General features: G+C 41.6%; 1 protein-coding gene across 2 annotated transcripts; it reads right to left on the bottom strand.

The window, feature by feature from the left end:
* Positions 1–20,504: 20,504 nt before the first annotated feature.
* TFEC (transcription factor EC) lies at positions 20,505–114,779 on the bottom strand. Of its 2 annotated transcripts, none has more exons than XM_048500763.1 (8): positions 114,621–114,779; positions 56,089–56,340; positions 52,411–52,506; positions 43,184–43,298; positions 40,048–40,098; positions 30,550–30,625; positions 23,754–23,901; positions 20,505–21,312 (listed from the first exon to the last, which is right to left on the bottom strand). In XM_048500763.1, the coding sequence occupies exons 1-8, from the start codon at positions 114,645–114,647 to the stop codon at positions 20,935–20,937; spliced, it is 1,143 nt and encodes a 380-aa protein (XP_048356720.1). In that variant the 5' UTR covers positions 114,648–114,779; the 3' UTR covers positions 20,505–20,934. The 2 variants fall into 2 exon arrangements, with proteins under 2 accessions (XP_048356720.1, XP_048356719.1); XM_048500762.1 differs by having other exon boundaries at positions 40,048–40,104.
* Between the last annotated feature and the right edge of the window lie 29,400 nt (positions 114,780–144,179).

The raw sequence follows: 144,179 nt of genomic DNA on the forward strand, positions 1-144,179 counted from the left end.
TGGCAACAGCAATAAAACAGCAATCCTTTCACATTCAAATCAGCTGTTATTCAACTCAATTTAACCTACAACCTGGTGACTACATTTAAGGCAATACTGCAGTTTTCCCATTCCCAATAAAATATTCTGATAATTTTGAAATCTACCATTTTAAAAAATAATCTGTTTCGAATCATACTGATAGAAATAAATATTATGTGTTCTAATGGCATTTGTATTCTCACAGTGCTCCAATGTTTGATGCCAAACCACTAGCAATGTAGTTTGTACCTTTTACACATCAACCCCTATTCATTCTGATGAACGTTTTCTACAGTCTCGGGAATGCAGTATCTATAAGTGCCACCATAAGTAAAATTGCACTAAGACCTCATTTAACATAATAAATTCATAATATAGAATGAACTGGAGAACAACTCAAATTTATCAGGATTTAGTGTTATCAGAAAACAGGACTGAAAATAAGTTGGTTACCTGGAAGAGGCAGCATATTAAAAAATTATAAACAGTTTCCAATTTTTCATTTTTACAGATGTGTATGGCCCCAGGATAACCCAATATCACCAGATCTCGGAAGCTAAGCACGGTTGGCCCCAGTCAGGACTAGATAGGAGATTACTAAAGAATACCAAGGTCACTATGCAGAGGCAGGCAAAACACAAACCGCCTTTGAAAGTCTTTTGCCTTGAAAATGCTACAAGGTGGCCATAAGTCAATTACAATGTGATGGCAACAATAACAACAACAGAGGTATAGCTTCATCTTTGAAGTAATCACGAAATGCTCTCATGTTCTAAAGCCATATATCTTCAAATAATTTCCAGGTGAAAATACCATTTACATCACTTACATTAAAACAACTCCACTGATAAATGTGACTTTCATTGAGACACACCAGATATATAGTAGATAATGAAGTACATAGCAGGCCAAGATGACCCTGAGATACAATGAGAGGTCATGTAGCCACAGATTGGTAACAAATTCATAGAGAGCAGAGTAAAGCCAAAGATCTGGATTCATGGAAGGCTATGAAAAAGCACAGTCAAGATCAGGATCCACAGGCAGTCCAGTGCAGGGGCAAATGAGCTAAAAGAGCAAGAGCTAGTACCTTCATACTAAAAACAAGTATGAGGCCAAGGCCTCAAGACATATTGGGCACCTTGGTCAGCTGTTCAATTAAGCTCTCATTGGATTCCTCCAAGTATAGGGTTCTTTCTCTACTAGACACGAAGTGGTTACTGTGGATCAGAAGATACTGGGCATGCAGTCTGTGAATTCTGGTGGTTTACAGACCAAGGATCTGAAGATACTGGTCTTAGGTTCCAACTCAAGTCTCCACAGCATCCTCTACATATGGCCTCTGTGTGCATTCAGTCAACCTATGGAAAACAAAAGCCAGCTTAAGCATAGTCACCTGATCCCATCTTTTCCAGACTGCAGAGGGAAGGAGGAATTGAGTAAAATGACCTCCTCCTCCAGATGCAATCTCAAATGTGTCTGATCCTTTCAGTTTCTTGTTCCTAAGAGTGCCCTAAAGTTTGAAGGGGATTTTTGGGACAAACAACAGGTTGTCAGGGGAAGATAAAGCTGAGGAGAGATAAGCTTGGCTAACTCCTTCCTATAACTGAATCCAACACATAATTAATCAATGATATACAGACATCATTGAAGGCAAACAAAGCCAATTCAGAATTAGGACACTGTTTCTTGAATAGCTGAATGGTTTGGAAGCAATTACCAAAAACCATCAAAGGAGTGTATGAGCATGTTTTGAATCAATATTTGAGGTATGCTTAGATGAGAGAAGGTAATCATAAAGATAGGTGTATGAATGGAACACATAGGAAAAGCAGAGTGGAAAGGAATCTATCTGACTACAGCAAGTCCTGTGAATTCTCGGAGCTAACACTGTCATCTTAAAGGTTTATGAGCCAAGGTAATCCAGAATGAGCTTCTGAGAATGCTATTTTCTGACTTTTGGGGGTTATTAATAATCATTATTTTTTAAGTGACAGAAAATTGAAGAGCCACAATTCTTTGTTAGTGCTTTTCACTTGAACTGACCTTCTCAAATGTTTGGACAGCAACTGAGTTTTTTTTTAACTAAGGAAGATTATTTATTAGCTTTTTTGTGTTGCTTTTAAAACTCTTCTTAAAAGTAGAGAACTTATGGATATTTATTTAAGCTACTTTTTATACAAAATAGTTAAACCTTGCCCATATAGCTGTACATTTTTATTTGCAAAAATGAGGTTAAAATCTTCACTAGAGGATGAGACCCATTGAATTCCCAGAAACATGTTTCTGAGTAAACATGCATAGAGTTGGTTGTTGTGGGTTTTCCAGGCTGTGTGGCCATGGTCTGGTAAATCTTGTTCCTTTCACCTGCATCTGTGGCGGGCATCTTCAGACGTATATCACAAGATGCCAGCCATAGATGCAGGCAAAATGTTAGGAACAAGGTCTACCAGATCACAGCCACACAGCCCGGAAAACCCACAACAACAAGTTAAACCTGGCCATGAAAGCCTTTGACAATACATGCATAGAGTTGCTTGTGATTGTATTTAATTTCAACCTTTTAAAACAATACTTTTTTTACTTCCCAGAAGTAATTGGGGGGGGGGGCGGTGTTAGGCTGCAGCATGAGGAGGGAGGCAAGAGAGTCATGGTCTGTTGACAGAACATTTTCTATGAATGGTAATTTTTGGAAGATGCAGTTTCACCAAAGGCCAGTTTACCATTCTAAAACCATTCTTTTAACTTGGATAACCAAACGATGTCACCTGTATACCAGGGGTCCCCAACCTTTTTGAACCTGTGGGCATCTTTGGAATTCTGACATAGGATAATGGGTACAAACACAGACTGGCTGCTGTGGAAGGGGAGTCAACCAGATGAGGCAAAGCCAGGGAGTAAGGTCATGTATAACACTAATCAAAACTCTTCAATATTTTAGGCAGAAGTTCTGTTTAACAAGATATCATTTAAAATTAACATATTGTTTTAAAATACTCTCTTGCATACAACAGCTTACCTTGAATCACTTTCAATTACCTTGAAACAGTAAAGATCTTTGTACTGTAGTGGTAGCTGCTCCAGAAATAACTTTTAAAAATCTGCACAGTCAATTAGATCTGCTGGGCAAAGGACCCACCTGGCTTCTGTTACTATCTAAAAACTCTTGGCAGGTGCCAGGAAAAGTGCTGGAAGGCTCCATGCACCATAGGCATCATGCTGGCTACTCCTACTTTTCACTGTTACTATGATGTACAATGAAACAGGTCCTCCAAAGAAGGGAAATGTTCATCATTCCAAGGTAAGTACTGTAAAGAAAGCTGTCCTGAGGTTCATGCTGTGGAACTGGGACAATATGACCAACTGGTGGCCTATGGGTTGAATCCATCCCTATAGAATTATGCTACTCCAATCAAACTTAATGGAGATCTAGTCAAAAGTTTGCCTACAGTTCCTTTTTTTGTAAAAATAAAATCATTTCAACCTAAGAGAAACAAGACATACTACATGCTTTCATTTATAGTTTTCATTTGTTTTTTGTATACCTAGATGTGTGTGTTCTGTAAGTGGGTAATTTTCTCTACTAAGTGGTGTGCACTTTGTTATGAAAATATAGGTACAGCTTTTTTGGGTCAGATTGAGAATCCATATATATAGTCAAAGGTTTGAAATGATTTTATCCATATAGGTATGGATTGAAATGATTTTAGGTTGAAATGATTTTATCCATATATATATATGGATTCTCAATCTGACCCAAAAAAGCTGTACCTATATGACCCAAAAAAGCTGTACCTATATATATATATTTATATCTGCATCCTGTCTCCAGCAGTGGCCAGTCAGATGTCACAGGTTTTTCTGAACTGCATCATAGCATCTGACATCTAGAGACATTTGGCCTTTGACCCTTGTGGACCAATTCATTTATCATGCTAACAGCCAGCAATAGACCTGTCTTCCTTTAATGTAGCCAACTCCTTTTTAATTCCATCCAGGCAGATAGCGATCATCATATGTCATGGCAGTGAATTCCACAGCACAATTACCCATTATATGAAATAGTATTTCTTTTTGTCTGTCTTGAATCCAGTCATATTATGAACACTTATATTGAATCAGAGCACTGGTCCCTCAAAGTCAATATTATCTAATCAGACTTGCTGTGGCTCTCTGGGATCTGATTTCTTTCACCTACTACCTGATCCTTTTAGCTGGAGATGCTGGGGGTTGAACCTAGGACCTTCTGCATGACAAGAAGATGCTCTACCACTGAGTCAGGGCCCCTTCCAATTATTATAATGAAGTCTGCTCACTCTTGGGAGGGTCACTCAGTGTGGTAAAATAAACTTTCAACCTCATACCTAACTCTCTGGAGAACTGGCTAATCCCCAAGAATGCAAAATGGCCCATTCCTGATACAGGAAACATGACACTTGAAGAAATGCACATGTAAATATTTTACAATTTTTACCAACAAAGAATCAAAAGATACATCAAACTTCATTCATTGGATATCATTGTTTAGTAGCACATACTGATCCATGAAATTGATTAGAAAAATATGACTTGTATTATAAACACAAATTCTTCTATCATATCACTGCTTACTTCAAATGCATCCCCCCGCTTTGGCCTACCACAGCAGTTGTTACACATATTTAAGATCCTCATGAACTGTTTTGGCAGATACTTATTGATGCATTTTAAACCATTTGTTAGCTATAGTCTTCCATCATTTTAGTACACTGAGAAGTAATCTTCAAGTCTGCCAGCCCCATTTTGCATTACAAATCATTGGTAGTTTTATGACTGTCATTTCCAAGGACATCTGGAAAAGATGGATTTATGAAAGGTTACCGTGCATTCTAAGGAGGCCAGGAATTAGCATGACTTTGTAAAGGTTCTTGTAAATTGAGCAGCAGCCATAACTGGCAATAACCTGTTTTCTGCTCTAGTCAAGTATCTTTATTTAAATATTAAGGGAGAAATATGACCTTTGGCCTCAAAGATCACTGTGATACAGCAATAGTGCAATCTATTAACTGTCAGTGAAGTACTATGGCCCCCGATCTCTCAAGATACCTATTTGTGGACACTGCTATAATAATCCTTCCATTAGGCATCCCCAAGGCAAATAACCTTGGCTTTAACAGAGTCAGTTTAAAATTCCTTGGAGTAAAATTAAGAGAATATCTGGATTTTGGCAGTTTAGGGTCGACTGTCCATATTAGCTTCATTCAGTAAATTATAAGTAGCTGCCATTTTAAAAGAAATATTTCATGCAAGCCTACAGGTAAATATTAAATGCAAGGGGTGTTAAAAAGCTATCAGATTGCTTTATGTCACAAACTGCAATATTTATAATTAACATGTTTCCTCCTGTATACATTTCATTCCTTTTGTAGAAGGAAATTGTTAACTTTTCAAAACATAACAGAGAAGAAAATCTGTGAAATAAAAATTGCCAGAATGTGAAAGGAGGTGCTTGTCTAAACAATATGCCAGTCAGATAACATGTTCTTTTGACTATTTGCTCACAATTAGATAGAATTCACAAGAATATTTTTGCTGTTTTTTCACTCAGTTAAATGCCTAAATATATGGCATTCAGAATTATATGGTATTTTGACATTCATTTTAGTTCTGCATTTTTGAAAGTGTAATCCAGTTTTCATTGTAAGTGAATCTGGTTAAATTCTGACAGAGAGTACATGCCAAAAAGAGTCAACGTCCACACTTTTTTTGTGTTTTCAAGCTACATATCTAAATTAAGCTACTGGGGGGAAAAACTGAAATCTCGTGTTATCTTCTTCATTGATATTCGGATTCATTAGCTCTTTCCACATGTTGCAGTGAATGAACTTGTTTGTAAGAAGGAGTCTACCTGCATTCACTTTACAAATAAAATCAAGATAAATGTGCAGGTATAAAAATACGTTCATATGCACATGCATTAATTGTAACATGAGAATTACTCAATACACACATTTAAAAAATCAAGTACGCGGTAGAAATATTCTTTGTGCATTCACTGTGATGTGAATATAGCAAGTTATTCTTCTGTTCAGATCTTTCTAGTTAGTTTGCTGTTTTTTCCCTCACAGAAGTTTGAAGTCTAACTCTCTGGACTAAGTATCCTTTATGTGATCTGACATGGATACTAACATTAAGCAACTTCCACTATCATTGTAATAGCAAAAGGGTAATGATGAAGGACAGTACATTTCAGCAGAGGTGGCCCAGTTACAAAAGGTTAATATCTTTCTCCACCTCATTTTGATACTTCTCTCTTCCTTCTTACACCCACTCATCCCCACATCCTGCTTGTTTATGCAATACTGATATCATCTCTGGCTAAACCTTGGAAGGAAATTTCATCATCTCGACATGAAAACTTTGTCCTTGAGGGTCACCATAGAACAGGGGTAGGGAACCTGCGGCTCTCCAGATGTTCAGGAACTACAATTCCCATCAGCCCCTGTCAGCATGGCCAATTGACCATGCTGGCAGGGGCTGATGGGAATTGTAGTTCCTGAACATCTGGAGAGCCGCAGGTTCCCTACCCCTGCCATAGAATATACCTCACCGAGTCAGCCCCTGTCAAAAGTCTTTTCAAAAAATCTCCCCAAAATCATGGCACATCTTAAAAATAAGCCACTAAAGACAGTATTTACATTTCAAAGATTGCACTTATTGGGTGACTCTTCTAAACCATATTCTAATGCCTAATATAGTTTGCTGTTCAGTACTGAAAGAGTTAGCAAACAGCTAGGTGAATTGATGAGGTTTTTGTTAGTTGCCTTAAGGCTTGTAAAAGTGAATAAATAAATAACTATTATTACAAGTATTTAAAACATTATAAAGTTTTAAGTAAAGGCCAAAGAAAGCTGGACAATGCTTGAAAGTGCAATTTATGCAGTGATACTTATTACTTATATATGCCAGCCATAGGAGCAGCAGTGGCGTAGGAGGTTAAGAGCTCGTGTATCTAATCTGGAGGAACTGGGTTTGATTCCCAGCTCTGCCGCCTGAGCTGTGGAGGCTTATCTGGGGGATTCAGATTAGCCTGTGCACTCCCACACACGCCAGCTGGGTGACCTTGGGCTAGTCACAGCTTCTCGGAGCTCTCTCAGCCCCACCTACCTCACAGGGTGTTTGTTGTGAGGGGGGAAGGGCAAGGAGATTGTAAGCCCCTTTGAGTCTCCTGCAGGAGAGAAAGGGGGGATATGAATCCAAACTCTTCTTCTTCTTCTTCTTCTATGTACTAGGCTTAAAAAAAATCCTGAAAGAAGCAAAATACAACAAACAAGAGAAACCCTGAGCTAAATACTAAAAATCCCAATAACCTGAATAGGAATTCAGATTATCAGGCTTTCATCCATTTAAACTTTCATCCATTTAAGGGCCTATTCTGCAGTGTGTAGCCACTGGGAACCCCTTTAAAAAGGCTTGATTAAAAAAACCCCACAGAGAATCACCCATCCCTCCTTCCTTACCTTGGCTGGTGGCTTACTAGTTGGGTTTGCTTAAAGCTACCCTCCTGCATTGCTGAAGGGCCTAGCTGGAGTGTCCCCTGCCCCTTTAATATTCTGTATGTGGGCAACAGAGAGGCATTCTCACTGGCAAATGGGAGAGTTTGCAGGACATTGTCTCCCAGTCAATAGCTGCCATCCATTTTTGCTGGGACCTGAGTTCCTTGCACAGTTAGCATCTTTGCAGAGAGGAAGGGGGAATCAGGAAGAAAGCTGCCAGTGGCCAATGGGGTCTCAGCATAACAGTGAACACTTCTGCTTAATCAATCAAGATAGGTTTTTATTCCCTGGGATATTTTCATATTTTTGCTTCTTTTGATACCTGGCAGACAGTATAAATTACAGTGCTGGGTCCTGGCCAGTCCATTCTGTTCCAGACTGAGGTTTTGAGTGATAGTACAAGCTTTCCTTTGGGGGGGATCCAATGGTGTGGGCACCTAAGTGAAGGAAAACTTGGTACTCCTAGAATTGGACTCCCCCACACCCAAACTTCAACAAACTTGATTGCTTCCTGTGAGGAGAGTCACCAGCAGCTGTGTGGCAAATTTGGTGCCCCTACCTAGAACAACACACCTCCCCAAATCTCCAGCACAAAGCAACTGAAGCAGAACAGTGAGTCCCATGGTGTCTATGGTGGGGGGGAAAGCAAGTCTATGGTCCCCCCACAAATAAATTCTTGCTGAAGTCTAATAGATTCTCCTATTTGAATAAATGCAAATAGAAATAGAATTGACTATGCTCCATTCAAGCCTATAGGGAATTTCTGGTGGTATCTTTAAAGGGGCATTTTTCTTGCAGGGTGACTTCAGGAGACTATTCTAATAATAAAAGACTATTCTAATAATAATGAGCCCTTTGGGGAAAGGAGGCCTAAAAGGTAGGGAATGAATGAATGAATGAATGAATGAATGAATGAATAAATAAATAAATAAATAAATAATATGAGCACCCAGGTTTGGTGAAGTTTGGTTTAGGGAGTCCAATGCTATGGATCCGCAAAAGGGTAGCCCCATCTCCCATTGTTTCCAATGGCTTCTAATGGAAGATGGAGGCTACCCCTTTGGGGACCCATAGCATTGGACTCCCTGAACCACTCTTCACTAAACATGGGTGCTCATATTAGAATAATCTATTGAAGTCACCCTGCAAGTTCAGTGCCTTTATCTCTAAAAATATGTCCCCTACAGTTGGAGAACTGATTAAAAATCCAAAATTCCCTATAGGCTTAAATGGAGCTGATTTTTGTCAGGGGTTTTCCTGAAAAAGTATTTGGGTTTTTCGGCTTTATTGACAATTTTAAAATGAGAAAAACCTTAACCTGAATTTTACTTTTTAAAATTTTTGTTCATGCCTAATATGTATGTGCCATCAAGTCACAAATGACATATGGTGACCTCAGCAAAGGGCTTCCAGGGCAAGTGAGAAATAGAGGTGATTTGCTATTGTCTTCCAAGTACCAACCATACTTAGCCTCAGATATCTTCACTCCCTGCATATCATTTTATTTTTGCCAGCTGGTCATAGCTGACATCTTTTGACCTTGTAGGGCTTTCAAGGCAAAAGATATTCAGAGTGGTTTGCCATTGTCTGCCTCTATATCACAACCCTGGTATTACCTGGCGGTCTCCCTTCCCAATACTTGCCATGGTTGAGGCTGAGAATGCGTGACTGACCCAAGGTCACCAAGAAAGTTTCTGTGCAGAGTGGGGATTTGAACCTGGGTTTCCCAGATGCTAGTCTGACACTTTTTACCAGTACATCATACTGGGCCTCACTAGAAATGTATTCAATAGGGAAAGGGGAAAATAAATCTGAATGTTGGATTCTGATTCAATTGTTGTGACATTTTAAAAACTTATCCAGGATTTTTAATATTGGAATTAGTTGTTTTAGGAAATAAGGAAATAAATGTAATACTAACTTCAGTTGATTTCAGCACTATAATTGTAATGATATTTCCTGTTGTAACTTCCATTTCCAACCAATTGAAATGAGCTTTACAGGGATTATATTCTTCATCAAAGCAGTGGCATATATACCTAGGGATGAGGTGCACCCACTGTCCCCAGGCACCACTAATCTGGTCACGTGGGGGGTGCAAAATTGGTCCCCCACGTGACCAGGAAGATGGCAAGGCAGCAGGAAGTCCTGTTGCCTTGTCAACTTTGGGCAGCGTCAGCCCAGCCCATGTCATCATTGACATGGGTGCGGCAAGGGCACCCTAGGACACCACCACCCCAGCCTTGACCCCCTCTTAGCTCCCAGCTCCTGGCTCCTGGCTTCCAGTTCCCAGCTCCCAGTCCCTTCTGCCCTCTCCTTTGGGGAGAGCAGAAACCACTGCCATCCTACCTCCTCGGAGAGCTGCTTTTATAATAACTGAGGTCAAGGGTGGGACTTGGGGAGGTGTGGCCATGCCCCCAGAGGCAGGGTCGGGCATGGCCAGGCCATCTGAGCTCCACCCCCTTGGCCTCAGTGCTTATAAAAGCAGCTTTTGGAGGACAGGGATGGCAGTCATTTCTGCTCTCCCAGAGGGGAGGGTAGAAGGGACTGCCGGCTGCTGTCTGGGAGCAGGGAAGTGGGGGAGAGCCCCGCCCCACCCCACCCCAGCCCCATGTACTGTGAGGGGGATGCCCAGAGACAATTTGTCTCCAGGCGCCATTTTACCAGGCACCATTTTACCTCAGTACGTCTCTGCATCAAAGACATCTTCCCTCCAAATTCTCAAGAAAATAGAAGAATTGTTCTATGGGCAATCAATATTGTCTCTTGCAGAATATAAACCAGTGTTATCCACATGATAAACACAAAACTTAATCCCCAAAAGTAAAATGGAAGACCTTTTGTTCTTTTGTATACATAAGTTCCAGCATGGCATGATGTATACCAGATAAAGGAAGGACAGAAGGGAGACAAGCACTTGAGCAGCAAGTAACTTTATACCCCAACCAAGATATAGACTAGAAAATGATAAATCAGTGTGGAAAAGAAACCAATAAAAACCATTAACTTTTTACAGTCCTAATAAATGTTGTATTCTTTTAGCTAAATGTTCAGTTAAAGTTACCTTTGATTCCAAACAGTATTCCCCCTGCTTGGATTGGAGCAAACCAACACAGAGGCCTCTTCTTCACATGCAGAATAATGCACATTCCATCCACTTTCATAATTGTTTGAAAGTGGATTTTGCTATTCCGCACAGTAAAATTCAGCTTCAAAGTGCATTCAAAGTGGATTGAAAGTGCATTATACTGCATGTGCAGAAGGGGCCACAGAGAAGACATGGCTGAGGGATTGTATCAACTGGGAACAGAAGATGTGACAGGACAGCAGAAACAGAACTTAAGGTTGAAGGGAAAGAGTCCATAACCAGGGTGCAAAGTGGAAAGGCTGGCAGGCAATAAGAAACCAATTTAAAATGGGGAATAGAGAAGCTAAAAAATACAGTGAGCTAATTTCAGAAGGGACTGGGAAGCAGAATTGGAAAAAGAAATCATGCTCTGCCTCTCTTGACAAAGAGGGGTCTGGTAACATCAAAGGCGTAGCTGGGCCAGAGTGTGCACGGTGCGCACTCTGGCTTTTTCGCCCCTCCCCCCCGGTGGCACCCCCCCACACACACACACACACTTACTTTAGCAACCTGAGCAGTCTGGAGAACAGGCCTGCCTGTTCTGGTGGGAACTACATTTTCCCAGGTCTCCTGAGAAATGTAGTTCCCACCAGGTCCTTCGCAGCCTGGAAGGTGACAGGCAGGCCTGTTCTCCAGCCTGCTTGGTTTGCTAAACCAAGTATACATCAGAAGTGGCAAGGGAGGCAGTAGACTGAATGCAGGGATGAACTCAGCTAATTCCTGAATTCAGCTGTGTGGCTCAGAATTTTTCAAATCCAACTTTAACCCCTCCCCCTCAAGAAAAAAAAATAAAAAGCCCAAAAAGCCAGCATGTTGTTCAGCTTATTTTGGCTTTTTAAAAAAATTCTGGGTTTTTAAAGCCAACCCCACACCACAAAAAAAAAAAACCCTGGGAAAAATTGGTACACCCCCCTATTAAGGGGTTTATAGGTTTAAAACAATAACTTGAGTTGGCACCAGAAACTAACTGGAAGACAATGCAGTTGCCACAAAATAGGGACAAAATGAGCCAATCATGAAGACCCATTATACAGCCATGGTCATGTTATTGCTTAGAACAAGGGAAGAGTCAAGTCACACCCCAAGCTTTTTACAGCATCCACTCCAGTCAGTTGGACTCCATCAAGCATTAATAATCATGGGGCGTTTTCCCACTTATCTTCTGCCCTGCGCTACTGTAGGCAAGTAGCGCGGGGTCCCCCGGCACTCCCCACTACAGGGGCGGCGACAACACAGCCACCCCAACGCTGCCGTTGTCGTGCCCCCTCAGCGTGTGTCATTCCTGGCACTCTTCCAAACGGTGCCTTTTGATGGGGAAGCCCGGGCGCGTGCCAGAAATGACGCGCACTGAGAGCAGCACACGGCATACGGGAGGTTGTGGCAAGTGGGGAACCACCCATGGTTATCTCTGTGCCCCACCCTTCTCCATCCAGTTTTGTTGGATTTAACTTCAGCAAACCCTTTCCCAATTCTACTATGGCATTCAGTCAGGAGGCTGTGGTTGAGATCTCAGCTGCTAGTTGCTTCACAAGCACAAGAGAAGGCATATATAGATATTGAACAGCACCAGGAATAGGATCCAGGGGTAGGGAACCTGCGGCTCTCCAGATGTTCAGGAACTACAATTCCCATCAGCCCCTACCAGTATGGCCAATTGGCCATGCTGACAGAGGCTGATGGGAATTGTAGTTCCTGAACATCTGGAGAGCCGCAGGTTCCCTACCCCTGGGATAGACCCTGGCAGAATCTCACAATTCAGATGTCATTATATCAACCTCTCATTCCTGATAGCCACTCTCTGTGAGTGTCCCTGGAGAAAAGATGAGGCAAGAATTAAGTGAGATAGCATGGAAAATTGCATTAAATTCAACCTTTAGTCTTTATCTGCCTGGAATAGAATATTAATTGTCAAAGGTATCATTATATCCCATAGGAGAAATGATGAGTATTGAAAGGGTTTCTTCTTTCCTATAAATTTCCTGTAAAATCCTTTTGATGTCATAGATTTAATTACTGTGTAGTCAGCATTACTATGTGAAACTTATGTATATTTATATATATGATATGAGGTAATATTTGATTGGTGACATGCAGTGATATTTGTATTTGATTGGTGTTGAGCATACTATTGACAAGTAAACAGCATAAAGTGCCATTCAGTTTATGGCTTTTAGTATTTGATATTAAATATAGATTTAAAAAGCAGACTATTAACAAATTGCCCACCTATGCTGAACTTGGTGACCAATTTGGAACACAAATTAAACATTTGAAATTTTCCCACAATTTCATTTCAATTATAAATTAAAATGCAGACACTGGGTTGAATACTTTTGCAAATAACGCTTTGATTTAAAATAAAAATTGTAAAGTTGTATCATAAATTGATGATATTCTGCTAAATCATAGGCTGATTCCGCATGGGCCAAAAACAACGGTGTGAAAACAGTGTGAAAACAGTATAAACCTTTTTACACCATTTTAAAACTTTTTACACCATTTTCACACCGTTTTCACACTGCTGTTTTTGGCCCATGTGGAATCAGCCATACTTTTTGATGGCATCATGTTATAAATGGATCTACAGGCTTACTTCTCTGTTTTGAGGTACCAACTTTAATCAGGTACCTCATGTAAATTATGCATTTCTGTTTACTAGTAGCAATATTTATTTTTTTTCAAACTAATACATGAATCAAACAATCTCTCCTTTTGTTCTCTTATGGCTGAATAAACAGAGAACTGGGGGGCTGAATAACAAAAATGTTCATTGGGAACAATGGGAGTTTATGAAAGTGCACTGGATATAATGGAAGCCAGGAGTGCCAACTGGCTTGCATTAGTTCCACTGAAAAATAAAAATGCAGAGTGGATTTAGAGTATTGTTGAAGGCTTTCACGGCCGGAATCACTAGACTCTTCTTTCTTATTGAAGTTGTCTTGGTGTTTGTGAATTTCAATGGCCCCCCTGTGCAGTCTGTCAGAGTAACCTTCTGAATTGTCCAGAATTCACATTCTGGGGACTCTCATTCAAATTCCAGAACATTTTAGCTTGGACCAGAGACCATCATTCCACTCCAGAGGCTATCATTCCAGCCCCAGGGCAGGTTTCTCGTAATCAGTTATGCATTTTTATTCCACTGGTTTTGTCCTGTAATGTAATTCAATAGAGACTATGCACATCAGTGGGCATTCCTAGCTCCCACTATATCCAGTGAGGCTAAATGCCTCTCCAGTGTTTCCAATAGGCATCCCCATGATGCCAGACCAACAGGAAGGGAGGGAGTAAAAGTGCGGTTGCAAAGGAAGCAACTTTTTGCAAGGAAACAAAAAGGTCACAACAAGGAAGTGTGGCAAATGCAGAGTTTTCAGTGGAAAGGTACAATTTCATTCAGTCACTGCAAGAGCAGGAAAATGCAGATGGGTTTTATCTTGTTTTTAATGCCATGGCTCTCTGGAGCTTCCCTTCTATTTGGCTGTTTAACTGCCATTTTAAGAATCTGTGGAGAGAACTGCATGTGCCAAGAGACATTTATTTGGGGGGTCTGTAGAATCAACCCCCTGGGTTCAATTAACTTTAAATTTGGAAGAGATCTTTTGATTATAAGGAGTAAGCACTGTAAATTTGGTGTTATTGTCTTTGTGAACAGCTGCTCCAAGTGGTCATTTACATTTCTCATTGTAAACAATGGTTCTGAACTCTGGAATTACATGGAATTGAATCCCAAACCTGTAATGTCATACTTGAAAATAAACTATCACAGTAAAAATCTGCACTCCCCCAACCCAGGTCAAATGTTATATCAACAATTTTCTTCGTGTACACCCCTAGTATTGATTTATTTATTTTATTTATTATTGGATTTTGAATTTATATACCGCCCTCCCCCGAAGGGCTCAGGTGTACAGAAGGAACATAAGCAGGCAGAGCAGAAATTAAAACTAATACAAATATAATATAAGCTCTGTAATATTACTAAAGCAGTGATGCAGTGGAGAAACATGCACAGCATGAGTGAATGCTGGATACCTAATAGTTTGAGTAAGTATTGTTTTGAAGCCAGCAAAAGAGTTCCTGGAAGTAGTAGGTGAAGTGAATCTTTTCCCCTTTCAGCCCATTGCTTGCTCCAAATATCTTATTTTTGGATTTGGAAAGCCTTGCGAACTAAATGCACTATGGTTCAGGGTACTAGACCCATGAGGTGGAATCAGATAAAACAGCTTCCTTTTTTCTGGACTATTGACGCAAATCTTTATCAGAAGAGGAAGAAGATACTAGATCCTGCCCCCATGGCTACAGTGCCTTGTCCATGGTGCATTTTGCACAGAGAGGATAATGGAGGGAAGCTATGGGCTGCTCAGGGCAATAGGTTTTGTTGTGCCATTCTAATTCATAGAATCCAATTATGGAGGCTCCTATGGGCATGGCAGCATTCTTAACAACTGACCCACAAATATTGTGGTCACAAATATTGTGTGCTCCAAAGGGTGATCACTACTGCCCAGAGGATAATTGGCTGCCCTCCCCCTTCTTTGGAAGAACTTTATAATTCCTGCTGCCTAAAGAAAGTTCAGAATATTCTGAAGGACCCGTCTCATCCGGCATACTTTCTTTTTGAAATGTTACCATCTGGCAGACAATATAGGATTATAAAAACAAGGACACATAGGCTTAGAGATAGCTTCTGTTCTAGAGCTGTGGCTATGCTGAATTCCATGGTTTTGTGTTGGTGTGTTTGGGGCTGTGCAGGGATGGGTGGAGGAAGGGGAATGTGAGGATGGGGTGTGAGGTCTGAAATAGTGTGCATCGGGGAATGCTTGTAAATTTCGTTGTGCATGCACAATGACAATAATCTTATCTTATTGGTCCAACCCAAGAGTGTGACACAGAGTTTGGGGCACGTGAGCTGGTAGAGGGGAGACAGATGGTCAAATGATCCCATTCAGTTTGTCAAACCATACATTCATCCATCGTCCTAGACAAGTATGATGTGTGTTTAGAAGATTTGCAGTAGTTGCTAAGAATAACACTGCAGGAGGTTCTGTATTAGAATTAATAATGTCATCTGGGTAAAGTATTCACCTTAAATTTCAGATATAAATTAATATCTTATATTATCTTTAATAACGACACACTGGTGTCACACATGACCTCAATGAGAACAATTGTCATTTTTAATGAAGTCAGGAAGAAAAAGCTTGTGCCTGTATACTGTGAAAAATGTCCCTGGCTCCTATAGCATACATTTTATCCCTATGAATCCATAATGTTCACTATACAATTTTTTCCAGCAATCTTTCTCTCCTTAACCTAGCCTCTTATTCAATTATAATGCTCGCATGAGTAACATACAGTGTTTCCAATCCACTTTTCCCAGCTCCTGAAACTTTTTAACGAAATGTTAGCATCTGCAGACACCAGGTGTTTTGACATAAGGAGTAGCAATATGGAAATTTTAATCCATGCTAGGAACAATAGCCTGCAGGCACTTTTTTCTTATTACATGAATCATATACTTAACCACAGTGTGGTGGATTATATCAGAATCTCACCATCCCGAGCATTCTACATTTGTCTTGTAGTTGCCAATTAATGAAACTGATATATATTTAAGGTGATGGATATCAGTGATTTAACCAGCATCACATGGCATACTTTACTGCTGTAGTTTCCTTGATTAGATTTTTGGTCTTGACACTTATTAGTATCAAAACTTCACAGGGATGTGACTAATTAACAGACTGTCAATAGAAATGATGCTGCCATCAAATTTGATTGGGTGTCTTTTACAAGTGTCATTGTTTCTAATTGAGTAGGCAGTGTACCAAGTTTCTTAATCTGCATATTGTGATTCAATTTTCTCCCACTATTTAACCTCAAAGGGACCTATTCTGCTTGGGGCTGAAAACTCATGCGCTTCAAAAGCAAGGAATCTCTCACAGGTTAAAAATTTAAGTGAATGCCATGTGCAAAAAGCAAACTGCCATTTGTGGCTAATCAAATTCTGAATTAAGTGCAAGAGGACCAATTAGTTTCTAATGTTTGCAACACAATAATTAAAACAGTTATAATGAAATAATTCAAAAGCAAATAAGTCTGATGTCTATTTAATGCTTTCTAAAGTAAAAAAAGTTCATGTTTTAAAATGTAAACAAAGTCTACAGAGGCATGCTAAACTGTATTCCTGTTAAATCATTGATCAGGCTCCTTTCATATACATAAGCTAGCAAATATATTCAAGAAAAGTCAGCACTTTTGGTATCAAGCATTTTAAATGCTAAAGCTCAAATCCTTACTTAAATTTATTAAACATGGGTATCTTCACAGCACCAAAATGTTGTCTAATTATCAGCTTTCTCAAATGTTTTACATCTTAAAGTACAATATTCTTTTTTCCCTAAACTGTCTGGGGAACATATGGTACATTAAAAAAGGTTTTAGGGCTTCTTTATGAATTAACTGTTATCATCTTTGCCTGCCAGCAATTTTGCAACATTTGGAAAATGCTTCCCATAATTCAAAGTCTTAGCAGCAGGAATAAACAGACAGAAGAAGATTGTATTAAATATATAATGGGAGGCTAGTGGATCATGGTGTCTTATAATGTTTAGCAGTTGTTCAGCATCTTGCCTGCTAGTATATCCTTGCAGATGTACTTAGCAGCTGTTATTATACTATCTTGCTTTATGTGATGCTTAGTGGCAGTCTGAACTAAACATCTTCATGTGGATCTATTCTATAGTAAGAGCTTTTGTAACATCTGGGTTATTTTTGCACTCCCTATAGCAAATGTAAATGCCAGCCCATATTAAAAGCATTTTAATAAAGATTGCATTCTGTAATAAAACACGTTCAATTGCATACAGTTACTTAGAAAACAAGAGATTGTATTAAGAGTGAAAAATAGCAATTATTATAAAAATGACTCTACAGTCTCATAGCAATGTAAATGCCTGAATTGATCTAAAAGACTTAATGTAATTTTAAATTACAATAATTTTACATTCTCCATTTTCTCTACAACCCTATTACAGTCAGACGTATTATAACAGCAATGTTGTTATTAAGATTAAGTGACTGAATTATTTTCAGTCCTTTATACTAGAAAGCAACAGCATTCTTGTTGTTTGACAAAAAATAATGTTTTCACTTATTTTAGTGGGGATCTGTATACAAGATCCAACTGCAAGCCAGAAAACTGACAGGTGGATCCTCTTTTCCTTCAATAAACATTATTTCATAAATTAAACAAGACAGCAATGTTTCAATTCGTTGTTTTTTAAAATAATTATGAGTTTACTGGTTCATGTATACTGGAGGAATAAGGTGAGATTGGAATATATATTATTAGAAAAAAATGAGAAAAAATTATCCAGCCTTCTCACACTAATGAATATTCTAGCAGAACTTCCTAGGGTTTTGGCCATATGAAGAGCACACACCTATTACGAAGATTTTATTAAAGTTGGATCAGAAGCCTTTTGGACATATTTCCCATAAATGACACTTGTAGCAGGTATTTAAATATTAATCCAAGTCTACCATGTTCCCATTCATGGAAGTTCTGCATGAACCAGAACAGTAAGATTTATTCTCTTTCTATAAAGAGCTCAATATGATGACTCCCAAGGTTTTATCTTAAGAGGTGCTGAATGTCAATGAAATAACAAAGGTACACAGCCCATTGCTGAAGACAGCACTATTCAGACACTTGACATTATAGCACAACAATTATTTTTGAAACCACTCTCACTCATGATGTTCCAGGGTTTCAACTTGTGCTGGATCCTGACCCAGCCCAATGACTGATGTACTCTAGCACTCTAGGACTAGTCAGTATTTTAAATAGTGCTATTCAATATTTTTATCAGTGACTTGGATGATGGAATAGAGGGCGTGCTAATCAAATCTTACAGACAACACCAAATTTGGAGGGGTACCTAGTACCCCAGAGGACAGAGTCAGAATTCAAAATTACCTGGACAGATTAGAGAGTTGGGCCAAACAAACAAAATGAATTTCAACAGAGATAAATGTAGGATACTACACTTAGGCAGAAAAAAGATACTGGGTGGGTGACACTTGGCTTAACAACACTACATGTGAAAGGGAATTGGGAGTCTTAGTAAACCACAAACTAAACATAAGTCAGCAGTGTGATGCAGTAGCCAAGGAAGCCAATGTGATTTTGGGCTGTATCGATAGGAGTATAGTGTCAAGATTGAGGTATGTAATTGTACCTCTCTATTCTGCATTGGTAGACCTCACCTGGAATATTATGTACAGTTCTGGGCACCATAGTTCTAAAAAGGATATTGATAAGCTGGAACAGATCTAGAGGATGGCAACCAAAATGGTAAAAGGTCTGGGGGTTCCATGCCCTACGAGGAGAGACTTAGGGAGCTGAGGATGTTTAGTTTGGTGAAGAGAAGGTTAAGAGGTGACATGATAGACATGTTTAGACATTTGAAGGGATGTCATGTTGATGAGGAGAAAGCTTGTTTTCTGCTGCTCCAGAGACTAGGACCAGGAGTAATGGGTTCAAGGCAAAGGAAAAGAGATTCCATCTAAACATCAGGAAAAACTTCCTGGCAGTAAGGCTGTTCAATAGTGGAATGCACTACCTCGGAGTGTGGTGGAGTCTCCTTCTTTGGAGTTTTTTAAAGAGAGGCTCGATGGCCATCTGTCAGGAGTGCTTTGATTGTGTGTTCCTGCATTGCAGCGGGTTGGACTTGATGGCCCTTGTGGTCTCTTCCAACTCTAAGATTCTACAATCTGGGACAGGGTATTGATTTGCCTGTTTTTAAAATTTTTTAAAAACACTGATTCACAGTTTGCAATTTCTTTTGGAGAAGCAACAGATTTCCTAAGGCCGTTTCATCAAGATGGCTGCCAAAAGCGGCGTGACCTGGGGAAGGCCGGTAAAGCGCGCGCCCCCAGGCTGCACCCGTTTTCATTGACAGGCGGCGCTTGCTGAAAGCGAAGCAGCGCCCGACCCGAGCTGTCCTTCCCCTCCCGTCAGGAGTGGCGTCAGGCCGCCTAAAAAACAACCCTTTAAAGGAGTTGTTTTGAGGGAACTCTAAGCGTCTTCCCGGCGGCACGCGGATGTGAACAGCACCCGCCCGGGAACACAGCTGTTTCCCTTCCCTTTCGCCACTCCACCTTGTCCCTGTCGATGCGGCCTGCTGGCCTCGAAGCCCCTCCCTCGCTGTCCTCCGACCCCTGGAGGTCGGCGGGCCGCGTGGGCAGAGCTACGGAGGCCAGCAGGCCGATGACGGGACAGAGGCGAGTGGAAAAGGGGAAAAGAGGGGCAGAAAGCTGGCTCCATGCGGAGCCGCCTGTCATCCGCCGGCCTCTCCTTGTGTGTGAACGGCCTCCGCCCCCACGCCGGCAGAATTCTTGCCGGCGTGGGGGCGCCTGGGGGGCCGTGCGGAAACGGCCTAAGATAAAGACAGTTCAAATTATAGACACTTAATTGTAAAATCATGTGGCATATTCATATTTGTTTACTTTCAATTACAAAATCTTTTCATGAAATTAAGGATGATACTTCCTATGACAGGTCAATTCACTACATAACTACATAGCATTCTCACTCAAAAACATCAGTGACCTTTTCTGAGAGTTCAATTGTCAAGAATGATAGTCAGCTTGTTTCCTGATGAACCAGAGGATTCTATTTAACTCACTTCAAGCACCCACACCAGTCTTCAGAGTGTGTAGCATTCAAGGGTTATTATTGTATTTAGTATATGCTAGCTAACATGGTCTCAGCACAGTCTTGTCAGAGGTACAGTTTAGCTTCTATAAATAATGTGATACTGCCTTAAAGTAGCAAGAAAAGGTTAATCTCTAAGTTAATCAGTGTTGATTGGATGGGCCCAGACAGCTTTTTCACAGAATCCAACCTAATTTCTCTCTTCTCTCCAGTCCACATTGCATATACTTTTTGTTCATGGAGGTCCCATAATTCCCAGCATAACCTTTTACCCTCTGCTCCCTTTTTCACCAGTGGAAAAAATGGCTTGATTCAACACCATGTCTACAATGTGTTTCAAATACAGTCACTTCTAAGCAAAGTGCCTTAAATTCTGTGTTAGTTCTATGATGGTTGCACATGTTCTGCAACAAGTTCTGTGAACAAGCAATACTGACTTTAAAAATTGGGATGAGGAGCAATGCAAATACCTATTCCCATTTCTTAGCACCAAATAATGTAAAACAAAACCCAGCGATGCAATCTTTACCATGCTATAGCTCATCCCCCTCATCTGTACTAAAACTACTTCTTCGGCTGCTCCCTTTGGATGCAACAGGAGATACGGAAGACAACAGTGCATCTGTCCCAAAAGGTGATATTGTATCATTCAATAAAATGTCATCTAATTTTTGTTCTTTTAATGCAGCACTGAATGACAAATCTGTAAAATGCGACAGTGGATCAGAAAAGGCTGCAGACACATCTCTGAGGTCAGAGTGTTGTTCGTGGGCCATTGCCAGATGTTGGGAATAGTTGATGGAATTGTCTTCTGGGAATGCCTGTTGTTTTGTGACTTGGGATGCTAATTCAACAACACTGGCTGAAGATATAATTGGCAGGCCATGAGCTCGTGCTTGAATTTCTAGTTCCTGTGGTTTGAGACAAAAAGAGTTAGACTACCATTCGAGAAAGCAATTTGATTTTTTTTTCAGAGTAAGCTATATAAAGATGTGAATATCTTTATTAACAATAGTTCCAAAATCTATTTTGACACTATGCTGAACGTACCATGCACAGATGGTGATGAATAAAATGGTAACAAATGACAAAGTGAGTTCTAGTCTTTGGAAGCTTAGCCTAGAATAATAACTGGTCAGTCTTTCAAGTGCAAGGATACTTTTATTTACTTTTGCTGCAACAAATATAATTTGATTTAAATTTGCAAGGTTCCTCCCTGTGTCTTGCTTAACTTTGTGACCAATAACAGTATAATCTGTCAAATGGCAAAGGCTAGAAATGAGTCCATTCATGCATACACATTCTCACATTTTCTCATGAGAACTGTAGTCCCCCCTAACCTGTCCCAGTCTTCTTCTCAACTTACCAAATGCTAGTTGTTAACACAGTGGCAGAGCGCCAAGGGGGGAAGGGGAGGCGTCGTGCACCGGGAGCAGGCCTGGGGGCAGAAAATCGGCCCCCAGCCCCTCCCCCTTTTCCCCACACACCCCATAGCCCCCCCCCACGGTACCCCCCACGGCACACACACACTCCGTCCCCCTTCCCACACATACCTATGTTCCTTTTCTAGTACTTTTTGAGGCTGAAAAAAGCGGCCTATTTACAGTTCAAGCTAAAAACTGCCTGAGGAACTACAGTTCCCAGGAGACATTGGGGCTCACAAGGTCTTCGGGGAAGTATAGTTCGTCAGGCAGTTTTTTTCCCTGAACTGTGAAGAGGCTGCTTTTTTCATCCTCAAAAAGTGCTAGAAATAGAAAAGGAATGTAGGTAATGTGGAAAGGGGGGCTGTGGTGTGTGCCATGGGGGCGGGGTGGGGGGGTGCCACGGGAGGCCAATGGGGGGGCGGAAAAAACACACTGTGCACCGGGCACAGTTTGGCCCAGCTATGCCTCTATGTTAACAGTTTCTTAGGGGTGTATGTTTTTTAAAACAAACAAACTTGTATTCTTGCCCCATTATGTGTCCAAATAACATTACATGCTTAGTGTTTGTTAGCAGAAAAGGCAGGCACACTGTGTATATCAGGAATAAATCATCAATTCTTTAACTCAGGAAAGCTTTAGTCATTTTTTAAGGGAAGACCTGTTTGCAACCATGTGATTCTTGTCCTGCATTATGAAGTGTTTTAATTAACTGCTTGTAGCATGCTCCTGTAGCATATGAATCAACATATGCAGGAAAGCCATAGAAGTGGCTACTGCATGGTACAAAGTTGCTCAAACTAGTGCTCTTTCAAATGTTGAGGAAAAAATCAAGATGATCAGGAGGGCTCAGTTTGTTATGAAAAATTGAATCATAGTGCATTTGAATATTAAACATGTTCATTTTAAAATTCTCAGCATCTCTGATTAGAATGGAAAAAGTAAGACTACAAAATGCCTCACTTTGGCTGGATCGTGCCCTGTAATGAGAAGTGATAAGACAATTCTGTTGGCTCTTCTACCTGCTAATTATCTACCAAAATTCTGAGACTCTATCTAGAAGCAGGACATATACCTTGCCCAATTAAACACATTATAAATCATGTGTGCTCTGTTATAGTAAGCCAAGGGGCAGAGACAAAGCTACCAGGGGACCCGGTGTGTGTGTGTTGCACCGGGCTCATGCCTGGGGGGGTGGAAAATCACCCCTGCCCCCCATGGAACCCCACTCGCCCTCCCTGCAGCACCCAACCCACTTACCTTATTGAATCCAGTGCAGGCTGGAGAAGTGGCCTGTTCCCTTCAGGATGAAAATGGACTGGCAAGAACTACATTTCCCAGGAGATCTTGCAAGCCCCAAGGTCTCATGGGAAGTGTAGTTCCCACCAGGCCATTTTCAGCCTGAAGGAAATAGTCCGTTTTTCCAGGCTGAAGTAAGGTAAGTGTGGCGGGGCAGGGCGTCGTGGGGGGGGGGGCAGAAAACACAGAGTATGCACCGGGCACACTCTGGTCCAGCTACCCCTCTGCCAAGAGAAGACAATATGCAATTTAATGTAATGTGGCACAATGCACCCAAGGTATCATGATGTCATGGATGTTTTTTTTAAGTATATTGGAATTTTCAGTGCCCAAATACTGTTTTTGATGAACAAATGACTTTTTTCCCCTTCCATTGTTGTTTCAGTATAGGTATAATATACCTGAATATACTGTATAATATACTGGAATATACTGTACTTTTAAAAGATGTATATTACCATGAAGAATACCCTTAGTAGCCTTGGTATTTTACTGTCATTATAATGCTGTGAGCATGCAGAAAAATTAACCCATCACTGTAAAAGATATTTCAGATGAAGTGACAAAATGAAAAATGTTGCTGCATAAAATTTGCTGCACTTTGCCCCAAATAAGTATATTCCTGGACAAACCTGAATGCGTAGTGAAAGTCGCCTGTTCGCTTGCTCTAATTTCTTCTGCCTGTGTTCTAATTCTCTGACTCTTTGTTGTTCTTTTTGTAGCCACTTGATATACTCTACTGATGCTTTTAAAATAGTTCCTTTGTTCCAGCGCATATCACTGCAGAAAGTAGAGATAACCCTTTCACAATTGTGTGTGTCAGCAAAATTCATACAAAAGTAAAAAATCTTTTACATTAATATGAAATAATGATTTACATGACTATTATTCAGTCTTAGATATTATTGCTTCTGAATGGAAATTTTAATAGAATAGTTAAGAAGCCCTTATATAGTAAAATTAATCCCAGAATGAAAATAAGTGTCAAAAGAAAGTAATAAAGTGACTTTTTGTGGGAGAGCTAAATGCAATATCATGATTCTACTATTACAGTTTTTATATTTTTAGTGAAAATTGCTTTTATTATTAACTCTAAGATTAAAATCTATGTGCAGTATTTCTGCATTAATGAACATGGAAACATACATTACTAAGAATTTAAGCCTAAATTTTTTAAGATCATTTCAAATATACTATGCTTTCTACCAGACTTTCTAATAAGGATGCTTTTATACATATTTGAGAAGAAAAGCCTCACTTAATTTTGAACATCACTGATGATGATACACAGAAACCAGAGTTTTGCAACCATTTCATGTAATATTACAAAACCTCTATGAATTGAGATCGATGCAAACTAAAACAAAACCTCATTCTTGATATGCAGTGTGCCAGCTTATTTCCTTTAGGCACATTATATCAACAGTGAATACCAGAACCTGGGCTCCTACTCCATGAAATGAGCTCCCTGAAGAGGTGAGAGTCTACTGTACCATTGGGAATCTTCAGAAGGCAACACAAGGCTTCTTTGTCTTCCAGGGTTTTTGATGGGGCATTAACAGCAGGCATCTTTGGGAGGGACAGGTATTTCAGCTTCTTATTTTATTTCATTTTAATCTCTGATATTTTAATTATTGCCTGTAAGCAGTAATTATATGCAATATTTGAGGCAAAAGGAAAGGCAGGGTACCAATATGCCATTCAATCAATCAATAAAAGAGTTGTGGACCACATGTAATGAATAATTGAATGGATGAACTGGGGAACAGTTGGGGGTGGTGACTGGGACTCTGTGTTTCTGGATTTAATCAAAACACCCAGAATAAACTCAACAAATCTAGTTAGGTGTATTCATTTTAGGGTGTAATAATTTCTGCAATAGGCTAGAAGGGTATTGTATTTTTATCATACCCTCTGTTCCCAGTTTGGGTCTGCTCCAAGTTTAGCTGGATCTGTATTGCAATGAACAGAATGCCATTCATGTTTTATTCATCATTTTGTAATACTTTTCAGGATATCTAAAGTAATCGGAACAAAATCTTGTTCAGGATTTAGGGATGATTCTTGCATTACATGAACAGGCACTTTCTGAGACAATATCAGCAGCATTGGTAACAGAACTAAGATTGGCTTATCTTAGGCTGATACAATAGAAGTGAAAAATGCTATCCTCTAGAAGGACCTACTAGAGTGGCATTAAAGTTTCTCACTGGTAATTTCATTCAAATTGGTTTGTCAAGGCAAACTTGTACTTCTCCAATAGTTTTCAATATCATTATAAAAATCCTTAATTCAATCAAATGTTTATTAGCTTTTGGGGAGAAAAAAAGTCTCATCCAAAGTATCACAGAAGGCTCTACAAATGAGTCAAAGCAAAGTACAAAGTTCCATCTGCATGAGCATCACAGTCATAATACTATTTAGGCTCCATGATATGGTGACAGTAAAGATGACAGCCTAGACAGCAAATTAACTGAACACCTAACATTAATGCTTTTAAATTACAGAGCTGGATTTTGCACAGCACAAAAATAATATCTTTAAAACATTATAAAAAGTGTTTTGGGGAAGAATTTCACACAGCTCTCTTCCACAAAATGAGTTCAGGTCAGTATATTTCTCTCAACCCAGGTTTTTTTAAAAAATCACTAAACAAGAATTCTTTCCCCCCTCAACCCTGATTGAAGACAATTCCTGCTTGCTGAGAAAATGCAAAGCTGGCAGGAAATTTCTCCTGCCCAAACCTCTTATTTTAGTTTCCGTCACGCACACCAGCAATTTTGTGCACTTCTGCAGATTTTCCTTGGAGAAACCCCATGGAGATTTCCTCTGTTTGCAGCTCATCCATTTGCTATCTTGCTGTCAAAAGTAGATGAATAAAGTTTGTTTAGCCTAACAATCCCATGCACGTGTCTTTTTTTCCTTTTTCCATTGGTTTGTTATGAGAAGGACATTTGTGAAGCTGCATCAACACAATTAGAGAAGCTGCAATATGCACATATTGGTAACGACACAGCTTTACAAACATTCCCCTCAAAACAAAAAAGAGGAAAAACTATACATAAGTGAGATTGCTAGGCTAAACAAATTTTATTCATCTACTTTTGACAGCGAAATAGCAAACGGATGGGCTGCAAGCAGAGGAACTTCTGTGGGGACTATTCACAGAGAATCAGCTGCAGTACACAAAATGGTGGGCACCACTCTGAAACTGACCAGAGCTTTGTGCAGCAAATGAGAAAAAAGATCCATTTTGGCTGGCATTGTTTGTGCTGTGGGAACACAAAATCCTCAAATGGATCTTTTTATAACGTTCTAAAGATGTTATATTAATCCGCCAGCATTTCCTTAATCCGGCCAGTATTTGTCCCCATGTTGCAGGGGCTGATATGGAGGCACTGCCCATGGGGGTGGGGGTGGAAGGTGCTGCTCGGGGGAAGGATCTGGGAAGCAGAGAGAGGGAAGACAACCGTGCTTGGACTGGCCAACCCAGGGTGGCCGTCAGAGGAGTTGGGGGCGTATCATGAGGCAGGTGAGAAAAGGACTGCCCAGCCTTGGAATGTGTGCAGGCCAGGGGCATACCTAAGCAAACTGGCGCCCGGGGACAAAACCTGAGTTTGGCGCCCCCTCCCCCGCCTGGTGTATGGGCGGCCACCCTCCCCCACCATGACCAAACAATGATTTTTTGTACCAGCTCACAAAACACCTCCCACTCCCATCAAAACATACGTGGCTCTCTCCCCACCAACTCTTTTCCTAATTTCCTAATCACAACAACCCTATGAGGTAGGTTGTTGGCCTGAGAAACAACTCCAAGCCAGTGCAAGTGGGTATTAAGCATGTAAATCTCTCACAAATCACCCCCAGCAAAATATTTACCAAACAAATGTCAGGATCATCTCTCACAAAACACCTCCATCTCTCACAAAACACCTTGTGGACATGAGCCCCTGACCCCCCAACAAAAGTGGTTGAGGGAAATGGGGTCACCAGCAACCTCCCGCCTGGTTAAGCTTGAAGGAGTCCATTCAGCAGGTGGGCAGGATATATGGAGGTGGAATTGTTGGGGCCGGCCCAGCCCCACCCTTCCGAGGGCCCAGAACTGGGGGCAGAACTGGATCCAGGCCTTTAACTCTCCCTGGCTCCTGTTTCCCATGGCCCCGGAAGGGATTGTGTAATAACAGGCCAGCATCTTCTTCCCATGTTTGTGTGTGAGGGGGGGAGCACATTTGCCTGCCCGCTGAGCAGCTCTAGCCACCCCCCACCCCCCATCACCTATATACATGGGAATGTCAACTCAATGCATGGCAGCTGTGAAAAAGGCAAACTCTATGCTGTGGATAATTAGGAAAGGAATTGAGAATAAAACTGCAAGGATTGTCATGCCCTTATATAAAGCCGTGGTGCGACCGCACTTGGAGTACTGTGTCCAGTTCTGGTCGCCGCATCTCAAAAAGGATATTGAAGAGATAGAAAAAGTGCAGAGAAGGGCAACGAGGATGATTGAGGGACTGGAGCACCTTCCTTATGAGGAGAGGCTGCAGCGTTTGGGACTCTTTAGTTTGGAGAGGAGACGTCTGAGGGGGGATTTGATTGAAGTCTATAAAATTATGCATGGGATAGAAAATGTTGACAGAGAGAAATTTTTCTCTCTTTCTCACCATACTAGAACCAGGGGGCATTCATTGAAAATGCTGGGGGAAGAATTAGGACTAATAAAAGGAAACACTTCTTCACGCAACGTGTGATGGGTGTTTGGAATATGCTGCCACAGGAGGTGGTGATGGCCACTAACCTGGATAGCTTTAAAAAGGGCTTGGGCAGATTGATGGAGGAGAAGTCGATCTATGGCTACCAATCTTGATCCTCCTTGATCTGAGATTGCAAATGCCTTAACAGTCCAGGTGCTCGGGAGCAACAGCTGCAGAAGGCCATTGCTTTCACCTCCTGCAGGTGAGCTACCAAAGGCACCTGGGGGGCCACTGCGAGTAGAAGAGCTGGACTAGATGGACTCTGGTCTGATCCAGCTGGCTTGTTCTTATGTTCTTATGTTCCTGCAGTTATGCCAATCTCCCTGCAGGGGATCAAAGCTTGTGTTTATATTGCACTCATTCATATCTGTAACTCTTTCTTGAAATCTGAATAGCTGATATACTGAAATAGAGTTTCAAGGCAATAGGACAGCATCCAATGTGCTTGCTGTCTTCTGTAAAACCACTAAATTAGATTACTAGTAGTGAGAGGCAAATCCCCCCACTTCCTGATTAGGCATTTCTTTTTTTTTTATGAGCTTTCTAGGAAAAGTATATGCCTTTATTATAAAGGCACCTTATTTGCATTTAGGAAAGAGGTGTTTGGGTAGGAAACTATTTGGTATCACCCTAGGACTGTATATATTAAAAAAACAAAGATGAAGGCTTGCAGAGGATAGAAAAAGCTTCATAAATTGTAGCTCATGTGTATTGAGGAGCTTTTCTGTGCTTTGCCTTGTTGAACTAGGCAATGTCTGGTATACAAAGAAAAGAAAACGATCCTGCAGGGGTCAACAAGACGGCAGTTAGGTAATCTAGGGAGGGCAGCTATTTCTCTCCTGTTATTCCTTATCTATCTTCAGATTGCTTATCTTTGGGCAATTATTCTATTGTTTCTCACATGTTCCATACTTTTTCTTAGCTGGTGATGTAGTTAGGACATGATCTATGTTTCTCCTCTTCACTACTAAGTATGTTAGCTCTTGAATAAACAGTTATCTCCATTTTAATAGGTTGTGTTCTTTTGCTGTGTTAATTATCCAGCTAATAGGTGTAACAAGGACTGCATTTCTTTCTTGTTTCCAGGACTTAGGAGTTTTCTTGTGAGTCTTAGGAGCTTTCTTGTGTGACATAGTTCAAGTCAGGAATCCTCAGCTTCACCCACAATCAGATGAAGCTCACCTTACAAACCGATCCATTACTATGTGCAGTTCAAAGTGTTGTAAGGGAAGGAGGGGCTTCTGCCTTTCCTTTCCCACTTCTTCCCCTAAAAAAAAGTGAGGGGCTGCTGTTTGCCCTTTCTTGTACTAGGATTTCCTTGAAATAAAAGCCTATTTGGCAGAAGGATACAATTTTGAGTGAAAAAATAGGGTGGGGCAAAGGTTATGTACCCCCCTTCACACATACACACACAATTTTACAGGGAGAGCACAAGCAACTTAAAGCATTGTATTCAAGGACATAGGTAAGGGGAGGTTTCTTGGGTTCAACCCCCCCCCCCCCATTGCATGTCCTAAACTCCGCGCTCCATTTGTGGGGGTTTTGGTATTTTTAGTGTTTTTGGTTTTTGGCCTGCAGGGGGCGCAGTTTTTAGGGTAGCAGCAGCAAACTTTCAGGGATTGTTTGGGAGAATCTCTTGATGATACTACCCAGGTTTAGTGAGTTTTGGTTCAGGGGGTCCAAAGTTATGGACTCCCAAAGGGGGTGCCCCATCCCCCATTGTTTCCAATGGGAGCTAATAGAAGATGGGGGCTACACATTTGAGTGGTATCATCAGGAGAGTCTCCTAAAGATACCCTGAAAAGTTGGTGCTGCTAGTTTAATAAATGCACCCCTGACAGCAGGCACCCCCCAAATTTCCCCAGATTCTCCTTTCAAATCCACGCCCTTCAGCATGGATTTAAAGGAGAATGTGAGGTCCCCACTTTAAACATTGAAAGTGATGCTGTTTCAGGGTGGTGGATAATCCACCTCAAAACAGCATCACTTTCAATGTTGTTTTTACTGGGGACCCCAACTTCTCCCTTTAAGGTGGATTTAAAAGGAGAATTTGGGCACTCTAGTTTAAACACCATTGAAAGTGATGCTGTTTGGGGGTGGATTCCAGCATCACAGCGGCCGCCTGGGGAGGGGTGTGTGTGCAAAACTCAGATTTTTGCACTGTGCTCCATTTTCCCTTGCTATGCCTCTGCCCAGAGGGGAGGGTAGAAGTGGCTGCCGGCTGGTGGGGGGGGCGGGGGAGGGCAGAAGGGGCAGGGGAGTCTGCTGTCCCCCATCTCAGAGATCTGCTGTTATAAGCACTGGGGCTGGGGGCGGGGCTTGGGAAGGTGTGGCCATGCCCCAGGGGTAGGTGGGGGGTGACCTCGCCCCCAAACCTCCCATAAATAATCTAGATCTATATCTCTGATTGTATTACCATAGCATGTTCTCCACATCAAAGCTGTAATATTTAGTGTGTCTTACTATGGAGACCAACAGAATTATGTAGAGCTATAGTCACCATGTGTCAATAGATATAAACTTGGAGAATTACCTCTAGATGTCTTCTACTAGAAAAAACAATATGGAAACAGACTATCCAGTGCAAAAATATCATCCAGCAAATCACTTTCATTCTTTCCCTCTTTTGATGTGCTTAAGTTGTAGACATAAGGAAAGAAATGATAGCTGAACTCACGGATCATTACACTTTGGGATAAGTGTCCCGAGCTCCTTGATTCGATAATTAATGTTGTATCGTCTTCTTCTTTCAACTATGAAAACAAGTGATTGTGATAATAATTTAATATAATTAAATACATCTGAATATATTGAAACAGTTTGTGGCTATATTATTTCAAATTAGTTTTTCTTTTTATAACATCCCAAAGAATCACTTCATCCAAAATTCTTTATTCAAGATAATGACAAAATTGTTTTCACAGATGGGTTACACACTTTTGGGTCTAATCTGGTGTTGGATATTTCCAACATCATTGCAGCGATTTAAACAAACAAACAAACAAACAAACAAATAGGATAATGTAAACCACTCTGCTCTTCAATGCTAACATTTTGACTAATTATGAACACCGAGGGGTTTTTTTTAAAAAAAAAATAATGCTGTGAACTGGTACTGAATCTTTCTTTCAGACTTCTTGTGAGTTCTGATACTTGCACATTATTCCAGCTTACTTAGACAGAGAAAAAAAGGAAGGAAGTACGTTGGGTTGGGAATGCACAGAGCCACTGGAGTGGGTATGCAGGAACCTATGACCCTATGGCCTGGGCAGGTGCACAAACCTGGGTGCACCATGAGTCATGGGTTCTGGCATTTCCTGAGCTACCTGAATGGGTGGGGCAGGTAGGAAGAAATCTAGCCACTAACCCCTGAAAGCTGGATGGATGGTAAGGCACCTGTTCTTTTCTTTCCTACTGTATGAAGTTGGATGATAGCAAGCTAGCCAATGAGGTGAAGGTCCAGGCAGGCAAGAAGCGGCAATCTCCTCATGAGCCAGTGGTCAGTGGTCATGATTCTGGCAGTGGTGATCAAGGACCCTGAAGAGGAAAAGGCCAGATTTGGGTTGGGGGATGGGGGAATTATTAGTGACAGAGAAGTAGCTAATGGTTGCTGGCTTTTCCTCCCTCCCCTGTTTGAACATGGAAGGAAAAGTCTTGCTGGATTAAGAGATCAAGCTGGAGAACGTGGGCAATGGGGCAGACAAGGACCACTGCTCCCTGAGAATGAACCAGCCCCTGCTTTAATAGCAGCATGCTCTGCAAACATCAATGCTGGTTTCCAATTGTAGAAAGACTTTGCCTGCTTTTTACAGATCTACCTTGTGTGTATGCGTGTATGTTTGTATGAGTGCTGTCCAGTTAAAGTTGATTTATGGGAATCAGTGGTGTATCTGCAGTGGGAACATGGGGTGCATGCCTTTTGGTAACGTGGGGGGGGCGCCATGTGACCAAAACACCATCACCAAGCCCCGGCCCCCACCTCCCTGCTAGCCTCCGTGAAGGTCAGGGGGTGGGGCTCAGGGATGGGGCCATGCCCCTGAGGCATACCCCATGTTTTCAAAAGCCAGCTAAGGAAAGTTCCAGCTTTTGAGCCTGCACGGAGTGGGGCAGAGCTTGGAGGCTCAGAGGTTTGAACCCGCTCCCTGGCCTGCACAGAGGTTGGGGGCATGGCCCCTCCCCATTAGCTACTTCTCTGTGCAGGCACAAAAGCCAGCTTTGAAAGCCAGCTTTCAAAAGCAGGAAGGGGGCAGGGTTCAGGGTGGGGCCATGCCCCAACCTGCATGCAGGCCAGGGGGCAGGGCTCAGGGGCAGGAGGGTGCCCAGAGAAGGAATTGTCTCCGTGCACCATTTCCCTTCCATACACCTCTGATGGCAATCCCATAGGGCTTTCAATACAGGAGACATTCAAATGTGCTTTTCCATTGCCTGCCTCAGCATAATGACTCTGGTTTTCTCTGGAGTGTACCAAGGGGTTAAGAGCAGCTGACTGATTTGGAGAACCAGGGTTCATTCCCCACTCCTTCACATGAGTGGTGAACTTTTATTTGAAAAACCAGGTTTGTTTCCCCACTCCTATATGTGAAGCCTACTGGGTAATCTTGGGCTAGTCACAGTTCTCTCAGACCTCTCCCAGTCCCACCAATCTCACCAGGTGCCTGTTTGAGGGTGGAAGGAAGTGATTGTGAACTGTTTTGAGCCTCTTTTTGGCAAAGAAATGTGGGCATAAAAACCAACTCTACTTCTTTTCAAATAATAGCCGGGGATAACCCTGCTTAGCTTCTAAGATCTGATGAGATATTGTTGATTTGCTGACATAATAAGAGTCTATCCTGACCTGAATAGTTCTTATTATGCCAACAGATCAACAATAGAAGAGTTTAGTCCACATCTAGAAAGATTAATTAAAGTAAAACCAGATCGTCCCTAGATCTACTCTCACTATTGCTTAGAACTCATAGGTACTGTTAGGTTAGGTAAGCCACAGCTTCTCAGTTTCACTCTGGACATAATACTGGTATACTTTATAGGGTTGGTGCTAGGATTAATTACACAAGAAGCAGTGGCATAGGAGGTTAAGAGCTCATGTATCTAATCTGGAGGAAACAGGTTTGATTCCCAGCTCTGCCGCCTGAGCTGTGGAGGCTTATCTGGGGAATTCAGATTAGCCTGTGCACTCCCACACATGCCAGCTGGGTGACCTTGGGCTAGTCACAGCTTCTCGTAACACTCTCAGCCCCACCCACCTCACAGGGTGTTTGTTGTAAGAGGGGAAGGGCAAGGAGATTGTAAGCCCCTTTGAGTCTCCTGCAGGAGAGAAAGGGGGGATATAAATCCAAACTATTCTTCTCTTCTATTAAGAAAAATTAATAACCCCTTTCTTAAAAGGGGACAGCAGTGAGTCCTCTCTTCTGTAGCCTACTGAACTCTCAGAAATAATATTCTTGCAGTTAAGTGGACTTCCAGGAACAGCCTAGTGGGGATCTACTGAGGTAGTGAGAAATTGTGGAAATCGTGGAAATAGGCACAAAAACAAAAAAATCACTTATTATTTATGACATTTTTTAAAATTAGGGATAACTTGGAGGTACAGTAATAAAATCCTTGTTATCTACAAAAACTGGCCACTTTTCTGGTAAACCTTTCATCATAGTAAAAAATGGGCAAAATATCAAATGAAGCAGCAAGAAGCAATAAAGTAAGTAAAACAAATCAGGTAATATAATGTTAGTAAAATTTCCATAATAAGTAAACTATAAATCAATCATAAATCAATAAGTTCTTGAATAGCAGAAGGTCTTAACATGGCACCAAAACATGGCCATCATTGCAGGAGGGAGGGCCCAAGAAGGGCTGCATTGTTTTGCCCGGTTAAGGGCGAGGGGTGGCCTCAGGACCTGCAAAAGTCGGATCCGAATTGATTGGGCGCTCTTGCAGCACCAGGGGACATTGCGTCATCAGAGTGGGCTAGGCATGGCCCACTCTCACTGCGGATGGCAGAGCATGAGAACCTCGTTGAGCATTGGTAGAGATTGGGGTAGGGGGAAGTGCAATGGGTCAGCCGCTCCAGCATAACATTTGGGCCACAACGAAAAAGACGGGGGCCAGCACGGTAGGGTTCAGCCTTGGTCCTGTGTGTTTGCCAGGGAGGGCAGTCATTCAGGAACCAGCAGGGGACAGCCCTCTGGTCAATTAAGCTGAGACACCTAGGGAACAGTCATTGCCTCTTGCCACAGTTGTTCACGGGAGACTTCCCCCACCTTACTTTACTCCACCACTCCCCTTTTTAAAACCCCAGCCCAATTTACGGCACGCGGCTGGATGGGCAGGCAGAGGACCTTGGCTGAGGGGTGAAGCACTGGGTCCCAATTGCAACCCCAAGGGGTTAGCAATTCCAGGTGGTGGGCAAACAGCAGCATCATGGTCAGTGGGCACTGTGACCTGCCTCTTTTGGTGCCAGTTTTCTAAAGTTTGTTTCCCTCCCTCTTTGCTTTCCCTAGAGGACATTGGTAGTTTGCTGAGGCAGTTTTGGTTCAGGCAGCTGTGCGTCTGGTGCAGTTGGTAGTTTATTGCATCTGAGCCTCATCAGTATCAGGCAGCAACTACGGCAGGATCTTACATTTCTCAGGACTTTTAGTTTTATTATTTAACCTTTGTAATGGCTCCTCAAAAGTGTGGCAAGTGCAAAACCCCTAGTGAGGGTCAACAGGGACTCAAAATGTGTGCTATGCCCTCAGCCCCAGCATGGCCCAGCTCTAAGCAGAAGGCCCCTTGCACCACATCCCATTCAGTCACTTCTAGGGTGAGCATGGCCAGACAGGGGCTGGTTCAGGCCAGTTGTTTGTGCGCACCAGCTCAGGGTAGGGCCAAAGCAACATGGCCAAGTTCTGCAACCCCCTCTAAAGGGCAACCTTTAGGTAAGCCCATGGTGCCCCCCCCCAATCTAAGGGCATGTCCAAGGATGGCAGCAACTCGGCCGATAAGGGGCTGGTCACTAATTTGGGATTTCAGAAATGAGCACACAATTTTTTCAAGGTTTAGCTAAGATATTTGTGCTGCTTGCCCAGAATACTTCAACTGGGGAGGGGCACTCCATTTGCTGCCACTTCAGCCGCCCTCACTCAGCAAGGGGCAGGGGAACAGTGGAGGGAGGTCCCTTCACAGGCTGAAGAAGAGGAAGCTGTGTTTAGGGCCCGCATCATTGGGCTGGACAATGTGGCCATAAGCTATGATGAAGAGTGTTGTAGGGTATTGCTGCTCTTGCCGCAGTGATACCCGCTGGGATGTTATAAATAATCAGGTTTAGAAGATGTTCATCCAGCCTTTAGCACGTCCTCAGGGTTACTCATCTAGAAAGAGGGACAGTTTTCAAGGGGAAGGTTCTCACCTGGTTTACTGGGAATTTAACTAAGGAAAATGCCAGAGGTCAAAATGTAAGTTTGAACACTCCTGTGAGTCTTGCCTTGGACTTCATGCCAAGCTTACCTGCTCTAGAAGCAAGAGGTCACAGCCTTTCTGAGGAGCCCGACTCCCGACCAACCCAACTCCCAGAGGAAGGTCGGGCCCCTCCACAGCCTCCTCCACCTCTTAACCAAACTTAGTCAGGCTCCTCGGGTGGCCTTCCAGTTACCCCAATCAAACTACCCACATTAGCTTCCTTACTGTCCTCTTACCCCAACCTGGTCACAGCCAAATTTCTCTTAGAAGGGTTTTCACAAGGTTTCCACATTCCATACACTGGCCCTCATATCCCTACTGATTGCAATAATCTTAAATCAGCTCGCAACATGCCTGAAAGCCAAGTTGGGGAAAGAGTTGCCAGCAGGCCACATAGCGGGCCCCTTTTCCACTTCCTCCCTGCCCAACCTCAGGATGTTCCCCCTTGGTGTGGTGCCTAAGAAGGTCCTTGACGATTTCCGCCTCATACACCACCTTTCATATCCAAGAGGATCATCTGTGAATGACTTTATTGGCCCAGAGCTGAGCTCAGTGTGCTATGCATCTCATGATCATGCCATCAACCTGATTTGGTCATGTGGCCCAGGGGATGCTGCATGCCAAGTGTGACATTCAGACTACTTTTTGGCTGCTTCCCATCCATCCCGATGATTTCTGTTTATTGGGCATCAAATTCAAGGGACAATGGTTTGTGGATAAGGCCATGCCCATGGGTTGCTCTATAGCTCGTGCAGCCTTCAAAGCTTTCAGTTCATTTTTTAGAATGGGTGGCCAACGGCCCATTACCCATTATTTGGATAATTTTCTTTTCATAGGTCAAACAGGCACTCAGCAATGCCATTTCAGGTTTCACACTTTCCAGGCTTTGGTGGCTGAACTCGGCATCCCCCTGGAAAACAGACCCCTCCACCACTCTGGTTTTCCTGGGGGTCACCCTGGATACAGTAAAGGGTACATCCAGTCTTCCCCCGATAAAACTCCATGAACTGTTGTGCCAGTTGGGTGGGAAAGCTAAGTGCGTCTGAAGGATATTCGGGTGCTATTAGGTCATCTAAATTTTGCATGTTGAGTGGTCTTGCCAGGCCAGCCCTTTTGCGCCAGACTGGCACAGGCCACTCAGGGCGTTGCCACCCCCATCACTACATTCAGGTTACAAGGAGTATCAAAACGGTCCTGGCAGTTTGGCAGGAGTTCCTCTGACATTTCAATGGGGTCTCATTATGCAGGCCCACCTGACCCCCAAAAGTCACCCTGCAAGTGCACTCAGATGCATCTGGGAGCTTGGGGTTTATTTCAGAGGAAAATGGTGCACCCAGCGATGGCCGCAAGGGTGGGAGCATGCCAGCCTTTTCAAAGACCTAACCTTCCTAGAGTTTTTTTCTATCTTGGTAGCTCTCCACCTGTGGTGCCAACAGTTTGCCAACTGCAGGGTTGTCTTCTGGTTTGATAACCAGGCTGTGGTCCGGGTTATCAACTGTCAATCCTCTCATTCTGAGTGGGTGATACATTTAGTAAGAAAGTTTGTGGTGGCCCAGCACACCCCAGGTGTCGACAATGGGGTAGTGGATGCCCCCTCCTGCTTCCAGATGGAGAGATTTTGGCAGCTGGCACCAGGGGCATGCCCAGGCCCAGAGCCCTTTCTACAGGAGCATAATTGCAGAAGGAGTGTTACCCTCGGTCACACCTGCAACACAGCAAGCATATCAAGGGGCCATTAAGTCCTTCCTCATATCCACCGGTCTCAAGGAGAACAAGCTGGGCCTACGTTCAGTGAAACTTCCTTCCTGTGTTATCTTGCCACCTTTGCTTTCAAGGATGTGCAGCCAAGACCATGTGCCTGCACCTGGTGGCTGTATCCTTTTGCTGCAAGGCCTTGGCCTTGTAGATTCAACAGGGTCCTTTTTAGCCGAACAGGCTGTCAAAAGGTGGGCAAGATCCATGCCCTGTTCTCAGGACAGGCACTGCCCCATTTCACAGGACTTGCTCTTCCAGCTGGCAGGCACGCTGCCTCTGATATGTACATCACAATTCAAAACCTGTTTATTCAAAGTAGCCTTTAGCCTGGCCTTCTTTGGCGCCTTTCACAGTGATGAACTAGTCTTCACCTCGTGAATTTACACCAGCACCAGACCTTTATCAATAAATTGTGGGCCATTGTACTGATGCATCAAAACATGGTACCATGGCTAACTTGCTTGTCAGTCAGTTCTTTCAGATCCCACAAATATCATTTGGGTGGTCGGCCACAGCATCATGGTTTGGGCAGTCAGATAGGCAGCTTCCTCAGGCTGGGGCCAGGACCTAGGCCTCCATCATGGCTCTGTTGGTTTGGGAAAAGAGGCATGCACTGGCATGACCTTCTTCCCCTCCTTCGGGACAAGCTGGAAGCCTTCGGCCCCCTGGTGATTCAACTGGGGGAGAACGACATTGCAATGGTGCAGCATATTCAACTGCTTCAAATGATCTTGGCAGACTTGGACTCCATCCACTGGCTGTTTCCAGGAACCATGCTTTTCTGGTCACACTTATTGGAGCAGCGTGCCTGGAGGGGAGCTGAGGACCCATGTCAGGTGGACTGGGCCAGAACAAGGATTTGTCAGATGATAACCTGTTTTGTCCAGTACCTGGGATGCCACATCATAACATCTCCTTTAAGTTTGAGGCTTTGTTTAGGAAGGACAGCAAACATTAATCACAATGAGGGATAGACTTGTGGCTGCACAGCTTGAGGGCAGAGCTGTGTGACTGGCTGGGAGTTTAGGAACCATTTGGCGGGAGCAAGGAGCCAGTTTTTTTCCCCTCCCAGGCTCTCTGGTGGGTTGCGCATGGTGGTTGATCCCCTGGAAAGGGGAGGCTGGGGGAGCTCCCCTGTTATGAACCTCCTTAAGAGGTCAAGGTGGAGCAAGCCAAAGGTTGGAACGCCCAGCAGGGGCTAAGGTTGCTTGCGCCCCTAGCGGCAGTTGGAAAGGGTCACCAGACAGGGGCCCACTATCCACCTGGAATGCTCCACTCTAATCTTGCTACTGCAATCAATTCCTCCAACAGGTGGGCTTGAGGAATTTGGTTGACTCTGGGGGGCAGCACTCGGGCTGCCCAGAGGCTTGAATCACCCCTCCCATGCTGCACCATTTGCTTCCTTCTATTCTGTGTCAATAAAACCTCTGGCTATGCCCAAATTTTTACCCACAGAAAGTTGTTATGGGTTTATTTCGTCATGGTTTATGCTAAGGTATCCCAAGCAGGAGGGCCCACACCTTGGCCCGCAATGAGATCAACAGTGCCATCCTATGAACACTTTCTTGAGAGTAAGCCTCATTGACTAGACTTGAATAGGTTTCTGAGTAGACCTGTTTAGGATTGCTCTCTAAATCACAGCTCTATCGAGTCGTACAGCCCAATCCAGACAGGGCTGGCATGCTGGGATGGCTCCACTCCAGAACCATCCTGCTCACCCCATAGGGCTTTCCTGTGGTGTGGGAAGCCTAAAAACAAGACACAAGGAAAACTCACCTTAAAATACACCATATGAGAGAATAGAGATACGCCACAAAAAAATCATGGTGTATCTCTGCCAGCAGCTCTGCTGACAACAGGGTTCTGGAACCTGACTAAGATTGGCCCTGCGCCCCCCCCCCCCAGAACACCATCGGCCATACCAGTGCACCATTTTGTGCTGGTGAGCCTGGGTGACTGAGATAGTTCTAGGTCAGGAACCGTGGAGCCTCACAGCGCCTGGCCACCTGGGTGGATTGTCCCGCTGCTGGCGCATTTGCCCTTGCCCTGGCAGAATAGGCACTCATGCTGGTGCAGGGATCCACCCGCTCCAGAGTGGGATTCGACCCCACCCCTCTGGATTGGGCTGCCCATGACACAATTTAAACGGCTCTTTCCCCAGTCATCACATGCCTCATCTAACACAAAAGGACAACTCAACACAGGAATTTTCAAATGTCAGGCAAGTCTATGCTGAAGAAATTGTCATGATATATGTGCTTTTTCATGTCAGACAAATTATTTTAGGAAGCAGGAAAGAGGTAATTAGCACATTATCTATCTCATTTGGACTGAAATATTTAAACTCAGCTTGCAAACCTCAATATTTATTGTAAGCTTCCATTTATTCTTTTAAACATTATTGAACAAAATAGCTAGAAATGAATTTCATTCAAACCTCTCACAGCAACAATAATGTATAATTCTTTGTTTGAGGTACCTAAGTGCCACCAAATCACCAGTGACTTATGGTGATCCCAGCAAGGGGCTTTCATGACAAGTGAGAAGCAGAACTTATATCCAACTAGAAAACTTTCAGCTCCAGGCACACATCAGGATTGCTATGTACAGTTATAAGTATGGGTGGGGGATGAGGGAATTTGAGAAAAATATTGCAGACAATATAAATGTCTGTTAATTAATGAAAAGCAGTTAATCAACAAAGAAAATGGTTGGGTAGTCAGATAACAAAGACACGCCATGAGTTGGACAAATAGGCTCTTAAACAAGTAGACAAAAAAGAAGGCAAAATGCTGTGGACATACAAACTAAATGACAGATGTTATTTACAGAAATGGGAAACAGGCTAGTCTCTGTGTATATGGATTATTCTAACATGCTTTCTCTGGGAAAAGAAACATTCCAACCTTTCTTCAATATTAGCAGTTTTAGCTTGTAAAATCTCTGATCACTAGTTAGTTACAATGGAAGTGTAGAACATACTCACTGAGATTATGGTTATCCTTTTTTTGCCTCTCTTTGGCCATGGCTCGTGTATCTGTTTCTGACAAAAATTAAACACTATTGAAACATTCTTTGGTCAAAGTTCCAAATATTTTTTGCATTGTTACCATGAGCCCATTTAATTACATGGAAGTTTTCTAAAAGTGTTTTATTTCTGGATACTTTCAAATTGAGAAAGAATCATTGTGCCATGCCTTTTCAGTTTCCTATCATTGCTCTTTGCAGTCCTTTACTGCTGAGGATTTTGTTTGTTCTTGCTGCATTATGGCTGCATTCTGTAAATGATAGGATGTTTTGGAGGACATTAATTCATATAAGTCAGAAGTGACTTAACAGCATGTCACACAAACACACACACAGAGTCTTCTGCAGTTTAAAAAATTCTAATTTGTTGTACTTTACATTGGAGAGGAACATGTCTTAAATTAACTTAAAGTGAATTTGAGTTCCACATCCCGTTATGAAAAAGATAATCAAATTTTTGAAATAGTTGCATGAGAAGGGATAACCCCTCTTTGTTCCCTTACAATTATACTGATAAACTCTAAATGGCTGTTAGAATTATTTGTCTTAATTGAATGTAACTTTTAATGTTAATCCATTAATACGAATTTTTCTTGAATAGCTGTATTGTGACCCTTAAAGAGAGTAATTTGTAGCAACCAAGAACAAATTTAATGGATGATAATGTATTTATGCTATTGATCAGAAGCCAGAAATATGTATAAATCTGCTATGTATCATAAAATAATTAGGCCTTTTAGCAGTGCAATACTCAGAAAAAATCACTGCTCAGGAATTGCACCTCTAAAGAGTAGTGGTTAAGCATGTCTTATTATGGGAACGTTATTCCATAGCAAAGAGGATCATGAAGTTATCTCCCAACTTCATCTAGACAGAATGTACATGATAATGAGTGACACGAGATATGGTAGAGGTCTCAAGTCCAGACAACATCTAAATAATGATCTCTTTGAACATCATGCTGCCCAAAAGCTAATTATTCAAGGAAAGAGAGATGATTTCATGTCTATTTTGGCTTTTAATTAAGGGTATAAATAAACTAAAATCAAGTTGGATTTAAAAGGACCCATAGTGTGGATGAAAGCACCCATATAATTCCATCTATCAAGATTAGTCAGCCTTGGCCCAGTTAGAGGGTACTGCTAAGCAGAGTTACAACATTCAGAGGCAATTTTTTTGGAGTGGAGTAAGTAACATGTAACTGCTTAGGATGGCTCTGTTAACATCTGAATAGAAAACATACCTGACAATCTTTTATAAGTGAAAAATCTTTATTGATCAGAAAATCCCTTTAATGTGCTGTTTAAACAGTTTAAACATATTTGGGAGTCCTCTTGAACATAAGAACTCATCATCAGTGGCAGCAAAAAATAAAAAAGTGTAACAGAGCTGTGTCTCATAGTGGTCAAATAAAAGCACTTTATCACTATGTCAAGAGCAACCAAAGGAAAGCAAAGTACAAATTCACATCCTAACATTCATATCAGAACCCCTATGTTGACTCACATGAGATGCTGCTTCCTATTTATTTATTTATTTGTTTGTTGGTTTATTTATTTATTTCTTTGTTTGTTTATTTAAAATAATTACATACCACCCATGGGTAAGAAGCTGCTTCCCAGGGCAACAAACATAATTATTGAAATAATCTAAAATATATTTAATAATCATACTTAAAAACCTCTGCCCAATAACAAGAAGTAGGAAAAATCCTAAAAACTATGAGCAGGAGTCTGTGGTAAATCTCCATTGATGTGAGGGATTTCTATCATAAGAACATAAGAGCCTGCTGGATCAGACCAGAGTCCAGCACTCTGCTACTCACAGTGGCCCATCAGGTGCCTTTGGGAGCTCACATGCAGGATGTGAAAGCAATGGCCTTCTGCTGCTGCTGCTGCTGCTCCTCCCGAGCACCTAGTCTGATAAGGCATTTGCAATCTCAAATCAAGGAGGATCAAGATTGGTAGCCATAGATGGACTTATCCTCCATAAATCTGTCCAAGCCCCTTCTAAAGCTATCCAGGTTAGTGGCCATCACCACCTCCTGTGGAAGCATATTCCAAACACCAATCACACATTGCGTGAAAAAATGTTTCCTTTTATTAGTCCTCATTCTTTCCCCCAGTATTTTCAAGGGATGCCCCTGGTTCTAGTATTGTGAGAAAGAGAGAAAAATTTCTCTCTGTCAACATTTTCTACCCCATGCATAATTTTATAGACTTCAATCATATCCCCACTCAGACGTCTCCTCTCCAAACTAGAGTCCCAAACGCTGCAGCCTCCCCTCATAAGAAAAATGCTCCAATCCCTCAATCAACCTCGCTGCCCTTCTGTGCACTTTTTCCATCTTTTCGATATCCTTTTTGAGATGTGGCAACCAGAACTGAACACAGTACTCCAAGTGCGGTTGCACCACTGCATTCTATAAGGGCATGACAATCTTTGCAGTTTTATTATCAATTCCTTTCCTAATTATCCCCAGCATAGAGTTTGCCTTTTCAATGGAATCGGGCTTTCTCATCTCCTCACCCTAGCTGCATTCCAAGATGAACCACAAAATGTTGCTCCTGGGCAACAGGAATCTCTAAAGAGAGCGCAAGAGGAGAGCTAGAGGTGGGGATCATTTCTGCACTGGAATAGAGGAGCTGGAAAAAACTTTCCCCTATCTGAAACTTTCTATGGGATCTAACCTGATGAAATCAATTATACACAATGCAAAATATTTTAAAAACAATCAGCCATATTCATTAACAAAATGAAAACTAAAAAACAAGATTTATGAAAACAGAACAGGGTTTTAGACTGGGCAGTTTAGTACAAAGGGGGAATATATGCTGATATACTGATGCTATTTAGTATTATAAAGTTTAAATAGGAAGATATTGTAAAATGTGGCAGATATGATTTGACAAGCAGTTATTGCATTTCAGGGTTACTGTTTTCTGCACTGAACTTGTGAATTCAAATTACTTGAACTAGTATTGGAACATAGATCTGCTTTTGCTTTAAATATACTACAAACATTTCCATTGTAATGTTCTTGAAAACAAGTACAATGACACTCAGAATGATTACACTATGCCATCATCTATTACCTGTGATTTCCCTTTTCACAGGCAAATTAGATGGACAGGAAGTATTGGTGAGACCCATATTTGCAGCTGGCATTCCTTGGTCATTGTTGTATATATCCAGAATGCTACCTGAGAGCTGCAAGAACAGGAAAATATAAAGAGAGATGAGGAGAAGAGAAAGACAAAAATTAAGAGGGTGAGGATATCAAAATTAATTCGTGATTGGTAAGGTGACAAGCATATGTAGGCACTTAAGAGCAAAATTCCTGTTCAGATGCGTATTCATGACTTAATTACAGTAGGAGCAGCAAATATGCATCTAAAGACAGACTTTGCCCTTATCTTGTATAAAATAAAATTAACTGTTATGGGTCAAAGATTGCCATTGTTCTGTATGCAGAAATTCGAATGAGGCTGATGTGAGTTTTATATGCAGAAGAATGCTTGGTTATGGCCCCTGATGTCTGATTTTGAATTAATGCCATAGCATATTTTCCAATAATAGGATTACTACAACTACACTTCAAACATGACTCAAGTTGAAAAGGAAAATAATCTTAATAGTCTTACCTGAGACCCAAGTGAATTTCCAACTGCCTCGCTGAACTCAAAATTCATTTCTCAAATTGTTTATGCTTCATAGAACATTTAAAGAAGCAGTGGTTCCAAATATGTTATAATGGGACTAGCAAAAGCATTGCAGCATGGACACTATGCTATGGGCAATTGCATAACAAGGATATCAAGAGATATCTGCTGTATATGCCTGGATGCTACAACAAATAGGGTTGGATCCAATGGAAATTTTGGCTGATTGGGAGGGTGGAGATTTTCATCAATTGCCTCCTCCTGCTACAAACCTCCACTTGCTCTCTCCTGCTGTTCTTGAAGGTCCCTTGTCTTCTAGAAGGTGCATTTCCAGGACATTTCAGGCTGTGAAGGGTTAGGAAAGTCCTGATTTACTGACAGAAATCCTTCCAGCAGTGAAGATTTCTATCATTGGTATCCAACCCATAGTATTGTTATTTATTGCTTTTTATTGCATCATATGAAATCTTTACAAAACATTAAGATTATTTAACATTAATATGAGCAGCAGTGGCGTAGTGGTTAAGAGTTGAGTGGGGAGCACTGTAATTTGAAGAACCGGGTTTGATTCCCCCCTTTGCCACTTGAGTTATGGAGGCTTATCTGGGGAACTAGATTAACCTGTGCACTCCAATTCATGCCAGCTGGGTGACCTTGGGCAAGTCACAGTTCTCAAGGGCTGTCTCAGCCGCACCCACCTCACAGGGTGTTTGTTTTGGGGGGGTGGAGGGAAAGAAGATTGTAAGCCCCTATGAGGGGATATAAATCCAAACTCTTCTTCTTTCCTCTTAAAACTGGCATCATAGGAATCTTGGTTCACATAGAAAGAAAGTGTAAAAATCATAACAGTCTGTTATTTGTCTGCTACAAATGTTACCATGTTATTCAATATGGTTACATCTGTGTGCTCTTCTTCAACCTTGTATGAGCTGAGCACAAGCACCAGATCTAGAGATCTCACAACTGTATCAGAAAATATTGCTCATTACAATAGAAAAACATGCCTGCATATCCCTTCTTCCTGAGAATGTAGGGCAGTGGACTATAAGTTAATATTTCTCTGCTTGACGCTATTGTTACTCCGTCCTCTGTTCATTAACTTTCTCAGTGTACACCAATGCATGAAACATGAAACTCTGAAGCTTATCGGTTGACTTTGGGTCAGTCTCTACTTCTCATCTTACTTATTCCACCAAATGGATGTGCAGATAATGTAAATGAAAAACAAATATTTTTACAGATTTTTTAAAAATTGCAGAACTATACTACAAAAGTGAACATTAAAAAACATCAAAATTCACCAAAATAAACAGAAATAACAAATCACAAATCAATACCAAATTAATAACCATAACTGTCGCTTAAATGTTCCATCAAAGAGGGAAAAATGTAAATGGGGAAATGAGTGTTATAATCCCCTAAACTAACCTATAATAAGTGCAAAGACAACACTATCCTCAAGAACAAGATATGGATATAAACTCCTATACTACCAGTTTATAAATTGCTGACAGACACCATCAACACTATAGTTTAAAATAGAATATGAATGCCATTCAGAATCCCTATATACCTTTATTTTAAGTCAGTTTCAGAAATTTTACTTATATCTTTTATGTCTTTATGGAGATAGACTGTTGAGAATCCAGCTCTATAGTACTCAGGAACAAACTATATTTCATATGAAAGATTTGAAAGCTATGCACATTTCTACCAGAAGCACCACTATTTAACACCTGAATAGTAAGCCAAAATGTATTTTTGTGCTCATAATTTTTTTTTTTACAAAAAACTTGTTCTGTCTCCTTTCCTCTCATTCTTTAACTAGATGATGGCAGTTGAATTCACATGTACACTGGAAACCGCTCTGGCTTGATATTCAAATAAAATGAAAATAGATACTGAACCATAAAAGCTATATAAAATTTATGATCTTCCCAGTTATTTAGAATCTGAAATCAATAACGAATTAATATATCAGGTTTTCATACAAGCCAACCTTATTGGTTTACTGGGGTAATTATAGTTATGAATGCAAACACTTTTATATACTAGTACAAAGACACACACACATATTAAAAAGTCACTAGTTTAATCTTATGCACTGAATCTTTGAGGGCAGGTTTGATTTCAGAACTGCAGATTCATCCTGAACCAGAGGCTGTTTCTGCATGGGTCGAACTCACCAATTTTGGCCCAGTAAAACACTGGGTCAATGATAAAAGGTGGCAGGAGGTGAGAGGCATCCGGGAGAGGCACAGCCTGTGCGAAGGCTGCGCTGCTGTCTACACACTCAGCGGGGCTGTTCATGCGAACAGCCCCCGGGGATGCATCAGCATGAACTATGCCAATGCACCCCCACTCAGCTGGTCATGCAGAAATGGCCATGGTCTGAACACTGCCTACTCAAACCCAAGGTCAATGTACCATCAACCTATCACTGAAGAAGGGTCCGGTTAAAACGGTTTGTCCATGGAGGATCTTGAATCCTACTAGATTGTAAAATGTTCTATGGGAGTTTAAGATTTCAAATATGTTCTCTGTTGATGTTTTAGTAGAAAAAAAATGAAATTTGAAGTTCCTTGAAGCTATTGATAAGGTTAACCCTCAGGGTCCTTTTCCTCTCTTGGGACAAAACTCAGCCCCCTGGTTTACTGCTGAGCTGGATAATCTAAAAGGACTTGGAGATATCTAGAAAAGTGCAGGTAGAGAACTTGTATTGAGTCTGAAAGTTCATATTATAGAACTACTGGAAGATTTAGGAAGTGGTGGTGACAGCAGTTTAGATATTACATCTTTGCTACTATTGTATCAGCTAGAATACATCCATTCTAATTGTTTAAGGTAACGTGGTATCTTGCTCCTAAAACTGAGCTGTTCTATATCAGGACAATTAGCTGTAACTCTTTTGCAAAGTTTTTGCTGGTAAAATATCAAGAATACACTGTGATCCAACTAACTGCAATATAGGCCCACTGGAAGACTGCCTAACATACCACCTATTTTGGGACAACTTTGACGTAGTTTCCAAAATAGATGTTTACAAACTCCTAGGATTGGTGAAAGCTACTACTAGTGCCCTGAACTTTTGCCCAGGTCTTCTTAGATAACTCATCTGCCCCAGACACCAGGCCAGGCCAGGCCAGGCCAGGGAGGAGCCTTTTGGCTGGTGTAAGTGTGGGGTTACCCATTGAGGGTTCTTGGAGGTGGGGAGGTTTTTTCATTCCCCATGCTGCTGGGAAGCCTCTTTGGGGGTGCCAGGTAGGGCCACTTACGGTCAGGTACCCAGCACATGGATGGAGCTGCCCATCATACAAAGGTGGGTAGAAGTGGAAAGGAGAGTTGCAAATCTATTATAGTGTGTGGTAAAGTAGGTGTTCAACCCTATCAGCTGGGTTGCAACAGCTTCTGTTACCCTAAGTAGGCATCTCTACTTTGGTTAAGGAGATTACTTGGAGGCAGAGAATGAGAGGGGTAATTGGGATCTATAACCTGTGTATACTGGAATAGACTTGAGCGAAAACCCTTAAATGAGCAGGTAGTTGTATAATTATAATTGGTTGAATTAAAAACAAGACTTATATTTTAAACAATGAGTGCTGGGTCAGCCAGGGGTGCTGACCGGCCACAAAACGGATGTGCTCCTCTTGCTTGCCCAGCTTCTGCCTCAATAAAAGGGCTGCGGCCCAATTTAACTCCAAGACGTGTCCTGGGGATATTCACCAGAAGGAACCTCTGCACATCTGGGCGCAAACAGAATTTAAACCCAATCATGTTAATATAACTGTATTTAGGATTGCACAGTTAGAACTGAAAAGTTTCATGAAAAGAATTCAACAGTCCAGCAGTGCTCATTCTCCTATCACTTTGGAAGGAGCATACACACCACCACAAGCCAAGCAAAAACAAACAATATGTAATTTGGCCCTATATTTAAAACTTCTTAAAGGCTGATCAGAGTTCATAAATTGAGCCTGGAACCTTCCATCCAATCAAAACCAGCATGAAGAGAATTTTGCACATGATAGATCCAACTGTCAGTTACTCATTTAAGGGTTGGAAACATTTTTGTACACATACACATGCAGATATATTTAGATAGATGGTACCTTTCAGTTCAGTACATTTGGATGTCTTTCTTTTTCCAGTGACTACTGATCAATGTGAATCTCTCTCTCTCTTCCCACTCTGCCCCTCCCTTGCACCCTGTTGTAAATCATTTCACTCAGTGCCACATGAAATGATTAACATGGCCAATGGTTAACTAGCTGCACAAAGAAAATACAACTAAATTTCAAACTGAAGCCCTGAGAAAAGTTATGAAAAGCCACATACAATTAACCAAGTTTGATGAGTTGTTTTAATAGCTCCTCCACATCCTATCTCCAAAGCCAGAGCAAGCACTGCCCACTAGCAGAACTAGGGGGTAGAACAGGGTATACATACATACATACATACATACATACATACATACATACATACATACATACATACATACATACATAAATAAATAAATAAATAAATAAATGATAAACAAACAAACAAACAAACAAATAAATTTATCATCTAGTTTGATTACTTTTTAGTTGCTTTCATGGCAGGACATAGAGTAAGCTTTTCCAGCAATGATCTATCTGAGCCTCCCACTTTTTAAAGTAAGAATAATTATTTTTAAAAAACAGGTCCGTGAAGGGCTTTGCAAACATGTCATTTGAGAAGGTTCTTCGTTTCTAAGTCATTCATTATTAAACCTTTTAAAGGATACCATCCAAAGTTCTGAAATATGATCATCTGAGAAAGAAAAAGTAGTAACTTGCACAGATATAGCAGAATACAATAGAAAGTTAGGAGTACACACTTAATTTGTGGGGTACTTTGAGAGAAATGCATTCTTCTCTCTTAAAAGCTTCAGAAATCTCTCCCAAACTCCTTTCTCCTCTTCTCTATACACTGCGTTTAACGTACAGTGTGAATTGGTTAGTCCCAACACATTTCTATTGATAAGTGACTGGCAGCTCTAGAGAAAATTCTGAATGCTTCAGCGAGGAATGCTTTTCTTCATGGCTTTCACCTACCTTTCAAAGGCAGAAAGCTCAACAGGAAGGAAGTGAACAGCCTTCCCTCAGTCCCTGCTAAATTACCATAGAATTCACTTCAGTGAATATGTATTCACTAGTTTCTTCAGATGGTTTATATGGAAAAGCTAGGAAGTAGCTCAACCCACTATATACTAAAACACAGCTTTTCCTGGCATCTGTAATGTTTAATAAAACCCTCAGACAAAAAAGGCCATTACTTTCCAGATGTTCAGAAGATGATTCACCAATGGCACAATCTTAAGAACACTTTCTGGGAGTATGCCCTATTGAATAGACTGGAATACGATTCTGAAGAGACCTGCTTAGGTTTGCCCTTTTAATCACCGTATAAATCCAAGCTTAATGCTCTCCATTGCAAATGTATGCCTGAGTTTGGTGAAAACTAACAGTACATTAAAAGTGCAATCCTGAACACAGTTAATGTTGTTGTTTTGCTGTCAGCTAACATGACAACCCTGTAGGGTTTTCAAGGCAAGAAAGGAGCAGAATTGGTTTGCTATTGCCAGCCTCTGCATGATGACCCTAGTATTCCTTTGTTATCTTCCATCCAAATACTGACTAGGGCTGACCCTGCTTAGTTTCCAAGATCTCACAAGATCAGGCTAGCCTGGGCTATCTAGGTCAGGACTAAATATAGTTATACTGTTTCTATACAGCTAGAAGAATATAAATACAGTTACATAGATGCATGCAGAACGTTAGGAGTAAAAACTACCAGACCACAGCTGGAAAACCTACAACAGACAGCTGATTTTGGCTGTGAAGCCTTTGACAATACTTAATGTTTCATTTGCTAAGAGATATATAGGACAGTGGACATTGAATTATCTATGCACGTCCCTCTGCTTTGGTGTGATTTTGTTTTTTCTTTGGATTTCTGAGCAGGCAGGACTTCAGCATGGGAGAAGCAGGAAGGAACATGCGCCTTATGCAGCACTCCAATTATCAATCTATTCTGCTCCTAATTAAAAGGGATATGATTTTCTGAGGCAAGATTGGCCTGAAATCCTTGGCTCTTTAGCTAGAGTTACATTCTACCTGTATTTTGATATGGATAGCTATATTTTCCACCAAAGTATTTTCTATCAGTTTTTTTTTTCAGAAATGCAACGCTGAACCTCTCATCAAGTCTTCCTTGGACCTTGTCTATTCTAGCATAAAATGTGCCTCACAGAGGTATTTGCCAAGATGCTGTCATGTGCAGCCCATTTCAGTGACCTAAGATAAGCAAGCAGGGCTGTTAATATTTCGTCTGGTCCCTTCCTTAGTGTTGTGATGATACCGGACTCTGACAAGAAATTTCTCATAGAGTCTTCATTAAATAACATTTATAAATGTGAATATTTTGCATGCAACTGACAATCTGCATGTTACAATTGTATTGACTAATAGATTTGCTGCTTCTTCTGTGAGCTACCTTGAAAGCATGGTTTGGGATGAAAGGCAAGATATTAGTTTTGCTAACAAAAATCATACATGTTAATTGAAATTGAAAAATACATCAGGGAAATTCTGCATTCTATTATTTTTATATTTCACAGCATTCTCCATCAAATGGAAATTGTTGGTGAAATACATTCATGGGAGTTTAGACTTGCTAATGTTTGTGTTTAAATTTAACAAATAAAATGAATTTCTGCCCATTTTGATTGTAAGTCATTATTTTGGCATGGCCTATAACAGATAGATGTGCAGTCCTAGCATAGGATTACACTCATACAAAACCATCCTAAGTAGAGTTACCCTTACAATTCCACTGAGATCAGTGAGCTTAGAATAGTGAAATTCTGCTTAGGATGGAAATGCTAGATTCTCAGATACAAGCATACTGCTACTCATTATCCATTAAAATAAAGTAAATGTTGGGCTCTGTATACAGACAAGAGTACAGCTTGGCTTCCCTGAGCTTTTCAAATAAAATAAACATTGGATGACAAGAACAGAAAATAGTAAAACAAAACATGATAAAATGGGCACAAGATCATGAGGATATGATAACATTAGAAAACTGGACTAAATGTTGGACAAGTGTGTATAAATATACCCCAAACACGGCCCTATGGGAAAAGTCTTAAAATATGTTATAGAAGCTACATAACTCCAACCATGTTGTCAAAAATAAACAAAAATAATTTATCTTTGTGTTGGAAGTATAGACAGGAAGAGGAAACATTTTACCATTTATGGTGAAAGTGTAAAATAGTAAATAGATATTGGAGAATGATTCACTTGCAAGTTATAAAAATTGTAGGAATACAATTCCCATTACAATCCATTGTTTATCTCTTAGGTTCAGTGTTTTCTTCAGGTAATGAAATACAGCAACATTCACATATATTATTTCACTTGATAGCACTGGCAAGAATAATCCTAGCAAAACTATGGAAAACAGAGAAAATACCAACACAAGAAGACTGGATAGAAAAAACTTTACAAATTGGATGAAATGGCACATCAGATAAGAAACCTATCCCAAAAGACATATAAACAAAATTGGGAACTTTGGATAAGGAACACCGGGGTAAATAAGGATATCAAATTTATCTCTGTGGAATATTTATGAAACACTATTAAAAAGTGGACCTCAAAGTTTAAAAGACAACAAAAAGTAATATAATCTAGTGTTGAGAAAATGCAAGGTAAAACGGTTAAGGGAGAAGAAATACAGTTTGTTTATTGTTTGAGTAAATTTGAGTTATGAAATATGATATAGCTAAAAGGGTAGTTCATTATTAAAAGAAATTGTATTAATTGGATAATATTTTTCTCTTTTCAAAAATGACTTCACAATGTTACTTTGCATGATTTATGAATATAAAGCCCCCAATGAGGCTGCTATATTCCATCTTGGCAGGGACATGACTTCCATCTTGGGCTTGGCCCTTCCCCTCCTGGCTTTTAGATTGGGCGCCTGATTTTATTTCCTTGTTTTCTTTAATTCTGATGTATCTGTTGCTGCTGAAAGATTTGTTGCTGCTATAATTGTTTCATTTTATCAGGTTAACTTATATTTATGTTTTTATGTAACTGTTATTGAGTATAATTATGACTGTGAGCCGCCTCGAGCCCTTCGGGGGTGAGGCAGCCTATAAAATCCAATAAATAAATAAATACATAAATACATAAATATTGGAATGAAATTAATTTATTATTTGAATAATTGAATGAACTTTAATTATTTATTGTGCTTTAAGCATGTATCTAATTTTTATGTTGTTTCATATGATCGTCTCACTATTTTATTTAAAATTACAATAAAGTTAAAACATTTTTAAAAAATCAATATATTTAATGCTGCAAACACAATATGTTGTAATAGGAAGGCAATACATTCACAATTTCAGGGTGATAATTCTAGATTAATGCTATATTAATGTAGACAACTTTGTAGCAATATTGCTTTAATTGCTCCCAGTACCAAAGCAAAGTGCTCTTACAAAGCAAGTATTTTTGTACAGAGATGGAGGTAGAAACAATTTTTACCATTTTACACACCAGATTTACAGCCCTCAGCTGAATTATCTATTTCAGTTAGAATAGCACAAGTTAATAATTACTTACAGTTCTTTGCATGAGTAGTGATGTTTCAGAGCAACCCATTCCTTCATCATTAAAACTTGATTCCATGTTAATTATGTCATCAATAACGTCATCCATCTAATAAAACAATAGTTCCATTCAGGTCAATACGTTTATTGGCAAAACATATAAACATACCAAAAGAAAGAACAAAAATGCTGTTTTAACATTACAAAGAAAAGATCAGTCATCAGATAATTTAACCTTATGCTCCTGAATCTTCACAGCAATTTAAAGATACCTTGCTACTAAATAGCTAATATAAGGGCACTGGTCTTAGAGAAGGTATCAAATAAGCTTCTCATCAGATTATCCATGAAAATTGTGAAGAAGGGGACTAATTAAAGAATCCCAGTTTACATGGAAGTGACAGTAAAGCAAAACATGGGATACAGACTCAAGATTTCTAAGCCTTAATGGACAAAGTATTCATGATAAAGAAGGTCTGCAAATCTCCGAAAAAGAACTACTGTGGGGAGTGCATTAAATTGATTAGACTTCACCTGGAATACTGTGTCCAGTTCTGGACACCGCAATTCAAGGAGGATATTGATAAGCTGGAACAGGTCTTGAGGCAGGGGACCAAAACAGTAAAAGGTCTGGAATCCATGACCTGCAAGGAGAGATTTAGGGAGCTGGATAATGGGCAGAGGTGGGATCCAACCAGTTCTCACCACTTGTCTAGAAGTAGTTACTAAATTTTTCTGAGTGCCGAGAAGGGGTTACTAAAGCAACCTCCCTGCCCAATAGGGACTGGAGGTGCGTGTGTGCGATGGCGCCACTGTTTGAATCCCACCACCATCAGAACCTGTTATTAAAATTTTTGGATCCCACCACTGGTAATGGGTATGTTTATTCAGAAGAAAAGAAGGTTAAGGGGTGGCATGATGGCCATTTTTAAATATTTGAGGGGATATCATGTTGAAGAGGGAGCAAGTTTGTTTCTGCAGCTCCAGAGATTAGGACAAGGAGAATTGGATTCAATGTACAGGAAAAGTTATTCCACCTAAACATTAGGAAGAATTTCCTGACAGTAAGGGCTGTTCAACAGTGGCTGCCTCAGAGTGTGGTGGAGTCTCCGTCTTTTACCAAAATGGTAAAAGGTCTGGGATCCATCCAGGAAAGACTTAGGGAGCTGGGAATGTTTGGTTGGATGAAGAGAAGGTTAAGAGGTGACATGATAGCCATATTTGAAGGGATGTCATGTTGGTGTGAGAGCAAGCTTGTTTTCTGCAGCTCCAGAGACTAGGACCAGGAGTAATGGGTTCAGGGTGAAGGAAAAGAGATTCCACCTAAACATCAGGAAAAACTTCCTGACAGTAAGGGCTGTTCAACAGTGGCATACACTGCCTCAGAGAGTGGTGGAGTCTCCATCTTTGGAAGTTTTTAAACAGAGGCTGGATGGTCATATTTCGGGAGTGCTTTGATTTTGTATTCCTGCATGGCAGGGATTTGACTTGATAACCCTTGTGGTATCTTCCAACTCTATGATTCTATGAAATCTTGTGAGCATAAAAGCTTGATATAATTGAGGAGATGTTAAATATGAAAAATCAGATGCTAGAACTCCATGATTAGGTGTAATACCAAACTCCAGCAGGGAGCATATCCTGTTTTCTAAAGAATATCAGTTTATTTTACAGTCTCCAGAAATCTCTCTTTCAATAATATACAGCATCTGGATATGGAACAGCATCTGGATATGCTACGGTTGAAACACTTGACCATTCTTTGTTTCTATGCCCTAAATACAATAAGATACTCATGAAATACATGAATTCCATTTTCTTGCAATGTTCTCAGTGGCATGAGTGTTATAAGATACCCAATCTCCTGAACAGCTCTGATGTGCTCTTTTGTGAAACTGTTGCAAATTTTATACTGGAAATTAGTAATTTTAGCAATTTTAACTGTATTTCTTAACCTTGTTTTGTTTTAAAGTTTTGTCCTGTTTTATATGCCAATAAAGGCTTGTGTTGTGTTGCATATGGATATGGCCCACCCACCCTAGCGGAAGGAGGGGAGATAGGGGGAGGGGTAGCATGCAAAGGAAGGGGAGTGAGGGAAGGGAGTGAGTAAGGGGTGGCATGCAAGGGAGGGGAGGGAGGGGAGGGAGCCCGGCATCTGGACATGGACCGCCCATCTAGTGGAGGGAGGGGAGGGAAGGGGAGCGGTGGCATGCAAGGGAACGGGACTGAGTGAGGGGTGGCATGCGAAAGATGCTTATTTGATGCTTATTAATTTTACTGTATAATGTTAATAATTGTTGCTATTATCATATATTTGTTTACTGCTTATTATATTATTGTTTATTTTCTTCTCTTCCAGAGCAATCCCGAAGGGGAGGCAAAAGCCTCATAGATGTGAGGCAACCCTTGGGCTGGTGCAAATATCACTCCCTGAGCATTTTCAACCTGGGAATGACTTTTGCCAGCACAAGATTATGCCTGCCAAAATTTTGGAACAACCCATAAAGCCCCATAATAAGCATTTCCCATCCCCCATCGGTGCATCTCCGCCCCCAAAGTGCCAAAACTACTCAGAATGTCAATGGTGGGAACCTGGGCAATTTAAAACCCAGCCAGAACCCAGCAAACCCCATAATGTAGGGCATGCAGCAAGGGATGCTGCTCATCATCATCTGGCTATGGGGACTTAGAGCAAGAGAGATGGCAGCCAGGACAGCGGCAAGAGCACAAGGAGAACAGCTTCCATAGCAGAGCCAGCACTGGGGCAAGAAACCCATATGTGAGAGGAATGTCTACCCATTCTGTGGCTGAGTTCTTCCATCAATGACTCATTGTAGGTACAGCAGCTTCAGAGCCAGGACATGATGAGGTATCCATGCCATCACAGGTAAGCCTTTCCAATTAACTCTTCACACCACCTTCCCAGCCCCATCTCCATCTTCTGGAGTTTGATAGTCCTTATGACAATAGCAGGATTACAGCCCATCAGAGCAAATCAATTGGTCTGGCACCCACCAGTAGCAAATGTCGCTGACTCCTGAAAAGGCAGCCTTGTCTAGCCAAAATCAGTCCAGCTGGGTGCTGTCTGAGAGGCAAAGGGTCTTCTCCATGTACCACTATGCCTGCCTTCTTCTTGTTCACTGGACTGCAACCCAAACATAGGACTTGGAGGAAGTGGATGTGCCAGATGACTGAGACATACAGGGTGGCCAAAGGGGGCACAACGTTGCCAATGTGAGCACTCACCCTTTATTACTATTCTTCTCTCTCTTTTTCACTAGATTTTGTTTACTGTCAGCCAAATCTTGCTGCATAATACCTTACATAATACAATATTGATCCCCAACCACCCACATGATTAATCAAGGGAGTCACCCCCCCCCCACACACACACACACACACACACACAAACCCTCTCTCTCTTTGTCCTCAGTGACATTATCACATAGCAAAATCTGTTTGGCTGTATGGCATCATGATGTCGCTTCATGATGATTCCCCACTGGCTGGGATCATGTATGGGAGTATGGGAGTAATTAAGGAAAACAGAAGAATCAGTAACTAAGAGAAAAATGCACAGCAAACAGAACATTAATAAAACTGTACCAGGTATCCACAGGATTTACAGGCTTCCTTACTGACTTGTGGAAAGCCTTTCTTTACCAAGATATGTTACAGTAACAAGTCATACCACATTTTCATGTTCTCCTCCAAGTGTTAGTAACTTGGTCACTGGACTTCCAGGAGTGCTGATGTCACTTGCCGGCAGCATCTGTCCACTCTTTAATATGGGTATTGCTCCTGAAGAGATGACTGAATGGGAATGAGACAGTGATAGAGTTTGGTTGGACAGTTTGGTGTCCAGAGTCAAGTACTGTTTGACTTGTTGCCTCGGTGTTTGTTGAATATGATACTTGGTAGGGTTTTCAAAGTGTGTCTGGACCTATAAAGAGAAGAGAATCAACAGCTGTTTTTCTCAGATACTTCTGATCATTTTTGATAATATAATTCTGATATTATTACTGATACAGTGGTTTTCCAGCGGTGCTTCCAGTTAAAATGTCTTTATACCCCACTAAATTCTGTGATTCAAATGCAAGTGTATTAATTATACTGGACTTCTAGTCGTACTATATTCATAAGTTAACAGTATTTTAAGCATCTTCATAATTCTGTTTCTCAGGTTGATGCTTATGCTTCATTCCGCCATCAGAAATAAATAATTTTGGAAAGAGAAAAGACAGATATAGTCATAACGTATCCCTATTTAAAGTCACATTTTAGCTGAAATTTATGCACAAATTATACAGCATGCATAGATAGCAAATATTAAACAAATGGTTCCAATTTGTACAGATATTTATTATAAAATTACTGAATTATTGCTTTTGAACAGAAACACATGAAACAAATTTTAAACCTGTTATTCAAAATAATCTTCATTTTTGCTAGCTCACCTGGCAATATGAGCGATCAGTCAAATGAGGCATTTTTCTGCTGTCATCCAAGTAATAATCCACAAATACTGTCCTAGCTGATCACCAACCAACTCCAAACAACGTATTATGCTCAGCAGCCTCTTAAGGACTAGTAAGGCTTTTTAAAAAGCCAGTGAGACTTTATAAATTAAGTGGTCATGCCAAAAAAAAGTTAATTGGTTAAGTCTAGATCATGCTTTGATTATGCAGATTGACAGCCACTACTTCAAACAACTCCTCAAAATCAATGAAACATTCCTGCAATTTATCTACTTTAAAGAAACTGAATACACAAGTCCTCACTGTCTCATTCACCCTCTGGCTGTTTTGCCATGGTATAGTATGACTAATGCCAAATCTCTCTTAATTGATTTTATTTAAGTGATTCTTAAGATTTAAACAATAGAGAACTTTGGTTATATCCTTTGATATTATTTTTATTCCACTTAATGTAACATATTCTTTCACAAAATTATCTCAGCAATATTTTGATTCAATCTATACCATCTTAATATTAATTGAATTTTACTAATTTTTATTTCCCTTAGAACCAAATTCAGACAAAATTAAGTGCTGGGCAGTCCTATGCAAAGGAGGATGAATCAGCATATAAAGCCAGTACAGGACCACACTGTCACATTTGCCCACCCTGCTAGCATAAGTAGCACTTACTCCAGCGGGGTGGGTAAACTGGGAGGCAGGCAGGTACTTCACAGCTCAGCAGCATCCAAGTCAGAAATGCTGTCCCCTGAAGAGCTGATGCAGCTGGGGGCATTGTGTAGATGTTCCTGGGGGTGGAACTGATATTAGTTGGCTTCCAGTTCAGGCTGGGAATGCCCCCAGTGTAGCCCTGGAATCAAAAGTGTGGCAAAACTTTGTTTTGGGTTACAGAGGGCTTTCTGGGCAGCTGGGGTTTTTCTCCTTTTTGCTGCCTCCCCATGCTGCCTGGAAAGCACTCTGGATGCAGTGCAGTGTCATTGCAATGCAATGCAATGGTGTGGCGGTGCAGCAGCAAAGCTGTCCCAACTGCTGTGGCCTCTGGACTTTTCCAATGGAAAAGATAAACACATGAGAGACACCATGATGTAATTGAGAGACCCAGGTTTGAATCCCTACAGTAACAAGGGGATTCACTAGGTGGCTTTGGACTAGTCACTGTCTCTCAGCCTAACCTTCCTCACAAGATTGTTTTTCTAAGGATAAACTGGAGAACAGAATGATACTTTAAGTTGCTTTTGATCCCTATTATCAAAAATAAAATGCAAAACATTTTTTTAATTCCCATTTTAAGACAGTCCAGCAGATACCAGTGGAATCATTTGTCAAACACACTGGATTGGGATGATTACAATGTCAGATTATGCACAAGGTGTCTACTGCACTACAGGGGTGACTGTCCATTGTGGCAAGATTTCTTGTACAGACATATTTCCTCAAGCCCTTCTTATCAAGCCCCACTTTCATTTTCCATTCTCTCTGCAGCAAGCAACTCCACATCTAGCATGACTTTAATTTGCTTCGCTGCCAGAGTGGGGCAGATTTGCCAGTGATCACAGCTTTGCCCCGGATATCTTCACTCCACCCACAGCCAGCCTACCTAACTTCACCCTTCCGACTCCCTCACACTATGCCCATGCCTTCCCCTTTGCCCCCCTTCCAGGTTGCCAGCTTCTTCCTGCTTCCTACTCATCCTGACAGCATCTTGTAGCCAGCAAGTAGATGTCAAAGAGAAGAAGCTCAACCACACTGACCTTTAAATTCTCATTTTGGTATCTTGATATCTCAAGATTTTAACAGAGAGTGCTTGGTTCCGCCATATATCCAATGTTCCCATGCTCTCCCCCCCCTTTTCCAGGGATGGTGTGACCCCTTCCCTCACCAGGGACTGCATAGGTGACAGGGAGCAGAAGTGGAGGTAGATCTAATGCAGAAATATCAAAATAAAAGGAATGTCAAAATAGCAAGCCTCTCTCTCCTCGCAGGACAGCAGCAGGAGGAGGAAGTGTGTGGAGGGAAGCAAGACAGGATATCAGTTCTAGGTCCCCTTCTTCAGAAGAGTGTGGTCCAGGGAATTGCTTTGCCTCTTTCATGTTTAGTAAACATTAGTTACGTTACCATAGCTAATTGGGCATTGAGTAACTAGGTATCTGCATTAAGTGATCCATAAACCATGTGTTTCGAAGCATGTAGGGACTTTGAGAGGAAATTGTAAACTTTCTTTGTTCTCAGTCAGTGTGTAAATTATACCTTCTCACAATGTAGCTCAGCTTGGAGAGAACTGTTTTATTGTTTTCTACCATTTACCTTTCCCTTCTATTTTCCTGGCAGTCATTTTACCTATTTATACCTTATATCCAAGGATGAGGTGCTTCAGAGATTCAAAGCTTATGTGGCAGCTATGAAAATTAAGTTCCAAAAGGCTCTAGAAGTTTTGTTTATAGACAATGGGACTGAGTACTGTAGCAATGAGTTCCAAAGGTTCCTTGAACAAGAGGGAATAGGGCACTGTAAGAGTGTAATGTATTTGCCTCAGTAAATAGTGCTACTGAGCACCTGAATAGAACCATCCATGAAACAGCATGCTGCCTGCACTTTCAAGCTGGTTTGCCTGACCCCTGTTGGGCAGACACTGTAAATACAATAGCAGTTCAATCTTTACAATAGCAGGTACAATAGCTTTACAATGGGGGAGCTAGAGTACAGAGCTACAATAGCTTTACAATGGGGGAGCTAGAGTACAGAGTTTTGAAGGAGGACTTTGATACAGAGTACAGAGCTACAATAGCTTTACAATGGGGGAGCTAGAGTACAGAGTTTTGAAGGAGGACTTTGATATAGTGGGCATTACAGAGACATGGTGGAATGAGGAGAACCAGTGGGATGCTGTTATACCAGGCTACAGGCTCTATAGGAAGGATAGGACAGGGCGCATTGGGGGTGGAGTTGCCCTTTACATCAAAGAGAGCATAGCATCACATAAAATAGACAATGCAAGGGGAGCTGGTTCCCCTACAGAATCACTGTGGATATCACAATACTGCAGGTGTGAAGGGACAGTTTAATATTAGGGAATATATTATCGTCCCCCTGACCAAAGTGCACAAGAGGATTCCTGAGATGGAAAAGAGAAATTAGAGAGGCTTCAACATGTAGAAACAAAAAATGTCGCTTAGTGGTAATGGGGTGGGGATTTTGGAACTATCCCTCTATAAGTAAACCTGGAAAAATGCATGTTCAGGTCATAGTAAGGAGAGAGCATTCCTGGATATGCTAAATCGATCTGTGGCTTAGAGCAGATGGTTGTGGAAACCAACCAGGGGAGAGGTGGGGATCCTAGATCTAATTCTATGTGGGGACCCATGGGACTCTGGTGCAAGGGAAAATCAGTGTTGTTGGAGCCGAGTAGGGAACAGCTGCACCACAATGCTGTCATGGATTCAGTATCCTCAGCATGCGAACAAGTGGCAACTACTAATGTAGTTACATTAAGCAGCCTTCAGGAAAGGGAAATTTCTAAAGATGAGGGGATAGTAGCGCAGGAAGCTGAAAAGGAAAATCAAGAGAGTCAAAACTGTCCAGGATGCTTGGAGGTTATTTAAAAACACAGTAATAAAAAGCTCAGCTGGAATGTGTTCCACAGGTTAGAAAAAAGGCAAGCACGCAGTCCAAAAGGAAAGCCACTCATGGTTAACAAGGGGAGGTTGAGAGGAAATTATCAGAAAAAAGAAAATGTCTTTTAGAAAATGGAAGTCCAGTTTGGCTGATGAAGAATATGAGGAGGGAAATCACAAATGGTGGCAAAAGAGAAGCAAGTTAGCTGTAAGGCGAGGCAAAAAAAGGATTATGAGGAACGCGATGGCTGCGAACATCGGGCAAGACATCTCAGCAACAAACAGTTCCTTCAAGTACATCAAAAAGCAGGGAAGCTGAAAGCAAGGGAAGCCGGTAGAGCCCAAGTTAGGATGACAAAGGAACAAAGGGTGTGCTAAAAGATGGCAGGAGATTGCAGGAGAAGCTCGAATGAATTTCTTTGCATCTGTCTTCACCCAAGAGGAGGTGAGGAACATTCCTGCACCTGAAATCCAAGCTTCTTAGGAGGCGAATCCGAGGAACTAGCGAAGATAGGTGGTAGACAAGGAAGAAGTAAAGTTCTGGCAGCTGGCATTGATAAACTAAATGTTACCAAATCCCCTGGCCCAGATTGCATTCACCCAAGAGGTTCTTAAAAGAGCCCTTTGCAAGCATGAAATTGCTGATCTTCTCACTTTAATATGCAACTTATCCCTGAAATCAGGCTCCATCCCTGAAGCTAACTGGAAGATGGCCAATGTCACACCAATCTTTAAGGAAAAGGATCTAGGGGGGGACTCCGGAAATTACAGGCCAGTCAGCTCTTGACATCTGTTCCTGGTAAATTCAAGTAGAATCTATCATTAAAGATAAAATTATAAAACATGTAGAAAAGCAAGAGACCTGCTGAGAAAGAGAGTCAGCATGGCTTTTGCAGAGGCAAATCCTGGTCTTACAAACTTACTAGGAGTTCTTTGAGGGTGTAAACAGGCATGTGGACAGGGGTGAACCGGTGGATATTGTCTACTTGGATTTTCAAAGGCTTTTGACAAAGTTCCTCACCAGAGACTGTTGGAGAAAACTCCAGCAATGAAGGAAGAATAAGAGGGGAAGTCCTCCTATGGATTAAAAAACTGGGTTGAGAAAACAGGAAACAAAGAGTGGGTGTATGAAATGGGAAGTTCTCAGCACAATGACAGGATGTAGGGGAGTGGGTGTCCCCTGGCAAGGATCCGTTTTGGGGACTCAGTGCTCTTTAACCTATTCCAGTAAAATGACCTGGAAGTAGGGGTAGGTAGTAGCGTGGTGGCCAAGCTTTGCAGATGATACCAAATTATGTAGGCGTGGTGTAGAACTACAAAGGATTGCGAAGAGCTCCAAGCGGATCCTTGATAAATTTAGGGTGAGTGGAGCTCCAGAAATGGCAAATGCAGTTCAATGTGTAAAAGCAAAATGTAAGAGTGATGCATATAGGGGCAAAAAAATCCAAAGCTTCACATACATCGCTACAGGGGTCAGTGCTATCAGTCACAGACCAGGAAAGGGAGATTTAGGCGTCTTAGTTGATAGTTCCATGGGAAATGTCAAACTCAATGCATGGCAGCTGTGAAAAAGGCAAACTCTATGCTGGGGATCATTAGAAAAGGAATTGATGAATAAAACTGCAAAGATTGTCATGCCCTTTATATATAAAGCAGTGGTGCGACCAAGCGACTTGGAGTACTCGTGTCCAGTTCCCTTGGTCAGCCAGACATCCTCCGAAAAAGCTGGATATTGAGGAGATAGAAAAAGTGCAGAGAAGGGCAACAAGGGACATGATTGAGGGACTGGGAGCACCTTCCCTATGAGGGGAGAGGCTGCAGCGTTTGGGACTCTTTTAGCTTTGGGAGAGGAGGCTGGCTGAGGGGGGGGGGATATGATTGAAGCTCTTCAAGCAAAAAATTAATGCATGGGGTAGAAAATGTTGACAGAGAGAGAAATTTTTTCTCTCTTTCTCCACAAATACTAGAAACCAGGGGGCATTCATTGAAAATGCTGGGGGGAAGAATTAGGACTAATAAAAGGAAACACTTCTTCACGCAACGTGTGATTGAGGTGTTTGGAATATGCTGCCACAGGAGGTGCAAGTGGATGGCCAACTAACCTTGGATAGCTTCTTTAAAAGGGGCTTCTTGGACAGATTTATGGAGGGGAGAAGCTTGATTTTATGGCTACTGTCAATCTTGATCCTCCTTTGATCTGAGATTGCCAAATGCCTTAACAGACCAGGTGATCTCGGAGCAACAGCCGCAGAAGGCCATTGCGTTCACATCCTACATGTGAGCTCCCAAAGGCACCTGGTGGGCCACTGCGAGTAGCAGAGAGCTGGACTAGATGGACTTTGGTCTGATCCAGCTGGCTTGTTCTTATGTTCTTATGTTCTTAGGTCATGCAAACCTACAGGGAAAATACCATTTGAACTGTGGTATGGAAAGAAGCCAGGCCTAAAACCTTTGAAGGCATTTGGGTCTGAAACCTATGCCCACATTCCCAAGGAGGGAACGGGGAAGCTGGACCCCTGAGCCCAGGAGGGAATCCTTGTTTACTACACTCTATGTGGGAAAGAGTACAGAATTATGGACCTTAAGACATTTTTGGTCAAAATATGCAATGCCATGTACATTGATGAAAGCAATATACTCCCAGCTAACAAATAATTTGAGTCCACAATTCAGACTAGCCATGAAGCTGGAAAAGACTCTTTTACTGACATGGCTGGATAGCTGCTTGCCAGGATTGTTGTTCAACAAAAGACCTCTCAATCAGAAGGGGAGGCAGGAGAGGCTGGGCCAGAGAAAGCAGAGGGTACTGTGAGACAACCAGAGAGATGGAACAAAGATTCTATCAGCTTTTATGCAAATTTACAACCTGAACTTTAACCCTCAAGTAGGGAGGGGACGACTGAACAGTCTGCAGATGATGGAGACAAAACTGCAACTGATGTTGCACCTGTTGCCAAGTACATCTCCATCAGAGCTCTTCTGAGTATAGCACAATTGAGGTGGAATGTATGTTGGGCATGTAGATGTCAGAACAACATTCCTCAATGATGGGTCTAAACCTGCAGCCAGAACATGGAGTGAAAAGTTAACTATGCTACTACAGTGTCAAGGTTTTTAACAAGGAAATTCAGAACCCTGCCTACTCATGGGAAAGAAAGATGACCAGTACCAGTATGTGCTAACTTCTGAGGATGATTTATTGTTGTGCTATCAAAGCAAAGAAGATGCAAAAGAAATTGCTCAAGGCTTGAACCATTAAATAAGTGGGAGGCAATAATCATTATTTTGGAATACAAATTGAAAGATCCAAATATGGAAGTTTTCTCTTGAACCAGAAACACACAATTATGGACTGTGTTGAGTTCATGGATCTAAAGGATGCCAAAGGTGTAAACATTCGAACCAACTTACTTTGAACTAGAGAATGGAGCATTGCTTGAGAACTATCTACAGTACAAAGAGGCAATTGACAGACTTTTGAGGCTAAGTATAGTGATAAGACCTGACATTTCTGCAACGGTTGAAATTTTAAGCAGAAATGTGAATTCACAATGATTGGAAAGCTGTAAAGAGGCTGGCTAAATACCTTAAGCAGCTGATTTGAAACTAAAGATCTTGTGACAACCCACAACTGATTGGATATAAGAACTCTGCCTGGGGTAAAGACAAAATTGATTACAAGTTGTCAAGCAGATGCCTGTTCTTCTATGGAGACAGTCTGATAAGCTTGACTAGTAAAAAGCGATCACAAGCTGCCCTATCAACAACTGAGGCTGAATACATTTCTGCTGCAAATGCATGCAGTACGCTTAAGTGGATTGTACAACTACTAATGGATTTTGGCGTAGATGAACCTAAGGCAATAACATTGTTTGAAGACAACCAGTCATGCATCACTTTATCAAAGAGTGAAAGCATCCAACCAAGAAGCAAGCATATTGAGGTCAAGTGTTCTTCTGGGGAAAAAATGCAACAGGAAGGAATCACTGATATCAAGTACTGTCCTTCAGAAGTCATGGTTTTTGACATACCAAGAAGCTGACCAGAGGAAAGTTAGAGAACCTATGCAAGAGACTGAACCTTCATGATTTCAGTGACTGATACTTGAGATGGGGTGTTGAACAAGTGTCAGCTCTTCAGTCATGAAAGAGTTAATGATGCTGTTTGTTACTAAACATTGGCTAGATTAGCATAGCCAATGCAGCGTTGAGTAACTAGGTACCTACATTAATGAAGTGATTAGTAGGCAATGTGTTTTGAAGCACGTAGGCACTTTGGGAGGAAGTTGTAAACTTTGTTCTTAGTCAGTGGCTGTTTCCGCACAGGCTGTTTCGGCATAGTTACAGCTGGTACACCACCCAGGGCCATTCACACGCCATTCTGCAAATGGTCCCGGTGCCCCAGCAGCCTGCGGGGCCGCTTACACACCCCCATAGTCATGGTGACACCTCTAAGGATGGAGGCCTGAAGGTGTGTCCCCTGGCTTCTCTACAGCGACGACAGCCAAGACGAGGTAAGAAGGGGGGGAAAGTGGCACAGGGGAAACGCCGCCTTCCACCCACTGCTGTTTGCATGGCAGTGGGTGGAAGACGCTGCTTTAAAAAAAACTCGCTAATTAAGCAAGTTTTGAAAGCAGCATTTTTGCGCAGCTTGAGGAGGGTGAGCACGGCGCTGCTGCGATGTAGCAGTGCCAGCTGTGCAAACAGCGCCCCAGGGATGGTGGTTTTACCATCCCTAGGGCACTGTTTTTCGCCCATGTGGAAACAGCCAGTGTGTGAGATACACCTTCTCGCAATGTGGATGAAGAATGTAGCACATCTTAGAAAGCATTGTTTTTATTGTTTATCTACCATGTTACCCTTCCCTTCTATTTTCCTGGTAAACTTTATTTAAGCTAACCAGCAGCATCTGTGATTATTTACTCTGCTAACTATTTTACATTTTTTCAACAACACATCCACATGCTTCTGTTTGCCAGCACACTGATAGCTTCATCTACAAATGTTGCAGGCAGGTTTGACTCTGGGTCCAAAAAGGTTGCCTACCCCAAAACATGATGAAATTTTAAAGATGTCTGCTGAAGTTAAAAAGCAGTTTTATGAGTGGATTATCCCTTGACCCAGTAGTGAATTTTTCTCGTTCCTGCCTTGTCCAAACATTCAACAAATTAAATTCAAATATTTTGAATAGCACTGTCCTTGGAGATTGCCCCAGACAATTTACATACTGGTCCGGTTCTAAGTTATCAACCATAGATTATTTTGTAGCATCACAGCATATGGTACATAGAACATTATCATTTATGGTCCCAACTAGATCTGAAAGTGATCGTTTACCTCTTATCTGTTGCTTCAATTTTAGAAATCATCAACTAAAAAATTACAAGAATTCAATTCCAGGTTGTTTGACAGATTTCAGCAGTTTAAAACTCAAGTGGAACACTAAACTTAATCTTTTGGATTGGGTTAATACTTCTCAAACAAGAACTATCTATGACAGTTTCTTGAGGGAGTTACTTGAGGGGCCCTCTATCCTGCTAATTTATGAGAGTTTGATTCAGAGCTTTAATTTGTTCCTATCTAGACCTTGCACTAATCTTGCTTCCCTAAAATTTCTTTTAAAAAAATGATTTGATAAGGATTGTGTGGTGGCCAAAGAAAAACTTATCAGGCTTTTTGACAACTACAGGAATATTATAGCCTTCTCCAAAAAGGAAAAAGTTTTAAATTGTAAAAAATTATAAAAAATAAAAAAGAGAGTTGTGCACATTGTGAATTGACGGGCATGGTTTAAAACAGTTGAGTCTAAAAATACCACAATATTTTGGAGATTGACCACCTATTCCCAAAATTCTTTATCCTGCTCCTGGTCCAATGTAATTCCAGCTGAAAAATGGGAACATTAGTTTTCATTGCTTTTTTCAAAGTGTCTCCTTCTGTTAATATTGATTAATCTTGATTCCATCCCCTATTGGCCACTGATAAAAACCCACAAAATTAAATAATTTATAAATCAGTTGAAATGTGGCAAAGCTCCAGGCAATGATTTTATTTTTGTGGATTGGCTGAAATCAGACCCAGATTGGTAGGCACTAATACTGGCAGTTCTTTTCTCATCTATTTATAGAACAGCTCAAATACCAAAAGACTGCAGTTTGACAGTTATTGCAACAATCTTTAAGAAAGGCTGTAAAACTGATCCATTGAACTGTAGACCAATAAGTCTGTTAAATGTTATTAGCAAACTGTACATCAAACACCTTTGTTTAAAATTATGTAAATGGTTGCACCAGGAGGAATATTTAGAGGCACAGGCAGGCTTTAGACATGGTCAGTCAACGATGGACCACTGTCTTGTTTTAGACTATCTTATTGAAAATCATGTCCATTCTGCTAAAGGAACCCTCTATGCAGCATTTGTTGACCTTAAAGCTACCATTGGTACTGTCCCACATGAACTTCTGTGGCATAAAATGGTGCACTCTATTTACTGCCACCTCTATTTTATTATCAAATTCCATGAAAAATCAAGCTTACAGGTAAGATAGAGTCATGAAAGCCTAACCCCATACCAAAGAAAAAGTACAACAAGAATGTCTTTTAGCCCCTTTTCTTTTTCATATTTATGTTAATTCCCTTATAATGTGTTTACAAAGTGAAGATGTAAATGCACCACAATTTTTTTTAATGCTGGCCAACGGTCATAACAAATAAAAGTAACAGCTGTTGGGTTCAATTTGAATATTCCCATTTTCATTTTGTTTCCCCCTGGAGAGAAACACATACATTGTTGCACCAGTTTCTATTGCCTCATACTGAATTTTCCCATTATAATTCAAGTATTTTTCAATGCTATTTTTGCATTAAAGGCCCAAAAAATGCACAATAATGGCATGCCTTCATGGACATTTTTGAGCAGTGTTTTCTCCTTCCTACTGCAGTTAATTAAGCTTTGCCTTGGGCATCAAAGGGCCTTTGGGAACAAGGGGCAAACTGGGAAATCTGCAGAAATCAACACCCTCTTTTCTGCAAATGTAAATGGCAATCTATCAGAGCAACTATGTGACTGGTTACATACCATGTGCATAAAAAGAAGAAACAAATTAATAATCTACCACAGCAGAAAAAATACTCTGGATAAAAACTATTGAAAATGATTAAATCTTTGTTACGTATGCACACAGGTGTTTTATTTTTGGTTTCTATATGATACTCACAGCTGGATGAAATAAGTTGTGTTGACAAGTATGTTCTATTTGTATGTGCTAAAGTGTACAAAGATCATTTATCAGACCCGCTTGTCAATTTATATTTTTAAATTGCTTGTGGATATTGCCCTTTGGTAATAGTACTGTTTATTATACTGTGATGATGTGTTATCTAATATTACATATGCCAGATATGGTATGTTTGAAGGTGGTTTGCCATTGCAAGCTTCCTATTAACCACCCTGTACTTCCTTGGTGGTCTCCCATTCAAGTGCTAACTCGATCTGATCCTGTTCAGCTTCCAGGTTCTAATTAGATCAGACTAGACTAGTCATCCAGGCCAGGGCTTGTAGTTATTCTGCTTCTTATAATTACTAGGTCTTGGCTTTGTTATTTTATTACTAGGTCTTGGCTTTGCTTTTGTTATTTTGTCTCTTGAGGATCTTTTCTTGTACTTTGGCTTTTCAACTATATAGAGGAAGAGAGTGTGTTTACAAGTCAGGAAGCAACAAATCTGTCATTTTGTGGATATTACAACTGTGAGGAAATGTGTGAGCAACAAAACTTTAAAATGTTATAAGAAAAGAATCATGTTTGTCTTTGGTGGCATTTTAAAAGTTTCATCATTGTTTAATGTGGCTGCTGATCAGTGTGATTTCTCCCATGAGCCAGTCCTAAGTCAAATATATAGAAGTGACTACCTGTGTTAGCAGATTAGAATTATCTAAACAGATATTTGTTTTGGGCTGGGTATTTACTTCTGCCTCTGCCCAGTCACCCTCTCAGAAGTAGTTTTAATTGAAGTGTTACTTCTTGAAGCCAGTTTCTGCTAGTTCGAAAAGTGCTGGATAAGCTGGATAAGTCGACAATATCAAATTAGCTCATATAATAAAGTTCCTTTTTTTCCTTAATTCCCCGTAATAAGGGAAGATACACCATGTCCAGTCTTTGATAGGAAATGGAACTATTTTTATTTGAACAACTAAGGAACAATGCATTAATACATTCACTATATCAAAAGAATCCAGCCTTTACTCCATTTTTAAAAACTGAGCAACTATACCATCCAATTCCTCAGCAGTTTCTTCTACAAGCTAACTCTACCATAAGCCACCAGTCTTTTCTTTTTTTAAAAAAAAGATTAATATCTACATTTTCTTTATGTAAACATTTATACCCCACTTTTCTTTGCAATGGTTTGGGACCCCAAAACCTCTTACAACATCATTTTTCCATCCTTCATGTTTTTCTTCATAACAGTCCTGTGAAGTAGGCCAAGGGAGAGCAACTGGCTTAAAGTTGTTCAGCAAACTTTCATGGCAGAGTGGGGATTAATATCTGGATTTTTCAGGTTGTAGTCCAACACTAACTATTATACATACAGGTATAACAGCAGTAGATTATACCCTAGAGTAGGCCCTTTTGTTTATTTCCAGGAAGAAACTTTCCATCTGTTCCTGCCCCAGACCTCAAGGAATGGATTGCCCCATAAACAGACTGAATGACAGGAATTTCAGTATCAGTGTAGCAGCTCACATGACTAGGCCAAAAACATTTAAGCTAATTTTTAAAAACGTAGTAGTGTTTATTTTCTTTGACTATAGAACATCCTTTATATTCATACACATGAGGGGAAATTACAGAAGTATATCTTTCCTGCCTATAATAAATATTACTGTGTGTAAAAGCTTTCACGTTAAAACAAAACACTCATGTGACATTAAATACAGACATTTACAATCAATTTAATGGTAACCTTTGACACAATATTTAACAACAAATTTTAAACAAAGAGGGAACAGGCTCAAGAAACAACTGCTTTCATGATTCCACTACCCTGCTTTATAGCATAGCCTGCTCAAAGTTTACTATTGAACTATTTTTGTACCAGTATCCTAAAAATATCCTATCTTGTATCTACAGGGTAAGGAGGGTAAATTCTTTCTCTATTTTATAGCTGTCAGGCATTATTAAACCATTGTAGCTCATGAAGAGCTATCTTTAGATACTGAGACACTTACAATTCTGTAGCACCAGCACAAAGAACTATTAAGCCAAATAAAAGCCAATATGGTAAAATCAATAAAGTGTTGGCCTTGTTCTCAAAAAAAACCAGTATTCAAAATTGCTGCTCCACCACAAAGCTTGTTGGATTATCTTATTCTTCTCAACTTAACAAGGGTTGCAGTGAGTTGAAATGGGGTATTTCCTTACACACCATTTGGACAAAGGGTGAAATTATGGATAAAGTAATATGTGAATGCTAGTGAAAATGTAATAATACGTGCCATGCACCAAAAATTTGCAGATACTTATATTTCTACTTTAGATGTAACAGTATTCACACACACACACACACACACACACACACACACACACACACACACACACACACACACTGCTGAATTACAGTTGTCAGCAGGCACAGCCTGGCAATTTGTGGGAGATGGCACTTCTGGGAAAACCAAAACATGATGTTACAACTCTCTAGGAGTTGCTAGAAACTCTATGGTAAAACCATAGAATTTCAAGTGATTCCAGCAGAAAACTGACTTCACTTCTGGGTATTCCTTGGAAATAATGTCGTGTAATTGGCCCAATGGACATTTTTAATTTTTCTAACACCACCATTCTGAATGGTGGACGAAAATGGGAACTGGAGAATTTCTGACCCTTGCTATGAACTTGGCAACCCTGTACAAAACCAGCACTACTTGAGAAACGTACTTTCAGTTCTGAACAATGTGGTTACTTGATGAGATATGTCTAAAACCACAGTTCAAATTCAGGACAGAAGCATGGAGAAAAATGATGTAAGCTGCTCTGGGTCACCATTGTAGAGGACTAATGACATAAATAAATAATATTTATCCTGGTACTGGTCTTTTGATTCATTTGTAAATTGAATGTGTGCTGGCTTTTTCTTACAAACATGTATAGATGTACATGTGTTCACTGTAATATGTGAACAGGACTAAAGAGCAGGCAGGATAAGTGATTGATTGTACTCTATCTGAGCACAGCTAAAGAAACAAACATGAATATGATACATTGGTGAAAAACAGAACATATACCTTATCCTAAGTGACATCTATCATTTCAACAGGATATTTGAAAATGTCAGAAACAGTAAACTATGAGTTTCCATGCTACTGGTTGATGCCATGAACATGATTCAGTGGCAGAGAACACTCTATGTGGTATTCTTGTTAGGGTGTCAAGACTTGGATCTTGGAGACACATTCTCCATTCTGCTACGGAATCTTCAAAGGTGGTCTTGGGTCAGTCATTCTCTGTCTGCATAACCTACCTCATAGTGTTGTGTGTCATGAGGATAAATTAGAGGGGAGAGAACAAAGTTGGAAGCCATCTTGAGTTCCAGTTGGGAGAAAATTTGGGTACAGATACCCAAATAAAATAAATACATGATGCGCCCAACCTAAGTAGCAATTGTACTAAATTCTAACACTAGAAAGTAAGAATGATGAATGAAGTACTGACTATGGCATGTATATTTAATAACTAGCAGGGCCCAGCCACGTGTTGCTATGGCAATTGTCCGTCTCATCACAGTCCGCAACCCACACAGATGTCCATGCAGGTCCAATGATCTGCAGCATAGCCTTTTTGGGGTGGTCAAATGGAATCCCTCTTTCCCTTTTCAATTCACATTGTTATATGGTGGTGTCTTTTTTTAGTATAAGGTAACTCTTTCCATTCCACAACGGAACTGTCCAGAGTGCAAATCCCACTGTCCATGAGGCTGGTTGACACACACAGTCCTGGCTTGGGTAAGGCAGAACTGGGGCAAGGAGGCTATCCCAGTCAGGCAGCAGAGGCAAGGTGGTGAGGCGCTCAGATTGAGGCCAGCTCCCTGGGTTCTTAAAGGGCCATGTGCAAAAGAAGCGGAGACAGTAGTGTTGGTTTGCCCCCACCCAACGGATTTTCTTAGAAGAAAAAGGCAAACTCCAGCTCGCTTTTAGTAAAAGAGAGCTGTGGTGAATATGGGTGAGGAAGTGGGTAAGTGGTAGTTGGATGTGAGGGAGGGCAGAGTGAGGTGTGTAAGGATGAGCTGGATGTGTGTTGTGTGGTAGCAGTGGGTGAGGCACAGAGAGTGAAAGTTACCTGCGTGTGGGGGGGGAACCCCACCTGGTGTCTCACACGGCAAAGTGTGTATGGGTTTCACTTCCAGTCATATTACCTACCAGTATTACCTATTTTCTGTTTTCACTGGTCATCTCTGCCCATCTCTGCGAACATTCTGAGCCCTCATACCAAGCCCTCAGGCCACAGACAGACAGGCTGCACGAACATTCTAAGGGTGACAGTTAAACACAAACAGCTTCATGGCCTGGTGTGCCAGGAAAAAGACGTTTTACCTGGCTCAGGTATGGACTTTTGGTGATTTGAAGGTCCGATTACCTGCCCGCAACAGGGAGGAATGTCATGTGAAAATTTGGGGGCGATCCGTCCAGCCATTTCAGCATTAGGGAGTGACTAACAAAGTCACTGTTAGCTTTTTATATATAGAGATGAGAAGTGAGGAATATATGTTTACATGCTGATGATCATTTAATAATTCTTAAATATAATCAGCTGACTGATATAAAATGACAGGTTGCTGTTTCTATCTTTCAGTGCAATTCAAAATAGAATTATAATCTTCAAAACTCATAGATTCAAGAGATTTAGTAGGATGTAACTGTTTAGGATTGTGCTGTCATTCCTGTAATATGAAAGCCAGTGTAAAGTAAGTGATGACATTTTTGTATAATGTTGCATTGTAATGCTACATTATGGGAGGTAGGGATTTATAGTAAAGGGATCAGAGGAATGGCAAAGCACTCCATTTCCCACTTTGTTTCAGTTGGAAACTTCACAAAAATTAACACAAAACGAAACACTGTGGAAGATATCTACACGTTAAAAATACATATTTAAATGGTGGTTTCCACATCGCTGTAAACTGCAATTCAGGTAACTGAAAATGTAAAGAATTTTTGTTGCATGGGGATGTGTGGAGACTCATTTCGTCAAAAGAACACAACACAACTTGTTGGAATAGAAATCGGCCGCAGCCCAAAATTTATTTTAACACATAACCAAAACCTTGAAGCTGGGCGCTATAGCGTCGGAAAGCAACAATTCCTGGCTCCCCTAGGTAGCAAAACCACTGAATCCTTGGTTTGGCGTAGGGCAGCCTAAGCCGGACTCTTTAGGCCCTTCGGACAGAACCCCTGTCCGGCACATCCCCTGAGGGAACGGAACAGGAAGTTACTAGGTGCCACATGGGCGCAAACCCAATTTGTGACACCCCTCCCTGCCGGGCAGCGAGCTCTCAGCGCAGCCTGGTGGCTTGGCTTTCGAGAGCTCTATCGCCACCACGGACTCCTTCATATGGAGGCTCCCTTTAGAAGGTCCGGCATGTAAGCTTCTGCTGCCTTCCCCTAAATAGGATGTGCTCTTATGTCTCTGTACCGCCACCGAAGCTGTCAATCCAACAGCTCCCGCCTCCCCAGCTTCAGCAGCTCCAGAGTCTCACAGCTCGCGTAAGCGTGCCGCGAAAGTCACTGCATATAACGGATTTCGGCTAGCTTAATGCGGGCCGCGAAGCCACTCTAGCAGAGCATGGCGGACATCGCGGCAACCAGATGTCCTGGCCCTAATCCGATAAGTGGGACTCATTCGGGCAAAAAAACAATGCTGGCAGAGCATGAGACAAATCAACATGGGGAATAGCCACATCCCCTCCCGCGCTCAGTAATTAGCCGGGCTGCGGACCTATTGTGGTCCTTTGACCTAACTTTGTTAACTCTGGTCGGAGCCACCACGCTCTCCTCCTCCAAGTCCTTCTCCAGCAAGCACGCACTCAGAGCAGCTTAACACCGCATCTTGCCATCGCATAAATCCTTAAGTCTCCCCTCATGGCATGCCTGCAATGCTACACTTCCCTTGAAAGCCGGAATGTCGCTTCCCCCCAGCTGAAGAACTACTGCATCTGGGAAGCCAAACTGAAGCACCGAAGTTCCGCAACCTCGAAGAGCAGAGAAGACCACCGCGATGCCTCACCTCGCCAGCCAGTGAATGTCCAGGAAGGTGTCCAGTCCAAGGTGTCCCCCAGCCCGACTTCTTCTCGCGATAACGCCCCAGCCCAGTAAACAATACTGTGGCCAACCATCCAAACTAGGTAACAACGGGCCACCGGAACTATAAAGAGAACAAAGTTACAAGGAAAGGTGAGGCCGGACATAAACACGATAAGCCAAAGATCTCCAGCAGCCTAAAGCCTGGATTTCAGTTGCAGAGTGTCCCTCTTGAGAGGCCGTGGTAGCTGCCCCAATCCGAAAGGAGTGGGAACCAAACTGCTCTGCAGGGAGTCCTAAAAATTGTAAACACAGCCATAACACAACCGTGAATTGAAATCTGGACACTGATGCTCCATCGTTGTGGATAAACAGGGGACCCTGCCCTTCAGGGCGGACAGCTAAAAACGCAGCTATGCGAGCCACCGGACAGGGTGCCCCTGGTGGGGAGGGGGCCAATGTCACTCTCGTTCCTCGACGCCGCTGGTCAGTCTTGGACCCCGCCAACCATATGAGTAAATTCCCATCGGCCATGGACACATCGGCCCTTTGCAAAGCCTTGGGAGCCAATGATGTGATGGATGGGGCCACTAGCTCACTACACCGAAAGGCCCCATAAAAAGCCAAGGTAAACAAGGCTTGGAACAGTGTAGACTCATAGGCAGAGTCACAAACTGAGTCAGTGGCGTTAAGTAAAGTTCCCAGGAGCTCCTTGGTGATGGGACGTTTACCATCTCGCGGTCTGGGGGAAGCGCGCAGCCACACCGCCATCGCTCTTGTAGCTTCAAAGCAGCGGGAGTGGTCAGTGATCCCCAGGGCCTGGCTGAAAAAAGAAATGGCCACTAAATGGACCTTAATAGTCCTGGCAGCCATTTGACGGTCCCTCAGATCAACCAAATACCGGAGCACCAAATCCTTAGCAAACTCCTTGTCGAACAGGCTCGGCCATGGAAGCCGCCAAAGCAAAGAAGGTGCTCAGGGCTCCTTCATACGCTGCGAACGGGTAGCTGGAGCCAGCGGACTGCAAGACACCTTCGGCTATTGATTGGCGCCTCCAAGACGCTTTACAGATGGTCGGGACAATTCCTCCGGAAAGTGGCTATTTCGGGAGCCAGTGAGCTGGTGCTGCTGGACCTGACGACACGACAAAGCGCCAGCTATATTGTTAGTTATACCTGGCAAGAAAACAGCTTTAAAGGAGATGTTATTAATCAGGCAAACCATTACGCAAATTCCTCTACTTCAGCCGCGATCACTCCGGCCTTCTGACCGCCTGGACCCGCCGATTTATCACCCTGACCACAGCCTGGTTGTCAGCTAATTCAGAATCCCTAACTGTATGTATCGCTAAACACATCCTTCCAGATGTGAACTGCCGCCACCAGAGGGAACAACCCCAGGAAAGTCATGTCCCTCAAAATTCCGGGTTCTGAGACCATTGGTGTAGCTACCCTGCACACCACTGGCCCCCGAAATAAATACCAAAGCCTATCGAGCCAGCTGCATCGGTGTGAACTTGAGTTCTATTCCCTGCAAGTCCTGCTGAACTTGCCAAAAGGAAACTCCCCATTATAACGCCTCCAGAAAATGTAACTATACCCCTAGGTCTTGGCGAAGACCAGAAGTAACCCTGATGTGATGATGGGGAACCGAATAGCCCGCCAAGGACCTTTGGCGAGAAGGGAACAGAAAGCCCCTTCCTGAGGAGACAACCCTGCAGGCAAAGCTAAGGTGCCTGCTAGGGACTGTATTTCCCGCGAACCTGCATTTTTTTTTTGCAATAGTGTTCAGCGCGATCAGTGCGCTGCATGTTGTTTTCACAAGGCTTGTCGAGGGGCAGAGAAGATGTTCCTCGCCACAATGTCCAACTGAATTCCTAAGTAGGTTGCAACAAGGCACAGGCCCTTCAGTCTTGTCGGTCACTAAAGGAACCTCTATTCGGGCTCGGCCAGCCAAGACCTGAAATGCTGACAACATCATCGCATTATTCGCTGTGAGCCAGCTGCACCTACAAAACAAAAATCATCCAGATAATGGAAAGTGACTTTCGCTGATGGCATGCGATCCTTTTGATTGCCCATTCCAAAAAGGTGCTAAATTTTTTCAAATAGCTGCTTTTATAGAGCAAATCCCATGGGTATGCATTTCATCGACATACCAATGTCCTTCAAATTGAAAAAAACTCCATTAGTTCGAAGTCCCCTGGGGTGTATGGGCAGCAGGCGAAAGGCTGATTGCATGTCATACCTTGCAAACATCGTAGGCAGTTCCCACCTCCCGGATGAGACTCACTGGCCTCATCCACAGTGGCATATCGGTCAGGAAGCAGATGCCTGGGTCGATGAAGTCAGCCCACCAATTTCCCTGCGGGGTAGGACCGTTGTATCATCCTATACTCCCCTGGGGCCTTTTTGGGGACCTCACCCCAATGGGGGAAACCCGGAGGCTGGGTAACGGAGGCTGTGCAAAGGGACTCCGCGATTCTGCCTGCCGGGCATTCTTTTGTAATTTTGGCAGCCACTACCGCAGAGGCAATTCCTCCTCGGCTGATTTTAAGTTGGGAGCTGAGGCTGCCACCCTACTTCCCTAAAAAATGGGATGTGAAAACCAAATTGAAATCCTCTCCCCTTAAGTACAACGCCTCTTCCCGGTCGATGTACCTGTCCAGCCATATTGGTATAAAGGTTGCACACGCACCGGGGAAGGGGCGAGACTCTGCAGAAATTCTCCGGGACTTTGTAGGCCTTCTGGGCAGGGAATGATCCCTCCCCTGGTCACACCGGCCCTTCTTCTTAGAGTTGCCTTTGCTCGCGGGTTCCTACCACGCCGAAGCGGGAGGCCGGTAGCCAGTTATGGCATTGTACTCTGGTGTGGCCCCCAAAACAACGGGAACAGCTGTGCTCGAACTCAAGATTTATCCCTCTTACAGGAGCTCTTGGTTAAAGGCTCCAGCAAGCTAGGCGGGGAGGGTCCTGCTGGATCAAACCCTTTTTTCCTCGGCCCATCAGCCCCAGCTGATGCAGTGAGCACCAGATGACGAAGCTTTTATTGGCTATATCGTCATCCACGCCTGATAGTGTATTAGATCCCACCTTGCGTCCCTGACTTCCATGTGAGGCACTCTTTTGGCGGGGAATGCCTCATCATACTTGATAGCAGCCGTGATTCCCTGATAGGGATCAGGCTCCTCAAAACATTGGCCCAGTGAGCAGACAGATGCCAGGCCCTTTAGTGGGTAAGCAGTTCCTATCTGTGGTTTACATATCTCAAACCCTTTCAGCTTTCAGTTGGTCGAAGCGAACGCCTTTGCCCTTCCTCGGCGCTCCCTCTTTCTTCTGGCTGAACGTGAACCGGTCTCTTCTGGATCCTCTTCCGGCCGCAGAACCGTGAAGATATCCACGTAGTACCCATCTAGGGCTCTTTCTCTTAACTTTCTCGGCAAATGGGAGCCTGGGGGGTCCCCAGGGTCCCATGCCGAGCAGAAGGCTGAAGCCCCAAAGTTCCCAGCACTGTCCTCTACTGCGAGTTCCCCTTTCCTCCTTTGAGTAATCCAGAAGGGAAGAGCTGGCACCTTCTCCCCTCTTTCCCAGTAATCCCCTGCTGCTTGGGCAGAATCCTCATCTGTAGACTCACCAGACGAGGATGAGCTCGGGGACCGACGAGAAGATCTAGTACGGCGAGAGGCCTTTTTTCCCCTCCGTCTGGTTCTGGCTCTGACCCCAGTAGTCTGGCTGGAAGAGCCTGCTGCAGCTTCCACACTGCCTGCTGGTCCCGGCAGAGTACTGCCCGCTGGTCCAGGCAGAGTACTACTCCCAGTTGCCGACTCTGGACCCTGAACTAATGGGTCGGCCGGTGCTGAAGGAGCCCAGGCCCCAGGAGGTGCTTGGTAACCCAAGCTCTGATGAACCTGAGTCCCCCCAAAAGTGGTGAGAGGGGAACCCAAGCTCTGCTGGACCTGCGTCCCCCTAATCTGGCTACTGGAAGAACTCTGAACTTGAGGAGGCCAAAAGCAAGGAGGCAATTGCTGGTTACCTATAAAACCGCCGGACCATTGCCCAAAACCAGGGGCTGGGTTGAATTGGCCCGGCCAACCCATACTGGGGTTAACAGTCATGCCCATATAAGGAGGATATGGGTAGTGACCTGGCATAAAAACAGAGTTCGCGGGTATGGGCATCCCGCTTTGCCCAGGAGGTGCCATGAGCACTGAGGGACTATTCATCCCACTCCGAATGGAGGGAGGCCGGGACGGTCCTAAAATTACCTGCCCCGGCTGCCCTGGCACTTCTATGCAAGGTCCATGCCCCAACCTGACAGCCTCTGGCCGGATTACTGCAGGTGCCGCAGATGTGCCCGGCATCCCTGCGCTGGAAGAGGGGACCGCCGCTCCTGTTAGATTAATAGCAGCAGCCATCTCCCTGGTGGGGGGTGGTAGCTCTGTCCCCAATTCCTGAAGGGTCCCAGGAGTGGGCCCCGCCTGCCCCTGCTCCAAAACCCTGGGCGGCACAACTTGGCCACCTTTCCGTGCTTTCTTTTTTCTGAGATTCGGCTTTGACGCCATGGCACTAGCCAACCTCGGTATTAAAGGTTGTCGGCTCCTAACCGCTAACCTTCTTTTTTTTTTAATTTATTCCTTTTTTAAAAAAATATCTATAGGCACTAAAGGTGGAGCCCGTCCTGACCCGCTCTCAAAATGGGGGTTTGCAACAGCCTCGTAATTTGCCTACCAAATGCCACCAAAATGGCTGCCGCTGTTGAAGGGGCTTTTACCACTCAAAATGGCTCCCAGGTTTCCCCTAGTGATAATAGAGGACCGACGCCTGAATGACCCTGGAACGATTACAACTGCCGCCCCTGCTCGATCGTCTCACAGACCGAGAGCTCCTCAAAAGGAAGGTCTGCTATTTGGAAGAGACGGATGGGAAGGGGGAGTGATAAACGGCAAGCCTAGTGAGGAGGGGATGAGCAGTCAAAAACGCTAACAAAATGGCCGCCGCCCCACTCCCGCGCAACCTTCTGCAAGGCTAGACCGTAGGCTTGCCTGCTGCCGTCACCCGGCTCCGTCAAAGACGGACGGCTCCCCGGGCCCGTCGGAGACGCAAGGCAGAGGGAAGGGAGAACGAACCCCCCACCCCAGCCGACTCGGTAGCCGAAGCACCGAGCAAACGGCCGCACAAATGCCCGCTCTGGCGGACGGAGGCCCGGCAGCCGCCGGGCCGCGTAGCAAACAAGCGGCCGAGGGACGCCCGCTCAGTTGACTCGCGGAGGCCGGCGGCGATCACTCAACCGGACGAGGCTGTTACCAACAGCCGAACGAGGGAGATGCTCTCCAGACAAATTAAGGCAGGAGAAAGGTGATCGCCCGGCTCTGTTCAAGGCAGCAAGGAAGCGCTACGAAGCTGCCTTCCTTTCAACGAGCCGGCCTTGAAAGAGGCCCGGCCCCCGCCGACGCAGCCTTTTAAGGCTGCTAGAGGCCCCTGTCACGTGCCGGCACCCGGCCACGTGACCGCCTCGTTCGGCCAGTGGGAGGAAGAAGCCTCCAATCGTCCCTCCCCCCTTGCAACGGCGCCTCCAGGCTAAAGCCTGGGGCGCGATTTGTTGTTGTTCAAAGAAATAGCAAATATGAAAGTTTCATTTCTGCTTCAAATTACACCGTTCTGGAAGCACCAACAATGAAAATGTCTAAAAGCAAAACTCACAGTAGAAATGGCAAAGCAAGATGATATTCAAATCATAACTATGATTTTAGACTTTTAAAAATCAAGCCAGAGAACTTCATAAAAGCTACTCATATGTTATTGGAACTTATGTGGGGAAATAAAGTTTGTGGATTTCAGTCTTACATTTAAGGTACACAAATCAGACTATAAATGTGAATGTGTTAAACTTCTGCTTAGTTGCCATGGCATCCCCCCAAGAATTCTGGCAACTGTTAGCTGGCGACCATGCTAGCCCCTCACAAAACTACATCTCCCAGAATTCCCTAGAAAGATCAAGTGATGCCTTTACAATTTTTAGAAACCTCTTGCAAATACCAGAACATTTTAATTATTTTTCTGATCCCATCCCAGATACTTTTTTGTGCACGGAAGACAATTATTACTCATATCTTATCATGGTTTAAAACAATGTACTTTGCTTTTGTTGACCATTTGTTTGATGCAAGGAGCTTGGACTGATTATATTTTGCCCAGCATAAGAACATAGGGAGATCAGCATAAGAATATAGGAAGACTTCTGCTGGATCATACCAGTGATCCATCTAGTTCAGCATCCTGTAATAATGAACCAATAATAATCAAACAGTAATAATCAACCAGTTACCATGCAGGGCCAACAACGGGGCATAGTTCATTGCTGGGAATGGGTGGATTTCTTTCTCCCTTTCCCCACTTGCACATAAGGAACAGAAACTCATGTGCAGAAATCTGCTTCTATGTATTGATCCTTTGGCTGGATTTGACAAACTGTTTTTTGCTTCAGCATGCTCTCCTAATCTGCTTATTCCATGGTTATCATCACCTACCACCAAGGAATCAAAGATAACATACATGGTTCTCGCCTCTCTGTTTAAACTATTTAAGACACACAACAGCTGTGGTTAGGAGAATAAGTCAAGCTTGCCCAGGAGGGATTTTTTTATTTATATCCTCCTTTCTCTCCTGTTGGAGACTCAAAGGGGCTTACAATATCCTTGCCCTTCCCCCCTCACAACAAACACCCTGTGAGGTGGGTGGGGCTGAGAGAGCTCTGAAGAACTGTGACTAGCCCAAGGTCACCCAGCTGGCATGTGTGGGAGTGCACAAGCTAATCTGAATTCCCCAGATAAGCCTCCACAGCTCAAGCGGCAGAGCTGGGAATTAAACCCGGTTCCTCCAGATAACAGTGCACCTGCTCTTAGCCACTACACCACTGCTGCTCCTGCAGCACAATTGAACCCAATTATCCCAAATGGTTGCCCAACACTAACAACTACCCTACAATAACCTTCCCTGGTCAATGCTTACATCTTTCAATTTGGACACTGAGAAATGGTTCACATTATCACAGATAGCTTACTATTACACTAGTTTTAATCTTGAAAAAAAATGAACACTTGTGCTCATTCTTAGTAAGTAAAATATATGAAAATGTGCATGACAGTGCAAGATTCAGTACTGACATGACAAGGCGCTAACTTTTTTAGCATACATTTTTAAAGGAACAAAGAATTACTCCATTGATATAACTCAGTAATATCAAGGCAGTAATCTGAATGGACGAATACATAATTTTTCCTGGTATTTTTAAAATTCATGTATACCCATAATATACTACAAAACTGCATCTTAAGAAAATGTCCTTAATGCAAGCAAAACTTTTATCTATGTCAAAATGGCAGAGAATATGATTTTTTTAAAAAAAAGCTGTGAATATTCATAAACATGGTATATATATAACAACAACAGAATTCACCAGCCTTATGAATAACCAACATTAAGACACAAAATACTCCCCAAATAAAAGGATGACAACATGAGATGCACAAGCTGTATTTAAAAAAATTTGGGGAGGGGGTTGGTATGATTTTGGTCACTTTAGTTAACTGACAGATAGATAAAAATATTATATTGGCAGTTCAGTTACCTACCAGCATTGATTAGATTCCAGAAATTTAAATAATCACCCCTATAAAACAGCATCACCTCACAGAACCCTGTTCCTGAAGTAAAAGCAAAGCTTGCTAATGACAGGTGGAAAAGAAATGGGGTATTAAATATTTGACGATGAATAATGTATGGCTAATTAATTTGTGTAAATCTAGAAAGACAGAAAGACAGAGCAAAAAGAAAAGAATGAGAGAGAGAGAGAAAGAAATGGCGCTTCAGATGACTTCCTGGATCCTGGTTGGCATTTTGGATAAAGCAGAAGAAGTAACTCAATTTTTTGAAAGGAAAAAAAATATCTCAAGTAACAAGCGGAAAAACTAATTGTTGGAATGAAGAATGCACAGGTTATTCCTTCTAGCTTTTAAAAATTGTTCAGAATACAAACTACCAATACCCTTCCACCCTCTCCTCTACTTAAATATCTTAAACAATTTCTATCCTCCTTTCTTTTTCTCATCCATACTCATCAAACTAGTCAAAGGTTTTACTTTAATTGCTTTGTCAGTTTGCTTTCTTTTGTGTGTGAGATGGAAAATGGTCAATTCCGCACAGCATATTTATAACTAGTTGAAATCATTACCAATGAATCCCTTTTTCTGTTCGAATGTGTGGTGTTTACTGGTTCAGAAAGCTATTTGAGCTCATGAAAATAATTCAGATTGTTTTGGCTCCTTCACACAAAAACCATGGACAGAGGTGTTTGCATTCCTGGCAACCCAACACTGACTATGGATGATGTTGCCATCTCACCAATGGTTCTGAGTGATAGTGTCACATGAGAAAATGGCTTGTTAAGTCATATGTTCTGCCCCATGATGCAAGTGAAAGGCAATTTAATTACACTCTATGTCAGTCCAGAAATGTGGTGCAGTGGGCATTTGGAAGACTGAAAGCCAGATGGTGCTGTCCAGTCAAAGCTCCACATGCCTGAGAATGTGCCATCAATTGTGGCTGCTTGTGTTGAGCTTCAAATCATTTGTGAGAGTGAAATGTTGCTGGGGGTTGGGAGATGGCTGACTATTGCAAAGCCAAGGGGATTTGTGTGCATGGGAGGGGTTGAATGAGCAGGGGGCTGATAACAGGGACACATTGGTGTCCCAGTGCTTGGCCTGCCAACTCCAGGGTTGGCAACACCAAGAGATTCCTGTGCCCTGATTGCACTGGGAGGATTGGCCAATGGAATCCCAGAGGGATTTTGATTATGTGTGAAGGGGGTGGGTTGAAATAGCGAGTGGGCTGCTCTGGGGTCTCTACCCCATGGCTACCAACTTCAAGGTGGAGTATTCCTGGAGAATCGGTGGCTCTGACTGCATTTGGAAGTTTGGCCAATGGAATCCTGGGAAGTTGGTTTGTGTGGTGGTGGTTAATGGCCAGTAGGCTGAAAACAGGTCCTGTTCCATGGGTGCCAACTCCAAGGAGTATTCCTGGAGAACCAGGGACCGTGCGAACGGCAGCGGCTGGAAGGCGCCACCCCCTCTCTTTCCCGAACGACGTACCTTCCCTGCGACCTTCCAGCGTGTCACCCAGGCCTGGGGACATGCCCCTCCTGCCCTGCGACTCCAGAGCTGTCGCGCAGGGCAGGGGAGCATGTCCCCTGGCCTGGGCGACGTGCCGGAAGGCTGTCACCGCAGGGAAGGTAATCGCTGATCTGGGCGACGGGCGCAGCACTGCGCTCGTCTTCCTTGCCCCCCCCTACTGGGACTGACCGGGCTTTGTGCGAATCGGTCCCAGGGGGTACGCCGATGTTGTATAATACCTAACACCCCGAAGCGTGGCGCGTAATGCGGCGTGAAACAGCCTCCTGAGTCACAAAGTCAATTTTTACATACAATTTACCCTCACAGTGCCATACAATGCCATGACACGCCATGGGATGACAGAAGGATATGACCAGGTGTTCTACAATGCAATTGGCATGGTGATAGTGAAATATGGTTGACTGCAGACCGCTTGCAGATGGCCAGTAATGTACTAATCTGTGTGGCTTTTCCACACAGAGACCACAGAATAAGCAGAGGGACTGGCTGTTGAGGAGATCCACCTGGTCCTGGAGGATCAGCTTGGTAAAGCCACTTTTTACCTCAAAGAAAAATGACAACTATGGTAGGTCGCTGTCATTACATAGATGTTGCTGCTAGTGTTGACTTTCCCCATATGGATGGATTCAGCATACAAAAAAATCCCTTCCCACAATGGTGGTCTGAAGATTCAGTGTATGCTCAGGTGTCAATGTAATCCTGTTGCATCTTTGTTTCAGGACCCTAAGGTGTGGGCACCCAGCAACTGCAATGCCCACCCACACTGGGGGAGCTATCCCTAAGGAGAGTATTACTGCCACCCTTGAAGTTTTAGGAAAGGAGCCAGGGCCTCTATAAGGTGCTCTCACTCCCCCCCTCCCGAGTAGCAACCCAGCAACGTGTTGGTATCTCTCAGGGAGTTCTCTCACCTCCCCCGGATCCTTGAAAGGTCATCTGTCCAAGAGAACCCCCTCTCTCTCCCGCTCTAACTCAGGATTGCTGCCACTGCCGCTGCCCACAGCACAAACCAGCCGCAGACACTACCACAAAGCTTGCAGGGCTTGACTGTTCCCAGTCCTCTGTCAGTACAGTAAGCACTCCAGGAGTCCACAGGTAAGCACAAATACCTCATTGCACTCCCCCAGAAAATCATCTAAAAGGGCAACCACCATAGTTAAACCTTAATAGCCCAGGTCCTAAAAACTAAAATACTAACTGGAGCATCTCGGTTTGTAAACCACTCTGGGTGCCATCTTTCTTACTCACCTTTATCCCTTATGAGCTTACCCTCGTTATCCCTAAATAAATTTGTGGAACTTTATTCACTCTCCTCTGATTTCTTGCAAAAGCTGATTTCTGTAAAACTAGGCAATCAAGATTCTAAACTTGCCTGACCTTTTGCAAGCCAATAATCTGCTTTCTCTAATTCCCCACTCTAAAAGGGAGAGATTCCCACCACTTCAGATAACACTATATTATACTATGCCAAGTATGCCAAAAATTTCAGGAATCTGTCTAGAATCTAAATTCCAATATTGATGTCACCAAGTGAAGATCCAGGGAAAATACTCTTTCTTCAGTATAACTAATACATCTTGTTTGCAGAACAGCATCAAGGTATTCATAATATGTCATTGTTGCATTTTTTTTTTACAAAAATCCTGATTTCGTACAGATTTTAATGAATTGATACCTCCTTACACCATCCAGGCTATTGGTATGCATAATGGTTATGTGCACTAATGAAACACAATGACCCTCAGCAAGAGGAGTTTGTGCCACTGAATTCCCCTTGTGGGACAGCCATATGATAGCAACTATCAAGCATCAATGAACCAACGGCATTGGGATTGTAGGATGGAATTGCCTGCCTGACATCTTTTGAAAGTCAGGGTCCCACTTTATGATATGTTGTGCCAGGAGGCCATACAAAATTGTCCAAGGCACCACATAAAACCGTTCTTGCCTCCTGTCCAAGTCAAGCAGGAAATGCATCCTGTTTTGTACAAAATGAGTCTGCAGTAGATTGTGGTCCTTTTTATCAAATAATTTTTCCTGTTGCTTACGCAGTTCCAAGCAATTTACAAATATGTTGGACATAATGGATTAGTGGTATTATTTACCCAAGTTCCTTTTCAGCGTTTCTTCACCCATACGATTATTGAACATAATTATCTTTCCGTGCCTGTTTCCATTCTCATTCCATTTAATATTTTAATGTAATCTAATCCTGTCCACACATATACCTCCCTATACCTTATAGTGTGTAAGAGTATTCATTTTGTTTTTTTCCATATACATTTGCAAGCCTCCTTTCTATGTCCATTACTGTGGGGGTGAGAAGAGTAATAATCAGGGTCAGATTTTTTTAGTGCTGGAACCTCAACCTTGGAATGCTTTCAGCTCTCAGGCACTAGCGTAATGCCCATTGGGCAAGGTGGGCAGCTGCCCAGGGCATCACCTTGTGGGGGACATCAAAATGCTGGGTTCGTTTTTGGGTATTTTAGTGGTTTTCCATTTTTGGCCTGCAGGGGGTGCAGTTTTTAGGCTAGTGGCACCAAAATTTCAGCGTATCATCAGGAGACTGTCCTTATACTACCCCCCAAGTTTGGTGAGGTTTGGTTCAGGGAGTCCAAAGTTATGGACTCCCAAAGGGGGTGTCCCTATCCCCCATTGTTTCCAATGGAAGCTAATAGGAGATGGGGGCTACAGTTTTGAGGGTCCATAACTTTGCCCCCCCCCCCCCGAACCAAACTGCACCAAACTTGGGGGGTATCATTAGGGCAGTCTCCTGATGAGACCCTGAAAGTTTTGAGACTGTGCCTTCAGAAATGTGCCCCCCCACAGCCTGCAACCCCCATTGACAGCAATGCAGAAAACTCAATGCAGAACAAAGATTCTTGGGCAAATTTCTAGGATGTTCCTGCAAGGGGTGCATTTTTGGATGTATCGGCACCAAAATTCTCAGGGTATCATCTGAGATGATATTCTCTGTTTGTGCAGTTTGGTTCAGGGGGGCCAAAGTTATGGACCCTCAAAACTGTAGCCCCCATCTCCTATTTGCTCCCATTGGAAACAATGGGGGATGGGGCACCCCCTTTGGGAGTTCATAACTTGGGACTCCTTGAACCAAACCTCACCAAACTTGGGGAGTAGCATAAGGACAGTCTCCTGATGATATGCTGAAATTGTGGTGCTGATATGTCTAAAAATGCACCCCCTGCAGGCACCAATGTCCCGGTGCCAAAAAAATTGGTCGTGGTGGAGTGGCCACCCATGGGGGGGGCATCCAACTCAGGTTTTGCCCAGGGCTACAGTTTTCCCAGGGCTGCCTCGTTACGCCCCTGCAGTCTCAGGCTCTCTTTAGGTTGTCAGGTTGCCTCAGCAACTGATGTGGAATGGGGTGTGGGGGAGTTAGCTGCAGAGGTAGACTGGTGGCAATGTGCCAGAGATGACATCATCAAATCAGCCATGTCGAGAGAGACACACTGGCATTTGGGCAAAAACTCTACAGTAGAAACTATTTTTACCATAACATTTTGCCCATCTTCGCTGATAATGTCATAATAATGTCACTTCCAGAAGTAAGTTTGCTGCACCTGTGACAACTCTCATTTTAAGCAAGATTAGAGCCCCACTGGCCAGCTGGATGGTACTGGAGGAGGAGCCCAAAACAGGGTATCCCCTGCCCCAAGTAGAGATCTGGCAACCCTACATCACGATATTTTACCTATGCTTATAACTGAGTATTCACATCTTTAAAACTGTTTTTATGGGCTACTTGGTTTTATAGGTATAATGTTAGGCTGCTGAATGGTTTTTGTAATATTTTATGCCCATAGTTTGTTTTATTATTTACCATGCTTATTTTGTTGTTTCTATAATTGTATTATAGTGTTTTTACTCTATGAACCTCTTGATCACGTCTCTGGCCAGACAGCATTAAAATTTTCTAGATAAATGATAGTTTAAAAATTCCTCCCACTTTAGTGTCTGGTGATGAGAAACCTCTACAAAGTGCTTCCTTAATAGTCAGTCTGTGCACTACTGACCTCCACCTATCAGCTCCTCATCTGAATTCCCCCTACCCCCCCCCACCACCACCATTTCAACTTGTGCTTCCTTCAGAGCCTGTCTCTATTCTTGAGTTCAATCAAGTGGCAAGTCTAATCCTCATCCTTATTCTGAGAATAGTTATATGAGAACTTGTATTTTCTCCAACAAAGTATACTCATGTTCTAACTTTTGTTTTTCAGCTTTGATACATCAACATCATGCATTTATGTGTATCTGTTCTAGAAGCACCAAAAGAATTTTGACATCCTCTTAAAGACATTTGCTGTACATCAAATGTAAATAGTTTCAGGAAACATGTCATTGATCCTATGTGGACTTAGCAAAAAGAGTGAATATTTTTTATCCATATCTTTTGTCTTTTGACTGATAAAACATGATGATTTTTACCCTTCACTAGAACTGTCTCTTCTGCTCATGTTTATGCAAAACAGAAACTTTGGAAGAGGAATGTGAAGAAAAAAGGAACAGTAACTTCAGAAGAAAATATCAAAGGACTAGTCGCAACATCTTAAGGCTTTTATCAAAGTAGTGAGAGAATACATTAAAGCAACAATATGTGTAGCTTACATGTGACAGGACTACCAACTCAGCAATATGTTTGATGAACATCGATGGAAACATGATTTACATGCATGCTTTGTTTGTGGGGCTTGCTCTAATCATAGCCTTACTGCCAAAACTCTAAAGGAAAAGTTTTGAGAGTTAAGTTTCTGTGAGTATACCTCTCTTTTTTCCCCTCAAAACTTTACAGAGGTTATACAGCTAGAATATTTAAACCAGCTATTTCACCCTTTCCTCTTCAAAACATCACAGTTGCTTGAAGGCTAAATACAGCCTTTAAAATAGACCTGTGCACGTGGGAATTTGCAAAAACTTGTGAGAGGTATCTAATTTCCCCCTCCCACAGTATTTACTCTTTCTTTTTCCTGAAAGTCCCCATAGCTTCTCCCCTTTTCCTGCTTCCTTCTCCCTTCCTACACTTATGTTCCCCCTTTCAATTTTCTCTCTTCCCCTTCCCAGTAGGTTCCACCTAGAAAATCTATGGTCCAGTTGTGTGGTAGCATCCACTGGGCCATGCCACTTACATGGTAGGGAACCCTCAAGAACTTGTGGGGGCACCACTCTTTCCCCTATACCCCCTTCCCCACATTATTTCTTCTTTCCCTCCTCCTGGCAACCCCCATATCCCCTCTCCTTACCCTGCCTTATTCTCTCCTTCTCAGTCATTCACCAACCTATCTTTTATCTGCTCCCCATCTTTAATCATATTTATTATTTATTTACTTCATTAATACCCCATAATTTTTCACAGTGGGGCAAAGCAGCTTATATTATTCTTTTCTTCCCCTTTTTACTCACACAACAACCCACAAACACACAGCAAGGCAGGTTAGACTGAAAGCCTGTGACTCACGATATCATCCTTCGCTTGGATTCACATGCTGGCCATTTGAATCCTTGCCTTCTCCAAGAACTTCTCAGCTGAACCTAGGTAATGTATAAGTCCCCGCTACCCCCTTCCTAATCTTTCATCCAAACCTATTTTCCACCCTTTTGATATCTCTTAGGAACTGTGTGTAAGCTTCTCTACGTCTCACTGTGTGAATGTTTTTGCCAATTTGGTCACTTAAGTATTCTCTGTGGAACGTTTCAAGCCATTTTCTGGTATAGTTGTTATAAAAATCCCTCCGCTATCATACCTCTTGCTGCCAAGCTGAGTTATTCCCCATCACCATTTTAAAACGTTTTCTTACTGTTGAGCTAGCGTAACATGGGTGCCTAAGGTCCCAGGGGCTCTAGTCTCATTGGACTGCGCATTTCACCAGACTGGGGCCAGGGACAAAAAAGCCATGGCCCCAGTTGAGACGAGTTGAACTTCCTTTGGACCAGGGACCACCAGTAAAATGTCAAGTATTTCAGGGTGAGCCTGGGTGCTAGTTGGTGCTCCTAATTACATTTTTTGAGCTTGGAAAAAGAACCAGCATAAAGCCTACATGTACTCGATGCACCTCAAAGCCAAAAGAAACAAAACATGTTGTTGCTACTTGGAGGAGGCAGCATGAAGCCCAAGCACCAATCAGCAAATGCAGCTGCTGTTTTACATGAATGCCCAGTTATGATGCTTGCCCAAGACCAAAGAGTGTGGAAGCAGGCAAAGCAGGCACCTGCAGAACTAAGAAATGGTGACAAACTAGGAGGACATTGTAAGGTCTGGGCAGGATGAGTCTGTCTCTAAAATAATCATTGTTATGTCTTTTCTTTCTTTTTTTGCTTTAAACACCATTTTGTTTTTGTTTGTTGCTTTAAATCAGAGGCATGTTGGGGGAAAATGGCACCCAGGGACAACACCTGCTCTGGGCTCTCCCCCCCATTTTTGTGCCCCCCTGCATTTGGGAGTGGGGGTTGGGGGCAGCTTGGACAGGCACTGCAGTGGAAGGCTGGCTCCTGGGTTGACCTGCTGCCATGGCACCCATCCGAGTCCACCTGCCTCTGTGCAGGCTGCCTCCTGTCCTCCTTATGCCTTGGGGAGGGCCAAAGCTGGCCTGCAGGGAGGCGGGGGCAGGGTGCTGTGGCAGATACCTAGTGGGGGAGAGGCCTCTCCACTGCATGGATGGGGCTGGCCTCAGTCTCTAGCATGATCCCCCAGTGTGGGAGAGGCCACCAGGCCAAATGGCTGGTAGGCCTCTCCCCCTCTGGGGATCACACCAGCACGCTTGGTCTCCACTATGGTGACTTACAATCACCTTCACTTCCCCTCCCCACAACAGGCACCTTGTAAGGTAATGGGGCTGAGAGAGTTCTGAGAGAATTGTGACTAGCCTGAGGTCTCCCAGAAGGCTTCATGTGTAGGAGTGGTGAAACAAACGCAGAGTCCATCACTCATATGGAGGAATGGAGAATCAAACCCGGTTCTCCAGATGAGAGTCTGCCACTCTTAATCACTAAGCCAGAAATAGGTCAGTTACACCTTCCTTATCAATACAGACAAGTTATTCTGGCCAGTTATTTCATTCCATTATTTAGTACTCAGGTACACTTTCTCTGAATATGGAGATCCCATTTCTTTCTCGTTGCAAGAATCATTTGTAAATCAAAAAGGTGGAATGGAGAAAGTGTCATGCAGAGTTGATTAAACCATATGATGCAAAACAGATTTCAAGTTTCATGAAAGGCTACTAGTTACAAGAACCATCCTGTGACCTAGTTAGGGCTAATAATGCCAGAGTAGGATTCCAAATCTGGGTCTCTTAGGTCCAGCGCTACAGTTAAACACATGACAGGAATAGCAGCCAGTAAGCTTTTTGGTATAGTATGAGATCTGTTTTATGTGATCTAACCCAATTTAACCTGCATAGCACTTCTTATATTATATTGTTATACTTCAGAGTTGTCTTTTTCCATGCCCTAAAACATCTTTCCCTCCATCTTCCCCGCCTTTAAAATTATTATCTATCCTTAAAATGAGGAGGGAAGTTAGATGAAGTTGCTCACAACTTAGACTGTTGTTACTATAATTGCTATTACTCTTGAATTCATTTTCCATTACATTGGTACAGTGATCTGAAATTCTGTAGGTTTCAGTAATGTTTAATTGAACTGAGAAAACCTCAAGTTTAGCATCACAGTTTCTAACTTTACACTATGTATTTTGATTCATTATTTCTTTCTGTTTCACACCAACTTTCACTTCCCAGAGTTGATTTTTTCAAAGAGGTCATATGCATAATATTGAACAGTTTGAAAATGTATGTTGTATGTTTCCTATTAAAGTAGTCAAGATATTCTGCATATAAATATATTTGTAATAAAGTTGAAACATTTTTGTGTGAAATGCCACTTGACTTACTTGATAGCCAGCATGAAGTAGTTGTTACAAATTGTGGACTCTTCTTCTTGATATTTAGAAATATAAGCATGACAGTTATGTACAGGCATATGATGGGCTACTTTCTACCATGCAAAATTGCCCCTTAACAAAAAAAAACCCCTGCCCACCTAATTAAAAAAAAGCCTACCTTTGCTTGATTCAGGAAGTTTTTCTGTTAACTGAAGGAAAACATCACTGTTAGCAGAACACAGTTTCTGAATCTAACCCAGATCTTGGAACCAGCAAATAATGTCTATGGATGCAACTATTTCCATGGTTTCTCATCTTCCTCCTTCTGTATGTGTTATGACCGTATATGAATTGGCCATCATATGACTTAGAGCTAAGTTACAAGCATGGGAGTCACTGCACATACCTGAGTGCCAGGACCCAGTTACTGTTCCTAGGTTCTTTGAGTCAAAGTTTTTCCATTTGGTAGATTTAAATAGAGGCTAGTTGTAAGAGCTTCACAGGGTTTGTTCGTGGTTCTGAAAATGCCTGAGCTGTTCTTGGAGGTTGAGCATAGCTCAAAGGCCCAGATAATTTTGGAGGAGCTAGTTGAGGAGATGCCAATACCATATCCATTTTTGGTTTTTTTGGAGCCCAGCAAGTCCTCCAAGAGAGAAGAAGAGAGAGTTGGAGGAGAAGGAAAAGATGGAGGTGCACCCAAGGTCCAGCCATCTCAACCCACTTTCCTTCTGTCATCTCTTTCTTAGTACCCCAGACATGGTGTGTCTTCTCAGAGCTCCTTAAAAGAGGTGGTTCTGGGGGTACCTGCAGCTGATGCTCCTTCACACCCCCATTCTTTCTGGATGACAGAGGATGATCACTGTTATGCACACTGCCAGCTGTGTAGGGCCTAGATCAGTTGTGGGACAGACAGTCATCATTTCATGACATCCAGACTCCAGAACCACATGGTGCTTCTTCGGGGAGAGAAAGGGGCTGGAGAGGTGGCTGTGGGGCCATGGCTGAGTGATAAATCAACTTTGCCTCAAGCTCTCCCTGGTGCACGCTATGCACCAGCACCAGTATGTCAGGGACACCAAGCAATTCTGACTAGAATGCTTGGTGAGAGGGGTGCTAGCATGCTACATAGTGGGAGATAGGCAATACAGAGCAGGATTGATCATGCCATTGATGACATGATCACTATTCCTTCTCGCAGCTGAAGATAACTGTGGTGCAAGCAGTGTATAGGATTGCAAGAACCTAGGTGATTGCACAGTTGTCTCATACTTGTGTTAGAACTGTACACCATGGACCTCTGGACCTATCAGCAGGTACAGCATACTCACCACACACTAGTTGCATCCTGAAGACATTCTGGATCAGGGGAGTACCAGCTCTAGGCAGGGACAGAGCCTATGGGTCTGAGGGAAACCACCCAAGAAAACTGGAGGCAACCTGGCAAAGCACCTCTAAACATCTCTCACCTTGAAAACCCTACAATCACCATAAGTCAGCTGTGACTAGATAGCAAAAGGGTGGGTTAGGAATTGTATGAGCTGTTGTAATCATATAACAAAAGATTTGCAGAAAATTTTCGGATTTAACTTCACATTTTTTCACATTCAGATGCAGTGGAGTAGCAGTGTAGAGGAGGAGTGAGACAGAAAGCACTAGGTGAGCTTGAGAATTCTTTTTGGAGGGCTTTTCTGGAAGCTAGATCTTTAGCAGTGTGTTTGTCTGCTTGTTCTTTGAGGTTTTGGGAAGGCTTTTGTTTGAGTGGGGGATTTTTTCTTTGTTTTCTTTGTTCTGGCCCTGTGCTTGCCTTAGGCTTCTGAGAGGTGAGGCTTGCTGAGAGGTTGGGCATGCTATTAGCTCTATTGGTCACTCTGTGGAAGCAGTGGAGAGGAGTAGCAGTGGAGAGGAGGAGTGGGACAGAAAGCACTAGGTGAGCTCTGGTTTTCTTTTTGGAGGGTTTTTCTCAAAGCCAAATCTTTAGCCGTGTGCTTGTTCTTTGAGGGCTTAAGAAGACTTTTGTTTGAGTGGGGTTTTTTCTTTGTTTTCTTTGTTCTGGCTGTGTGCTTCCCTTAGGCATCTGAAAGGTGAGGCTTGCTAGTAGCTCTATTGCTCACTCTGTGGAAACAACGGCGTGCACCAGGCTGTGCGTGCAGTTGTTTTATTCAATAAGGAGAGGGAGTATCTTTTGAGGGAGAGTAGAAGGTACATTGGAGTCATGACAAGGGGCCAGGGCTTCAGCCAAGGATGTAGGAAAAGGGTGGGTTCACAGGTTCAAACCAAAGAATGGAATGGAACAGGCACAGCTGGAAAGCCCTTGCTGGCAGGAAAGACTCCGCCGCCTGACAGAGCCTACGGCGTGCTCATGAGGGTTGGGCCAGCCAGGAAGCCAATACCGGCAGGTAAGCCCTCATCTCACTGTCCGACAGAGCCTCTGGCACGTTCGCGGGGGCGGGGCTAGCCAGGAAGCTGGAGCCAGCCCAGCAGGGAATCCCTTGCCTTGCCGCCTGACAGAAGCTCCAACATGCTTGTGGGGCAGTGCCAGCCAGGAAGCCGAGCTGGCTCAGGAGGAGGCCAAGACAAGGCTGGTCAGCTGAAGTAGAACAGGGTAAGTCCTGGAGAAGGGAGAGGGGCGAGGAGGACAGGCGGAATCCAGGGGATAAAAGGGAGGGGACAGGCAGTCACAAAGCTGCAGTGGGGATACCCAGGGTGGCTTGTCCCAGACGCTGCCATTGCAGTCATGTGGGGAGGTGGGGCAGGGCATGTCGGGGCAGGGAGAGTGCATGTGGCACAGTTTCCTTTCCCTTCATCACTGGAAGCCGGATGTTGGGTGTTGTGGTGGCATCGTTGGTGTCTGGAGTGGAGGTAAAGTGGAAGGAGACAAGGAATAACGTGACATTGAGAGTGCTGATGAGGCAGGAGGAGCTGGAGGAGGCCAAACGAGGCTGTGAAGCCCTGAGAGAGCTGGGCCAGGGCAGGGACTGCAGGCCTGTTGGATGGCTGTTGGAGGGCTGGACAGAGACAGAGCCCGCCCATAGAGAGGAGGAAGAGAGGGAAGCCAGCAGGGGTATCCAGGGAAAGGGTCCCCTTTGCCAGACTGGCTCAAGCATTTAGTGTTTGCCACCCATTCCCCAGAGACTAGGGGTGAGGCCGGGAAAGTCAAGCTTTACAATAAAGCATATTGTGCAAAAATCAGTTTAATTTTTTTAACAAAATGAACAAATGTGAAGTTGATTATGATAGCAGCAGCACAAGGATGACTGTTTCCAGTCAAGAAAGTTTGGCTTCTCCTTCTCCTTCTGTCTGTTCGCAATCGATGCCACAGAATTTTCAACTGCCATCAAGTTCATTTAGATACCTATACTTTTTTCTTGATTTTTATTTTGAAAACTTTAGATCTAAGATTAATGTACAGAAAGCAGTACGTACTTAGCACTACTGTATCCCCTAGATTTCATTTTCAAAGAGCTGGCTTGCAAATAGCATAAATAATATTAAATTTCTCTTTATTTTCCAGTTCACCTGGAAGCATCTATACTCTATGAACGTGATGTTGGCAGATATTTAAAACAGCCACCTCAAAATGACAAGAAGTTTAAAGCTCTCAGTGAACCTTGGATTCCTCCATGTACGTACCAATTTCCTATAGATACAGATAGACATTTGTCATTTCAACGCCATTGGATGGCGCAATACAATTGGCTAGTTTACACAGATTATTTACAAGGTGCACTTTGCAAAGTTTTGTCCTGTTTGGAAGTGGCTTTGGTGGTCATGGTCAACAACAACTTGGGGGTCTTGTCAAGAAACCATTCACGAATTGGAAGCACGTGAAAGAAACATTTAAGAAACATGAAAAAGCAGAATATCACCAATTTGCTGTTGAACAAGCTGAGGGATTGTTTCTGTGATGTCAGGAAAAAATCAAAATGTCATTGAATCAATCAGTACAGAAAATAGAAAAATTGCTCTAGAAAATCATAAAAAAACTCTCTGCCATAGTGGAAACAGTTATTGCCTTGAGAGTAGACTTGGATGATGGAATAGAGGGCATGCTAATCAAATTTGCACATGACAACAAAATAGGAGGGGTAGCTAATACGCCAGAGGACAGAGTCAGAATTCAAAGTGACCTGGACAGATTAGAGAGCTGGGCCAAAACAAACAAAATGAATTTCAACAGAGATAAATGTTAGGAAGAAAAAATGAAATGCACAGATGGGTGACATCTGGCTTGACAACATTATATGCGAAAGGGATCTGGGAGTCTTAGTAGACCACAAACTGAACATGAGTCAGCAGTGTGATGCAGCAGCCACAAACATCAGTGTGATTCTGGGCTGTATCAATAGGAGTATAGTGTCTAGATCAAGGGATGTAATTGTACCTTTCTATTCTGCATTGGTTAGACCTCACCTGGAATATTGTGTACAGTTCTGGGCACTGCAATTCAAGAAGGATATTGACAAGCTGGAACGGGAACAGAGGATGGCAACCAAAATGATAAAAGGTCTGGGATCCATGCCTTATGAGGAAAGACTTAGGGAGCTGGAGATGTTTGGTTGGGTGAAGAGAAGGTTAAGAGGTGACATGATAATCATGTTGAGATATTTGAAGGGATGTCATGTTGGTGAGGGAGCAAGCTTGTTTTCTGCAGCTCCAGAGACTAGGAGCAGGAGTAATGGGTTCTAGGTGAAGGAAAAGAGATTCCACCTAAACATCAGGCAGTGACGTAGGTTTAGATTTTTATGGGGGGGTTCAGGGGCGGGGCCATGCCCCCACCTGCCCTGGGGGCATGGCCATGCCTTCCCAAGCCCCGCCCCCAGACTCAGTGCTTATAAAAGCAGCTCTCTGAGGCTGGGGATGGCAGACTCCCCTGCCCTGCCTGCCCCACCCTGCCCCCACCACTGGCTGGGGTCCCAGCCGGCAGTCAGCAGTCCCTTCTGTCCTCCCCTCCAGGCAGAGGCATAACTAGGGGAAATGGAGCCCAAAAATCTGAGTTTTGCACCACCACCCCCATGGGCAGCCGCTGTGATGCTGGAATCCACCCCCAAACAGAATCACTTTCAACAGTATTTAAACTAGGGAGCCTAAATTTTCCTTTTAAATCCTCTTTAAAGGGAGAATCTGGGGTCCCCAGTTTAAACAACATTGGAAGTGATGCTGTTTGGGGGTGTATTATCCCCCACTTTAAAACAGCATCACTTTCAATGTTTAACTGGGGACCTCAGATTCTCCCTTTAAATCCATGCCAAAGGGAAATCTGGGGAAATTTGGAGGGTGCCTCCTGCCAGGGGTGCAATTGTTAAGCTAGCAGCACCAAATTTTCAGGGTATCTTTAGGAGACTCTCCTCGTGATACCACCCAGGTTTGGTGAAGTTTGGTTCAGGGGGTCCAAAGTTATGGACCCTCAAAGGTGTAGCCCCCATCTTCTATTAGCTCCCATTGGTAACAGTGCAGGTGATCTGGAGGCATTCCCATGGATGGAACGAACTGCTGCTAGCTTCCACCCAGTCTTTAAAGCCGGGAATGCTGCAGCCCAGGCCTTGGAATTATGCCACCTTTTTGGGTGGAATACCTCCATTCAGATCTATGGAGGACTTTCAGGTGGTCAGGGGAGGTTCTTTTTGGCTGCACCAGTGCAGTGGTACGGCAGTGGAGCCAACCCTGGCTGCAGCAGCCTCTGCATTGGGCTGCCCAGTTGAAATACAAGACTTAAGGCCCTTATATAAAAGAAGAAGAAGAAGAGTTTGGATTTATATCCCCCCTTTCTCTCCTGCAGGAGACTCAAAGGGGCTTACAATCTCCTTGCCCTTCCCCCCTCACAACAAACACCCTGTGAGGTAGGTGGGGCTGAGAGAGCTCTTAAAAGCTGTAACTAGCCCAAGGTCACCCAGCTGGCATGTGTGGGAGTGTACAGGCTAATCTGAATTCCCCAGGTAAGCCTCCACAGCTCAGGTGGCAGAGCTGGGAATCAAACCCGGTTCCTCCAGATTAGATACACAAGCTCTTGACCTCCTACGCCACTGCTGCTCCTAAAACCTAAAACAACATTCAGGCATTCAATAAATTAATTATTCTAGTTTCTCTTTAAAACAGATAAGACATTTCTTCTGTTAATTCTAAAAAAATAAATTTAGAAAAATTACATTTTATAATTATGAATGAAACTAATATTAAAAACAACATCAATAAAACAGGAACTGTCCCATTTGGAGTTTAAAATCTTATATCATAATTTAAATAGGATGGTCTGTGGCTCTGCCAAGTGCTCTTTTATGCAATTTCATGTTTTTTTAAAGCAGTTTTGCAGGATGCATCATAAATATGGGTCACAGGAATCAAGGAAAAAGATAAGTTTGATTAATTCACTTTGGATAAGAAGTTGGAATATTTCAACTTAGTATCGTGGTATTGAAGATAAATCAGGATTCCTGATGGTGTTTATAATTGGTTGCAGATTGTTTCAGGGAATATCCTCTATGAAAAATGTAAGAAACCCCTGAATCAGTTCAGCAAGCTCTGAGCAAGGGAGCTAGAAACTATATTCTTCTGGTTTCAAGAAACCCACAGTGGTTGAAGGAAGATTTCCCTTAGGGAAATGCAGACATTATTGGGGCTGTAGCTTTCCACAAGGGATAATACAAAGTAAAAGCATATTTGAGGGAGCTTATGTAGTGGAATGCCTCTTAGGCTGAATAGAAGATAAGTGGATCTTGCTGATTTTCAGTCCTTTGTTAACCTAAGATTTCCCAAGGTAATAGCTGATTTATATCCACAGAAGGATGCTTGCGGTCCCAGCGCTGAAGGGGCAAGGAGACGGTGAAGCACCCCCATCCCCACCTTATGCATGCACAAGCAATAACAACAGAGAACATTTATAGATTGAAAATGACCACAACTTTTTTTGGTACAGCAGCTGTCAGAGTCTTGGCACCATATGGGGCAACAGATCTAGGCATTGACTGACTTGCCTGTGAGGAAATCTGCCATGGTATAGGTATACCATGACTGAAGTCACATGGTTTCTTCTGCCACTTAATTTGAGAGCACCTTAACAGCCCTTGAACTAGACATGTCCTCTGCAAGTCCTTATCCCAGAATCTCTTAAGAGGATCCTCGAAGATGGGAAATCTGGCCCCAGTGCTGATACCACCCATCAAGGTTGTGACAAAAGGAAATAAAATGAAAGCACTATAATGCACCATACACCCAACACAGCACTCCCTAAAATGTCATAAACCGAGGGCCAATGGATGAGAAAAGGCCAACTGGGCCCTGACAGTGTGGTAGGGCCTAATAGCCCAACCAGGCATTCTAGAGAAAAAACAGTACCAGAGAGGTCCAGCCAGGGTGAGCCTGATTGCCTGGTTGGCAGGAAGCTCCCAGAAGGCCATGAGGCTGGGGGAGCCCACAAATGCATGGAGGTCTCCCTCAGTCATTACTCAGCCACAGCACTGGCCTATGACCAAGTCAAAGACATGCCCTGGAAGATTCCCAGGGGATCTGTGTTCCTCATCATACAACATTACAATTTTATTAATTACTTACAAATTCTTGCATGAAATTCCTTGTACGTATGTCTCAGATATAGCCAGAAATATAGGGGGACAGTTACTGGACTTTACTAAAAAGATCACAGAAGACCTTGTGGCACATATTGCTAGAATAAACCTGGCCTCTCAGGGAAGCCTGCCGAAAAGGAAGTCTAGAGACCCAAAATAGAACAGCCTTAAAGATCACTAAGAAGTTAGAATGGAAACAGTTGTATGGCCTTGTGTATATTAGAAACTGTCTAACCCATTATCAATAGATACAATATATTTTATGATTAAATTTTTTTACTTTATTGAGTAAAACATAAAAACATAGTAAACAAAAAGGGAACTATACAAAGCTATTTAAATGCAACTAAGAATATACCTATCTCAAAACCAATTAGTATCTATAGTTCAGAAGAAAAAGAAAAGAAATATAATATATTCAAACTTATTTTTTTCCTTTCTAGTCATTTTACCTTATAATCTACTAACTGAACCATATGTCCCCCCAAAAATATTAAGGAGATAAGCGATAACTTTAGGTTTAAAACAGACGTTCCCTTTCTTACCCCTCTCCTCCCCCCCTTCTCTCCCTTCCCCTTGACTTGACTTCCCTTACAAAACTTCTCCACTCTTCTAAAACTACTAAACATGAATAACTTCAACTAAGCCATTTTTAATTCACAAAACAGGAAAAAAGAATAACCTATTGAAGTCTATATACTTCCCTATAATTCATGTCTAAAACAGAAGTCAAAAACTATTTAGTTTCCCTGTTATTGATATTTACTAATGTTATGCTAGTATCCCACTGGGTTCATCTTGATCTCGTTGACAGTTGATATGTATTGCAACCAGGGTTTCTATTTAATTGTATACATGCCAGAAGGTAGTCCTTTTACTTGATATGACAGTTTGTCCATTTTAACGTAGTTCGATATTTTCATCTCGCAATCTTCTATCGTTGGCATTTGATCTGTCTTCCAAAATTTCACTAGTGTTATTCTGTCTGCTGTAATCATGTATGAAAATATGCGTAAATGTGATTCCAAATTCTGGGCCCCCTCCAATGTGGGGCTTAACAGGTAAGTTAAGGCAGTTTTTTAAAAAAATTATATTCAAAATTTGTTCTGTACATTTATGCACCTTACTCCAATATTGTTTCACTTTCTTGCAGGACCACCACATATGGAAAAAAAGTTCCTTTTTCTTTTTTACATTTTCAACAGTAAGGTAATATCTTTTCTGGCTTTTTGAAAGTATAATAGGTGTTATATATGATCAGTAAAACATTTTTAGATTGTTCTCCCATATGTCTGTATTTGGCAAATAGTTATAAATATGTCTCCAGAACCTACCCCATTGTTCTAATGTAATAACCTTTCCTGTGTTCGCCCATTTCATCATTGTATTCTTGACCACTTCTGTCTCAGTATTTTGTTTTAACAAAATTTGTCAGTTTACTTAACTCTTTTGGGCCCATATATAGAATTACTTCATCTAGTTCATTATTTTATTTTGATACGCCCCATGTTTCTTGGTCTTTTTAAAAATTATCTCTGTTGGAAGTAGGTAAACCATTGACATCGGTATTCCATCTTTATTAATGTCCTCAATTTTAATTCTGGTTTGCCATCTTTCCAATATGAAATGTTCTTCTATGTCAACCATGACATTTTGTTGATATTATCATTTATTTGTAATGCTTCCATTCTAGAGATCCACGGGGGTATTTTTGAATAAAATATGTTTCTATATTTTACCCAGATTTTTAGTAGGGCATTTCTTATGTTATGATTTTTAAACGTTTTATCTCCTTCTTTCCAGGGACATTTGACCACAAATAACTATGCCATCCACTATTCAAATTAAAGACTTCCTGTTTTAATAATGCAGTATTATTTAACATTACCCAATCTTTGACCCAGGTAAGAACTGCCGCATCGTGATATAGTCTCAAATCTGGTAATGTGAATGCTCCTCTCTGTTTCCCATCAATCATGTTTTTATGTTTAATTCTTGGTTTTTTGCCTGCCCAGATGAATTTTGTCAATTCTTTTCTCCAGATGTTAAAGTTCTTTGTCGATGTTATCAGTGAGATATTTTGAAACAAATATAATAATTTAGGTAAAACCAACATTTTCACTAGACCAATCCTTCCCATTAAGGAGAGGTTTAACTTTTGCCATTTTTCTAGATCTCTTTTTATTTCCATCTAGATATTATCATAATTGTTAGTTATTAATGTTTTATTATTGTTTTCTAATATAATACCCAGGTATTTTACCCGTTCTGTTACTTTCAATTTATAATGTTTATTGAGTTCTTCGATTTCCTTAGCCAACATATTTTAACTAGTAAATTAGTTTTATCATAATTGATCTTCAACCCTGTCACTCTCCCAAATTCTTGAATTATTTTCAACAATCTTTTCATTTTATTAATGGGATCATCTAAGAAAATTACCACGTCTTCTGCGTAGGCCTTTAACTTATAGGTGTTACCCTTAATTTTTATTCCTTCAATTACTTCATCTGAGACAATGGGCAACCCTTTCTGGTTCCTCTATTTATCAAAAATTTGCCTGAGCAGCTTTCACTTATTTTTGTTTTTGCTTCCTGTTCTGAATATATGCTATTCACTGCATTCCAAAAATTACCATTAATTTCTACCTTTAATAAAACCAATAATAGGAAGGACCAATTAACTCTATCAAAGGCCTTCTCTGCATCCAAGAACATTAATGCCACCAGAAGTCCTGGTTTTAAATTTAAAAATTCAATAACATTTAGTACTATCCTAACATTATGTTTAATTTGTCTCTTTGGGAGAAACCCAGTTTGTTCTTGAGTAATATATTTGTTGAGAACCTGTTTTAATCTGTTAGCTAGAATATTTGTAAATATTTTATATTCAACATTTAATAATTAAATAGCTCTGAATTCTCTAGGGTCCCATATTTCTTTCTTATTCTTAGGAATCGAGGTTATTGTTTCTTGTTTCCATGATTGGGGGGGGCTGATTCTCCAATCATTATTTTGTTTATCAATATTGTAATACGGGGCTAAAATATTGGCATCATTTTTATAATATATCACCATAATCCCATAAATTCCTCATTTTATTAATTGCATTTTATTTTCATTTTATTATTTATTATTTATTATTTACTTCATTTTATTAATTACTAGGACTTTTTTGTTATTTCAATGTCTAGTTCATTTCTGTCCTCTCTTTTTAATTAATGGAGCTTTTTGAAACCTAAGGTATTCTTCAATTTGAAACACGGGAATTTTTTTCTTTTTGATATAATTTACTATAATATTCCTAGAATGTCTTTTCAATCTGTTCCAAATCTGCAACTATTTGGGGGCTCTGCTTAAGTTTGGTAATTTAGGGTTTTTTCCTTCTGTTTCCTTACCCTAGCTGCCAACCATTTCCCTAGTTTATTTCCTGAGAAGAAATGTATCTTTGAGATAGGTTAAATTCCTTGCCATTTGATCTGTCAGATATGTTTCCAATTGTTATTTCAAGTTCTTTATTTGTTTTTCTATTTTTTTCTTTTTACTTTTGATAAGTTCTTTTTCTGATTTCCCCAATTCTTGTTCTAACTCTTGTTGCTTCCATTTTTTCGCCTTGTTAATCTGGTCCCTTCACTATTTATATGTCCTCTCATATCTGCTTTATGGGCTTCCCATAAAATGTTATAATCTGAGACAGATCCTTCATTGAATTCCCAATATTCTTGCAATAGTTTGCCTAGCTCCTCTTTCGCCTTTGTATTTTGTAAAATCCAATCTTGCACCTCCCAGTATTTTTTTGTAATCGAAATTTCTCAGTTCCCAACTAATCATGTTATGGTCTGATACACTTTTTGATTATATATCTATCCTTTTCGTATTAACATATAGACTTTTGGAGACCCAGATCATGTCACTGCGGGAATGAGAGTGATGTCTTGCTGAATAAATGTAAATCCAAATTCTTTTGGATTTCCCTCTTTTTTCTCTCCATACATCTCCTAATCCCAGATTTTCTATCAAATTGAAAAAGGTAATTTGTAGTTTATTATGCCTACTTTGAGTTCCCTGATTCCTCCTTGTCCTATTGTTAGGAATCTTATCCAGTATAGGTTCTTCCAATATTAGGTTCTCCTAGGTTCTCCTAATATTATCCAGTCTCTTTCAAATATTTTTGCCAACTGTTCTATTAATTTCCCAAAAATGTACTTTTATTTTCATTTGGTGCATATACCCCTAGAATTATTATTATTTGTTTCTAAGAAGAATCTCCACCCCTGTATATCTTCCTCCTTGTCTGAGATCACCTCTTTCAGTTGCAAAGTGTTTTTTACATATAAAGCCACCCCTCTTTTCTTTCTTTTAAATCCTGTATGGAATAAATTACCCAGTCTTGTGTATTCAATATAGTGTTCTTCCCTTTCTTTATGTGGGTCTTTATACAAGTAATTGCATCATTTTCTTAAATATTGGAAAATTCTTTTCTGCTTTTTCCCAAATTTAAACCATTAACATTGAAACTTACAATCTTACATGACATAATGGGTTACATTTTTGTTCACTCTTTCTGTCCAAAGTATTTCTGTGGGGTCCTGACCTTTTTCATAAAATCCTGGGCACGTTGCACATCGATTATGTTGATTCTTTTTTCTTCATATTTGAAGGTAACCCCTTCTGATACCCACCAGTGATAGGTTATTCCTTTTGATCTTAACAAAGAAGTCGGTTCATTATGGTCCTTTCTTTTTCTTCTTATTGCAATTGGGACTTTTTTCAGTATTACCAGCTCCTTTCTGTCTATTTGAAGTTGGCTGACTGTGCTTTTAGGACCATATGTCTGTTGTATTTATGCAGGAACTTTATGATTACTTCTCTTGGTAGTTTTCTTTCTTGAGCCACTTTTGAGTATTCTGTATACCTGGTCTATTTCTTTTTTTGCTTCCTGTGGATCCATTTCCAAATTGGAGTCAGCAACTTCGCCATTTTTCCCAGCAGATCTTCGTTGTCTTGCTCTGGAATTCCCCTGAATCTCAGGTGGCTTTCTTACATTTTAAATTCCAGCATTACTGTGTTGTCATTTTGTCGATCAACTTGGCACTGAAGCACTTCTACCTTTCCTTCCACTTTACTCTGGTTTGCATTTTCTTTGCATTTTCTTTCTTTCATTTATCTGGTTCAGGGATTCCTCCAATTTTTTTATTTGACTTAATTCTTTTTTATCCCCATTAGCTGATTTTCAGTGTCTTTTTGATAGTCTAGAAGCAGCTCCAGCATTTCTTCTGTTTTGTTACTTCATTTTGTTTTTCAGGTTTTGCCAATTCTATAGACGTTTGGGTCTTCATTGTTTTTTCTATCATGCTGGTGATTTCCTTCTTTGTGGTCATCATTGTTATTCTTTCAGGTAAGTTTCTTCACTTGTTTGTTTATTTATTTTCATGTCATTTCCCCATTCTTCAGCTCTGTTCCATTTATTTTAACTCTGGCAAGTCTCTTCCGAGTATTTTCTCCATTTTAAGCTCTCACGGGATTTTACTGTCTCTGAGGTTTCTCCCAGAAGTAGAGTCATTCAGTCAGAACTCTCAAGAGTACTTTGCGTGCATTTATGTTACCCCGTCTGGCACTTTGCCACCGCTGGCCCATTCTTTCCTTTTTACAGGGTGAACAAACACTGATTTACCTTCACCTTGCAGCCCTGGTATGTCGTCTCTTCTCCTTTCCCCTCCAAGCTTCCAGACAAGACAATCCTGTGCTTTCTCTCCTCCACTCCAACGCAATTAGCTCCAGACAGTCACAATCACAGTAGGTGTTTTTAAATGATGTTTAACTTCTTTTCCTTACTTTGCATGGCTTGTTTTCAACTCTGTAGGACCTTGGTTTTTGTTCTTCCACCTTTTTTTCAATTTTTAATGCCCTTGGTCTTCTGAACTGACTGTGCCTCCCTATCTTCTCCACCTAATTTTATTGTTTATGGAAGATCTGCAGCCCCAGTTCCCCACTTGGGTGCTACCAGCGAGTGCTATCCCTCTACTATGCAAGTTCCTGCTCCTCCAAAAGGGTGCTGGAATTTCCCCACTGAAGCTTCAGGGGGTTGTAGAATCTGGTGGGTAACATCCCTCTTAATGGTCAGAGACCTGCAGTGTTGGCCATGTCCAGACCGGAAGTCGATACAATTAGTTTAAGCCCAGATGGAGAAGCATCTATAACAATGTTTAACTTCACAGAAATGAAAATATGCTTCAAGGGTGGGAATATAGGTTGAGGGCCAAAACACAGTCATATTGTTGGTATTGCATTGAATTATTAGAATAAATAATAGGGCAGAGATGTGAGTGAGTTGTTTTGTAGAACTTTACTAGATAACAAAATAATGTTACACTAAATATAGGAACAGCAAATCCCAATCTATACTATCCAACTGCTCAGTCTAGGTTTCTGTGCAGTCTATCTATGCCTGTGTGTATGCCTCTTCTCTTTAGCTGGAAGAAGAAACAAAGGCGTCTTCCGCATGGTCCAGATATCCCAGGATGGACAAGTGAAATATCAAAAACAACAGTCAATCAGAATGCGGGATACTGATAGGAGATTGCAGCTGCCACTCAATAACAGCCAATCAGAACACACAACACCAAGAATCCTCATTACTGTACTTTCTACATGTTTACAAAGGTCATTTCCCCACTTACCGTCTGCTGCGCGCTAGTCTCCCCAAGTAGCGTGGTCAATCCAGCACTCCCCTCTAACTCACACAGGGTAGGCAGTGACAACGCGAGCCGCCTCTGGATGCTAAAGCAGCCTGTAGTGCTCTTTTTTCAGCGCCCAGCTAAAGGCCATTCCTGCCGTTGCTTCAAAACGGGCGCTTCTTTTGAAAAGGGCTGAGGGAATGCACTGGCTACGCTGAGAGTTGCACGCAGTGAAGGGTGGTCGAGGTAAATGGGGAAACGATCAAAATGTGGTTTATGAGATACGTTTTGTGACTTGTGAGATATGCTTGAAGCTGCCACTCGAAAACAGAATGCAAGACATTGGGCATAAGAGGCTTTCAGCTTGCAACTCCCACTCAAAAACAACAAGCAAACAGAATGTGGGACACTTGCATTGTGAACCCAGAAGTCTCAGGCTCATGCAAAAGAAATGGGAGTATTTCATCCCAGTCTTAACTCGATTCCTTCGTGGAAACACGCAGCCATGTGAAGGGAGGAGCTGGGATAAAATTAACCCGGAATTTACAATCCTGGTTCTACCTTGGAGTAATTAGGCAGTGTAGAAAATGCCAGAGAGATCTTTCCAAAAGCTCATGTAATTCTAGGTATGTGACTTCAGTACTCTACTTACTTAGACAGTTAACTCTTGCTTGACTGAATGAAGTCGGCACTTGTAATATCCTAACACATATGTATGTAAAACTTGTAATTATTATTTTAAATAGACTTTGCTAAGATAAAAAGTAGCAAGAATGAACTAAATTATTTATATATTCTATAGAGAACCTTGTATGGCATTTGAAGTTATAAGATGAGTTAGCCAAGAATGTAACCCTAATCAAGTAGGACAATTAGCTATTTTCGGGAGTTGATTTTAAAAGCCTCTATTTGGGAAGTTGTATTGACCAAGAGCTTCTTCTCAGAAAGGCCCCTTGTCTGTTATCTGTTTGCTTTTGGGGTGAGAAATAGCTCTTCTGTAATTATCTATATAATAATGTTCAGAACACAATAATTATGTTTTAATAAAGTAAGCTTAGAATTGAAGACTCAGTAATAGCATTTACTTGTGTGCAATACCCAGAATGAACCTACAGCATTACTAAGGTGCACATCTGTCAAGCAGTTCCATCTAAATTCTTTGGTAGGGAGAGCAGAGAAAAGCCCTGAAGCCCACCACCATTGAAAAGCTTCATAGAGTTGGAAGAACCTACGCTGCCAAATAGGTGATGTATGTCCAAAGGCCAATGTACCTCATTAACTAGCCCTCAACCCCAAAACTAACGTCAGCTCCTCCCCCAGGAATGTCCTCCCATCCCTCTGCTGGTGTCTGAGTAGTGTAGGCTTCAACTTCCACAGTCTCAACTTCATGGCTTCATGATGGCAGGGCTGAGGGATGGGTGTCTACACCCTCCACTAGGGTAAGTGCCCGGGGGAGGGCTAATGCACCAGTGTGGCCACATGTCATTTCCATGGGCTCCATCTCTTTTCTGTCAACCTACCCCTCCTTTTCTCACTAATTTACCCCACCCTTACTGCTCTTTCCACCTACCCTGTCCCCTTGACATTCCACTTACCCACCACCCTCACTGCTCTCCCCACCTGACCCCCCAACACTGGTACTCCACTCACCCTTCATGTTTTCAATTCTCCCTATCTGTCTCCCACCCTTGCTGCTCTCTCCACTTACCTTCCAGAAGGTGGTTGATGGGCTTGCTGGCTTGGGAGGGAGGCAAGGACTTCCTTCCTGGCTCAGGAGGGAGGGCTGTTAGACTTGCAGGAGGGAAAATCCCATCTCCCCCTACATTTTCTCAGTGGGGAAGCTGTGGATCCCAGCCTGCATTTCTGTCAGAGACAAAGGGGCTCACAGGCTGTGCCATCAGTGGGTGCAGCACACAACCTTGGCAGCCCATTGCTGTTGCCTGGCCTAGAATAACTCCCAAGTTGTGCCACTGCTAGGCCCAACATGACTTCTGGACTGCCCCCCTAGAGGTAGATGCTTGCACAGAGAACACTCTTTTATTGGGGAGATTTAACCCCCCCTTTTTAAAAAAGGTCCTATTTTCCTGCAAACCTAAGAAGTTGCCCACATTTGCAGAAACATCTGTTTATTTGTGCGAGTGAGGGTCTGATCCATCCATTTAGGTATCTGCAGATGAGGACCACATTTGGAAAACAGCAGCATTAATGCACCACCATCATCATCCATATTTAGCTATCCATATATAAATCTAATTTTTAACTTCTATCATTGGTGGTGCAAATATTAATTTATTTAATGATTTCACATTTTTAATATGAGAGTCATTGTGGCATAGCAGTTAATGCTGGACATAGACCATGGAAACTTGGGCTCAAATTAGATTGCTTGTAGTCACAAAAATGTATTGACTGATGTTGGATTGTTAACAAGGTTGTTGTTAGGATAAAAGAGGAAGGAACCTCATATTTTCCATTATATAGACAATACATAACAAGAAAAGCATGGGTATCCTCTATTTCTTCTTTGTATCTTCTAGTGCTTTTATCCAAAGTAATGTGAGAGTATTAGGCACCTTAAAAAGAACTGTTCAATGGGTAACATTTTTAATGCAGAAGATACCCTGCAATTATTAATCCAAATTGTGTACAGCTTACACTTTTCATGAATTAACAAAGGTTAGCTGTGTAGGAAAAATATGTTGAGCTAAAGCATAATTGCTCAATGACTTGCAATTTCAACTACCCAATATTTAGAACTTGTATAAATAGTTCCAAACCAAGGACTGTAGATGAAAATAATTATTTACAGACAGACAGACAGACAGACAGACAGACAGACAGACAGACAGACAGACAGACAGACAGACAGACAGACAGACACCTTTATTGGCATTATGAATTACAATATTTAAAAAAGAACATTTATCCATTAACTGAACCCGTCGAAATACATTAAAAATACATTAAGTATCCACATACAAACCCCTATATATATAATACGATGAGAGATAAATTAACCATGACTATTTTGTCAAAAAAAATAATTATGCTTGGCCAGGTTATGTTTCAGAAAGCTCGCAACATTTTCACAAATAAAGTCACAAGAACCATTGAGCAGAAAATTCATAATAGATGACATATCAATATTTAACCTCTCTATCAAGGGATGGATATACATGAAATGAGGGGAATCATACATAGGGCATTCTAGAAGTACATGTTGGACAGTCTCAACAACAGCCATTTTACACTGGCATAGCCTGTTCTCATAGAGGATATTATTATATCTGCCAAATATCAGGCAAAGCATTAAAATAAGCTGGTAAGTATGCTCTGCATTGTTTGGGATCGCTCAGGATATACAAATAATTAGCACAATAATCTGACTAATTCCTAAAGACTGTGCAGAGCAACTCCCCCCCTCCTGCAACATTTCCTGTTTCTCTCGTTCAATTAATACAGATTTGATTTCATTGTAGATTTTTGTTGCAGATATGAGAATGATTGTAGTGTGATTTGTATGGAACAAATGAAAAAATAAGAAAGATTATCCTAACCAGATAAACTGAAAAAAACCAGATTATCTGTTTATCATTTCTTTAAATACATTGAGTAGCATTTCAAATTTCACAAAGTTATCACTGGAATTGACTGCATTGAAATCTGAAGATAGCTCCATTGGTTTCTCCTTCTACATGGCCTTCACAATGATATGTTATGTTCTTTCCTCTTCTTTTTCCTTGCTGCTTATTTATCTTCAATCTTTACATTGTTCCTAATTAAACTGATTGCTCAGGACATGTAAGAAACTGATGCATTGATAGAAGATACTCTTATTTAATCTTAATTTGAGGAAAATGCCATTAACATAGAGTTTGATCCTTCAGTTCCTTTACACTGGAAACTGTACTATACAAACTATAGATGAAGGAGAAGATATTGTCTAGAGAAAGAACCAATGTGCCAGAAATAACTAATCAAGCAAATTATTTTTGGGTTTGGTGGTTATGGAAGAATATTTAGAATTATTAGCCCCAGATACTCTATGTGATTACTCAAATTACTGGGGTATGAGATTTTAACCTTTAGTATTATTCAGTCAATCTGAGATGCTTATATTCTATCAATTGCACGGAAAGCAACAGTTGTATGTGCTTATCACTATAAATCAGGCATTCTTTCACCTAGAAAAGAATGACTGAAGAAAGTTCTATGGACAGCAGAAGAGTAGACAATCAAGGTCCCTCTACCTCTAGAACATCTGAAATAATAGGGCCCCTAAGCAAATGCAAACTGTTTGTTTCAGGGGAGGATCTAGATCATATGATGTTTCCAGACTGGATTGGACCAGCATGTCTTTTTTGAGAAATGAAGCTGTGGACTAAAAGGTTCTAATCTGCAGTCAATATCTTCCCATTCTACTTTTGCAACAGCAGACATCAGTGCGCCACAATGTTGATTATTTTCCTAACAATCTGTTTTACTTTCCTATTAAGAAGGTCTTAGCTTGTATGCAATTTGCATCACTAACATTTTGATAATTCTGAACTCATGATTTTCAATATTGGCAATCTTGTTCACTTTAGCTGATTGGTTGAGATATTTGTTATGCTTTGCCAAAGGCAAACTATTATCTCTTGAAATGAACAGGGATATGTTTTACAGTGGCTGATTTCGGGAGGTGGAGGAGATTTGTCATGCAGTACTTCCCTAATTTCAAGGAATGTCTTCCTGAAAATACATCTCTTTTTGCCCCTGCCTATGTTCCAGTTTGCATATTCTTTGCAGACGCTTCATGAGTAAATTAAGATTAACTACTACTTCACAACTTGAAAGTGGAAACTTCCCATGTATGTACAAATAAAATGTAAAAACAAACTGTCATTATGTAGCTCAGGATATATTTTCAATGAACTACCATGTGCTGAACAAACTGACCATCCTTGATGAACCACCATCACCATCAAATTGGAAACACAAACTGTTGAAGATCAAGCTCAATGGGTTGGACTCTACAATGGGATTATAGCATAACGGGTAGAATGGGCAGGAAGCAGGAGGTGACCTATGAACTTGTGAGCCAGAGTGAAAATACCTGCTGCTCTTTCAGCATCTCTGCTGAGTCACTGGCCTGAGTCACTTTTCCTGCAGGTGCCTGGATTTCAAGCCAAAGGGCTTTTGGCCTGTGGCTCAACTGTTTGGAAGATCCAGATGTGTCAGGAGGAAGTATTGAACCATCTGTTTATATCAAGATAGGAAGGGTTACCCAAAGAGAAGATTGGGATCTCTGGCCTATTATACTGAGGGGAGTGTGGGTGAGGGTATGCCATTTTTGTTTGTTGATTGTTAACCAAGTGATAGCTGTGTTTCGTGTGTATGTTACTTACATCCAGGTGAAAGGTGGACCTGGATTTGTGCTTGCTTTATGTTTTATGTTTTCAGTACTCAGGTGAGAGATGGGTCTATATATTAAATGTGGGTGTGTCTTTATTTATTTATTTATTGCCATCTGGTGGGAGAGATGTGCTTGGGGGGACAGAATGTGGCATGAGATGGAGGTCCAGTTGATGCCCCAAAATGAGGAAATGATTTGGGCAGTTGTCATCTCCTGCCACCAGGATCCCCGCAATCGCTGCCTGGCCCCTACACCCACTGTGCAAATGGCAGCACAGGCAACACTGGTTCATTTAACTCGTTAGTGTTGCCTGTGCAGTATCAGCCAATGTTGTACATTTTGTATGTATTTAAATTATTTTATATGTATTTAACTGTTTTAACTGTTCAAAGTTGTTTTAAAGGGGTTTATTTTAAATGATTCTAAAATGTATTTTATCATATATGCTTTAAATTGTTAGGCACCATGGTGGTCCTTGCAAGGACAGAAAGGCAGAATATAAATGATGTAAATAACAATGACAATAAATATAATAAATAATTCAAACCGTGAACACAAGGGATTTGCAGAAGTGGATCTTCCCAACCTTATGCTGGAATCCCCTGCATTTCCAGAAAATTTAATACTGTGGGACCTTCATTTGGAATGCAAGCAGTATTGTTCATTAGCAGAGTGCCATAGGGAATGGGAGACTGTGCTGGGAGGAGGAATCAGGTCAATTCAGCCTTATAACCTTCTTCTGCCAGCAGAGCTTCCATTGTAGAAAAGGTTTTGCCCAATTCATTCTCCTCACTTCAGCTGCTCACCATGCCCTTTGTAATTAATAGGAGCTAAATATTGTCCCAGAGATAAAATAGATGAAAAAATTACTTTGCATATATGTTGCAAGAACCACCCAACTTTAAAATATCAGCATTATCTTTCCTAGACTTAACAGGGATTTGGATTGACTAAGCAGCAAAGGATCATCTTCAATACTGTTGTCTGATTAAAAGCAAATTTAATTTTATGAAACATAAAAGGCAATGTTCATGTCTTGGTTAACCCTAGTTCATTAAGCTGCAATGCAATGGCTATAGAATTACAATGGTTTAATTGTGAGTCATGATCTCCATTCAGTTGGCAATGAAACAGCATGTTAACCAATCAGTTTCTGTACCAAAACAAGGACTGTGGGTTTAATTACAGTTAGAACATGTGCATGTAAATTAATTACAGCTTTCTCAATTAGAGGCTGCCTTCCTGCTTCCGATACAAGCATTTACTCTGAATTACAAGACTGTGATCCTCAGTGCAAATATGTCTGACTTACATTGATTGTAAATGCCACATTATTTAGATTTACTTAGACAACTAAAACCTTTAGGGGAGATAGCATGGGTTTCTTCTTTAAATAACGCTAATGTGCACTTTAAATCAAAATGCTTTAGTAGAATGATTTCTTTTTATTTACTTCATTTACACCCCTCTTTTCTGTGAAGCATGTTATATGGTAAGTATAGGGCTGGCCCAAGGTTATCCAGCAAGCTTCCAAGGATGAACAGGGGTTTGAATATAGATCTCCAAGTCTATAGTCCAACATTTTAACCGTTATACTACACTAGCTCTTTTGAAACAAGCTATCAAATAAAAAACTTGTCATTCCCTTAAAAATGAACAAAATTAAGTAGTTGTCAAATATACAAAAAAGAATGTGAAACACAGAATATTGTAAAGTAACTTTAACTTGCACAAGTTCTTTTATTTTTAAAATGACAGCAAGAAAATAAGCATTGGTACTTTAGATGTGAAACGTTCTCAGAAATATACTGGGAGACTATCTCCAAAAGTAATAGCATAATAACATTCCAGATACCAGGCAAAATTAATACAGAATAAGATGACTCTTTCATCACAGCGGGAAAGCTCAAGGGGGAAAAAAAATCCTGTCCTGAATATGGATCAAGGTTTTTGCGTATTTAAAAGGGCAAGCCACCCAGATACATGGTGATGCAGAAATGTTTATCTCAGACTGAGATTAAGAAGTGCCATCTTCACAGGAGCCATTACTACTTGGTGATGTCCTTGGAATTCTGAATAATTTTCATCATCAGTCAAGGACATGCCAACAAGCACTTCCTGCACCTTCAAGAGGTGTGAGAATGGGTCTATAATATACCAGTACACTTAAAATCCTACTGAAACATAAAGGGCGTGATCCATGCCCTTCTTGCACACACAGCTGTGTTCACAAGGAGGTGTTCCTTCCAGGTTCAACAGATATTTGGGTGTTGCTGTGAACATGAATAACTTCTGAATAGCTTTGTAGAGGACCAGTATGGCAGAATATTAATACGGGAGGTATCTATAAAGCTCCTGTAGTTGAACAACACCAGGCCATAACATGTACATGCTTATTTAGCCCTAGAGATATTTCTTCCTACACCCAAGAAAAGGATGAATCATGCCCAATGTACATTTACTTGCAAGGGATATTCAAAGGACCCTGGAACTAAATGTATAGCCTAACTCCTTCAGCTTTATGTTCCTGCAGGGTGCAGGTGCTGGGTACCACCCTATGGTTTTGTAAACAAAGATATCTCTGACTGCCTCTGGTGTCTGTTTTGTACCAAGCACCATTTAATATAATTAACTTGTCCCCCTCACACCCCCACACCCCATACTGAACACTGTGTGATGAAGATTTTTGAGGAACTCAAAAATGTACTCACCACTGTGTTGCGACCATTGAGTGGGCATAATAAAAAGATATTATTCTGCTGTCACAAAACTAGACTTAAAGAGCCATGAATATATACAGAGTTACCAGGTATGACATAATTATAAGATTGACTCAATGCAAGATAAAAAAAATATTCAAAAAAAACCAAACACCCATATTTAACATTATAGTTTAAACTAAGAATTTCCATGTCACTTTAGTGATATAAGTATCTACACAATACTTTTCAAGAGCCAAGAATTTGAGCCAAAGCACACAGAAATGGTTGACTTTCAAGATCTTTGAATCAATTCATAGTCTGGTGAAACACTAAAAAAGCAGGGTAGAGCCTACATCTATCCTATGACTGCACTTAGCAAACATTTAAACTTTTTTCTTAAAAAATACCCTACTTTTTCTTTTGTCTCTGAAGTCTTTTTCCAACTTCAGTGGTTCTTTTGCTGGAGAAAAAGCCACAATTTGAAGGAGAGAACTTTCGGCTAGAGATATGTTACTTGGAAGATGGTTGCAGGTAAATTATAATGACTTATAAACTGTGGCTGTTTTCACACATGACACATTCAGCATTATAATTCCCACTTCTGTACATTCAGTGAAAAGGATACTTTGAACAGAATATATTCTAAGAGTATTGCCCTTCTGCTATCAGTCTTGTGTTTATATTCATACATACCAGATAAAAATGGCATACTGAACAGTACATGTGGAAATGTCCTGAGCCTGTCCTTATATGAACCATGTTTTCTCTAACACAGCCACTGCACAACAGTTATGAACGTGTCTACTAACGGCATTAGTGATGATAAATTGTTAATGACTGCATCCTTCATAAATGAAAGGCAATGAAGACTGCCAACATGTGGTATTCCCCCGCCCTCCAACCAAAAATGTGATCTAGCCCTAATCAAAATAAATCTACAACTAATAACTGACTGGGCAAAACTTTCAAGTACTACAGAACTTTGTGAATCTAAACAATAAACACTATATGTTAATCCAGAAAGAATACCAGGAACACTGCCCTAGTTATCCACAATGCTTTCTATTTTTTTCCTCCAAAATTAGCCCACATCATTAGTGATGGAGGTACACAGTGGCCAAGGCAGAAAAGAAACTTTCCAAACATATCACTATTTTCCAATTCTAGCTGAGCCAACGAATAATACTTCAGGGGGGATTTAAAACCCCCACAAAACATAATCTTATTTATAGAGCAAAACAACCTTTATACTGATTGGGGAGAGGAAAATGCTGCTTCCAATAATCACTTGCCATTATTGGCAAATAAATACCAGGAAGTACTCGTGACATGGGTGTCACACATTCCATCTTATCCATTATATTGGAAGACATGCTATACATCTATTCCTCACTGCTATAATAAGACAGCTTTAATTGGAGTTATACATACCTGTCCATACCAACTGTATTCCAGCATTGTAACTGTAGGAAAAGCCAAGCCTTAGAAAAAGTCTGGAAAAGTTTGTGAATACCCACTGTTTCATTAAGTGCAAAGCAAACGCCTGCACTGCTTCTTTCCCTTTCAAGGGAGTGTGCTCCAGTCCACAACTTTTTTTTTAACTGAGCCACCAGCGCAGCTACAATCTGAGCTTTGTTGAAGTGTTGTACTCTTACTGCTAAAACCTGTTGATAATGAACCTGAACCCATTATTTTGAGTCAATGAATTGAAAGAAATAGGGCAAAGAATGAAAGCCACAGGGCCAATTACCAGCATTCTTTGATGTATTACTTGCTAGCACACACCAAATCACTTTGTGTCTTTGTCTTGATCCCCTCTGTTATTCATTAATTATTCTAGAAGGGTTAGAGTTCAGATAGCTAATTGCACAGACAGTCTTACTTGGTGGGGATTCTCCTTACACTGACACTTTCCCCAACTGTGCCCAGCCACCTTGGATTATGCCAATTAATCCAATTCTTGGCATTTTTTAAACAACCTTCCAGGCTCTTTGTAAAGTTATACCTAAAATATATTCACGAGCCCACTTCTCCTCAGTCTGAAAGAGATGCCACTTTCAGAACTCGCAAGACCATAACAATGTCAAGGTGCTATAAGATGCCCAACTGTTTGTGCTATGGCAGACTCACACACCTACCAGTCATGGCATTCAATGACTAGTTAACATTTCACAAAGTCTGTGGCTAGAATCCAGCACTCTTTCCTTTACAGTTGCACCAATTGGTAGGCACTTTCTATAATCTTTGACAGCCAGCTACAGACTAACGATACTCTATTTGGAAATCGCTCATTAAGAACAAATAGCTCATCCTTTCACATTTTTCTTAGAAATTACGCATACAGTGAAATATCCTTCCAATACATGGCTACATAGCCACATACACATACAAGCATTTCAGAAAGTAATTGGTGATTTCCATTGTTGCATGCCAGAAATTGCCATTACCTTCTGAAACACTCTCAGAGATGAGCAACTAATGGCAAAGCTTTGCAACATATGCCTGCAGCTTTTCATAAGATTATTCTCACTTCAGAACATAATCTAAAAGCTTTTTGTGCTTGTCCATATAGAACATATGGAACTGATTTATACCAGCTCCAGATCATGAGTCCATATAGCTCAGCTTCATCTACTGTGACTGGCATTCTCAGGCAAAAGAAAGCCAGATCATTTATCTGGAGATGCCAGGGATGGAAAATGGGACATTTGCATACAAAGCATGTCTTCTGACCACTGGGCCACAGTGCATGTATGCGTATATTAGCAAGGTCTCCAATATTTGAATAGCCATTTGCAAAAACAAAACATGTTTTCTAAACTTTTAGCCTACATTCTGGAGGACTTAGTAGGCCCATCAGCAAACTACCTTGACATTGTGTTGGAAAACAATATATGTTTTGATTATCATTTCCAGGCTTTGCCAGGGCCCCCAACACTCTCCCAGTTCACCCCACCCTCCCATAACCCCCAAAAGACAAGCCTGATCAGTGGTACCTTGATGCCTGCTACTCCGCCAGGCCTGCCAATACCCTCCATGTTCCCCCACCTCAAGCCTCCCCAATCCATCCTCCCCCACCCCAAGCCTCACCTTTTCAACCCTCCCTCCACCCAAAGCCTTATCTTTCCACCCTCTCCCACCCAAGACACTCCTTTGCACCTTCCCCCAAACTTCACCTTACCACCCTCCCCCACCTTAAGCCACACCTTTCACACTTCCCCACCCCACCCCATAGACTTAAGACCAGGCAGGTGGGAAGGCTTGTACCAGGAGGAGGAAGGGTCACCTTGGCCCTGGTAAAACCCATTGTGGGTGGAAATGCTTGCTCACCTTCCCCGTTGCTGCGGCCCATTGCATCTCCCTCCACAATGGGCTTTGCTGCTAGTAGCCTATATCTGCAGGCCTACTATAATGTGTTGTTATGCATCATTCATTGATAAATCAAGTATGTATGAACAAAGCAAATATGACATGGCTCATGGCAAATAATCTAAGACTAGATTCAAACTAGCACTTATGACACTTTGCCCCTCCCCAAGTGCACCCTTTGGATTGGACTACATGTTGGAACAGTAGGGGGGAGACATTGGGGATCTGCATGAGGACAGTAAAATCACTTAAATGTCAGTCTCCCCACCCTTTGTAAATCCAAATGTCATCCCATCGGAGAAGCTGCAGCTATATCAATAGAATGGACCATAAGATCCAAGTCAATATTTTATTATATGCTGCAATTATACTAAATAGATGGGATAACATTCGATGCAGAATCTTTTGAGATAGAACTGGAAATGGGACTGTATAGTATTTTTAAAGCCCAACTTTGGTATTTTGAACACTCTAAATCTTCATCAGTATGAAAAATCCAATAGTCAGGTCAAACGAACAATCCAATAATTACAGAAGTCTTTCATAAACATCTGTAGAACACCCAGGAGCTTAGGGTGTTTGTCAAGCAGGATTAAAGACAAAAAGTTTGTTGATAGATTTCATTGTTGGCCAGAGGAATCTAAATAAGGCTGGGACATGACTTTCCTCTTCATATGAATGCAGAACGTCATACAAGGTTATTAATGACATTTTTGTTAAACTAATGATATCTCACACAATACTATCAGAACCACTCAAGCTCCATCTTGAGGTGAAAATGTGCAAACTCTTCCCAGCTAGCTTGTTTCACATGTTATCAATACGATCTCACTTTTTAGGTTGATCTGTCAGTTTGGCAAATACAAAATCCCTGAACCCAAGTCTATTAAGCATTCAATTCCAAATTCAGTTTCATAACTATATTACCTAAGATGGCAACAAATTGTTCAATGAATTAATAAAAAGTTATATATTTTACACATTTTGGGACTTAACCACTTCCATTTTAAAAGGCCAAGAATGATGTTGATCAGATCAGATCAGATCAGTTATGTGATTTGGACAGCTACAACATACAAGTTACTCTCAATCTCTACAATACTGTAATAGTACAAGTAAAACTGCTGTTAATGTGTAGTTTGGGAAAGATTCATTCTATGCTTCTCACATTTTTTCTCATGACTATTCAATCAGCTCTACCTTTTAGCACCCCTACCTTAACAATCATGTGTTCATTCACTGAAAATATATCCCACTTTTTCTAACATTAAAAATGTTTATGATATACATACTGAACAGAATTACAAAATACATTACTTGCCACCATCAACTGAGAAATCCTCTGATAAAATAGGACTTTTCCATTGGACTCTATACTTGAAGGAAAATTTGGATCCAACCAACTGAAATTAAGAATTAAATAAAAATATTGGAGGAAACAGACCTTAAAATACTTATCAACTAAGGTGAAATAACAATATTTGACCAAACAAATTCAACAAAATTTAAACAATCCAGAGGCAATAAGCCAGTGGTTCCCAAACTTTTTTCACTCACACTATTTCCCTAAAATTGTACTCCCAAATTAACAAAATGTTTATAATTAATACAGTTGCTGTTATTTCAAAATTGTACTCCCAAATTAACAAAATGTTTATAATTAATACAGTTGCTGTTATTTCACATTGATAACATGTGAAACATATGTTGTAACTGTAAATAAGTGGCTCAATAATGGGATTAAAAGCAATGGAATAATAAGATGAGCAGACAGTCCATATATATTTACATCCAAAATTCAAAAGATAAAATGAACTCAAGTTTATACCTAGTTAACATAAAAAATGTTGCATATACATTAATTTTTTTACATTTAATTAATTAACACTTGAAATCTTTAATATGTTTCGATATTTATAAAAATACAATAAATGTTCAATGCCATCCTGAAGCTCATTTTGAGGCACTTAGTTTTTTATTAAATGTGGTTCAACTGATGCAAGATGCAGTGTTAACTCTGGAGTTGCATGAAACTACTTTGCAAATAAATCCATCACCTTTTTAACATTCAATTTATTAATACTTGAACATTTTAATATGTTTTAATATTTATAAAACACACAACAAAAGTTCAGTGCGATCTTTTAGCGTGTTTTGAAGAATTTAGAACTGAAGAATTTGGAACTGCATTCAGCTTACTACAGTTTTTATTTTTCATAAAGGTATAAGAAGAAAAAATCCTCCTCACCAGCTCTGTATTTGTAAACAACAACAGAAACTTAAGCACCTTGTCAGAAAGGACCCAATATTAGTATTTCTATTAAACTCTATCAAAGAGTACTAAGGGAAAATGTTTTCTGTATCAGAGCTTTGACATGCAAGTACTGTTTTCATAAATAAACAAGCAATAGCATACTTAAATCCTCACAACAATAATCAAAACAATAAAATTAATCATAAAATAAATTTGTTCTCTGTTTGCAATGCTTTTCCTGCAATTTACACTTGCAACCTTATTTGTTGCTATACAAAAGAATAAATCAACACAAACCAAACCAGAAAGTTTCCATGAGAGAGTAAGTATTTGAACCAGGGTCTCTTGACAACATCTGAGCAGCGATCAGTCACTTTGGCTAGTATTTCACATTAGATCCAAGGATTAATAGAACTCAGTTTTTCAGCCCACATAGTTTGCCAAGTGAAGAGGGAGCATAATCTAAGAAATCAGAGTAGCAAAACTGAACTGAGGGATACATCCAAATGCAGATATGAGTAACTGATCCCCCCCCCCGCTCTATTTTAAAAAGAGAGAGAGGACAGAGAGGAAAAAATGAGAGGAAAGAGATAAAAAGAAAGAGGAAAGAGAGAAACATGGAAAGAGATGGATGGAGAGAAAAAGAAACAGGGAGAGAGAAAAAGAGATTCTGTCAGCCTTTCCCCATCTGACAACCTTCTGCATGGCTGGGTATTAGGGTTGGTCAATGCTAAAAAAATTCGGTAAAATTCGGATTTGGGTATTTTGGGGCATAAAATGATTTGTATACCCGAATCCGAATCATAGCCGATTCGGATATGCCTGAAAATTCGGGTAAATCCGAAAAATTCGGGTCCGTTTTATTATTATTTTGAATTTTTGGTGTTTTTACACGTTTTGGCCTGCAGGGGGCGCAATGTTAAAGCTAGCGGCACTAAACTTTCAGGATATCATATGGGGACTATCCTGATGATTCTCCCCAAGATTTGGTGCAGCTTGGTTCCAGGGGGCAAAGTTATGTGACCCCTCAAAAGGGGTGACTCCATCCCCCCCCATTGTTTCCATATAGGAAGCCAACAGGAGATGCGGGCTACACTTTGAAGGTCCATAACTTTGGACCCCCTGAACCAAACTTCACCAAACTTGGGGAGTATCATAGGGACAGTACTTTTATGATACCCTGAAATTAAAGGTGACAATAGCCTCTAAAAGTGCACCCTCACAGTCACCCAAAGAAATTCCCCCCAGATTCTGTGCTCTGTAGTGGCTGGCTGGCTGGCTCCATTGCAGCCACCAATGGGAAATTTCACTGTGGGAGGGCTGTGGAGTGCACATTTCTCATGGTAAACCCACAAAACTATCAGGGTATCTTCAGGAGGAGGGGTCTCTTCATGACACCATCCAGGTTTGGTGACCGCTGTTTCAAAGGGTTCAATGTGTTATGGTAGGGTCCATCTCCACTGCCCCCATAAGCAAAGTTCCTCAAACCTGGATGGTGTCATTCAGAGACTCTCCTGAAGATACCCTGAACATTTTGTGACTGTACCTTGATGGAATGTGTACCCTACTAAAGCCCTCCACCAGAAATTCCCCATTGACAGCAATGCAGAAGTCACTGCAGCATAAAGAATATTGGGCAAATATTTGGGGTAGATTCTTCAGGGCGCATTTTTAGGACATATCAGCACCAAAAACCTATCAAAAGGGTATCATCCCAGGTGACTGTCCTGATGACACTTCTCTAAGCTTGGTGCAAGTTTGGTTTTAGGGGGGCCAAAGCCATGGACATTTTTACCTCAAAATGGTAGCCACCATCTCCTTAGCTCCCGGTATTGGAAACAATGCGGGATAGGGGGCCCCCTTTGAGGGTCCATAACTTTGGCCACCACTGAACCAAACTGCACCAAACTTGGGGTGTCATCAGGACAGTCTCCTGATGATACCCTGAAATTCGGTATTGCCACTAAGCTTTAAAAAAATGTCCAGTTTTCATGTTTCACTGCTCCCCAGTGGAATACATGAAGCCTGCTGGAGTGAGTGAGCGTTGAAACACGTAACACCAGCATTTTTAAAGCTAGTGACACCTCTCGCGAAACTTGGTGAGTCATCAGGAGACTGTCCTGATGATATCCCTATCAGTTTGGCGCAGCTTGGTTCAGGGGAGTCAGTTCAGATGGACTCTCTCAAAGGTGTAGCCCCCATCCCCCTATCAGTCCTCCCATTGGAAACAATGGTGATAGTTGCACCCCTCTTTGAGGGTCCATACCTGAACCAAGGCGCTGCACCAAACTTGGTAGGGCAACATCCAGGACAGTCACCTGATGATACCCTGATGAAATTTGGTGCCAATACATCTCTAAATGCGTCCCCTGTAGGTATTCCCAGAATTGCCCAAGATTCTTCTGCGAGTGACTTAGCTGTATTAAGGCCGTCAATCGGCCAATTAGGTAGAGGGCTGTGAGGTGCACATTTCACTGAAGGTATGGTCACGAAACCTTCAGGGTATCTTCAGGAGAGTCTCACGGATGACACCATCCAGGTTTAGAATTTTGCTTCAGAGGGTTTAATTTCTATGGGACCCCAAAAGGAAATGGGGCCCATCTCCCACTGCCCTCTGAAGTAAAGTTCACCAAATCTAGATGGTGTCATCCAGAGGAGACTCTCCCTGAAGATACCCCCCGAAAGTTTTGGTGGGTTTACCATGAAAAATGTGCCCTCCACAGCCCTCTATATCAGAAATATCCAGCCACATTGATAGCAATGCAGCTAAGTCACTGCAGAACAAAGAATCTTGTTACCCAAATTTCTGCCAGGGTACTGCAAGGGGTGCATTTGTAGATGTATCAGTACCAATATTTCGAGTATGGTATTATCAGGAGAACTGTCCTGATGATGCCCTTCAAGTTGTTGCGTGCAGTTTGGTTCCGGAGGGCCGTGCTATGGACCCTCACCTCAAAGGGTAGCCCTCATCTCCTTAGCTTCCCATTGGAAAGAATGGGGATAGGGACACTCCCTTTGGGGGGTCCATAACTGGCTTCCCTAAACCAAACTGCACCAAGAAACTTGGAGGGTATCATCAGGACAGTCTCCTGATGATACCCCTGAAATTCTTGGTGCTCGATGTCGTTTAAATGCGCCCCCTGCGGAGGCCGAAACGTGAAAAAACACCAAAAAATAAAAACGCAATTCGGCTGGTGATCCGAATCTCATGGATTCGGATCTGTTAGGATTCGGACAGCTCAGATTTGAACCTTGCTCGTCCGAATCCGTCCGAATCAGTGCAGATTCGGTAAAAATCCAGATTCGGACTGTCCGAATCTCCAACCCTACTGGGTATTGAACCTGGGCCTCTCTGTTCAGCTACAGGCTGAGCTTCCCTGCAAGTTCTTTTAGGCAATTTCCTCAGTGGTGATTAATCCCAGGTTAGTCACTTGAAATATCAAGGTTTCATCACATTCTCCCCACAGCCGAACCTTGGAACACAGATAAATCCCGGCTCTGTCATTCCCCCCCCCCATCCTGCGTCTCTCCTGTACCTGGTTGCTTGTGCAACTTTTTGGAAAAACATGTTACCAGTCCGCATCAGTGGGGAGGTTCAGGGACCTTATGTAGTTCAATTTCCAGCCATTCACAGTGATGCCACGCTACCTCACATAGGGACTTATGGCTACCAATCTTGATCCTCTTTGATCTGAGATTGCAAATGCCTTAACAGTCCAGGTGCATGGGAGCAACAGCCGCAGAAGGCCATTGCTTTCACATCCTGCATGTGAGCTCCCAATGGCACCTGGTGGGCCACTGCGAGTAGCAGAGAGCTGGACTAGATGGACTCTGGTCTGATCCAGCTGGCTTGTTCTTATGTTCTTATGCAAATGCTGCCAGCCAATGAAAGCATGGCAGCCTGTGCAAGATCCGTGCGCAGTTATTTCTTTTTGGTTTTGTCGCATTTGGTTTCGTTTCGTTCGGCTTCTTCTGTTTTGGTCTAACATTTAACCTCTCTAACAAGAGAACGAGAGCACGGGGACGCTCGGTATAACATTTAAACTCAGAGGGGGTGCCTTGCTCATGGTCTCATGTCTTCACTGTCTGATGTGATGACATGAAGAAAAGTTCCCTCCCCAACACAGCACAACAGCCATCAGGAGAGACCTGCCAAGACCTGCCAAGCCAATCACATGGCAGTGGGAATTGTTGCATTTCTGGAATCCAATGCATGCCTACAAGTCTTAGCTGGAAAAATGGTGCAGTGAGGATGTTGAATTCACAATGAAAAGTTGCGGTTCATTTTGAAAATTGGATTAATCTACTTTTAATTTTCAGTGGGAAATCGCCCTTAGTGGGCTTTTCATTCTGTTCCAAAGGAACACACATGTATCTCACCTGTTGCAGATACAGCAGCCTGACAAAGGTGCCCAGTCTCCACTGCAGTCCAGGGGTACCCATTCCTCCCCAGTCCAACAACCACTCATGCCTCCAAAAATTCTTTGTTCCTCACCCCCCCTCAAAAAATCTGAAAAACCACGCTACCTCACATAGGGACTTTGTCAGGTGTGTCTACAGTGTGCTGTCCCATCTGGCTAATCTTGCAGACACTTTCGACACACACCACTGAAGCCACATCTCATTTTCTGCTACTTTCTCTTGGCAGGTGGTATATGATTGATTTCTTGCCCTCCTGTGCTGATCAAAAAAGCTGTGCACTGGGGCTGGAAGTTTCCTGGTACAGCTTAAAGAAGCATTTTGAGGAAGGAAGCTTTTCCTTCCATTACATAATTTTTTCACGTATCTGAAGATGCTCTGCCACATATCGCAGGGGATACACATAACCCATATTGGGAAGCACTGCATAAGACATATTCAAAATAAAAACATAAGAAACAACAAAATGACAAAAAAATCAACACAACAAAATAGCCTTTAGTTCACACCTGAACATACAGAAGGGGAAAAAATAAAGTCCAATAGCATCTTAAAGATCAACAAAAAAAATTCCTGGATACAAGCTTTTGTAAGTCAAAATTAACTCCATCAGTTTAAAAAATGCATCAGATAAAAAAACACATATCCAAATGAAAACACCACACAGTATTGTGGGTTACCATTAAGGTTTTATTAAAAACTAGCGGGCCTGGCCATGCTTCGCTGTGGCTGAGGACAATGAGGTCTGAAAGGAAGGGAGGAGGAAGGGGAGAGGCATAACGGCCGTGTTGGCGGACTGATGTTTGGAGTGCAGGAACGCTTTTCATGCTTCGGTCTCCCCTGTGAGTTTTGGAGGGCTGGTGATTGAGTGTGGCTGAGAGTACCTCGCCCGTTCTCCCGGCCAGGGGAGCAGCAGTGGCGTAGGAGGGGTTAAGAAGTCTTCGTGGTATCTAATCTCCTGGAGGAGGACTGGGTTTGATTCCCCTGTGTCTGTCCGCCCTGACGCCTGTGGGAGGCTTATCTGGGGAATTCAGATTAGCCTGTACACTCCTACACATGCCAGCTGGGTGACCTTGGGCTAGTCACAGCTTCTCAGAGCTCTCTCAGCCCCACCTACCTCACAGGGCGTTTATTGTGAGGGGTGAAGGGCAAGGAGATTGTAAGCCCCTTTGAGTCTCCTACAGGAGAGAAAGGGGGGATATAAATCCAAACTCCTACTACTCCTCCTCCTCCTCCTCCTCCTCCTCCTCCTCCTCCTCCTCTTCTTCTTCTTCTTCTTCTTCTTCTTCTTCTTGGTTGTTCCTAACGCCCCTCCACGCAAGCAGGTTGCCACCGGTAGCCCATGCAGGGAAGCTATGAGGGAAGTGAGAGACTGCGGACCTCCCTATTTAACTTAACCGCTCTTCCCCTCCAGGAGGATGCAGCCACTCACTCCCTTCCTTTTCTAAGCGGACCTTGGAAATCAGTCTGTGGCTTCGCTGCGGCTCACTGTGGGGAGGTAGGCAGGGAAGGGAGGAGGAAGGGGAGAGGTGTTCCAAATGGCTCGGCTTGGAACGCTCCTCATTCCTGTCCCGGGGTGTTTCTGGGGGATCCGGTGGCAGGTGGGTTTGCCTGGCGTGTGTGTGCATGCTGCTGCAAAGGCAGCAAAGCCACGCCCCCTGGCACGGCAGCCCCTCATTGGTCCACTGTGGGTTTGGGGAAATGTGCCTTTTACTGGGCTCTGGTGTGACCTGTGAGCCCAATGAAGATCCAAAAACATGCCCACAATGGGAAGCCACACTGTGTCCAATTTTGGGGGCGATCCGTCCAGCCGTTTCCACATTAGGGTGTGAGTAACAAACTCACGGTTAGCTTTTTATATATATTGATAAAAAGAACTAATTATGGTTATCTTTAAAAGTTATAGTTCACTTATTAATGCTCTTGCCTTTCCTGACAAAATGGTATAATTCGGTACTTAGAATACAGAGGAGTTGATTGTCTTTACTGAGGTCTCATAAGATGGGGATACCATAAACAGCATCCCAATAGATTGAAAACATTTGTATAGGGTCATCCTAGTTTAAAGTTTGGATCAGCAGCATCACCATACCATTTTTTTCCCTATATTCTTTCTCTGTCCAAGCTTTTGAATGAGTTTTCTATGGGCAAACAGTCACCACTTATAATTTCATCCCTCAAAGATACAGAACAAAGGGCTCAGAAGAAACAGCTACAGTATACATACATGTTTCAGAGAAGTGAAATTTTAAGCATTTATTTTTTCAGCTTGTATGAGTACAAAACAATCATGAGTATAATCAAGATAAAATTTCAGTGCCCTGTTAAAGCTCAGTATTTAAATATCCTGTTTGATTCCAACTGATGTCCCTAAGCAATGCTGTTATAAAATATATTTTGCCGGTAATACTGATAGTGAAAACAGCAGCCCATTTCTTTTCCTTGGATTACTTGGACATGTTCAGTTACTCACATGAAACTACTACATAGACACCATTTAAGCACAGGTTTAAGTCAATAAGGAAGTGAATGAGCTTAAATGTGGTTAATTCTTCATGGGACAGGATCAAAGGATGGGGGCGCAAAACACCGGGCGTGCACTGATGCGGGGGCATGGTGGGGGCATTCCAGGGCATTCTAGGGGCATGGTGGGGGTGTTCTGGGGCATTCTAGGGGTGTTCCTGGGTGGGGCAGGGGTAGGCGGGGGCATGGCAGGGGTGCAGCTGCACGCATGCCCCAGGCACAGTTTGTTCTTGCTCCAGTCCTGGACAGGATACACTTATGGTCACAGGATGCAACACTTAACAAAATTCATAGGCCAGACTAGCACAATATAATACAGAACTGTACCATTATTTCTTCGTATTAAATACAGTCCATTCATATTGTGAATGTATCACTCTTTCAAGAAAGACTCTAGTAGCAGAAAACTTCACCCAGATATGGCACAATTTACTTTGTATTTTAAACAAAGCTTTGCTGGATATTCTAATTCTGCCTAGAAAAGATCTGTGTCCATTTTTTGTACTAAAATTGAATGATTATATGGATATTAGTTCACAGTCAGAAAAGTGTGATGTGAAATGATGGACCCAGTGTTCTCAGTGTGAACATGAAGTTTCATGTGAGCAGGAAGTGTCTCAATTTCCTGGCATATACAATCAGAGGTGTAGCGGGGAAAATGGTGTCCAAGGCAAAATAGTGGCCCTGCACCCCCTCCTCCCCCACTCCCTGTGCTCCCCCTGTGCCCCATAGTAACTACACCCCATGCCTCACTTATCTGAGCAGGTGGTGGGACGTGGTGGGGTGTGGCCAAGGGGTTCCTGGCTGCGGCAGGGCCTGGCGGGGCTGGACCGAGGGGTGCCCTGGGGTGGCCCAGCTAGGCCGCTTCTTCAGCCTCCACTGGCTGAAGGAGCAGCCTGGCAGGACTGGCCTGGCCAAGGGGGAAGGGGGTGGGAGTGATTTTCCACCTCCAAATGACCAAATGGGGGATCGCCTGGGGCATTTGTCCCCTCCCCTCCCCGCCATAGCTACACCGTTGTATACAATCTATCTACATACTGGATGTATTTTCCAGAATAGTCTCATTGTTCGATTGAATTGTAGGTAGTTGGCAAACTATTCCAAAATTCTGAATTACAGCAGCTAGAATTTAATATATGACAACTGATCTAGAGTATATGGGCAATATTTCTGTTGAGCTTTTTAAAAGCAATAAGTAAAATGGAAAATACTGATGAAATTTGACCGTTATGACTTCCAATGGACAGTCAACATAATATTTTACTCACATGTACAATTTAGATGAATTCATGTTTCCTTCTTAATATCTTGGCTTCCCTGAACCTCTTTCCGCATAGCTGCTTAAGCTTAAAAAGGCCATTTAACCACCTATATAATTTTAAAGTGGAAATAATACAACTACAAGAGTTAAAAATTCATATGGGTTAGTGCTTGCACTTTGTCTTTGTGGGGAGGAATACCAATTACAATTTGAACTTCACCTAACTGAAAGAGACTGCAAACTTGATTCAATTAACAGTAATAGGATTAAAAACCGCAGCTTTGGAATTGAAGATTTAAATAGGAAAAATTCTTGGCAAATACACACTGCATGTGCCAAATTAATCTCAAAATAAATATGCAGCCTTGGGTAAAATAAGTGGAATGTGGAATTTTAGTTCTTCTTTATCCCCATCTCTCCTGCTCATACACATTTTCTTGATAGCTTACTCAAAAATTTCTGCTTTTCAAGTTATGACCACCATCCTAGACCATCAGAGTTTCTACTTTGAGTATTCTTTTTTAAAATATCAAAATAATTCAAAATAGGTTTTCTTGTAATGAAGTACATCATTGTCAGTTCTGTTGGGTACTTCACATATCCAAGGTCTCTACTGCAATAACTTTTGTGAAGTTTGGAGAAGAGCAAAGAAAGCCTAGCAGAAGACATTGGATCAGACTAGCTGAGTGACCTCATCAATCTTTGGCCATGATATCATTCACACAAACAGATAATCACACCATAAGCATGATCCCAAATTTACTGTGTTAAAACTATAAATACTGTGTTAAAACTATAAATCCAGGAGGAATAGAAAGCAATTGGGTTAATTCTATAAATGTCAATTGACACATTAGGGGAGCAGGTAGGATTCCCCAAGGTCAAGTAGCTCCCCACAGACACTTTCAGGTTAAGAAAATGGTATGGGAGGAAGACTGAAGCAGAATTAGTATTAGCAGTTCTGGAGGCCAAGAACGACTGCAGCCCCAAACCATCCACAATTGACTTCCCCAAGCCACTCCAAGCAAGGTGGATGGCTGCCTAAGCCCCAGATTTGTCAAACACAAATGGTAGCTGGGGAATTCTTTCCCTGCCCTTTCACCTGAGCAGATCAGATGTAGTCCCAGTGTGAATCAGGAACTATGTGCATGGAAATTTGCAGAGAACTTCAATTCACATCTAACTATTATACAGGGTGAAGAGCCCGGAACAAACAGGCCAAAGAGGGTAACAGCTTAAAATGAGACCAACAGAATTGCCTTTGTGAAGCTGTTATGATTATTCTTCAGACGGGTACAGTCCTGGATATAGTCTTGCATACTATTGACATGCATGGGAAAAACAAAACATTTTGCCAGGTCAGGTATTTTGGACTTTTTAAAAAAAAATGCTGTTGCTATTGAACAACAAGGATTCCCTGCAGAGTCCTTGAAAAATAAAGGTCTAAGATTAATTGGTATCAATGCTCAATTTCTTGAAACATGCTTGATAGTTGACAACAGGATGAAAGAGGTGGCGTAATTATCGCCCCAATCTCATGCCCTCTGTCACTTTGCAAAGACGGTCTAGGAAAGCTTTTCATTTATTAAATTGAAAATATACTATGCAGAGGAAGGCCAGCCTGCTAATTAGTTGGGTGCTGTGGTGTAGGAATGGGCAAAGACAGTGTAATGTAAACACATGGGTCTTAATGGTTGACACATCCATTCTTACATTAGAGTTTTCATTTTGAATAGTTTTGCAATTTAAAAATAAATTTGGGTCACTGGGGGCACTGGTGGGGTTCATCCTGAGAGAATAGTGCTTCAGACCCTAGCACCCCTGTAGACTCAGTTGTTGGATTTGAACAAGAAAATATTTCTCTTTCTTAACTCTTTAATCTGCACAATGGTAGCCTATTCTCTGTATGATTGAAATAATTAATTAGGGTAAGAAAATAGGGGCAAGGATAGCAGCATTCTATTAGCAATCCACAATAAACGTCAGGTAGATTTATCAGCGGATCAGACAATAAAAGAGTTTATAGAGAAATCAGAGGAAAGAAATTTTATCAGACAAAGTCATGTGATTCATGTATGTATGTGCTGTCAAGTCACAACCAGCTTATGATAATGCCAACAAGAGGGTATTGATATGAAGGTTGTATGGGATACAAGCAAGGGTTATGTTAGAGGTTTCCTAATATCTTACAAGGCTAGATTAAAAAAGAAAATATGAAAACTTTTCAGATATTGGAACAAAAAATAAAAGTCAAAGAAAAAGAACTGATGAATACACCTGATAATAATTACATAAACTATCAATTAAAGATATTAATACAAGTCAAATTGCAACTGATGGAAGAGGTAGGAAAACAGTTAAAATATTGAAACAGAAGCATTTTGAATTAGACACAAGCTGGGTAATGATGAAATGAATTAGACACAAGCCTGGAAATGAATTAGACACAAGCCTGGAAATGATGAAAACATTACCAGAAAAGATGTATTGCTAGTATCAAGGAAGGGATTGAGGTGATACAGGAAGAAGGGAAAATTAAAGATTGTTTCCATAAGTATTACTCTAAGCTATATAAAGATAAAAGGATTGCAGAGGAAGTTAAAAAGTGATATTTGGAACAGCAAGAATTTTAAAAGTTATTTGAGAAGGAACAATTAAATAAACAGAAGGAACAATTAAATAAAATGATTAAAAAACAGAGGAAATATTAGAATTAATTAAGAAATTGACACCTGATCTGGATTGTTTAACAAACCTTTTTTATAAAACATTTAAGATGGAAATTCTTAATCCTCTCCTCCAGACCATGAATGAAATTATAAAGGGAATTCCTACCTCCTGGCAAAAGGCTAACATTACGCTTATACCTAAAATAAAAAAGGAAGATTTAGAAGTTTCTAATTTTAACTAGTATAATAGCCAATCAACAAAAAAAATATTACTCTCAATAATTTATGAAGTTCAATCAGGTTTTTTACCTGGGAGACACATTAAAGATAATATGAGAATAATTTTGAACCAATCAAGTATTACAAACAGAGGCCTGATAGATGGCTGGCTTTATTATTTCTAGATATGAAAAAGATCTTGGATAGTCTGAAATAGAAATTTATGTTTAGAATGCTGGACCTTTTATTGAAATCTGGTTAAGAGAAATATATAAGGAACAGTGGGATGAAATAATAATTTACAGAAAGTATACTCAGCCGTGCAATATTGGCCAAGGTGCTAAACAAGGATGCTCACTTCCCCATTTTTCTTTATTACAGCTTTAGAGGTATTAAATAATGGTATTAGAAAAGATGACTATATATCAGGCAGCCCCAATCTGGGGAGCAAAAACTGCTGGAAAATTAGAGAGTGCTCAATCTTTGTTTTTTCGTCGTCTATTGGGTCTTCCAAATTCAGTCACATATCAAGTTCTTTGTTTGGAAACCGGAGCCAAGACGATTTTTTCCCGGGTTTGGCTTTCTTTGTTCAAATATTGGCTTCGCCTTCATTTCAGAGCCCTCCCGGGTAGCCTGACACACCTTCTGTTAAGCGACCACTTCCACTCCACTTGGCACACCAAAATTATCAATCAAAAAAACAACATAGGTGTATCTTTTGACCAACTTCTACTGATGGACGAAGGACTGGATTTGGAGTTTTGAAACAACGCACTCTTGACATAGAAGGGCAGCTTCTTACAGCTGGAGCCAATAGAACTTGCTCTCCCACATTTTATGGCATCTTACCACCTTTGCCGGGCTTTATGCCAAATTACATGAGTAATTTAACCAGTCCACACCTTCGTAGACATTTCATGCTTGCTTGGCTCAATGTGCTACCAACTGCCCAAACAAGAGGCAGATATCATGGCATCCCACAGGAGAACAGGGCATGTTCCTGTGCAGCGGGCACACCTGAAATAACTGAACACGTGTTCCTTTATTGCAAAGATTTGGCAGACTATCGGTTACTTTTTCTTGAAGCCATCCTGAAGAAATTTTCAGTGAGATCAGACAGGGAAATAGTTTCATACTTGCTCAGTGACCATCATCCCCACACTACTGAGTCAGTCGCTAGGTTTTTAACTAAGGCACTTGGATCAAGAGTGAAACCTTTTTGTAAGTTTTAGTCATTTGGTTTTAACACATTTTGTACACCACCACCTCTTTTATGCCATTAAAGGTCTTTGTATTTGTATTTGTATATATCAGGCTTAAAATTTAAACAAGAAACATACAAATTAAAGGTTTATGCAGATGTCTTAGTGTTGATCTTAAATGACCCATTAGAATGTATAGAAAGGGTAATGATAGCATCATCAGACTTTGAAGAAGCAATTGATCTAAAAATTAATTTAAAAATCTAAAATAATAGTGAAGAACATAATAAGGAAAAAGAGAGAATAAAACTGGTTTTCAAATTACTGACAGGTTAGATACTTAGGAATAGTCTTAGATACTAATTTATTGTTATATAAGAAGTAAAAATTATGGGGAAAAATTAAAGATGATTTGGTAAAGTGTCTATATGGAGGGGTAAAAATCCAGGAGTAAAAATGAAAATGTATGTGACATAAAAGAAAGAGGAGGACTCTCAGCTCCAAACTTAAAATTATATTTCAAAGCTGCCTGTCTTGTATGGATTAAAAAATGGATAACTTTCAGGAATAATAGATTATTACAATTAGAAGGTTATGGTTGAGATATGGGTGGCATGCATATCTGTGGTATGTTAAAGAGAAAGTTAATAAATAATTCTCTCATGTTATCAGATTTGCCTTACAGAGGGTATGGTATAAATACAGGGAAAAAATTATTCCAAAATGCCATTGGGGATCTCTCCACAAGAAGTTCTACTGCAAAGCAGAGGAAGCGGAGAGACTAAATGGCTTAGATGTAAAAATATGTTATTTAAGGAAATGACAATTAAAAATCAAAATTTTAAATTAAATTAAAGACACAAGATGATTGCAATAAAATAGAAAATAAATGTGATTGGGGGAAGTATGCTTAACTTTCAGATAGGTTTAGAAAAGGTAAGCCCTACCCTGAAAATAAGCCCTAGCATGATTTTTTGGGATTTTTGGAGGATGCTTGAAATATAAGCCCTACTTCAAAAATAAGCCCTAGTTACAGATTCCCTGGTGCAGCTGATCTGGTCACGTGGAGGAGGGGGGCAAAATGATGGGGAGGGGGAAATAAGATATCCCCTGAAAATAAGCCCTAATGCATCTTTTAGAGCAAAAATTACTATAAGACCCTGTCTTATTTTTGGGGAAACATGGTAATAGGTTTGGTGATTTTGTATATCCAAATTTAAAAAAAAATACTGAAAAAGCTGTATTTGTCTCTTTTTTTAAAGTTTTATCAGCCCTGAATACAAGCAGTGGGTCCAAGTAGGTCAGAATGTTGAATGACAGATATTCAACATTCTGCATTTGGGGGATTTAAACTTTAAAGGGAGCCTTAAATTGGGGGATTTAAGTTTTAAAGGGACCCTTCAATAGTGGCCAGCTGCCTTGGACTCTCTTTAAAGTCAACTAACTTGACTGTGTATAGTTAAAACTAGAGAATCTCTCACCCCTTAAACTTAAACTCTTGTATAGTTAAAACTAGAGAACCTCCCCCCTCCCGAGAATTTCCCTCCACTTGGAGGGGGTGGAAAATCTCCCTCCACTTGGAGACTCTCTGGTGGAGCCTGGGATGGGAGGGAGCAGCCTGAAGCCCAGAGTCTCTCTCTGTCCTTCCCTGGAACTCTGTTGTTTTGTTAATTTGTTTCCAGAGCAAAAGCAGATCAATATGGGGAGACTGGATGACTCAGCCAGCCAGTGATTGTTATGCATTTCTGATAGCTAGAACTTTGCAAAGCTTTGCACATTGAGGGGCAGGACACAGGGGAAGAGGAAAAGTTTAATTTGCCCAAGCAAAACTGCCCAAGACTGGGATGATTTTCATTCTGTGGGATATTCAAACTCCATTTGGGTTGCCTGCCTAACTGGCCTAAAAGTATAAATTGCAGTGCTGGTTCCTAGTCAGCACATTCTGTGCCAGAGTCCTGAGAGGTGGAGTGATAGTTCAAGAGCCTTGAACTTGTCCTCCCTTTATCTGGTGACTGGTCTTTGAGAGCCTGCCTTCAAGGTACACACCAGCCCTGCAGAGGAGAGCTGCCTGGAAATAATGGGTGATGGGGCACCCCTTTTGGGAGTCCATAAAATTGGACCCCCTAAACCAAAGAGGCACCTCAAACCTGGGTAGTGCAATCTAGAGAGTCTCCTGAAGATATCCTGCAGGTTTGGTGCTGCTATCCTAAAACATGTGCCCCCTACAGACCAAAAACCATTAAAACACCCGAAATACCTAAACATTCAAACAAATCCAATTTTTTTTCAGATTTTGTTTTTGAAAATCCAAAAATATCCGGGTTTATTGGATCAGATTTTGGGGGTTTTTTTGCTTTAATGATAATTTGAAAGCCAAATCTGAATTTTACTGAATTTTTTTTAGTATTGCTCAAGCTTATGTAATATCACCTTTGGAATGAGCGAAGACCACAATCAATTTGAAAAACTATTAGTTGAAGACAATGCTATTTAATTGGAAAATGTATGGATGTTGCCTAGAGATAGAAGCAGAAGCAGAAATTATCAAATGATTTTGTGATCAGATGGGGACAAAATATAGGTTGCAATATTTTATTATAGACCAGATAACCTGGGTGAAAGGTGTGACTTTTACCAAAAGGTATTTAAAGAAACTATGAAATATATTATTGCTAGTATATCACACCCTATAAAATATTTATAATTCCAAAAGGATATCCTGATAATTGTTGGAAGTGTAGAACAGAAACAGGCACTTTTTCTACCAGTGGTGGTCTTGTGCTAGAGCTAAAGAATAGTGGCAAACATTCATGAAGAAATATATAAGATTTTAAGACAAGAGATTCCTTTGACTCCTGAATTATATCTTTTGAGTCTTACAGATAATTCTAAGAATATTAAATATGAAGAGTAGAATTTATCTACAGCAGCCAGAATAATCTGAGCAAAGAGTTGGAAATCTACAATTATACCTGCAATAAGAGAATGGCAACTAAAAGTAATTTTAGTAATTTTAGTAATTTTAGTAATAATCAAAATTGTAAAAATGACTAAATTGATTAGACTGGTTTTGGAAAAACTTTTGAGTAACTTTAGAATGGGAATGTTGGATTGAATATATTTACTTGGGATTTAATAACAGAAAAGAGATTGTTGATTTTTTAAGGAAAAAACAATGTAGAATTAAAAATTGAAAAATGATTAGGGGGACATAAGTTTTATAAATTTGATTCATGATTAAATAGAATAGAATTTATTATTACAGCCCTTTGGCCAGCCATGATGATTCATGTTTAAAAGGTGTAAGTAAAAATTTTGGCAAGGAAAACTATGTTTTGTTTTATAAAGTCATAGCTACAAAACATTGGAAGTCATAGACTGAAAAGGATGTACAGATAAATTAAGGTTTATTATATATATTGTTTTAAAAATAGAAAATATGATAACAATGTATTACTTTTCTGTAAATTTAAATAAAGTTTATTTCATTTAAAAAAGATAATTCCAGCAAAGGGCGTTCAAGATGAGAAGTAGAGGTGGTTTGCCATTGCGTTCCTCTGCAGAGTCTTCCACAGTGGTTTCCCATCCAAGTACCAATCCTGTTCAGCTTTCAAGATCTGATAAAATCAGACTATACCATAACATGGTGATGTGAAAGACTGCTGCCTGAGAACCTGGAGAGCTGCTGCCAGTCTGAGGAGACCATACTAACCTTGATGGATCAAGGTCTGATCCAGTATAAGGTAGCTTTGTGCATTAATTCTTCATGATTTGTGTGATAGGAAATTATAAAGAGCAATGAGCTAAGGACTGGATCCAAAGAACCATAGCTCATATTCTCTACTATTTTATATCTAACTAAGCAGTTAGAATAGTATCTATAGTATCAGTCTCCAAGGATATAGTCATTACTGTTACCGGTGAGTTCCAACATTATCCCAGCAGTTTCTCCATAACACTGGATCATTTCAGCTGTTGACATGGTTATCTTTTAAATCAGTGAGGTGAAAAGACAGGAGAAACTGAAAAGAAGCAGTATGCCCTTGTGAGTGAGGCAACATAATTTCAAACTACAGAGAATGCTCTTAATGGTATGGGACAATTTTTATCTGTCAGTATCATTCACCTTTTTTTCAATAAATCTGACTTTTGGGAATGTTCACTTGCCAAGACAACACGTAGTTCCATTTCTGTGTTGAAAAACAGTGCAGGAGAATACATTCTGCTAAAATTCAAGAACTAAATACTTTGTTTTGGACTACAGAAGATAAAGACCTAGCTTTCTTTCCTGCTGGTTCTATTCATGGTCCAATGATTCATTTTGTATATAATTAGTTGATCTTTCCAGTGCACCTCATATTGAGGTGGAACTAAACAAACAGAATACTTCAACAAACAATAGCCACATCTCTGTGTTTCTTTCTTCTCAGTGTCTGATATAACACAAGGTATGACCTGACATTGTTGGGCTATGAATTTTTCTCACCTACCCAGCAAACAACCATTCATGCTTCGTAGCAGATGGAAAATCCTCAGTAAGAAGAGCTCATTTCACATGTTATTGGAAAAAAGGGAAATAGAAACAGAGCTGTGGCTGCTTCATATTTTGTGTTAAGTCCATTTCAGTCCTTAAAGACTGAAGCCTCACAATTATGCCTCACAATTATACTAGATAATAAATGAAGCAGCAAGCCAAAGTCTCAGTGATATGCTGAAAGTCAAAAGAACCTGCTAGCATTCCAGTTCTATGGTCTCCCACTGGGAAGTTCATTCCCTTTCATACCTTTAAGTGACACACCTAAGAATTCTAGATCAGGGAAAGCAAATTTAAACAGCAGGGCACACAGGTTCATTTGTATCATTTTGCAGTAGACAGATTTAAATAGGAACACAACAGACAAGGAGAAATTATTGTCATTCTTTATACAGCTTAAGAGTTTTGCAGTTCTTAAAAACTGCATTCCTGTAATAATCCAAAAGCTAGTTCTTATATAAGTGGCCAAGTCCGTACCTCAGAACACTGCTCCATTTGTTATCTGTTCTCTGGTCAGAGAAGAAAGCCCTTCTCAGCTCAACCAAAGCTAATTTTGCAGTCTACATCGTTGATGAGTCTCTCAAACAGCTGCATTTTATGTCTAATTTAGAAAATGGCTTACAATATTAGTTTAGATTGGGGAAAAGTTATTTACAGGCTGAGAAGAGGAAGCAAAGTATTAGCTTGAATTCATTACCATGTTCTTGTGACCCCTGCATTTCAGACACCATGTTTAATTACACAACAGGCTATGAAAAAACAAAGATGATATTCTAAACCAACCTGATAGATAAACCAAGTTGCCAAAGGAACACCATGCAGACGATGAAGTTCACAGAATTACCTACAGAGATTGGGGTTCTTAAAATATTTTTAATATTTTAATAAAGGAAATCAGTGAAAAACAGAGGAGGAGGTGAAAGGGCTTGAGCATTCCAGGAGGTCTGCCCTTGGCAAACAGTCATTTTAATGGTTTTTACAAATCAGACAGAGTTTGAAGTCGGAAGAAGACCAACCACTGTCTGCATGATTGCTTTTTCCCCCTTATTATGCCTGGATTCACCTTGTAAAGCTCTCCTCCCTCTTTCTTGAACGGTGTGGAACTCCACTAAAGATTTAAATAATAGGAACAATTATTAACGGGATTCTAATATCCAGTAAGTTTATTTCATCATATTCATGAAGCAGGGTGTTTTTTTTTAATTCCAGGACAATTCCAACACAGAAAAAGGTCAAACAAGTATGAAACAGTATTGTTGAAGTAAAGCCTTAATGCATTTTCCTTTAGTAAATGGGAATTTACCCACTCACTTTGCCAGATGCTAATTGAAGCAGAGCATCTCCAGCTTTCTAGAGAGATTTTGCTTCAAAGGAGATTAAACTCAGAAGCAAAGTGAGAGTTTCTCTCCCTTATAATAAAGGCTTTTGGATAGTCATTAAATCTGAATTACAGGTTTAACAAACACTTGCATAAGAATCATTAATATCATCTTTCAGGATGTCATATAATTACTAATGCTGTTCATTTCAGATGTCAGCTCTCTTTAAAAATTCAATTATCCTAGCCTTTGCCATAAAGATGCTGTCCTGCCATTTCAAGTGGATCTCTTCTTCTTGTGCTGTTTCTACTTGATTCTGTTTCAAAACTTACACATAGTTCAGATGTAAGTCTGTTGCATGCATCACCATTAGAATTTTCCCAGTGAATTCTATTCTCAGAACATTTATTGGAGACATTCAAATAATAATTATAATAAGAAGTATTCATGGTGATTTTTTAAGAGTTGCATATCAAAAATTCAGCTCAGAAAGGACACCTCGGAACGGAGATAATGGTGCATGATAGATAACTCTTAATAGCATTGACCCGCTATGGGATTATAGGACAAAGTGGTTAATAATACCAGATTGTTTTCTAGTTTTATAATCCAGTTGCACTGCATTGTCACATACATTACACTATTGTATTGCATTGTTTTTAAGCATTTTGAAATCAGCTATGACTGAGAAAGACAGAATAGAAATGAAGTACTAAATAAATAACAAACAATCCATTTGGAAATTTCATCCTGTTGGATAAAGGGAGTGATCCTGAACAATCTACTTAGATATGTCAGTTTATTTAGGAGGAGGGGTTACTTCTATAAAAATGCTTTTGGTTTCCACTGTAATATGGTCCTCTTTTTCCCCAGCAATGGTCCTGAATGTTTAAGAGAGAGGGAGAGAGAGAGGGGGAGAGAGATGGGTGTGAAAGTTGGACAATGAAAAAAGCTGACAGGAAGAAAGTAGATTCCTTTGAAATGTGGTTTTGGAAGAGAATTTTATGGATACCATGAGTTGCCAAAAAGACAAGTAAATGGATTCTAGATCAAATCAAGCCTGAACTATCCCTAGAATGTAAAATGACTAAACTTAGACTCTTGTATTTTGGTCATTTTATGAGATGACAAGAAAAGGCTAGGAAAAGTTGAAGGCAGCAGGAAAAGAGGAAGACCCAACCTGACATAGGCCCTTTCCGCACGGGCCATAAATGGCGCCCTGGGGACGGCAAAAATGCCATCCCCAGGGAGCCGTTCGCACAGGCGGCGCTGCCAAAACACAGCAGCGCCGACCTGGCTCCCTCCCCGCTCCCCCAGGGCGGCCTCAGGCCACCTCCAAAAACCTTGTTTTTGGCACAACAGCCTGCCATTCCCCGGCGCTGAGTGCCCGAGACGGCACCGCCCGGGGAATGCTGTTGCCCGCCTGATCCCTCTCCCACTCACCTCGCCATCGCCCGTGCGTCACCCTGCTGGCACTGCGAAGGCCCTCCCTGCAGCTGTCCTCCGACCCCTGGAGGGTGCGGAGGGCAGCGCATGGTTCTACGGAGTGGCAACAGCAAGCTGGCGTATGGCGACAAGGTGAGTGGGAGAGGGACGGGGAAGAGGCGGCTCCGTGCCGAGCCGCCTCTCCTGCATCGGCCTCTGCGGGGGCCGCTCGCACGCTTCTGTGCAAACGGCCCCCACCCCTGCACCGGCAGAATCCCTGCCGGTGTGGGGGCATCTGCATGGCCATGCGGAAAGGGCCATAGATTGACTCTATGAAAGTAGTCACGACCTTCAGTTCACAAGATCTGAACACTGGTGTTAGAAGAACATTGATTCATAGGATTGCCAAGAGTTGGAAGTGACTGAATGGCACTTAGCACATATACACATAGTCCAATTTAACAAGCAAAACTGTTTTCTGTCATGGAAATGTAATAGTGAAAAAAGTTTCACTTGCTTTAAGAGAGAGATAGAACAAAACTGACAAAGACTAAGGAAAGATGATTGGAGGTAGGTTTTGCAGGGCCTGGGGAGGACAGGAGCAGGCCTGCAGGGAGGCAGGGAGGGAAGCGGGGCTCGGCAGTGGGCAGCTCATGCGCATGCCTGACCCCCCCATGACAAAATGGCATGCAACCAGGGACATGGGATATCCCATGTCCCCATTAGTAGTATGCCACTGCCACAGGTCAACCCAATGCTTTTCAATGTGTGCCAGACCCATCTTCTGGGCAGCTCCTCTAAAATAAAAAAAAAGAAAAACTATATATTTCCAGAATTGACAGAAGCAGCCGAGTATAACTATATACTTTTTGGGCTGAAAAGGTCCCCAGGATCGGAGTCTGCAGAGCAAACATTCTGGGGCAACCTTCAGCAAATGGCAGCAGGAAGAATCCCTTCAGCTGCACACAAAATGTCAGGGGCAAGCTAAGGGTGAAACTGGCCAGAGAGCAAAACACTCAGGCAGAAAACAGCTTCTGTCAGACAGAAAACAGGAGATCCCATGGATTAGGCATGGGTCCTTATGCACTCAAAGCTGATTCTCTATTACTGAGTCACAGTCCCTCTTTTGGAAGAAAATGAATATTATTTTAAAAATTATTTAACTCATAGCGTTGCCTCAGATTCCAGTATCCAGATTTCCAAGTATCTCAATACTTGGACAGTTTATTGCTTTTCAACAAGAATTTAGCATACTAGGTGTCCTGTTTCTGACAACTACTAAGGCAATGTCTATGGAAATGCAGAAACCAATATTTTCATCCTTTACGCAAGGCGTGAGTTTCTGGGTACTTTACTCCTTCGTTCCATTATCCTTCATCTCTTATCCTGACCCAAGTGCACCTCTAGAGCATGACAGGGAAATGAAAACGTCTCTGGACAAGTCCAGCTGATCAGCCTCTATGGTGCCACAAAACAACATTTCCAGGCCACTGAACTCACAAACAATGGATTTTGGTTTACTTTTTGCATCATATCACTATATGGCAGCAGTGCAGAAGGAGATAACAGGTCAGTTGGCACCAATGAAAGATCTGAGCTGAGCAGATGCTAGGGTATTAGCACTGTAACTGTGGCTTGGCCACTAGCAGTCTGCTGGGGCAGTGGCCTACCAGGAAATTTCCCTGTAAATTACATGGCTAATCATCCCCTGCTTTGGAGCCACCATTTACATTTCACACTATTTAAGAACATGACTGCTTGGGTCCAGTCCTTTCATTGCTCAATTCTTATTTCAACAAAATCAGCTCCTATTTTAAAAAATCCTCCTTCAGTTAACCTACTATCCCTTTTTACTTCCAAAAAGAGAAAATTATATTCTCATATGGATTTAAGAGATCCTTAATCACATGCTGGCCACTTGTTCTGAGTGTACCTGGCTCAGGTTGCCATACAGAATTGGATTGTTGCCCCAGACTAAAATGGAGAAAAGTAAAACAAATAGTACACAGAAGGTAGCACAGTAACAAGTATGGCTTGAGGAAACTCATTAGCAATCAACAATACTTCCAATGTACTAATGACTGTATTCATAGCATCACATCAGCCCAAAAACGCTGATTATCTTTTTTTGTTACCAAACACGCAGTCTAAAAATGAAAAGAAACCCCCAAAGCTGCAGCATCACCTCACTTAAAACTCTGAAACACAAATGTCCTATGTTTCAATAAATCACCATGAAATAATATGGGCAGAGTTATTTTTGCTTTGCCTTTTGCTGTCAAAATGTAGGTTGTATAATGGTAATGCAATAAAACAAACAAATATGGTTGACAGTATCTTTTCTCACTGAGCCCTAAAGTTGTGATACTAAAAGGATGAACTATGAGGCTGAAGAAAACCTACAGCGAAGGTTCAAATGATAGAGACAAAAATCCTATTTCGGGGGGGGGGGGGGCATTGTCTGAACTTTTGAATGAACTAAGTGCAGCAATTTTGCATTGTAAAACTCTCATTGAAACTTCTCTGTTGGAGAACTGCCACTCTTAGATCAGCAATGGAATGACCTTGAAGATTAAATGTTCTCCCACTGATATTTGAGTTAGAAACAGATTGAGTTAGAAACAGATTGTATTTTTCTCAGGAAGTCTGCAATGCACAAAACTGGGACTGCTGATGGCATGGAGTCTGAGAATGGAGCCCATGTATCTGGATGCCCCTACTGTGATGGCGCTAAGCCTGAGACAATAGGGTCTCCTGGGATGCTTAGCTTGCGTATTTTGGGCAGAAAATGTACAGTTGATGTTCTTGTGGTGTATTCATACAGATCTGTTCCTGTAGGTGTGTGGATAATTCTTTTACAATCCTGCTTAGATTTTTCTCCAGTACCCCAAATAAAGACATTAGTTTGTTAAAACTAGCTGACGTTAAGTCATCAAATGTAAATATACTAATTTTAAATGGATGGGCTGTGCTAGGCAGCAAGCCCACAGCTGTCTTTGTTTTGGCAAATCCACACTGGTTCAGTCTTCAGCTTCCACCAACCTTGTTTATCCTCGCCTGCATATACAGTGCTGAGAGGTGCCAAGTTCCCTCTGCCTTCCCTGATGCACTTCAAAGCCATTACCAGCTTCAGAAATGTTGCACAGCACCAAAGGAGTTCCTTCCCAAGCAGCATCTTGCCATAAAACCAGCGATGGTCTGTTCAGGACATGCCTTCCATCACACTTCATGGTTCAGGGTGCTCACTGATCCCTACCTATCATGAACAACCCACCCTATCCCTGCTAAACCAGTTATGACCTAAAAAGTCAATGGTCAGGCCTATTTTTAAAAATAATATTTGTCCCACCTCTCCTGAACAACACAAAGCATGTAAAAAAGAATCCCGCCCCACCAATCAGGGGAAAGCCCCCAACAATCCTGCTCGGCCCCAAATAGTGACAGGCTATACCCATGCTTTTTCAGGGAGATAGGGTAGGTAAGCAGCACATGGCAAAAGTCTGAAGTGAAACGATGAGGCTTACTTATATCGCCCCTTTATCCTCCCATTCCATCCGATGGCTTTCACTTATTACAGCCAATCTTATACTCATGGCTTATTTGTAGAGGGACTAGGGCAAATCAATCCCCAGTTTAAGAGTTGTGAATGCTTATTTTTTGGTATTTCTGAGTGAAGTCTGAGGATAGTCGTTTGTAGACATTGGTACTAGAGAGCTTCTTTTACAGAAATAATAAATTGGAATAATAAATTCATGAATTTGTCACAGTTCATCTGAAACAAACTTCCAATGACCAAAGACACTTGATCCCCAAACAGATCTGGCAGCTTGCAAGTTGCAGTCATTGGAGTTGAACACGTATCCTGTCTATTTGTACCAGAAGAGTAGCTCCAAGGGGGCGGCAGGCGTGATGCACCGGGCGCACGCCCCTGTGGGACATGGCGGGGCATTCTAGGGACGGGGTGGGATGGGGGCATTCCAGGGTGGGGCAGGGGTGGAGGACGCACCAGTGCACCGGGCAGTTTCCCCCTTCATTATGCCTCTGAACTGTACCTAGAAGTGTTTGATTTTGAAAGAAGGATGGCTGAGCATATGCAATCATATACTGTTTTGCTGCAGTTGCCTTCTCAAGCACCACCCCCTCCAATTATCAAGACACACTGTTAATAGCAAAAATCATAAATAAATAGAAGACAAAAAAAATGAGAGCCTTGAGATGAGACTTGCCTGTATTGAGATGAGACTTGCCTGTATTGGTTCTTGTGTTTGGTAATGGTTGCAACTACCCCCCCCCCCTTTGCTATACAGCAAACATCTTGTTTTTAAAAATGTTTGCTGTATTTTAAAAGATGCATCTCAAGTATTGCGTTATCTCAATATTCCTGGCCTGTAATACGTACAGTGGAAATGGAAGAATTCTTGCAGCAACATGATACATGCCACCCATTGTACAGGCACAAACAGCCAGCAATGTATCCACAGCAGCTCATTTAAACAACCTATTTGACCTCATATGTGCAAAAAGGGGACAAATTGGAGTGATTTGGTGTTCAAGACATATGTCACTTCAACAACTCTATCAAGAAAATGTAGTCTACCAACTATGTTAGTGCAAAAGTGGCCACAGGCTACATCCCATATATTACAAATGTATCTTGCTTAATGAGGCAGACCTGGCCATGACCATGGCAACTACTGCAGAGGTGAAAAGCTGCTTGGCTTAGTGTTTGAATCCATCTCTGACCAAAATCACCAAGGCATCCTGGTAGTAACATCATTTGGTCAGGAGAAGACTTACTCAGTCATCAACAGGAGCACCTGCCCTGGGCCCCACGCTTGGGAAGGCAACTTCCCACAGCCCCATGCCCTGAAGGAGGAGCGAAGGGAAAAGAGAAGGCTCCTGCCACCAGTTGCACCTGTCTCGTCTGGGAATCAGGCTTCCTGTAACAGTGGTGACTCCCACTCACCTTACATGGGATTAGTGCCACTCCTTGTTTGGACTCAGGATAGTGGTGGTAGTAATTCTGCAGCTCCATCTTGGATTTTTGTCCAGGGTTCCTGAATCACTAACAATGCCCCATGCATTTGGAGTGGATTTTTTATTGTCATGTTGGAGCCAGAGAATGAGGGACATACATTATCAACAATTCTTGAACTCTGACCCTGAGTTGCTAGGCTGGGACTTAGCTATAGCATGATCAACAGGCTGTTCAGTTCAGCCCCAGAACAATGCTGCTTCTGCTTTCTTCCCACATGACCAAGGGGCACTTACAGCATATCCTGCTGAATTGCCTAGTATGCAGAACATCACTTTCTCCTTGACTTTCTATGATTCATTACTCTTCAGGCTGCTAACCTTATGAATATTTGATCACTGCAAAATATCTAATCTATCTATTCATTAGCCCACTACAAATTTCAAGCTTCAACCATGCACATAGCTATGCTAAGCATTGCTAACATGACTGACCAGACTTCACTGGTGAGTCTACCACTAACTATTCTTTCTATTTATTTATTTGCTTCATTTATTTATGTCTCTCCTTTCTCCTCAGTGCAGCTTACATTGCTCTCCTCAGCTCCATTTCTTTCTCACAACAATCCTGTGAGGTAGTTAGGCTGTGAGTGTGATTTACCCAGTGTCACCCAGCAGCCTTCCATGACAAAGTGGAAATTCAAGCGTGGGTCTCCTGGCAGAACTGCAATAGAAGGAAAATCAAGGAAAGACATGTGGCTGGCTTCAGAGGGGCTCTGGCTGACCTTTCCCTTCTCCTGAATTTTGTCCTCCTAATCCCCC

Source organism: Sphaerodactylus townsendi, linkage group LG06 (genome assembly GCF_021028975.2).
Source record: "Sphaerodactylus townsendi isolate TG3544 linkage group LG06, MPM_Stown_v2.3, whole genome shotgun sequence".
NCBI classification, from domain to species: domain Eukaryota; kingdom Metazoa; phylum Chordata; class Lepidosauria; order Squamata; family Sphaerodactylidae; genus Sphaerodactylus; species Sphaerodactylus townsendi.

What these genes read in the sequence shown, in the direction of transcription:
- TFEC (XM_048500762.1), bottom strand. Translation starts at nt 114,647, where the DNA reads ATGCTGGAATACAGTTGGTATGGACAG. An exon ending in AAAGGATAACCATAATCTCA is followed by an intron (nt 30,626 to 40,047) that starts GTGAGTATGTTC and finishes TTGTTTTCATAG; the next exon opens with TTGAAAGAAGAAGACGATAC. An exon ending in GACTTTCACTACGCATTCAG is followed by an intron (nt 21,313 to 23,753) that starts GTTTGTCCAGGA and finishes CTCAAACCACAG; the next exon opens with GAACTAGAAATTCAAGCACG.